General features: G+C 37.2%; 6 protein-coding genes and 1 non-coding gene across 16 annotated transcripts in view; 5 read left to right on the plus strand and 2 right to left on the minus strand.

Moving 5' to 3' along the window:
• The first annotated feature begins 5,806 nt into the window (after positions 1–5,806).
• Positions 5,807–14,678, plus strand: LOC127835159 (uncharacterized). 8 transcript variants are annotated; one of them, XM_052361477.1, is made up of 2 exons: positions 5,807–6,036; positions 12,480–14,678. In XM_052361477.1, the coding sequence occupies exon 2, from the start codon at positions 12,493–12,495 to the stop codon at positions 13,186–13,188; it is 696 nt and encodes a 231-aa protein (XP_052217437.1). In that variant the 5' UTR covers positions 5,807–6,036; positions 12,480–12,492; the 3' UTR covers positions 13,189–14,678. The 8 variants fall into 8 exon arrangements, with proteins under 8 accessions (XP_052217437.1, XP_052217455.1, XP_052217480.1 ...); XM_052361495.1 differs by lacking the exon at positions 5,807–6,036 and adding an exon at positions 7,121–7,417; XM_052361520.1 differs by lacking the exon at positions 5,807–6,036 and adding an exon at positions 9,519–9,602.
• Positions 14,679–26,477: 11,799 nt separating this feature from the next.
• On the minus strand, positions 26,478–32,177 carry LOC127835120 (transmembrane protein 53-like). The gene is made up of 3 exons (XM_052361430.1): positions 32,020–32,177; positions 28,517–28,864; positions 26,478–27,941 (listed from the first exon to the last, which is right to left on the minus strand). Exons 1-3 carry the CDS (start codon positions 32,062–32,064, stop codon positions 27,258–27,260), a joined length of 1,077 nt encoding a protein of 358 aa, XP_052217390.1. The 5' UTR covers positions 32,065–32,177; the 3' UTR covers positions 26,478–27,257.
• Positions 32,178–44,441: 12,264 nt separating this feature from the next.
• LOC127835151 (uncharacterized) lies at positions 44,442–47,514 on the plus strand. The gene is made up of 5 exons (XM_052361463.1): positions 44,442–44,842; positions 45,471–45,598; positions 45,929–46,047; positions 46,591–46,724; positions 47,301–47,514. Exons 1-5 carry the CDS (start codon positions 44,567–44,569, stop codon positions 47,418–47,420), a joined length of 777 nt encoding a protein of 258 aa, XP_052217423.1. The 5' UTR covers positions 44,442–44,566; the 3' UTR covers positions 47,421–47,514.
• A 164-nt stretch (positions 47,515–47,678) lies between these two features.
• On the plus strand, positions 47,679–47,760 carry Trnas-uga (transfer RNA serine (anticodon UGA)). Its single transcript has one exon. It is a non-coding gene; the product is annotated as a tRNA-Ser (tRNA).
• A 3,569-nt stretch (positions 47,761–51,329) lies between these two features.
• Positions 51,330–100,008, plus strand: LOC127835104 (solute carrier organic anion transporter family member 2A1-like). 2 transcript variants are annotated; one of them, XM_052361407.1, is made up of 11 exons: positions 51,330–51,494; positions 53,720–54,483; positions 82,381–82,479; positions 83,150–83,236; positions 86,873–87,061; positions 92,167–92,331; positions 93,349–93,538; positions 97,085–97,220; positions 97,540–97,691; positions 97,931–97,995; positions 99,000–100,008. In XM_052361407.1, the coding sequence occupies exons 2-11, from the start codon at positions 53,793–53,795 to the stop codon at positions 99,353–99,355; spliced, it is 2,130 nt and encodes a 709-aa protein (XP_052217367.1). In that variant the 5' UTR covers positions 51,330–51,494; positions 53,720–53,792; the 3' UTR covers positions 99,356–100,008. The 2 variants fall into 2 exon arrangements, with proteins under 2 accessions (XP_052217367.1, XP_052217377.1); XM_052361417.1 differs by lacking the exon at positions 82,381–82,479.
• A 3,035-nt stretch (positions 100,009–103,043) lies between these two features.
• Positions 103,044–136,309, minus strand: LOC127835215 (cell division control protein 45 homolog). 2 transcript variants are annotated; one of them, XM_052361542.1, is made up of 17 exons: positions 136,147–136,309; positions 129,887–129,946; positions 129,184–129,276; positions 128,110–128,204; positions 126,765–126,879; positions 126,318–126,433; positions 124,916–124,964; positions 123,792–123,964; positions 120,897–121,082; positions 119,831–119,929; positions 119,221–119,332; positions 116,525–116,580; positions 112,683–112,821; positions 111,611–111,694; positions 109,614–109,732; positions 107,589–107,665; positions 103,044–104,835 (listed from the first exon to the last, which is right to left on the minus strand). In XM_052361542.1, the coding sequence occupies exons 1-17, from the start codon at positions 136,195–136,197 to the stop codon at positions 104,771–104,773; spliced, it is 1,689 nt and encodes a 562-aa protein (XP_052217502.1). In that variant the 5' UTR covers positions 136,198–136,309; the 3' UTR covers positions 103,044–104,770. The 2 variants fall into 2 exon arrangements, with proteins under 2 accessions (XP_052217502.1, XP_052217504.1); XM_052361544.1 differs by lacking the exon at positions 129,887–129,946 and having other exon boundaries at positions 136,147–136,300.
• LOC127835228 (ubiquitin recognition factor in ER-associated degradation protein 1-like) overlaps positions 136,298–144,179 on the plus strand; it is a 36,533-nt gene continuing 28,651 nt past the window's right edge. The window contains exons 1-6 of the mRNA XM_052361555.1: positions 136,298–136,439; positions 136,787–136,904; positions 137,139–137,171; positions 137,727–137,848; positions 138,373–138,503; positions 139,109–139,181. Of these exons, the coding sequence (XP_052217515.1) occupies positions 136,437–136,439; positions 136,787–136,904; positions 137,139–137,171; positions 137,727–137,848; positions 138,373–138,503; positions 139,109–139,181 (480 nt within the window). The 5' untranslated portion in view covers positions 136,298–136,436. The remainder of the gene's footprint in view (positions 136,440–136,786; positions 136,905–137,138; positions 137,172–137,726; positions 137,849–138,372; positions 138,504–139,108; positions 139,182–144,179) is intronic.

The raw sequence follows: 144,179 nt of genomic DNA on the forward strand, positions 1-144,179 counted from the left end.
ACGACTTAATCACAATTTAGCGATTACTCATCGTCGGACACCCCGGTCTATTCATTACGTTACTCTCAACCAGCAGCAGTCGGTATCCGACGATGGCGATAACTTCACCATGCATCAATTGGATTATGTTATTACTTTGTACATGTACATTTGTTTTCATTGATCTCGCAGTGTGTAACAGACAATGCTCAAGTCTTTAAAGTGATCGGACAAGGTCAAAAGCTTAGGTCAAATGTTACAAATTTTGCTTAAATACGTCCTATGGTTTTATTATTTTACAATAAAACACAGGATTTGCACCCGAACAAAATTTATTTCGCGTGGAAGATATCAATTCAAAGACTTGAACATAAACTCAGTTATGAAAACGATATATCCTATTGGTGTTTTGGGGTTTTGTACCTTCCCACTGATTTGCTCTTATTCTGTTCATTCTTGTCATACGATTATCACAACGTACGATGGCTGTAGTGAGTCTAAGCTTTTATTTATATGAGCTAGTAAATGCTAGACCAGGGTGACTTCAAAGTTTTAAGAACACATTTGCGCGTATGTCAAGTCACAGATTAAATATCCCTGGTAAAAAAGAGAACAAGTGATAAAGGTTCTTATCTCAACGGTCACAAATACAAAACTCTGGAAAGCCATTGGCTTCTCCTGCACCCTGCACTACCAACAAAGATCGTTACTGGACAGACCAGTCGCCATGATTTTGCTAATGCACGTGGCATTTACCATCGGCTTGGCGCAAGCGAGGTGGGGATTTCATCCATAGGCGGAGGAATATTGTTTACGCGTTGTCCTTCCGTGCGTAAGGAACACTTTTGTGTCCGGAGACATATCTTGGAATGACTTAGGGCGATTGTATTGAAACTTTGTAAGAGTGTATATATGGACAAGGGTATGGTGCACGTCAAATGTCGTCCCAATCCAATTGAAAATAACGAGTTTTGGCCCTTTTCTTCTCGAAAATAACAAAATACGCACACTTGTGTGTCGGTAGCATCACCTTACTTTATATGAGTGTAATATGCGGATAAGAGGATAATGTTCGTTAAATTGCGAAGCAAATCATTTGTCAATAAAGAGTTAAGGCCTGTCTTGACCTGAAAATACCCTTTTTATAAAGGCTTGTTTTTCAGTCTTGAGCTGTTTCTTCAATACTATATTAGCCACAGTCATGAAACTTGCTACAATGCTTTAAATGATAATGATTAATGAATACGATACTACACGCATTTAAACTGTACTATCAGCTGCAAACCCCTTACAGATGCAAATGAGTAAAACATAGTAAAGAAAATGCTAAGCCCTTCTTTTCTAGATTTTCTTGTAGTTCTGCTATAATACATAAATACAATTTGTTTGGAAGGGGGTATTCATTAAACGAATTTATTGTTTTAATTGTTTCTGCTCATGTCATGATAACTCATGAAGGGAATGTAGTGCTACCCCTCTCCGTTGTGTGTGGTAAATTCCCGGTCCAAATCAAAACGTTGACGTACATGATTGGATTTCGATTGACGCAAATAATAAACATATCAGGACGACGTGTCGGTTGCAACAGCAATGTCGCTTGCTTGAAGGTCTAGTTGTCCGCCTGGAGTTTGTGCTTATGCATTATATTTTATAGTTAACGTACATAGTCGCGTCGAACCAATACCTTTGTTACGCGCGGTGTGAATTTAAAATAAATTTGCTCAAATTATCTTATCAAAACAGTGTTTCGCGTGATGAAAACATGTCGCTCGGTTCAAATTTACCACTTGGATTTAGTGCATATTCCTTATACGTATATATTCTATAAGTATATGGTCAAAGTACATGTTCGTCACGTGTCCTTTCCATAATTCCGTTGCGCCTAACGGGATTTTAAATCCCTATTAGACGGTTTATGTATTCATACTAATTATTTTGCTTTCTTGTGTCAAGTATTTTGTTTATTTTTACGTATAAGATTAAGTAAGTGAACACGGAACCAGGCCGAATTGTCTTTCGGACATTTATTGTCAGTTTTCAAATAACTTGCCTCCGGACTCAACGTGTGGCGGCGATCGAGAAAAATAGATTGGAACATACAGATAACGTACATTGGACGATTACAAAATAAGTGTCGCTGATAAAACTGTACACATAAGAAAGTTGCTCATCTATATTAAACGTGCATATATTTGTGCAAATGTACCATTGTCATTTTATCTATATGTATGATGTTTGGCAAATTTGGAATTTGTCTGGTAGCTCTAAGGGCTAGGACAGTTTTATGTGCAAATATAATAACATCTGAAAAAAATGTAACGAGTACATTTAGGTTTAATAATTACATAATTGCTATTAACAATAAAAATTATTTAAAAAAACACGACTTGCCTGTAATGGGATCTGGTTCTCTCAATTGTGTGGCCTGCTAGCGACTTTATTAGTTGAGAAAAAATACTTGTGGTAAAGTTGGTCAAAAATTAATATGTGGTTGGAGTACAATTTACTGACCAATGTCAGTCAAAACAATTCAAGTAGACCTTAATTGCATTATACCAAAAAACACACGCTTTTGTAAAGTCAAACGTACGTATGATCATGAATTCATTATTTATCTGTTCAATGTTCAGGCCCGACGCTGATGTTGATGGCGCCTGACAGCTTGACATCTTACGCAATACGCAAGAACAAAAAAGAAAAAAAATCCATTCTTCATAATTGTCCGTATTATGTCAACCTTAAATCCAGCGATTATATGTCGTGCAACTTGAGGATTTGAGGTGTGACAAACCGTATTATTGACACAAACATTACCGACAATGTCATCAAGTAGACAACTATTATACCTGCATTCACAGTTTTCCAATTCGTGTACATGTATATGCAGTTAAAAAAATAAAGAACTTTCCGACTATCTCATTTGATATTCATTGGACAATTATTGAGATAATTTATTTAACCGCGGAAATATCAGCGATTCAGTTTCGAAAGTTCGAAAGGCTCTTTGGTTTTAATGAATTTAATATAAGAATTTAATTCAGTTTTTTTACTAGGATATAGAATTGACTATTAAGACTTTTCAAGTGCTTGTGATAAACTGTACACATTATTGAAGGAGATTTATTTGTTTTTCAAATACTTTTAACTTTGATAAAAGGAGTAGAATACCAACAAGAATGTATTAAACATAAAAGTGGATACAATTGAAAATAAGACACGAGGATATTTATCCTAGATAAAATTTGCGGCCCAAAATTATGTTCTCAACAAATTAACGCTTATATGTTAATCTGAACGGACAACTTACGTGAAATCTTCTTACAGTGCTAGAATTGTAGAATGCTTAAGAAAGGAACACAGGCGAAAATGGAGCTGCCGCCCATTGCTAAAATAGAGTTGCCGTCTTTAGAAACAAGGTATGGCGATTACATACACGTTATTTACGAACAAATCTACATGTGCGTAAAAAATTAAAGTTAATTATATATTATAATCAACAAATACTAACTTGAACTTTAATGAAGATCTCCGAAACAAAACGCAAGACACAATGTTTGTGTTCGAGCGCCTCATTTAACTTGGCCGCCAGAAAATTTCCTTAACCGAACGAATTTATCGTTTTTGAACGAAAACATTGACGACCACAACGGGCCGTTGTCGGCTCGCTATCGGCAAAAATAAGCACAAGTTGCATATTTATTATTGACCATATTTATGTTTTGTGGTACGAATATATGTATATATGTAATATTTCATTAAACATGATGCATGTAAAATGACATTTTTTGTTAATTACATATATCGGGCGGCGAAACGGATTAACATAGGATAGACATCGGGCCGATTTGCCGATATACCGTTTTGCTACCGATATCTATCCGAAAGTGGTGTGCTGGCTGGGTTATTATTTCACATTGAGTTTGTTACATTATGCTTTTTTCTTTATTCTGCAACTGAAACTAGTTCTTTCAACAGACAAAAGAACCATTTGCAACAGCATTACGCTGGTTGTTACAAAACTCGGGTAAAATATCGATAAAACTGCGTCAGAAACCTTGGTGCCTAAGAACACATGCTCAAAGTCGTCATTCTCAAAGATGTATCACTCTGTATCAATCTTGAAACAGATTGGGTAGATTAAATATCAACTTTATCCTTCTGCTTAATGATTTTATTTTACAAATTAAGACCCGTTGAATAACGATAAGGTTTATTCAACACCTTACCATGTACAACACCTGCTATGGGACTACTTTTGTTTACCTTTCACTCCTCGTTTATTGAAAAATACCTATTTTTTTACTACACAGGTGACGAAATCTATTTGCATCCCCACATCCCCATTGTAGTTGAGACATACAAATCAGACTGTTCTTTATCAATCTTTCCTTTCCGAGTTCATGCTAGTAACTGTAAAATGAGGATGGGAAACAACCGTTGCGAGAAGTTCTCAACACGTGCCAGGCATGTCGTTCATAAGTGTTTTAAAGAAAGCCCAACTTCCTCAAGAGTGATTACCCTTATAATTAGTTCTGCAATGAGCTGTTTATTTACGAGTGTTCTGAACTTAAACAACCATTAATCCTAAGTTGTTGATTTTTGTTTAAAAAAAAATACAACATACACATGCTCACAAAAACGTTGTTAATCTGACAACTTTCATTTATCAATAAAAATCAAACAAACATTTTTTAAATGTTAATCAGTAGAGATTATTATAGCGATTTTTAATATCAATTAAACTAAACTCAATATGATAACAGTGTCTATGATAAAGATCTATGAAAAACAGACACATTACACATAAACATTTGTGGCAATAAAAAATCGAAAAGAAATTACCGTATATCTGTGACAATTGCCGTATATCTGTGACAATTACCGTAAATCTGTGACAATTACTGTATATCTGTGACAATTACCGTTTATCTGTGACAATTACCGTATATCTGTGACAATTACCGTATATCTGTGACAATTATCGTATATCTGTGACAATTACCGTATTTCTGTGACAATTACCGTATTACTGTGACAATTACCGTATATCTGTGACAATTACCGTATATATGTGACAATTACCGTATATCTGTGACAATTACCGTATATATGTGACAATTACCGTATATCTGTGACAATTACCGTATATCTGTGACAATTACCGTATATCTGTGACAATTACCGTATGTAACTTGAATATGTTCAAGACGCATTAGTAATAGCTTCTTTCGTTAATTGATATTGTGCGTTTGTCCTCTTATAAATACTCTAACATCAAGATGTATTTAAGGTTGGATTGGTAAACGTGGTTTGTTATAATTCTATATGTCTTATTTCACCATATCAGTAAACAAACTAGGGTATTTCATGTAAACCTATATTTTTCTGCTTGATTCGAATGTTATAATTAATTATCGTACTCAATGTCTTCTATTGTACCAAAGAGTAAAGTAAAGACTGGTGTTCAAACGCCATTCATCACACAAGTGCTATCAGGCGCTTTTAGAGCGTTCAGATCCACAAATCTATTGAACGTCGATGCACAAAATAAATATCTTCGTAACTCAGCAAAATCCCGTCCATTTGTTAGAATAATCGTCTAATAAAAGAACAAAATGGTTGAACATTCATGGAACAAAGGGAGGTACTCAAACGATATACAAAAACATTGTCACATAAAAGTCGCACAATTTCTAGATTTGCTTTATTCCAACCTGTGGGTTCGATTATGTTTACACACTTTGTTAGATAAATATCGAATGACATCCTACATTCAGTATTGCCATGCTTAAATATGACAGTCGATTACTTTTCCATTACAAATGGAAAAGGCTTGAAACTATAGCCCATATCGACGTGGGGTGATTGCGAAACTTTAACTACGATGATGAATTGAGCGGTTACACCGTTAGTGTTGATGTATAATTTCAAATGTTAGATAACCCGTGTAACATGTTACAATAAATTTAACATTCCTCTAAAATGAGGCAGGTTTCAGACAAGCGCGACGAGACAGTGTCTATAACTCGATGTGTTTATTCGGGACAAATATACGTAGTAAGTACAATGTTAAAATTTAAAAAAAAACTAGCTTATAACTTTTTGTGATATTTATTTTAATGCAGCGCTTGTAATTACTTTTTTTATTTGTCTGGACAATTCATACTTTTGATGAGCAAGATTCTTTTTTTTGAAATTCAGGCACCCGTCGCTTATATTAATTTCTTCTTATATTGAATAAAAGCGAGCTTGAGTCCGTTACTCGCACTTAGCGTCGTTGCATTGATCTCCAGAACGTTGTCTTAACCCATTTATGCCTAGTGGACTCTCCTTTCCTTCTGACTTGGATCAATTTATTTCCAGAATTAGTGATATCTATTGTATTTATTTCTATATTTAGAATATTTCTTATAGAAATTCCTTCAAGCGAACAGCGCAGACCCTGATGAGACTCCGCATCTGGATCTACGCTGTTTGCCAAGGCCATTTTTCTAGGCGCTAGGCATTAATGGGTTATGGGCTTAAACCCGGTCACATAGCCGCGGCACCGAATCCGTGTTTACTTTATGAACTTTATCTTCCGAACCGTATGATTATTTTGGTCGCATTTGAGACCCCTTTTGAATTTTGGAGCACACCTTTTGGCGTTCGCATCATTCAATCGGTTGCTCTTAAAAAGTCCACAGAGGAAGTGGATGCGCAATTTTTTCCATATTCGATGGTTAATCAATGAGGTTTTAAGGTGTTTTTTTTAATAAATAATATTTTATCGTGCATTATATGTTTGTGACATGCTATGAGTCTTTAAGTTTTTGCGTAATGCAAGATAATCAAATATTACTTATATAAAGTTGTGACATTATTATTATTATTATTATTATTATTATTATTATTATTATTATTATTATTACATATCTTGATTTAAAATAATAAATTATAAGTTACCCATTCTAAATTGTACGGAACTTTCCACTGAAGAGAAATGTCGATGGCTTCAAGTTCTTTAAACTCTAAAAGGATTTAATCGATAACAAGGAGTTAAATAGATCGGGTGGTATAGAAAGTAAAATTACATTAGTTTAATTCTGCTCGCAAATTCTTTTTTAAATGCGTATAATTAAAACTCCCGCATATCGCCCCGACGACAGAAGTTGATTTTATTGTTCGGTGGATCAATAGCATTGTGGTGTATTTAAAGCATTTTCATTAAAAGAGAAAATAAATAGGCAGTATTAAATTGGAAAACCGCGGTCGTTTGTAACGCATAAAAAGAAAATATTTTTATTTTATTATTTAGCGCACTTAAGTGGATTCACTATTCAAAAGTTGACTTTCGGACTGGATCATTATTAATTTTGGGAATGTAATTAAGTATGCTTTAAACAGCATTTAATATCAGATGAACCAATGTGCTGTATGTGATTACCTAAAAGTAAAGGTAATTATACCAAACATTAACTTATTTATGTTAAGTGTTAATAATAATAATAATCATGATACAAAATCATCATCATCATCATCATCATCATCATTGTCGTCGTCGTCATCATCATCATCATAACCATCATCATCATAATTGTCTATAGCATAATCATCTCATTAATCTTCATCGTCGTCGTCATCATTGTCATCATCATTATGATCATTGTTTGTGTAATTATCATTCTCCCAATAACCTCAAATGTCAAACTATGTTTTCATTACAAAATAAAATGTACACTCGTTTTCCGGTTCGATTTTCTGATTCCAGAAAGCGCAGTCCAAACAACGCGTTATTCGATCCGTTCCACATCGAATCCGCTATTAACTTCGCAATTTCAAGCCCTGGCGCCTCGCTTAATCTTAATATGATTGTATGTATCAGTAATTGCAAACTGTGCTGCTTATTTCATTGTTCACAGCGATAATTTGTTGATATCTGAACCCATATTAATCAGGGGAGTCGACCGCTCAGCGCATATCTGAAACAAAGCGCTTACCGTATATACGATTACTTTCCATAACATTTATATAAAAATGCGCACATTGCTAAAAATACATATTCATATAATCTTTGCTTAAATTTTGTGTTTCATTTGCAAATCGTCCCTTTGAATTCTCTTTTTCGCGATGCAGATGACCACGATCAGTTTTACTGACTGTAAACTCTTTTAAAAATAAAAAGGGAACATTTTCACCCGTTCTCTGTGAGATAATATTGAGAGGTTGATAATGATATCATAAAACGTCTGTTGAACACAAGTGGACGTCATCTCAACTACCGACAAAAGGATATTTTGTCCGGGAAGTACCGAGTCCGGGACCGAGTCGTAACGATTATTGTTTTATTATACATGTTGTATACCTAATCATCTCTTTCTCTTAAACGGTAGCAAACGTGTGACATTTGCATCTTTTTGTCACCGTTAGATTTTTAACTCTTGGAACTCACACATTATCCCTTGAACACCATATTAACTAAAAACGAATGTAAATGGGCCGTGCTCTATGAAAAAGGGGTTAAATGCAGGTGCGTAAAGTATCGACCCAGATTAGCCCGTGCAGTCCGCACAGGCTAATCAGGGACGACAGATTCCGCCTAAACTAGATTTTTGCTAAGAAGAGACTTTCTTTAAACAGAAAATAGCATAAAAGCGGAAAGTGTCGTTACTGAAAAGTCTTTGCGGGCTTCACAGATTAATCTGGGACGACACCTTACGCTAATGTATTAACCCTTTGCATGCTGGGAAATTTGTCGTCTGCAAAAATCTCGTCTGCTGAATTTCTAACATTAGCATTTTCTTTGATTTTTTTCCAAAGAATACTATCAGAATAGCAAACAGTTTGGATCCTGATGAGACGCCACGTTCTGTGGCGTCTCATCTGGATCCAAACTGTTTGCAAAGGCCTTCAACATTCAGTTCCAGCACTGGAAGAGTTAAAGCCCCTTTTTACAGAGCACGGCTCAACATATATGTGATGTGAGGTTGTTGCTAATCATGCCGAAAAGCTCGAAAAGATGGCTCAGTCGGACAGCCATACTAACACCACTCGGCACTTTATCAACTATTACTATTTTCATCGTTTTAATATGCCAATAATAACCTTATCGTATCCGTTAAGTGTTAACAACGCAAACCCGAAAGCCAAACATATAAATGGATTGTGTAGATTTAAATACACTCTCCTAATTCTTAAATAAACATTGTCCCGCTAACATCGCTATAAGCGTCACTTTGATTTATACAGCCACTTCGATATACAAATCGATCCAACTGCTTTATGCAAAAAGATAAATGAAATTCTAGATTTGTCAAGTTTGTACTCCTCATTAAATACCTTTGATAGCCTTCATTTGGAATTCTATACTTAATCTAGACATTCAACATTGCTATCTACATTTAAGAGACAACTTCGTCCTCCCCTAACCCTCAGCGTCATCATCTTCACCACCACACCTACTAACACCACCACCACTACAACCACCACCATAATCATCATCATCACAATTATCATCATACTTTGCTTGTTAAACGTTTACGTACATGCACATCTCGTCAATCATTTCAGAAATAAGATTAATATGTCTCATCGAAACATTAACAATACGAGGACACTTAAATACTGAAGTTGATAAGATAAATGTAAGTATTACTGATTACGACAATATTTCGGAACGTTCGCTAGGACATTAGCATTAATTTAGAAAAATGATTTTCAATACGATTCATCATCCAACCAACTGCTTGCCTATTCTCTGCATGTGAAATAAGTGCGGAAACGGGACAAGATTATGTGAGGATTGGTAAAATATTGCGGCAGGAATGTGTATAAATATTCACGTTTAAAAAGTTTTAAGTCACGCGCACACGAACGTTTCTTTCTCGTGTACGTTCATATAAGTGTGATTGATTTTACCATTTAGAGATATTAAACTTTATCAAGTTTAGGTATGCACATTTCTTTAGGACCATAAACTGTTTGCACAAACTGGTGCGTATGGTAATCGTATTCGACACGTTATAATTGTGTTCTCACATGTCTGTGAATATAAGGGAATACGGTTGTCTGTCATATTTAACACTCTCACGAATTTACATGAAACACGTAATGTAATGTGTTCACTCAATTTTAAAAACGACAACATACTTTTGCAAAATTCCTGTAAACTATTTTGTATTTAGATCTGTACATTTAAAATGTTTAAAACACAAACATATTGTTAAATTTGTTATATTGTTTCCGATTGTAAGCAGAAATTATTTGATTTTGAATAAAAATTAAATCTCAATGTGTCTCTTACAGTAAATTAATTTGAGATTGCCCTAACGAGTTACATGAAAGGTGATCACAGAAGTAAATGATTAAATTGCATTTGTAAAAATTGATGCGCGACCATTCATGTATTAAAAATGTGATCCTTGTTTGCGCGCCGCTGAAGAAAAAGACACCTTATATTTAAAAAGCTATACATTTATGTGAAAAATATTGTCTTACAAACGTGTTGATATATATGTTTGTTCGTGTAACTACCAAATGCACTGATTTAATAATGTCTATCTAAAGAATTGCTTTCTCGCAACGTCTAGAGAAGAAACAAAACATATTAAAACTGTTATGGCTTTTTGGGGCGTTGGTTTTTAACCCAGCTTTTCACCAGATTACCGTTACAAAACGCCCAAAGACCCGAATGAATACACTGCATTCATCCATAGGCTGATTTGAGCATAATCCACCGGAACATTAGCAACATCACCGCGTCTCTGTAGTAATGAGTGTAACACTGCTCAATGTAGGGAAATGCGGACTACTCTCTTTTGTTCTGCGAAACATAAACACACATTGTGGCCTATTTTTAATTACGCATTAATGGTGAGTTCCATTCATAGTACCCAAGACTTTCAGAATCGGTACTGGTTCATTAAATCGTCAGGGGAAAACGGAATGTACTATCAATAAACGCCTTATGTTGATAACACAGTATTGCTTCAAGATATCAAATACTATGAATTTTAGGGAAAGTAATGAATGAAACCCTATCGGTAAATGTCATTTGTCTTGAATTGTGAGACAAAACCACTGAAATAGTATAGGGCCCATGATAGAAGGAAAATCGTTAGTTAACTATCCACACATGTATGACGTACGCGGTCAGTCTTTATCAAAATATTCCCTACAAGTCAGACAAGGTTACCGCTATTTGCCAGTTTGCTAATTTGTGACTTCAATTTTCAATCCGAAAGTATCGTGGTTTAATGTTTCATTTACAAGTCACAATGACATTTGTATAGACCCGCGTCATGTGAAATGGGTCTTATGCGATATGCTGTCAGCGTAGCTCCAGCACAGCCTGCGCATCTGTGCAGTCGTGTCAGGATATGCATACTTACAAGGATATTCAGGAGATACCACGGTACCGAACGTGCTTTTTATAGAGGAAAGCGTAGTCCAAGACCAGACTGCGTATGCGCAGAATGCGTAACGCATGTCCAGAGGTTTGAACTACGCTGGTCATATGCTATAAAAGTTATAAAACCTATTTTCGCATGACGTGGTTTTCACAGTGTTATTTAAAGGGATCTTTTCACGCTTTGGTAAATTGACATAATTGAAAAAAGTTGTTTCAGATTCGCAAATTTTCGTTTTAGTTATGATATTTGTGAGGAAACGGTAATACTGAACATTTACCATGGTCTAATATAGCCATTATATGCATCTTTTTACGATTTTAAAACCTAAAAATTATAAAGCGTTGCAACGCGAAACGATTGAATAATTTGGAGAGTTCTGTTTTTGTCGTTAAATTTTGTGAAACTACGAAGATTGCTTATATAAGGTATAAAATACGTTGAGTATGTGTACACGGCGGAATAGCTCAATAGGTTAAAGCCTTTTTCACTTCAGGACTCTGGCAGGACTCCAGGGGTCACTGGTTCGAAACCTGGTCCGGGCAATGTTCTTTTCCTTTTTTTAATTTTATTCTTGATTTTTTACTGGAGCTTTTATGATCCAATGTTTACATTTATCGATATAAAGCATTTAATGAATATGTTAAAAAATGCCAAAATCTGTGAAAAGGCCCCTTTAAATGTATGGAAAGAAAACTACGTTTTGATCACCTATCATACATACCATATGTTTCGATGACGAAGAAATGCATTTATAATAAGCCATGTGAGAACACATATGTTGTGATCTTACTTATACAAACTTGTTTATACGAAAGCTAATATGTACTTCGTAACAAACATTTTATGCGGTGGATATGAGACTATTGAGTGAAAAAAAGAACGCAACGTTACTAAAACCATTGGCTTTTTTATTAATAGATATTCCTTGTTCGAATTTCTATACGATTGATATTTACACAATACATTTTATGAAAATATCCAATTACATATGAGGTTTAATATAATGGGGAAATGAGATCAAGAAGCGCTTACTAAACATTTATAGGAAACATAAACAGGTGATTTTAAGAGCGATAAAATTATTCAATGGATGTTTTCATTTCACTTCAGACGATCGCTTGAAATGGCGAGATCCGGGAGTTCTGGGAATGGAAACAGCCTGAAGCAGCCCAAAGAGGAAGTGAACATCAAGTATATGCACCGGCCCCCGCGCATTGCGCCGAATTACGGGAACCAGCGCCGGTCAATACTGCCGAAATCGAAACTATCCCGGGTGCTTCTCTACGATAACGCCACTCAGGAGCACATGCTAGACATAAAATTGGCTAACATTAGAATAGAGAAGGAGCGGATTTCGCGAATAATTGATCTCAATCAGAAATCGTTCTTAAGTCGCATGATGAAAAGGCACGGACACATGCAGTCGCTGCTGAATTCCAGCTCCGCGCACAAACGCTCGTCACAGGACAAAGAACATTCAGCGGAAGTGACGTTGCCGAGCCTCCAAAATAACGCTCGTCCATTTTCGTTTCCGGTAAACGGAGCGAATCAAGAAAGGGGGACGCCGGCGTCTGCTTCAGTTACAGCAGAGCGCAACGCGTCATTGAGTGACATTAAGCTTCCTGTGTTAGCAGACGACAAACGGCATGTGATTTTCAAGGTTAAGGACAAACACGGTAAAATGGAAGTGTACCACACAGTGGACGAACGCGGGGTGTTAGCTGACATAATCCCGAGCGCGTATACAAATCTTACGGACGACCCAAGGTTTAAGAGTCTGCACGAGATTCTTGTGCCTTTAACACAAACTGGAGTGTAGCCTGCATCCTTGTACATTGGACCACGTTCAGCGCGAAAACATGTTTAAACCAGTTAAACTCGTAAAATAAAAAAAAATTACAATTCGCATAATTTTTACAAACGCTCTGCGCTTCATACGCGAATGTTCGATAATATTTAAAAACGTGTGTGCTATTGTTCATGTTAAAACATGTATGCATGTTCGTCTTAACGCTTTCGTCACTATATGTGTCGATGTACATATACGATTATTTCGGAACTTCTATGCAAATACTCTTTTCTCTGTATAGTGTTGTTTTGATTATTTTATTATAAACTGGGTCTGACAAATACCTTCAATATATTAAGCACGGTAAAAAAGATGCATAGATAAATAATATATACATTTGTGATTGGATCGCGTGAATTGTACGATTTATTGCGTAGCATATATAGCTTACATCGTTGCATGCAAGATTTATCGCTTATTCTGTACGGCATACCTTATTATAATGTCTCTGTTATGCACGAAACATTCATGTTGGTGTCTTTATCGTCTTTAAGAGTACTGCATATATATATAATCATTGGCTTTTTGTATGTAAACCCTAATGTTTTTTTTTATAATGCTACAATCTTAGAAGACACACTTTCTTTGTCTTCTTTCGTAGCGTGTTCCTGACGCTTGCGTGGCTTAACCGTTTCACATCATGTCTTGATTAAATCGCGTCTTACTTGTGTAATAGGTCGTTGATATTCGTAATAATGTCCTTAACCCATTTATGCCCATTATGCGGCGTCTCATCAGGGTCTGCGCTGTTTGTTTAAATGAATTTCTCTAAGAAATATTCTAAATATAGAAAAAATACACTAGAAATCCCTAATTTTGGAAATAAATTGATACAATTTAGAAGGATGAGAGAGTCCACTAGGCATAAATGGGTTAAAAAACGTGGGTAAAACTAGGAAGATGTAATCCGAATAGTGTACTGACCTCTTTACGATTAGAGCACAATCAACCGAGCGATAATGTATCAACGATCGCGATCGCGGTTTAAAACAATCATTTTTGAATGAAATGTTTAAACTAATATTAGCTATATTAATTAAGACTAGACTTGTTTGCATTGCTTTCAGCTTTTTAAAACGATGCTGGTGCTGTGCCATAGCAGCTGGTTTTTACAAGTCCTATGTGTGCTTAAAATATTATCGAGGTTCTCAAAGTCTACTTCAGCGATACATGCGTCTTTAACAATTAATATTGGGATGCGATATGGTGATATTCATCATTAATTCATCATTTATTTGTTATTTATTCACGGCTTTGTAGCTAATTTGTATGTTTACAATTCACCGTCAATTCGGATCAGATATTCGGATAAGATCGGAAACATGATGTATAAAGGTCGCAGACCGAATTAGGTGCTTTTTCTCCGGTTTTACTCCTGTGTTCATATTCTTGTTGATTAAGTAGTATAGATGTTAAATAAGTTGTGAATAAATCATTGAATGGTTCATTGAAAAATCTTACATTCATGTGTTGATTTATTATTAATTCCCTTTCATTACAGCGGTTGGATACTTTCATAGGCGTTTTATGTCAGTTTCATTGACTTGGAATACAAGTCAATACCCTTAAGTAGCTTCCTATAGAAAGTCATCGATGTAAAATAACCCTACTGCCATGAATAACTTTACTCGTATAATTTCAAATAAAGTTGCAACATACTTTGGATTGGAAACACACAAGGTAAAGATGGTGTGACATTGATAAATTGCATATTTTATTTTTGATATCCTGAATGTATGCGCTTCGTATGTTATAATATGTTACTATATAAGCTCTCAATTTTGAAAATTCATAAATAAATTGTTTTATATAGCGCTATGTTTATTATATTTGCTTAAAAAAACAACAACATACAGTTGTAATTAAACGTAAATTGAAATAATCGGGATACACATCTGTGTGCTATACTACGGAATGTATTAAAAAAAAATCTTTACAAGATTTATGTTTCCATTCGAAATTTTTGTATAAAACTAAAATCTTTTTTGGCAGTTATGGTCTTTAAAATGTATAACCTGAATATACTCAATGGTAAGTTATTGTTTATCTGCTGTGTCCTTCGTCTGAGTTTACACATTATGTTATTCGAGTATTTGCAAATCGTCCCGACAGCGATTTTTATAGTGTACATAAGTGTTGGAATAAAACTCTTTAACACAATCACAATCAGTCGTGTATTTTTCGCTTTTTTTGAAACTACATAAGGGTCAACCGTTTTGTCTAATGCCTCAGTCACGAATAATCCGGTCGCCAGCCGATGTGTCCGATCTCAAGGCAGCGGGGAGACTGGACACGTCGCAGCCGTCCGCCGTCCGATGAGTGACAAAGTTTTAAACCTCAGTCACAAATAGACACCGATCACCGTCCAATCAGCGGCCGACGTTTTCTTTTCCGCTCATCGGGCGGGCGCCGGCCGATGATCGCACGCACATTGGGTCATTTTGTATCCTCGGGCGGCGTCCGGATTAATTTTTTTATATCACAGTTTGATTTACCCGACATCGGGCCCGGGTAGGAATCGAGTTCAGATCGAAAAAAAGATCGGACGATCAACGAACGGTTATCGCCCGGCGTGCACCCGCCATCGGATTCATTGTACGTGTATCATAACGAGCATCGTCGGGCGTCCGTCGGGCATCGTGCGGAGAGCCTCCGGTAATCAGACGGTCGCCGGCCGATGTATATGCCTCTGGGAAGTACCTTTACTATTGCCGATACACGTTCAATGAATCCGATGTCGGGCGATCGCCGGGTGATACATCGTGCGTTGATCGTCCGATCTTGTTTCGATCTCAGATCGATTCTTTCCCGGGCCCGACGTCGGGTAAAATTTTAAGTGAGACTTAAAATTAATCCGGAAACCTCCCGATGCTACAGATTGGCCCGGTTTCCGTGCGATCATCGGCCGGTCGCCAGCCCGATGAGCGGATAAATACGTCGGCCGCTGATCGGACGGTGATCGGTGTCTATTTGTGACTGAGGTATAGCGAAATAACTTTCATATATGTGTTTCAAACGCACCTTCAAAAAAGTGACTGATAATTTAAACTAATAAAAAAATTAGAAACGCACATGTTAAAAGTACTTTGAAAACTTGCGAATTTAATTCGAGTTATTTATTACAGAGCAGTTTTTGCCTATTTTAAATGTATCTCTAAGTTTTATTTTGACATTAGTCTGATCCGTTTTCGAATGAAAGTGTTACGTTTTAACTAATGCGATATGTCGTTTGTATCCATTATTCAAATTTGGGTAAATAAATGATGAGGTAAGTGATGCAAATATTTATTCCAAGTTAACAAAGCCATAATATTGATTTCAGTTCCCATGAGTTCAATTGACTTTAGTCAGCAAAGTTTGTAATATTAGATTTGTAGAACAATATATGAACGCATGTGCAAATGGTTTGATTCAAGTATATCAATAGCTCTATATGCTAGCAACACTTCTTTTAATGATCACGTACTTCTACTGGATATACATGAACTAGTGTCACGTATATATGGCCATGAACTGCGTAAGTATATCATAAACCAATTCTGTTTTAACACGAAATGCTCGCAAGCGCGTAATCGAAATGATTTCTTTATAACTGTTAACAATTTACATAAGATGTGATTGTTGAAATGTTATATTGTCATATTGTAAAATTCAGGTTACTAACATCCTAAAAAGATGCCGTTCTCGAAGGTGGAGCCATTGCCAGTGATTGGAAAGAAAGTTCGCGGCAAAACCGCGTACCTCCACAAACCGCCGACAATTGCCCCGCACTATCCGAAAGGAAACAAGAGCGTCCTGCCGAAAACTAAACTGTCGCGCGTCCTGCTTTACGACAATACTATGCAAGAGAGCATGTTAGACGTGCAGACAAAGTACATTAACGATCAAATGCGCCGTTTTCGTTCTTCATACAACAAGAACCGGTACGCCTTTATAGATTTGCTCAAACATAGGCGGAAGTGGCATGAGAGTTGGGATATCGGATACCAGCGTATGAAAGACGCCTTTGTCGCTCGGTTTGGTACCGATCACATGCCAGTTCCGGTCGAGGAACCACCGGAAGTGGATCCGTTTTTCATAAATGCTCGTCTCGCGCCGCCTTTGAATATTTTGTGTTTCTATTTAGACGCCCAAAAGGAAGACACTCACGCAAATGCTACAACCAAGAAGACATCATACAAAACATCTAAAAATGAACCACACAGACCGAAACTTACGAAAAGTTCTTTAATAAAAGAGTGTTTGTACGATCACGAGAGATTGATGAGTAAACTGGACGACTGTGCGTTGTACCTTTACACAAAATCGGTGGAAGATCCGCGCTTTAGGAATCTTGAAATTTCATTGGTGCCTCCGAAGTTTGAAACGGACGGATACTTGCAACTCAGCCCGATGTATAGCAAGCATGCGAGTCGGGCACGGCATCCGGTCGGCATCCGGTTCCGCGCTAAGGCGCTTCCGCATTTGTTCGTGCCCAGAAAGGGGAATTCGTCAGTTGGAACGGAGCACAAGGAAGACACTGAATCAGTTTGTTCCATTTCAACATCTTCGTCGTATAGTAGTGGGTGAGATGACGCGCAGCCTTTCCTTTACCGTGACGTACTTTATTTTAAGCATATGTAAATGTTACAGAAATTTATTCTCTTTTTTATATTTAACGTTATTTTTTATAAATGATCCTGGATTAAGCGTTAGAGAGCGTCAATAAATTTAAATTCATACGTCCCTAATCAATCGTGTAGATTTTGACAGACATATTGTTTGATCTGTATGAACGTACAAAAAAAACATGTATGTTAACGTTTTTGACATGGTAACATACGTACAATGACGTATGCGATGAGGAACTTTCTGAAATGGTTACGGTGTTGTGAAAACTATGACGCTATATGTATTTGGAATCGACATGTGGACACACATATTTTCTTTATCACGTGGTATCCTATTTATGAAGGCATTAACAAGGCGAAGTTTGGCCCGAACGCAAACAGAACAACATTTAGTCGCTTGGGAGATTTGGAAGCCATCAACTTGAGACTCAACTGTTTAAACTCTATATAAATTATGTATTCCTTAAAATAAACTGAAATGTGTCCATTCTTAACATCGTGTGGCATTGCCATCTTCCTTTTTATGCCTATAAGAGCGATGCTTCCCTCTTACTTATTATACAAGTTTGTGATAAACGTTTCGTTATGATTATTTATTAACAACAATTGATATCTTGATTTTATTATCGTTAATACATGTACACACATTTTTGTTTACTAGAACGATTTACATATGGCACAATAATAAATATTTTCAGGTGCAGAACAAATGTCGAATACATGTGTTTTTTTAACTTTATTTAAACTGCTCATTGAAACAAGTATGTATTTTTTATATCTCAAATAGAAAGTTGAAGACAAAAAAATAAAATACATACGCGCATGTCCAAGATTGTATTGATCAAGCAACTTTGTTTTTTTTTGCATTGCCTATAACAAAAACACATATCCTCAAATCAATTGGAGGTTGATTTTCCCGCGGCCAAATGTGTCTTGTTCTGACAAAACTGGGCATATTGCATGTGCGTTAAGTGCCGTCCTAGATTAGCCTGTGCAGTCCGCACAGGCTTATCATTATCAGGGACGACACTTTCCGCTTAAACTTGATTTTCGGTAAGAAGGGACTTCCTTCAAACTAAAAATACCATAAAAGCGGAAAGTGTCGTCCCTGATTAGCCTGTGCGGACTGCACAGGCTAATATGGGACGGCACTTTACGCACAAGCATTAAGCCCAGTTTTCTCAGAACAAGACACAAATAGTCGGCGCAAGCTATCTAAATCTAACCCCATCTTAGACACATTTGCCGAAACATAATTAACACAGTGCAATCAAATATGACAAATGATTAAACGGTCTTACTGGTATTTTTACAGCAAGTTTAAGACAAATACGGCTTCAAAATACTCAACTCCTTTATCATTAGTCGCTGTAAAAAGGATTGAATTGAAGCGTCAGACGAGAGATAAGTTGTGTGAGTGTGCTAAATACTTGGACAAGATTTGAGTCGCGTTCTGAGAAAACTGGGCATAATGCATGTGCGTAAAGTGTCGCACAGTCCGCACAGGCAAATCAGGGACGACACTTTCCGCCTAAATTGGATATTTGCTAAGAAGAGACTTCATTTAAACGAAAAATGTCATAAAAGCGGAAAGTGTTGTCCCTGATTACCCTGTGCAGACTGCTCAGGCTAATCTGGGACGACACTTTACGCACATGCATTATGCCCAGTTTTCTCAGAACATGACATAATTTTTGTCTTCATGTAAATTTCACCTACGTGTCCCGCTGTTCTATAGCGTTTTTGCTTGCCTGAGCAACGTGCATCGGCTCTATTTTCGGTAACCAATGACCCTGCAAACCGGTTCCCCAAATAAAATTTATCACATGACTTGTGTTCTCATCAGGAAACATTTTAAATAGAGTGACGTGCGGCGCGCGCTCCCAGAAGGCCGTTTCCGCCCGGATACCCCTTGCGCGCCAAGAATGCGCAAATGCCTCGATGAGCGCCGGGTTGATGATTGGGTCGCTTTTCGAATACAGGAACAGTGTCGGCGTTTTTCAGTTCATTTTTCTGCATGTTTTCTAATGCGTCGGCATACTGTTTCCTGACTGGTCTGAATTTCTCCATATACCACTCCAGCGGCTTTTTCAACCGCTTCGTCCGCTCCTCGTCGCCGGTCAACGACCACGCAAATCCGTGGGGAATCCGTCAAAGTCGACCGGGCTGTCGAAAATATTGCCGAACATCCTTTTGTCGAAGTTCTGGTAGCGCTCGCCAGAGCTATACAAGTTATTGAGAAGCTCGCCGTACATGTAGCCTCCGACAGAAAAGGCGTGGCACAGAAGCGGCTGCTCCCGACGGTGACCTTCGTAGCAGAGATCAAGAACGTGCTGCATCAGACTCTGTACCGATTTTGGGCGGAGGAGCTGGAGCACGGCAAGCTTGAACGAGAAACGATGCGGATTGAAAAAAAAGCCAAAGCGTACTTACTAGAGGGATAGAATCTTGGGTGTTTTCCACCTTCGTTCTTTTAATACTTCTTTAACAGTAGACATATATTATCAAACTCAAAAAATCTTAGGTCAAAATTAACGGGCCATTGGCTAGTTGGTCACTGTAAATTTTAATCGTAATTTTTATGAAGAAAACTGCATACTCACACTACATTCGGCGTTACCAATTCGCATTGTCATCATTTCATATTAATATATGTCATATTATTACTTTTAAAATTATTAAAGAATAAAAAATAATGGTTGTTTTTTGTGTCTACAACGACATTTTATAAACGCCTACACACCCCGGTATTTCATAGAAGGATGTAAATTTTGACGCATGAGTATGTATGTGTATTGATTATTGCTATATTATTATTGTGACGATGAGCTGTATATGCTTAAGTCGTATATAAACTTTCTATTCTGTTCTGTAATACATCATGTAAATCAAGTGTTGTCCAAGATAAGTCATTTATGTCGTCACAGGCTAAGCAAGGAGGACGCTTTCCGCTTGTATCGAATTTTGAGTTGAAGTTTCTTCTTTACGAAACTATAGACTACGCATTGCAGATTAACCTGTGTGGAATGCATATCAATTTGTAAGGCCCTTTACGCAACTTGATAAACCCCAGCCCCCCCCCCCAAAAAAAAAACAACAACAAAAAAAACCCATACATACTCGCACTATCATCACAGCGAAACCACGTTCTGGTCGCTTAATTTCTTAATGTGGGCGGGTTTCGCGAGCATCCAGCTGAACAACAACAACAGGGGGCGCGATCTCCCGCCTGATCGTCGCCATGGTGGATGTGGTGTGAGATCGTCACGTTCTTGTTTACGGAGACGTGGGCGCGGCTTCCATGACCTGGATGAACGTGTCGATGGTCCGCGGGTTGCGGATTGTGGGGGTGTAGATGAAGTTGGAAATCCAGGTGTTTTTGTTTGTCGTTGAGACATGTCATGGTAGCACTGAAGTGCCACATACCCTGAATTGTTGTGTTAAATGTACATAAACCTTTACACTGTCGTGTTTGGTTGTCTATTTCTTAGCAAGTTTAGCTCACAAACTTTAACATGGCATGGATGTTTATGCCTAAAGAAATAACAAATGAATAAAAATACGGCGAGTACATGTGTTTTCACACAAGAGTCAGGTTAACGAGATAAAAAATATATCCCAAAAACTTACACAACGTGAATGAAGGAGACCGTCTAAGAGTGCACTTAATGAAAATAGAATTAACAAGTATACGGTGTCGGGCTAAATGAATTTTGATCAATATTTTTTGTGTTACTGTGTTTTAAAGTTGTGAACATAAGCGCTCGATGGCAATGTGTTATTTATTTATTTATTTTATTGTATTTTTTTATTTTGTTAGTTACCCGCTGTTTATTATAATGCACACACATACTAAATTACTAAAAATCTTCCGACAAAACGTTTTCTAAAAAAGATAGTTCGACTATGTACATAGATATTGACAATATCTATACATACATAGTCGAACTATCTTTTTTAACAAGACGTTTTGTCGGAAGATTTTTAGTAATTTAGTATGTGTATGCATTATTATAAACAACGGGTAACTAATAAAAAAATAAAAAACATTGCCATCGAGCGCCTATGGTTGTGAACCGTACATAAGGGGAACTGACATGGATTTGCTTACAATTCGGTGAAATGACATTTCGAACTAATTATCATATATTAAAAAATAATGCTTACATAATGTCCTGACAAAGACAATTATACAAATTATTGGTAATAGATAATAATCATTCGAAATTCGAAAAAAGTAATAACGCGTTTGTAAAGCCTTATTCTTGTTAAAAACTTCGGTATAAACTGCATTCATTGTACACGGTTATTCTTCACGCAACGTGAAATGGTGTCAACTATTTCAGACGTATTCAATGATTTATTCTTATACATTAAGATATCGGCACAACCTGCAAGAAAAACTGTCTTTAATGCACTAAAGATCTTTTCAAATGTATTTCAATAACTTGAGATATATGCTAAAATAAAGTTCTTAACGATGTTTTAACATTCTTTCCGTGTGTAAAACCCAGGAAACCCCGTCGATTATGCACCCTGATGAAGATAAATCAAAATATTGTTTATTTGTTACTATAGATTTTTTTCAAACACACAAAACAATATGTGAGCCTTTTAAATATAATAACTATTCCTTAAGTGGAACATACTATAAACCGGTGTGTATAGTAACATCAATGTATACATGTTCTTAGCTCTATTGCATATACATATTAGACAAATTTATATAGCGAGTCTATGATTATATCAGGATAAAATTTTGCATGAGTTTATTTGTATTTCCATTTACATTCATATCGATGCGCTATCATAAATACTGTGATATATTCAACTACTTTCGAAAGACGCAAGCTTTACATTATTACAAAAGTGGTGAGTAGCCTTTACTTATTAAAAATTAGTCTCGTCGACGTTATACATAACCATTATGAACCATACATGTACTGTACAATATCGTTGGGCAAACGTCAGAAACAATCATATTGTTTGTGCATACATTTGTTAATTTCATATGATTTGAATAAAAAAATCGAATATATAAAGCTCGTACCTGGGTTTGTATGCGACGACATACTTGTATAACGCACGGTATAGCAAGCATGATGAAAGTTTGTATACACAACTAAAATGGTATTATGCAACTATGCTCCAGTTAGTTATTTTACATATATTTTTAGATTGAATGATCAGCCGCTGTGTAAAGGCACGTTCATTTCTTAAGGTAAAGATCTACAATTTAATTTTTAAAAGCCGAAATGCACTTTATTCGGGTGAAGGTGGGGGGGGGGGGGGGGGGAAGAAGTATCACCCCAGTGTTAGCATTAACGTCAAGTGAATGTAAAGCACGGCCGTTCATCACGCGCGCCACCTCTTTTTGAGATGCATTAATAAATGAACCAATGCTACTTCCGAGTCGGCGCTCAGGCTCGGATGTTTTAAAATTTAACGAATAATTGTACATGCTGATTACTGGATAATTTCGATGGATTTATGACGTCATTTCGTCGAAATATTGACGTCATTTCCTGCCGTTGATTATAGATGATATTTAATCAACGGGACTTAATCAACCGAATTCGCTGTTAAAGTGGGATAAAACATTTAACTGTATAGTTAATTTTCTTTTTTCTGTTGTATGTTCGTATGCATGTTTCAATATGTACTGTATACTTGTGTTTTGTTACTGAAGACCACATGGTAAAAAAGAAATTATTTCTTAATGTGAATTCTTCATGAAATAAAGTTATTATTATTATTATTGTAAGTTCATCCAAAGATCTACAGAAACATGTTTCCAAAGGGGTGGTGATTGTAACATCACAACCCATTTGGAAACGTGAGGACCTTTTTACATGTTCTAAGTTGTGGCATGGTAGAATTCGTAAAAGCAAATCGATGATTTTTACCTGTGTGACGAGCAAATTCTCTGCCAATTAAATCGCTCATTACATAAAACGATTGCTTTGACCCTGTGCAAGTTATAAATGCGTGCACAAAAACATCGGCTTCTAGCCGATCTAATAGATACATTTGCATATTTCAAAAAGAGATTGGGCCCTAGCAAGGAGGTGGCGCTCAGATTAGGAGGTGGCGCCAATGCACAGTTTCCTATTTTAAAGCGAAATACTTTGTGTTATGGTTTTTATTATGTCAAAAGGACTTACATTAATTTTTGTTAGATGACTTCTTCAGCACATTTGAGTCTTGATGGATTTAAACGTTCTTCTTAATAAGATAAGATAATGTATATCTTTATAAGATATATACAACAAAGTTTATGGACAAAAACCGAGCTATCTTCATTTTTTTCGAGTTGATAGTGGAAAAAAACATAATTTTATGGGTCTTAATAAGATTCGTTGCACGTGGCTTTTTAGTAAATTAAGCATTTGTATTAAGGGAAACAAAGACGAAGAAGAATTATATTATATTTATTTCGTGAATTATCATACTGTATACAAATATTGCTGTCGATGAAATATTATGATAATTTTGAACATTAAGTTACTGGTTTTATTTGGGTACTACAAATTTGGGAATATATCGTACAATTATGTTTTATTCATGTTGGTGACTTCTTAATTGAGTTGATCACTTATATATTAAAAAATACATCTTATTTATTATAGAATGTGTTTATGCTCTGTAAAGATTTGGGCCTTCGTATGTACGTTGAAAAATATAGTATATATAACAAATGCCATTATCTATCAAATGTACGTCATTTGATAATGTCATTGCGATACGACTGTTAATCGATACATCCTGCATTCGCGCCACCTTCTATCATTAGCGCCATCTCCTAACAATGGCTCCATCTCTTTTGGAAAAATGCAAAATTATCTACTACGTCCAATATGTTTGTGCATGCAGCATCTAATGTATGTTGTACGAAATCGTTTGGTACCGTAAGCGATTTGGACATGTTTTCGTAACACAGGAAAAAATCAGCGAAATGCTTTTTAAAACTCCACCATGCCACAACTTATAAAGGTTATCACGTTTTAAGTGGGTTGAAAATGTATGTTCCTGTACATTTCGAATGAACACATATTAGCTGAATCGCACTACATCAACCGATTTTAAAAATAATGCGAACTATGTTGTAAAAGCATATAAAACCTAACCACCCTGTAAAATTATCCATGACATTTTAAAACATCCAAGCCTGAGCGCAATGTCGGAAGGTGCATTAAATTTTGCTCTTTTATGATTGCATCTCAAAAAAGATGTGGTGCGCGGGATTATAAGCGGGATTGACGGCCGTGTAAAGGAACTTACAAAGGACCCATTTCTTGTAAACTACATGATGGCTTTCCGTGGTGCTTGGCTGTCGTTGTTTTTTTATGGAAATTTTAACATTTTAAGTACGAGAAGTGTCAGAAATTTTTTTATATATTAAACATTATTATACATTTTTTGCAACATTAATGATTGGTATAAACACTGACAAATCCGGTATTATGTAGATTGGCTTACACCCGCAGTTTTCCAGTCAACATGTCTGCCTCAAGTATAAGTTTGTAAACTGAATATGTCACGTACGTAAGAAATTTGTTCAATGCAAAATATCACCGTTTGTTGCATACCACAAATGTGTTCGTTTCTCACAGAGTTTGCATGCGACTCCAAACAAAGGCCATTTTTTTCAATTGTACTTTGCCATCCGAAGTCAATATCAATTTCAGAATTCTAATTACTCAGTGTTATTCTGTCGAACGCCATTCCCTTGTATTTAAGAAGCAACCCAACACTGTGTCAAACCCAATCCAACGGAGAATTATTCCTTCATACCGTATGCATCGCCTTTTTGTGTCGATTAAGTTTCCGTGAGAACTGGGAGTATATGGGAAGAAAATACAAAAATACAGGGTTGTATCACCTTTACGTTAGCCGGTGGTTCCATCAGTCAACATGTTAACGTTAGCAAGGAGCTGCATATTTTACACATAATAATTGGCTAATCCGTTGCAATCACAGATGAAGAATTGTAAAACCAATAAAAACCAATTGTATAACGGAAATACGCCAATTAATACGAACGCATCGAAAAGTAGCAAGGCAAATGACATTGATCCTCCTCCCAATCAAAATGTCTCGTTCTGAGAAAACTGGGCTTAATTCATGTGCGTAAAGTGTCGTCCCAGATTAGCCTGTGCAGTCCGCACAAGCTAATCAGGGACGACACTTTCCGCTTTAATGGTATTTTTAGTTTCAAGGAAGTCCTACTTACCGAAAATCAAGTTTAGGCGGAAAGTGTCGTCCCTGATTAGCCTGTGCGGACTGCACAGGCTAATCTGGGACGACACTTTACGCACATGTATCATGCCCAGTTTTATCAGAACAAGACACTTATAATCGCGAGCGGATGTCAGAAGACCAGGTAGTGTTTTCACAGAACAGATGACGCACCATCCACATGACTTGGATGCGAACCGCCTCTCGTCATAGTTTGTTGGCCCCAATGTATCTGAAAGTTTGAATTGATCAACGCATGGCTGGTTTGAAAACTGAAAAATCTGCAGCTATTATGAACTACCGTAGATATTAGCCATGTAACGGATTAGTTTTGTGCATACTAATTCTAGCGTATATATTAGATATGTATTCCATACTTTTAATAATGTTCATGTAAAAGTTTAAAGATCGTTGTTAATATGTGCTTGTATTTCGTTTCTTAATCATTATGGAGGTATAAACAACAATTAGTACACATTAAATAATATGTGGACAATATCAACAACACGCTGCTATTTTAATTGTATGTGTAAGCAAAGCTTACGTGTGCCAATCAACACCACTTCGGTACTGAATATCGCGTAAATTTGTTCAACGCATCGTGTCCACGATGCACATATTGCACAATGCAGAAGTCTTTCCTGCACAAACCAACATGCAAATACCTAGCATGCAATTTACGAACAAGAATGTTGCATTTGTACAAATGAATGATACCATTAAGCCGAATGTAAAATGACATTTGTGATCAGGCACAATTTGTCATAAAGAATGAAAAGGTGTCTCCATACATATTGAAAGTACCATCAAGAATCATGAAACAGTCATAAAGAAGGATGCTATTTTTACCAACATACCGTTCCATATTTAACCCGTTAAATACTGTGCACACAAACTAAAATCTACACAAGTAAAATTATCATGCAATTTACATGTACATAGTTGAAGCCATGGTTTGCTTAATTAAATGTCTGAACCGAACGTTCATAAAGGTGACTCTCTTCAAGCATTTTCAACAGTATTCCATTAAACCCAAGTACATGACGTAATTGATATCCAAACAAATACAAATAACAACAAGCACAATACATGTACATGTATATCAATCAATGAGAATCAAAGTATCAAACAGTTGGTCTGTTGTTTTACACAACTTTGAAAAACAAGGACTAAAGCCGGTTTCTGTCTTTCTCATGCATATGCCATCTGCATGACCAGCTGTTCCTTATTGTTGTCGCTCTCCACAGAAGCGTACGCAGTCTCACTTTTCGGTAACCTATGGCCGGGAAGTCCGGTTCCCCAAATAAAATTGATCAAATGACTCTTGTACTCCTCCGGGTACATCTTGAAGGAAGTGACATGCGGGGCGCGCTCCCAACAGGCGGTCGCCGCCCTGATACCCCGCCCGCGCCATGTGTGCGCTAAAGCCTCGATGTGTACCGGGTTTACGACGGGGTCGTTTTGCGAATACAGGAAGAGCGCTGGTGTTTTCAGTTCGTTCCGGTGTACGTTTTCCGACGAATTGATATACTGTTTCGTGACCGGTCTGAATTTCTCCATATACCACTCCAACATCTTTTCAATACGCTGCACCCTCTTTGGGTCACCGGTCATCGCCCTAGCAACGCCGTTCGGAATCCCGTAAAAGTCGACCGGACTATCAAATATCTTCCCGAACAACCGCTTGTCGAAGTCTTGATAGCGCTCGCTGAAGTGATTGAGGCTTGTGAGAAGCTCGCCGTACATGTATCCGCCGACGGAGAGGGCGTGGCACAGCAGCGGCTGCTCCCGACGTTGGCCTTCGTAACAGAGGTCAAGGACGTGCTGCATGAGACTCTGTACGGTCTTGGGCCGGAGGAGCTGGGAGAGAGTTACCTTGAACGGGAAATGATGCGCATAGAATGTCCATGGGTTAAATACCATAAATTGAACAAAGTATAAGAAATGAAATCATAGTGTTATGAATACTGGAATTTAAGAAAGCATAGAAGTGTTCACTTACAAAGACCCATTCCGCTGTCCATATCCCCCCCCCCCCCCCCCCCCCCTAAAAAAGGCAGTTGTGATAAAGTGAATTATTAGAATTTTACGACCTTTCAGACAGAAATCGTTATCAAGATAGTCAATCATATTCTAAGAGAAAGCACATCTGGTGTTGTCCACTCACATTTATCTGGATCTAGCTAGGAAAAAGGGCTTCTTACCAATTGATGCACATGTTTAGCAATTTTCCGAATGAATAACGAGTACACCGGATGTTATGATATGTATAAACATGTATTCAAATGTAATTGAATCAGAAATGTTATGCTTTGTCCAAAATTGAAATGACAATATACAATTATACTATTTTATAGTAAGCGTATATAAAAAGAACAAGGAAAACCGAAAAGCCACACCTCATTTTGACAAAGCTTAAATAATTATACAAAATGTGACACAATACATACCCGCACTGTCATCACATCGAAGCCGTGTTCAGTGTAGAAGTCGCTGAATTTCTTCAAGTGGGAGGGTTTTGCGAAAAGCCAGCCTAACAACAACAAAAGGGGGCGGGGTCCTCCCACCTGATCGTCCCCATGGTGGACGTGGTGCGCTAAAGTAACGTTCTTGTTGACAGAGACGTGGATGCGGCCTGCAGAGCCAGAGGTGGAGTGTTGACCCGGATGGGTGGGTCTATGGCTCCGTCGATGGCCTTGGTGGGGTTGCTGGTGAAGGTTGGGGTCGAGGTGGGTGTGTTTGTTTGTGAGATATGTCGTGGTACTACTGAAGTGCCGCAAACCCTTGATTAGCAGGTCCTGAAGTCACGAATATGAATTAAAAATATAAAGATATAAAGCCATTACATTCATTAGTTGTTGGTATTTAATCGGGTTAACCCTAGGCTCGTTTTCGTTTTTAACAACCCAATCAAGCTACGGTAAGTCTTTAAAATAAAGTAGAGACATACTTACATTTAAAACGGCGCGACATTCAAAACAGATAATAACACCATGAAACATAAAACATTGCAAGACTCAAAATTAAATTAAAGCCAGTTGTCCAGTTGGACTACTGCCTTAACATTTCGCTTGTCTTAACCAAAATGTTAATTGACCAGACCTCTTGAGTTTGTTCGGGGCTAATGCTCTGCGAGGATGAAATTTTTGAACACATGAAATGTTTATATCTTTACTTGTTTATTGTAATTTTACGGTTTTTGGATGTTAGGGAATGGCGAGTCGTTTATGTAAAATAAAGCACAATAAATCTATAACGACTGCGAAAAATACAAACTAGGACACTATGTCACAATAATATGCAATGTAATAGTTATGAAATAAAAGAAATAGTTTACCTGAGAAAATATATGATTGTCCCAAAAATATTTAATATGTCAACCTGATTCTGAGATTTTCATGCATGCATGTGAATCGAGAGCCAGTGAAAGACAGCGCTAATGTTAGTAAATCATGCATGAGGTTGCTTCCCTTTGACTTGTGCACTCTATTTAAATTTATATTGAAAACCTGCGGTTAAAATAAACAAGTGTTCCGGTCGGAGACATATGCCCCCCCCCCCCCCAAAAAAAAAAAACAACAACAAAAAATCTTGACCTTGACCTTTGATCTAGTGACCTGAAAATCAATAGGGGTGATCTGCCAGTCATGATCAATGACCTATGAAGTTTCGTGGTCATAGGCCTAAGCGTTCTTGAGTTATCATCCGGAAACCTATATGGTGGACGGACCGACAGACGGACCGACAGACCGACCGAAATGTGCTAAACAATATACCCCCTCTTCTTCGAAGGGGGGCATAATAAATAGTCCGGATTTAATGCGAATATTTACCCTATGACAGTTCTAATAAAGTAAATGTTGACGACGCATGAAAAACGACGGACCAAACGGCGACCATAGGTCAACATCAGCACATCGCGATGCTCAGATGAGTTAGGAAAACAAATGGCATGTTATAAATAATAATCAAATGGAATCGAAAAAACAATTAGGCTCAGGTAACGCCGTTCATCCATAATTTCGCAAAAGCGTTTATTATTGACATGGTTTTAAAACTAGCCAGAAATTTTCAAAGCCTGCTTGATGTGGTGGTAATGAGCTATTTTTTGCTTCTACAGGTCCCGGGTTCGAAGTTCTCGACGTGCCAACTTTTTATATTATTGATTTCCTTCTATAATAATTAGTTTGAACTATATCAAAAACACAGTCATTTATGCGCATTCATTCACTGAATACAACATATATGAAAAATCAATGTTCATGAAAACGGGTGATGAATTGTTCCTAAACAATTTATCATTTTGTTGCGAATCATTAACTCATAATATTTTTATAATAAACACTATTAAATGTTTGTCTTAAAATTTTAGGTGTGAAGGCTAAGCCATTATTGTTTGGAATAAGAATAAGATTGGAAGAATATTATGCTTGATCTGTTATATACAATTAAAGAAAGAGACAAAAGCTGTCTCTATCGGAAGACATATGCCCCGAAAAACGTTTTTTTCGAAACCTTAACGCAGATTTCGAAACCTAAACGCGGACCCTTAGTTCAAGGTCAAGGTCAAAGAGTTACAAAAATTTGCATATGGAAAGACCTTGTCCATACACTAATTCATACCAAATATGAAGGTTTCATTTGAAGCGAAATAGAAGTTATTCGCATTTTTCGAAACCTAAACGCAAGTGTGACGGACAGACGGACGGACAGTGCGATACTATATGCCCTCCTTCGGGGGCATTATAAAGAAATCCTAATCAGGGCTCGAACCACTGACCCCTGGTGTAAGTCTATCGCTTAAACCACTCGGCCATCCATGCTCATACAATATGTGATGTATTTTATACTTTATGTTAGCAATTCTAGTAATATCACACAATATAACGACAACAACAGAACTCTCCAAATTAGTCAATCTTTCCAATCTTTAAATTGTTAAAAGATGCATATAATGGAAATTATAGAGCATGATAAATGTTCAGTACTACTGTTTTCTCAAAACTATCATATCTTCAACGAAAATTTGCGACTCCAAAACATTTTTTATTTTATCAATTTTCTAAAACATGAAAATAACCCTTAATTAATAAAAGCCAGCCAGGGTCTTACAAACAGCCTACGCGCGATACTCACATGGCATGATTTGTTTACGTACGTACTCGCCATAAGCAAATTATTGCTAACCATTTGCATTTTACTTCTCATCGGAAACCATTTATGTTTGCGTAACTGTTTGCGGTAAAAAGGTGTGATGATGATGCCCGACATTTCATGTTAATTGAAGTTGACACGGGAGGGCACTTCTCCGCCCAATGAATTATTGTGAGGGGGCAGATCTCCGCCTTCTTAATTCTTACAGGGGGGGGGGGCAGTTCTCCGCCCCTAAAGATTTTATGGGGGGGCAGTTCTACGCCCATAAAGATTTGATGGGAGGGCACCTCTCCGCCCCCTTTAAAATAAGGGGGCATTTCTCAGGGGGGGTGGGGCAGTTTTACGGAGGGGCGCCTCTCCGGATACCTTTGTTTAATAGTACCATTTTATTTAAAATATCAAAAATAAGGACAGACGAGGGGCTAAATGTATATTACTGTAAGATAATATTTAGCTGAAATAATTCGCGTTCAGAATAAATCTGAAAGAGTCTGCCAAAGCAAAAATCATCAAAAGACTCTAAGGCGGCAATTTATGTTGACTAGATAATATTACATAGGCTGTTTCAGCATATGTGTACTTGTATATCGAGGTTTACAGGTAATGTTAGTTATTTGCAAGTACTTAATTCGCTTCAAAACATTAGGCCTATATAGTGTAACCTAAACACATCATACGAGTCGATAGACAGTTAAAGAAAGACAACTCATTAAGACAAATGTTATCCTATTCAGGAAAACGCCGGTCATTCCATACAATCATGAAGTTAAATATAAATAAATAAATATTTAGCTTGTACCTTTGTTTGTGCGTGATGACCTATAATACTCCGAATCGAAACCATGATCAGTGTTGAATGAAATACCAAATCCTATTGTATGGCCACTATGGGGTGATATTGTTGCAGAGATGCAGAAGTCACGTGATCAATACAGTCCTCTTTATCGGACATAGATGGTGACGTCACTAGGTTATAGTCAGTACGACCGGTGTGTACGCAATGTCGGACATATTAGATTGCGGACAAATTTTACACGCGCAACGATTCTTGAGGAAGGTTATTTATCGATTAACTTAGAGCTTACAACATTACAGTATGATCTATGACTTTGCATGCATATGGATGCAACAAATTATAACTTGACTATTATTCGCATACTTTCGAAGTTGGTGTGTATTTGCGTTTAAAATGACATTTCACCACAACTTGTAATAAAACGGTAACCAAATGTTTCCATTCAACAAAAAGGGCACACACTTTATTATTAAACATGTGATATTTATAGAACGATCCTGCCCTTGGCATAAACTGAACGTGCCTTGTAACTATCTCCGCGCGGAGTTGTCGTTCCATGCTTACAAACTTTTACTAACAATCTCAATGTGGAAGCAATAACTTTAAATTAAGTGTGTATGCACGATTTTTATATGTGTTGAATTGAAATATATTGATAAAAAATGTTACAAGAACACAAAATAGGCAAGAAAAATTATACATCAAAGAAGAATTTCATACAATGCAGCAAAGACAAATTTAGCGTCCCGAGCCGATTGTTACGAAGATATTTCGTACATATTTTCCTGCGATAGCCGAAGCATTCGGGAAGCGAACAACGACAACTGGGGAAGCGGACAACGACAACGAGCGAGGCCTGGTATAGACCCTGGGTTATGGTTAGGGTAAGGGTTAGGGGTCGGGTTAAGGTTAGGGTTAAGGCTAACCGTAACCCTAACCCGATTCCTAACCCTTACCCTAACCTTCTAACCCCCCCCCCCCCCCTACATGCGCATTACAGTACCAGGCGTATGAGTAGATATCGCTGCAGGAAATAATCAAAGCGCTGAAGGCACTGCAGTTGTTCGCTCTTTGAACGTATTCAATATTCCTTACAGTCACCGAACATGAAGTTCGACTTTTGAACACCAATGTAATTTACTTTTAATAGTCTTCAGTGGTGAGATTTTGAAAAAAGGGAAAATTCCATTGATTAACAATCTCTCATAATGTGATGCAAGATTCTTACACAATCCACTTATGATTACAAAGATGAAAACAGAAATTCAACGTATATCTAAGTTGGCGCTTATGAAAAGTCTGTAAGTCTAACAAAGAATGAACCGCACCATAATTCTTATAATAAATGTATTGGTATTAACGAGCTTTGTATTAAATTCTCGATTGAACGAAAGTAAAAATATTTAAATTTTTAGCCTGAAATTAAATACTTCATTTAATTCGTTTACATTTATTTTTATTCATTTTCATGTATTGACATTAACGCGTAACTCCTCTACTCCACCGTCACCAATATTTTTATGAACGTACCCTGTCGGACCGTATTTGGTACAAAAACGAATATGTACAAGTTTGTACCATATTCGGCCGAATATGGTACAACTGTCTAATTGTACCATATACGTATCTGCAGTTTTGGGGTAAAATGCCTGACCGAATATGGTACAAACTTGTACCATATTCGGATGAAAAATGTACCACATTCGTTCCGAATATGATACACACTCATCATCGTAATCATCATCATCATCGTTATCTCATCATCATCATCATCATCATCATCATCGTTATCTCATCATCATCATCATCATCATCATCATCATCATCATCATCATCATCATCACATCAATTATCAACACCCCAATGATCATCATCGTTGTTATCTTTACCAACACCACCATCATCATCACCATCAAAACCAACATCATCATATCCATTATCATGATCGTAATGGTGATCACAAAAGTTTTTTTTGTGATGATAATGACAGCGATGTTTTCGGTCGATAATGAGGATGTTGTGATGATGATGACGACGATGAGAATATCATCATCATCATCGGCCAATAAACATCGCCATCATCATCATCACAAATATTTTGTTATCATCATCATCATTATCATCATCGTCGGCCGATAAACATCGCCGTCATCATCATCTAAAAACTTATCATCATCATTATAACCATCATCATCGTCCGATAAACATCGCTGTCATCATCATCCCAAAACGTTTGTTATCATCATCATCATCATCATTATCATCATCATCATCATCATCATCATCACCACAATCATCAAACCCCAATCATCATAACCACTGTCATCATCATCACCACCACCATCATCATCACAATTTTTTTACCATCATCATCATCACAAATGTTTTGTCATCATCATAATCACATATTCATTTTACATTTTGTATTTTATAATTTGTTTCATTCAAGAGATTCAACAAACTTGTACTTTTTTCATTTATTGGTATACTGACAGGATTTTTCAAAGTAATATTGAAGAACATAGAACAGCATTTAAATTTTAATCCAACTGTAGCATTTTGACAAGACATAATATACATATATACATTCATTTTAGTAGCAGCCAAAATATCCCAAATGTGCTTCGTAAAAAGTTACCAGTAAATGAGCAAATGACAACAAATTTCCGGTAGAAGAACATAATCATCAATCACAAAAATAACATAACAGGTTTCCAAACACCGATATACATGTATATTTCACCTGTAATGTCTGTACATGACATCTATGATATCATACCAACCGATTCCACTAACACGCAAACGCAGCCATGCGTTTGCCCATTTTGGCCCCTTGATGATTTCTTTTATTGCCGAAATAAGACCGCTGTTTCTGCCCGCTCTTGTTAATAGGAAACGAACGCTAACAGGATTTCTGTTACTAGTATCTAGTCCAATATCCGGCCGAATGTAAATTCTAGGTGTTTGCAAACTCATTGACCTTATTAAATCTCTAAAGGGTTTGCCGACCTTCGCCAACACAAACTGGATTGACGGGTTTGATTGTATGCAGAACTTAAAAATTTCAACTTGAATGTGAAGTGGTAACATCAGAAATGGAAAAGTCGTTCGCTTCTGTGCCCTCCTATTGTTTATCATATCTTGAAGCTCTTTCAGGGCTGAACACAAAGAGACGTCACCGTTGTCGCCAGAGTCACCGTTGTCGCCGGAGTCACCGTTGTCGCCAGACGCAGCGTTGTCGCCGGAGTCACCGTTGTCGCCGGAGTCACCGTTGTCGCTGGAGTCACCGTTGTCGCCGGAGTCACCGTTGTCGCAAGAGTCACCGTTGTCGCCAGACGCAGCGTTGTCGCCAGATGCAGTGTTGTCGCCAGACGCAGCGTTGTCGCCGGAGTCACCGTTGTCGCCAGACGCAGCGTTGTCGCCGGAGTCACCGTTGTCGCCGGAGTCACCGTTGTCGCTGGAGTCACCGTTGTCGCCGGAGTCACCGTTGTCGCAAGAGTCACCGTTGTCGCCAGACGCAGCGTTGTCGCCAGATGCAGTGTTGTCGCCAGACGCAGCGGTGTCGCCGGAGTCACCGTTGTCGCCAGAGTCACCGTTGTCGCTGGAGTCACCGTTGTCGCCGGAGTCACCGTTGTCGCAAGAGTCACCGTTGTCGCCAGACGCAGCGTTGTCGCCAGATGCAGTGTTGTCGCCAGACGCAGCGGTGTCGCCGGAGTCACCGTTGTCGCCAGAGTCACCGTTGTCGCCAGACGCAGCGTTGTCGCCTGACGCAGCGTTGTCGCCAGACGCAGCGCTGTCGCCAGAGTCACCGTTGTCATACGACTGTTCTAAGCGTGATATTATGTCCTTGTACACGCGTTGATTGATACGGATACTAACGTAATGCATGCCAAATCCTTCTGGGAAATACCCCAATGCAATTGTTCCAACATCACCATCGAACTTTCCATCTGCTGACACAATTGATGAGTGTTCTAGTCCTCGGGTAGAAACTACCAGGCACTGCAAATTATATTCTCTCATAAGTGCAATGAGCGTGAGGTTGTCGCCGTATGTCCCATTCTTAGACATATTCTTAACGTATTCATCAAATGTTTCATCATAGACAAAAGTTTCATAGAAATATCTGTTTTCTACAATGTGATGGACTGCTTCCTTACGTAAAGCATCTACGTCTTTGTATATACCAATTTTACCAAGTTGATGCGATATAGCAGCAAATTGACAATTTCCATCCGGATTTGGGTCCATGGCAATATTCACCCCATCCAACAACTGCAGATTTTCATGGTGTGTTAAAACATGATAGTACTTAGTTCTGTGATTTTGTTTCTCTGAGCGGTTCTGTTTTAATGAATGTTTTTTAATTTTTTGTTGTTTCTCTAACGCAACAGTTAGGCTAGTCATGTTTTCGACCCCAACCGATTTGCTTACGAATCCAAGTTCGGGTTTGTTCGGTACTTGAAATGACACGATATAAACACCATTTCGTTTTACTTTTTCTACCTTGCCTTCGATAACATATCTTTTGGTTGGCACCCTGGATTTTCGAAAGGGATAGCGAATTAATACTGTCTCTCCTACTTTGTACTTGCTTGGGGAAGTTGCGTTTTTCAACAGCGACCTGTAAGCCTTTTTATTTGCTCGCCGTATGGTTTTCTTTATTTCACGAGAACTATGACGTTCTTTGGTAAAAACATGACTTCTTCCGTAGTAGGCTTCAAAGGGCGTGAGACCCCCAAGAACTCGTTTGAAACTTGTGTTTATGGCATAGGCTAAATCTTGAAGCCCTTCGACCCAGTTAAATCCACGTTTACTTTTTGTTGCAAATAGAATCTTGGCCTTTATAACACTGTTTGACCTTTCACACTTGCCCTGTGATTGAGGATGATACGGCCTACTATTGATCATTTTGATGTTGTACTTGTTCAACAAAAGTTTCATACTAGGGCCTTTAAATTCCAGTCCGTTGTCACATTGGATGATGTCAGGGGCAAGGTTAACCATCAACACGTCCTCTAATGCCTTTGCAACTTCACGCGAACTCTTCGTTTTCAGGGGTTTTGGCATAACGTACCTAGAATAAACGTCCACGACTTGTAGAATATAACTGTATGTGGACCCCTTGTAGCTAACACTTTGATTTTTCATGTTAATTATGTCAATCTGCCATCTTTTGCCTGGTTCCTCTTCTGTAATTGTCTTTGGCTTTGGCTTGTTTGTAAATCTCGGATACTTCTCATGGTAATACTTGCTATTGTACAGTATTTCAAGGATAGCTTGTTCCGAGAACCCCGTGTAATTTACTTTCAGTTTGTTGTAAATAACCCTTGCTCCACATCCTTTGTTTTCCATGAACATCTTCTCAACAAATCTAGGAAGATCTTCTTTCACAAGGACTTGCTTTCCGCCACACAATAAAGAACCCCGGTCACCAAGCTCGAAGTCCTTACGTTTTCTAATCATAGCCAAACAATTATTCTCTTCAGGTGTCCGTTTCTTCACAGGGACATCGAACGATCCGTTTAAACATCTGACAATAATGTCGTACTTCGACCTGGGCAAGCACCCTAATTGCTTCCTTTTTCTCCTAATTGCTTCCTTCATCTGAAATAATATAATAAGTTATTATACATTTATACTTCATTAGTTAATAGAGCTTGTATTGAACACCGCGTGTCGAAAACGAATGTCTCACGACATGAGCTGAGCTAAAATCACTCGTCTGATAGCTCCGCTAAAATTTACAATCCGAACTTCCGGGCAATATGCGCAATGAAAGTAGCAAGTACTTCATGTAAAGTTTCATTGAAATCCAACCGAATTCAAATTCAGGGGAAAAATAGCGGGCAAACTTATGGCGGTCAACGGACAAACGGTCTGTAGAAACCAATGCTACGTGGATGGAAGGGATATAAAGAAGGGGCCCTGGGGGCCTAGGTCGCTCACCAGAAGTCACGACTAGGCAGGGTTCGAAGGTCAAAGACCTATAAACTCCATAAAATTTAAAATGTTCAAATCTACAGATTACAGGAGCTCGATCTGATTTTGGTGGAAAATACACTTTCGAAAAAATGACTGTAGCTTAAATATTTTAGCAGTTTAGGAGTTACGCACCCGGAAGGAATGCCACGGACAATTGGATAGACGGACGGACAACTGCAAATGCACTCTGAGGCGGGGGGGGGGGCATAAAACATAAAAATCAATGCATGTTAAAACATCAATGCATATTAAGACAACTGAAAATTAAAATTATGTACAGTACTTACTGTCAAGAATTCTTTTGAAGTTTGAAGAAAGTTTGGATTTCAATTCTTTCTAGTCGAAAATCAGAACTTTTCTTGCCGACCGCCAAGTCAAATATGGTTACTGACTTCTGAGTAAGACTCGTGTGCAAAATTCCCGCCTTTTTAAAGCGGCACGTTATCAAAGAAAAAATCGGAAACTTCAAAGCTTTGTCGGCTTCTCAGCAATATGACGTCGGAACGACAAATCAACTTTACAAAGTAATGTTTAGGAATACAGTCACACCTGTCTAAAGCAGCCAGTCAAACATCCTTATTTTTGGAGAGATATATTCATTTAAAAGAGCTCAAAATCTCTTAAATCGGATTTTGGTGAAAATACACTTTCGAAAAAAAAAGTTTTAAAAATTTGAAAATTGCTATTAATGATCTCCACGAAAGTATCTGGCCCGCCCGGGAATCGAACCCAGGCCGCCTGCGTGCCAAGCTGACGCGCAACCGACTGAGCTAGCCGGCGAAACAGTTACACAACCAGCAAAATCCATGTAAAGTGTGGTTAGGTTAGCTGTTTCTGTTACTGCTAGTTACGACGACGACGACGACGACGACGACGACGATGATGATGATGATGATGATGATGATGATGATGATGATGATGATACTTTTGTCACTTCCAATATTAGGTTAATACAATGTATTTGAGTTTGAAAAAAAGTTTACACATCGGCAGACTATTTCATTTATTAAGAAATACATAATTTATGTACCATATACGTAGGCCATTTTCATTTTTATGAGTTTTTTTGGTATGTACCAAATACGTTTTGGCGAGCATAGAAAAACTTATTCCAACCGAATATGGTACAATGTTTGTACCATATTCGGTCGAAAATTGTACCATCTTCGGTCCGAGTATGGTACATTTGTACCATATTCGGCCGAATATGGTACAAATGTACCATATTCGTTTTTGTACCAAATACGGTCCGACATACCCTCTACTGTAATGTTAATTATTAAATTCATGTATTTTTTCTATAGTTTCAATGGATCAATACTTTTTCATCGTGTGCATTTATTCGACACCTTTATGTGCAATGGTAGACAATTTAACGACAGATCATGTCTGGTTGCCCTTAAAACGACAATTTTACTCTGCAAAGGGAGTGATGAAAACTAAAGATCTTCTTCCAGCTCCACGCGCACTCCGCTCCTTGTATGGCCTATAGACGCCACGGGCTGTGGACTCGAACCGCAGAACGGTTTCCTCAGCACATTGAGCGTACTGGGTACCGCCGACCTTCGACACTTCCATTATCTTCATAGGCCATCACCTCGAAATCCTGGCCTGTATCTCTGCCACGCTCGTCCTCTACGCTGCCAGTTCCTCTGTGCCCGTCCCTCTTCCGGCGATGTAGTGAAACTGTTTTTTTTCCTACTGACAATTACCATTCCGCTAAGCGATCCTCCCAAAATTCTGTTATTCAGCGAAGTCAGCAGGAGTAGACGTCCGGGTCGAGGGATGACGGTACTCGCTTGATTAACAGAGTCGCCCTTCGGAGTCTGCAAGAAAATCTTCTGCGAGCGACTCTCCCCCCGATCGCGACTCTCTCCCGATCGCGACATGCATTCCCCAGCTGCTGACCGAGCTCTCTTAAACTAATGAATACTATATAATGTATAGAGTTACCTTGATTTTTTGTACAATCGCAATTTTCTTTTACATGTTCAACTTTAATCGCGAGCTGACAGATTCAATGCCATTGACGATTTGGCCGATCGGAAACGCTAAAATATTTTATCGTGACTTTGAAATAGAGTTAGAAAAATACGCTTTAAATAATTTAATTAAACACAAATATTGTGATTGATTTGTGTCACTTGTTTGTCGCATATTCACCGCTAAAATTGGTGTTATTAATCGCACGTGTTTCAAACCACACGTAAATGTATGTAAATAAAAGTTATAATACGGGAGATCACATCAATTGTGTACTCAATTTGCTTAAAATGAGTTAATTTTTTTTCACCATCGACATATATGGTATTGAAATATTTGATAAGCATGCAGTTGTCTTTCAACATGCAATGTTTTCGACACATTCATATCATACTTTTTCTAGCCGATTCATGCGAAAATAGGTCTAACTGCACGTTGACTAGCGAAGCTAAAGCCCTGTCTGCGCAGTTGCGCAAGGTTTCGTGGTCTCATTATGTATATCCTGACATACTGCAGGATGCGCAGGCAGGACCATAGCTACGCTAGCCGCATATGGCATAAGACCCATTGGCATGACGCGGATCTAAAAACATATCTTTGTTTCGTATAAATGGAACATCTTTGCACAATACTGTTCGATAGGAAATTGAAGTCAAACTGTGTTATTTATAGCGCACTGGCAAATTTCGGTAGCGTTTCAGTCTTTCAAAAACGACTTTCATACAGACTGAAGATTATGGCAATTATTTGTGGTTAGATAATGACACGATTTCTGTCTTATCATGACACTTTGTTTGTTCGTAGTTTGTGTGTCTCATCTTTAAAGCAATACTGTGTCATCAACGTTTATCGATAGTCCATTGTGTCCTCCCCGAACGATTTAGTACCGAGTCAAAATGCATAGTTTTATGTAAACATATATCAAACACACAATACTATCGAAAATGGTCAACCCAATCAGTTTTGTTGTTTTCTGTTGAGTTGTAGCGAAAGTTGATAAATAATTTTCGATTGTCACGAATTTCCTCTCCCCCCCCCCCCCCCCCAATTAACTGCGTTTTACTTATCATTATAAAACAATAATGAAATGGAATTAAAATAAAACGTTTTTCTTGAAGTAGTTTTTTTACTTTTCCGTTTTCTTCCGTTTATCTGATAAAGAATCGGCCGATATTAATTAAGTTTGGTAACTAATAACCTCAAACCTCATCTGCCCCCCCCCCCCCCCGCAGTACAAGAGATCAGTCAACAGTCAAGCGCTATCAACTAAGTTACGCAATAAACAAGCGTAACCTTATAGACTAATATTGCGTTACAACTGTTAAACAATCGTAACCTAATACTATTGGCTGTTTTCCCGAATCTATTAATAGCCTCAGATTATGAATTACATGAACTACGTCATTAAGACGCAGCAGATAGTGGACTATTTTAATCATTCATAAACAATCTCTTCCGCGACACGTATAATACAAAAACATGTATATACTAGTAAGCTTTCCGTAGATAGCAACGAACTAACTTAAAATTCTCAGTTACAACTTTATCTGTTCGCTATCGCAAACAACTAAAAATGATCCGTAAAACAAAAATGTGTCTTTGTGTCTTATGAACGAATCTGCACTAAAACTAAATTTAGATTCACATCGTACATGCATGCTGGCGAACTCGACATACAGAATTTTGCGATTGCAGAATTGCACATCTGACTTATATCGCATTGTTCGACACATGTTATTTTTAATTGTTATTTTATTTTATATTGAAATATATGTATAATCAGTTTTTTTTACACATTTTATATAAATTCATAAATATTTGACAAAATCGTGCACACTTTATCACAAAAAAAGTTAAACTTTTGCGGAAAGAGACCCTCATAACTATACATTTTCTTAAAGAGCATTTCAAGCCGAATTGATTTAATCAATAAAAAAAGATAGGTCATGTGATATCTAATAAAGAACTCGACGCGAATAAATGTTTTGCGACCCTCTTTTCCGGTTTCTCTCCAGTTGATGAGGGTTTCCAGTCAACTGTCGAAGTCTCATGTAGTCTCCAACCTTAATGCAAACCAATATATGGGGTTCCCTTTTTAGAGTGTATAGCACAAACATTTGTTATAATGTGGCCTACATGCTGGTTCCAGTCAATCTCTGCGCGGCTGCCATGAATGTAATGTAACCGTCGTACAAGAAGTCGGATTTGTACTAATAAAATTACTGCTTCTTCTGTTCTGTCGAATACATCGCAGTCATCTCCCTCACATCAGGAGATGTGAGAAAACACTTGCATAACATTATAAGTTCTTTGACGCGTATGTTTCCATGCATAAATCACGATAATGACTTTTACATATAACCTTACACTATTGCAGCAATAATCAAACAGGTAAATATATTATAATAGTAAAAAATAAAAGGTTACGTTTTCTTAAAAGTCAGACGAATTCACAAACCGTACATAACTTTCAGGTCTTTAAAGAATCATGTATTATACTTCTATTAACGAGTACACACTAGTTATGCATTTGAGAGGAAAAGCATTGCATCGAAGGAAACCCGAAACATTGTGAGCACTGTAAACCCATTTGAGCAGTGTTCGGTATTTTACCATGAACTTACAATGGGTAAGTTAATTGGAAAAAATAAAAATTTCCAAGTCCAATTTGAAAGAACTGTGTATTAACATTTTTTATTAAAGGTATTGGCCTACATGTAGAAAAATTCCGGACAAATTTTCTTAAAAAATGAGCGAAATGTGGCTCCCTGAAGTAGAAGATCGGGCAAAATGGGCCATGTTTAGGTATTTAGGGGAGAAAAACTGCTTTAATTTGCAAGAAACTACAATAATTTAAGGATTTATACAAACTTACACATCTCTGCCATAACCGCTCAGCAGGGTTTCTCCAGAAAACTATGTCTTGTGGAGAAATTTGCGTTGTTGATGACCATGTTGGGAAAACATGGATACCATCTGGAGGAGACAAGGAAACCTTATATGAGCAGTGACTTCATAATTCTCTTTGGTAACAAAAACCTAATTTCCAGCCAGTTTGTTGCAATTTCTTTGTTTGGTAGAGGCATATAGTAAGTGTATGCTGGCACATATGCATACAAAAGTACTTGTAAATGCCTTATGTATTATCAATTGTAAATTTTCAACATTTTCGAGTATTATTTCCTTTTTCCAACACTTTCTTGGACAATTTTAGGAAGCACTTGACTGCTTTGTCACATGAATAAATTGGTAAAGTACATAGAATGAAGTGTATATCATGATATGGGGGTTGCATGTATAAAATTGAATTAGTCACAGTTTTAAAGTAGGTGGTAGTGATGATCGCAATCCTTACTTTATTGATTCACCTTTTTAAGAGCCTCAAAAAACTTGTCAATACTTTATTACCGAAAACTTTTTTCAACCTGCTGACAACAACCAACTGCCATAGATAGGAGTTGGGTGGTGTAGAGAGGTTTCTGTTGTTTTCAGATGGTTTGAAAACAGGTGTTGAATTGACTAGTTTCTTATACATTATATATTCAATTGACAAAAGTCATGACTTTTGGATACAGATGTCAATGAGTTAAACAGTTGATAGGCACTGTGAGCGAGTTGTATAGGAAAATGGGATACACTAAAGTCAACAATTTATAGATACCCGTTTAAAATTCATTTTTTGAAATGTTGAAATGGGGAGAGGTAGCAAGCCTTGTATTACATGGACTCGTACATAGCATATATCTGATAAGATAAGGGGAGGTAAATAAAAAAAATAGGTAGCCATTTATTAGTGAAATTGTTTGGTGATGACTGTTTGTTGTTGACAGTGACTGTTAGTGGAAGTTTCACTTTATAACAACTTCCTTACAACCAGACTTTCAAGTACATGTTACTAATAAATGCCGATTTACATAATATATTTCAGATGGAGTCACCTACAGATCTAGAGCCGCTGCAAGACCTTTTCGCTGCTGATGCTGAGATGTTTGTAGAAGATGCTGCTTTAAATATCTGAAGTGGACATAGTCTTACCACATTATATATCAGACAACAGATTCAAGTTTTAAATATCTGAAGTGGACATAGTCTTACCACATTATATATCAGACAACAGATTCAAGTTTCTTAAATGATGTTGGATGAAAAGAATATCATAGAATGTATTATTAAGCATTAAAAATACATATGTCTGTATATGCGCCCACATACACTTACTATAGGCCTCTACAAAGCAAAGAAATTGCAACAAAATAGCTGGAAATTAGGTTTTTTTGTCACCAAAAACAATTATTACGTCACTGAATTTATTGTTCACAACTAAATATTAAATAGTATGTATTAACACCGTGTACTGATAACTTGTTGTATGCTGCTGTGTGTTTACCTTGTGACTACCGAGGTATGATTTGCGCTATCTATGTCCGAACCACGTGGTTGTTGTACCATATAATGTAATACATGAACTGTCTTAAATTGTTACACTGATACGTATATAAATATAGCTGCTTGTTCCCGATAATTAGCATCAATCGGTCGGCTGCTATTTCAACTTTAATATTTAATTGTGTAAGACACAATAATGGTTTCAAGCACAGCGGTACTTATTCCCGCGTTACTAGCACTATGTACCGGCCAACTCATCATTCCGCCCCGCCCCCTGGGCTTCGTGTACATGAACGGAAGTAGCAACTCACCGATCCACCTCGACGTCCACATGGGACCGCTGTGCCCCGACAGCGCCGGCGCCTTTCCGGTTCTGCTGCAGGTGGCGCAACACTACGGACCCGCCACCCTTAAACTGACACTTCACATGTTCCCGCTGCCGTACCACCGCCAGTCGTACTTCACTGCGATCGTAAGTGAGTTTTCACTCGTCAGGATTCTAAATCGTAAGTGTTGTTATTTATCTTAAAGTTTCTTACTCGTTATTTTGTCACATATTGTGTATCGTGTGCTCAATATTTTGTTTCTTTTCTGGAATCACAGTCGCATTTCACTGACTCTTATTCGTAGTCGCTATTGATAAGTTGTTCTTTTATTAACCTATTGTCGTATTTCAAGGCAATCACCAGTGTTAGTTGTTAATTTCCTTGAGCACGATTCTTAATTCACTGCGAGAATATGCGCTTTTTTGCTCGTCACAGACGTGATTCAGTGCGAACCTTAATGCTGCCTTGTTACTTTAGTAGATTCCTGGTCGTACCTAAATTCAATTGTGATGATAAAATATTGTATTCCTCGACTCGCAATCGCTCCTCATCGTGATTGTGAGTGCCAGTTTGTTCCTTTCCTCTACCCCCAGTCGTAAGTTTAATTTTTCTTGGGTATTTAGTACGTCGCAATTAATTAACGTCAGCCTTACTTTGAAGCCATAAAACCACACGCAACAAAACAAGCGGGCAGCACTCATTGTTCATTCGGATGGAAAATTCAATGAAAAACTAAATGAATGTGATTTTTTAACATTTTATCCCATGTTTTAGGGCGCCGAAGTCGTCAAGGCTCAGAGAGGCATTGCGCAGACATTTAACTACATCTCCGCTATTTACAACGACCTTGAAAACCTAGGCAACGCCAAAACCTACTTAATGAACGCTAACGATGTCAATAAGTATATCTACGTTTACGATTGCATGGCCTTTTTGAGATTATGAAGGTTTCTTATTGTATGAATCTCTTTATTTTGATACAGTTTAAAAGAATGTATGCCATTAAGATATTGTTAATATAATTCGCATGAGTTTCGAATAACTGTATATGTTATGCGTGTTTTATCGTGTGTATTTATCAATTTTCTTCGTTCACTTAACGAGTCATTTCATTACTTTACATTATCACATTTTATATTTATATAGGCATTAATCGAACAAAATTACAATTGTACTTGTATGAATACGTACCAATATGTTAAGCAGTTTATAAAACGCGGTTATTTGTTTAGAATGCTGACTGAAATCGCTACGTCAAGCGCTGGGGTAAACCCGGTACAGTTTGCAATGGGCTTGAATGATTTCGCCATGGAAACCAACACACGAACGGCCTGGAAATACTCCGCATCAAGTAGGGATTCATGCCAGAAATAATAATACTACGAATATTTTTTCTCTTGCAATATTATCCCCCTTTTTAAAAAGCCTATTATGATAATTATTTTGTGCTGAAAAATAATGGCTTTTTATAAACTGTACAACTCACACTGAGAAACTATTGCATGTGTTGATCAACCAGTAAAATAGTAAGATTAACGACATTCTAACAATTAATCAAACATCTACGCTGATATCGACCTGATATAACGATGCCTGCATTCTATCTCAGATTAGTGCGCCTTTATAACAGGTATGAGGTGCGACATATTTTTCGGAAACAGCTATTAAGTCTTCATTTTAGGTAGAAGTGAGTGATATTCATCAAAGACAAAGATTTTGGTACCAAGATGTAGTTCATTTAATACACAAAAAGCAACACACCCAAAACATAGCCTTAATATTGTATAACAATCTATAACAAAAACATGGCCTTAATATTGTATAACAATCTATAATAATAACAATGCATGCGTATCAAAATTGCAAAGTGTACCGTTATAATGAAATATTCAAGGAGGAGTTGCCAGTACCCCTACCTTTTTTCTGAATGACGTCACAGTAGAGGCTGACCCCGGCTGGACACTTTCTGAATGGCAACAGGTCATCGACCCGCTCCTGAAGCAGGGCGACTTCCGTTCAACAAACGGGGTACGTGATATATAAGTCGCTTTATAATTACCAGCACTTCTTCGGTTATTTCGTACTTAACACATTCATTTAACTTATTTTACTTATTATCTCATAATTTATATATCCGGTTTCCATGTTTCCGACAGTGTTTTTACATGTTCAATTATATTTACACATTTTTTCTACTTTTTACCCTTCCTTGAAAGCAGTGTTATTACTGTTTCTAAATTTTAATAATTGTTCTACCTCTGTCCTCCTGTTTCAACAGCGTTTATTTTTGTTTGTCTTTTCCTGTCCTACTTTTTGCCTTGGTTTACTTATCCTCTTGACAACACTCTTCCATTCTTTCTACTTGAAAATATCAGGCTTGTATTTGTTAATTTTCACGTACAATCCTTCCACGTTTCTAATCTTTCTGATACATAGTGGTAGTTTATTCACCTGGTCTGTCATTGGCAACTGAAATGTTTTAACACCTGTGAGAATACGGTAAACTTTCATATCAGAATCAGAACGGTAAATGGTTTGATATTTCACTTAATGTTCATTTTTATATAAAATAATGAATAATTATGTCATGTTTTTTTCTTTCAGACTTGTCCATCCGGTGAAATAAGTTGTGAATACCTTCCTGGGAAGTTTCAGTGTTGTCTCAAGGGAGAGAACTGTATTCCTAACGTGGGTTGTCGCTGTTTCCGTGGGAACAATTGCTGACTGCAACGGTTATGACATGTAGACAATTGGAAACGAGATGGTCTCTTCAAATGTATTTCTTTTTATTTATGTAAATAAATGAAAAGAAAAATGATATTATTTTTATAAAATCTATTTACGCCTATACAAACGATTACTATAGGTTCATTCGTAGTCAAAGTACGGGTCGTGCAAGAGAAGTAACTTGAGATGATTTTAAGGTAGTGCACCTCCAATGATTTCCCGCGATTTCTTCGAAGGTTGAAGAGCCTACTATTAGGTGCCGTAGCCTAGTGGTTAAGGCGATAGACTTGAAATCTTTTGGGATATTCCCGCGCAGGTTCGAATCCTGCCGACGACGTATACTTTTTTGCGACGCGTTTTATTTATTTTCTAACGTAATTTGATTTAATATGGCATATAAGCTATATTTATTGTTGAATATGTTGCAATTTTTATGCAAATTTTTCAATTATTAAAATTAAAACAACGTTATGGCGAAATTGGGTGATTTACTGTTGAAAATACGAACCATGCATGTTGCATTTTTATTTTTATTTCAAAAAGTAAACGGTAAATCTGTCTAGTTCTTGGTATTTTTGCTGTATATAGTGTTTCTATAAAAACTAAGTTAAAAATATGACTTAAATGATACTATTTTGAATTTTATGACACTTTGTTTTTAACCGACCCAATTTTTACTTGGCTGAAATCACTTACATTTCATGGTGCTCTTCCATAGATAAAAATTTGTAAAAAATAAATGTCTGTAAAAGAATACTTATTTCATCTTGTTTAAACTTTAAACACCTTTACAGCATCTGTACACACCAACTGCATGCCCATATTTGGAAATTTGAATGAATTATGGAACTTTTATATACCCCAGGGGTGAAAATAAACTGGACAAAAGCCGAGCGTGGGGGTGGTTTTGAAAAAATCGGTATATTTTTTTAAAAAGCATGGAAAGCCTACCTACAAATTTGCATGTAGTTCAGTGAAATGATGCTGATTAAGAAAATAATTAATTAGATTATATTTGGATATGTGCCCATTAGAGGTGCACTACCTTAACTTAAAGTTTGTATCGTCATTGTTTTATGACATGCACAAAAATTAAAATGTGAAGCTTTTATCACTTTCGTGATACAATTTGTGGTAGTGAGTTTCATATGGATCTTTTATACGGTCACAAAACACGCAGTAAATTGAAGCTCTTTTTAACACTGATTGAGCTTCTGACTTATTTTAAATTATTAAAGATAACATTCGCCTTCAGTTATATACCGGTATGCTCCAAACACCATAACATACAACACAGTGCTAGATACAACCGCCTCTAACCTTTATGTTATTAAGGTTCGCTCGATGACTTCCAGTTTAGTTGGTGATCACCAGTAGGGGAATATGAGGTTTCGTCAGGTCACACCGGTTTCCGTCCACAGCACAGGCACACCAAGCCTTAAAATAGTAAAATTATGGTTAAAACAAACGCATAGGCAACGTGTTGGCATAAACACAGACTATTTAAGCATAACGGTGCGCATTTGTATAAAGTTTTCATCGGTTTGTCGGCTACATGTTTTTCATCGAATGGTCTTCATTTACATCAACATAGGCGAACGAAAACAAATAATTAAAAATGATTACATTGCAAGATTTGAGCGAAGCCAATCAAAAGTGTGTTGTCTCATTATTAGAATACATGAGCCGTACAATGGGAAAACGGCGCTTTTAATTCATGCAGTCCACACAGGCTAATCAGGGACGACACTTTCCGCTTTAATGACATTTTTCGTTTAAATGAAGTCCCTTCTTAGCTAAAATCCAATTTAGGCGGCAAATATGTCGTCCCTGATTAGCCTGTGCAGACTGCGATTGTTTTGCAAAAGGAGCAGCCTGAACCGTATTCTCAAAGCATAATATTGCCGCGTTAACATTTGATGCGGTGATGCAGTAAAAACTTATACCTCAGTCCAATAATAATGTACTTGGAGACCTGGTACCATTTTTAGAACTTCCGCAATCGCACTTTGAAGGACTATAATGGATTGAAACTATGTCGTTCGGTTTGTCGGTCGATTGGTCAGTCCATAAAATATGTTAAAAGTGTGTGGAGCTCCTTAAAGTTTTGAAGGTTGTGCGCGAACGTTTTCTAACCTCACCAAAATAAACATATCAATCATAGCCGAAATAGCATGTGCGTTCCACTTTTGACACACCCAATTACCCAAGCATTGCCACAGTCCCGGATTACCCATGAGGCAGAGTGGGCAACTGCCGTTGGGTCCCGAGACTTTAAGGGGCATCACGAGACCATGACAATATAATTATTTTACTTACTTTGACTGCACCGAGTAATGGTCGTCGTTAAAAGGAATAATCATTCGCGTGTAAACATCGTATTTATATATCGGAAAAATGATTAAATATAGAATCATATTCGAATTTACTTATTTGCATAATAGTTTTTTATAAAAAAAATAAAAAAATAAATATAAAAAAAACAACAGCGCATGGGCCCTAAACGTGTCACTGCCTATTTGCCCCACGGTGCTTAGTTCGGCACTGCATTGCTTTGGAAATTGCTGACAAAGCGGTGCGAGTGTATTTTTCCTGTCTCTGGGATTTTCCTGTATACAACATAGTGGGTGCGTTGGTGATGGTATCGAAGTAAGCTTCAAGTCATAAGTGACACAGGTTCGAGTTCTAGCTTAATCTTGTTTTAAACGTCTATTCGCCATGAACGTAAACCAATACTTATCAGAGCCGACTTTGGGACAGACGTGTTCTTGTCCTTGGACAAATCAAAAGAAACCTTTATCTACGTTCAGTCAGCGTGATTATTGGTGGAGGCAGCAATAGAATTACATGACAAACTACTACATAAGTTATTTTTCCTGACCAGAAACCAAGCAGGAATAGATGGTTCTATATATTCGTGAGAATCCCGAATCCGAATGCGATCATGGCAAATTCAAACATGCTTGGAAAAAACAAGAGAACTGCATTTTTCTTAAAAAGCACGATTTCAATACTTCTGTCGTTATGTGAGTGTTCTACTTAAACATAAGTTCTGCATCTAGCATAGGTACAGATTTATACAGTTTTTAAACGATCCGATTACCCCGATGTCTATTCGGAATATAGAACACCCGCTTTCAACGGTTGATTTATGTTCAACCAACTTGTAAAGATTAACGGTAATATTATTCAAACACGGTAAAGTATAACGCTACACTCCAGTTACGGTTGTATTTATGTTTATGTGTGATATACATACACATTTCATATTGTTATCGCTGAAAGCCGGTGCAGTGGATAGAGATTAGATACAAACATTAAAGGGATCTTTTCACGCTTTGGTAAATTGACAAAATTGAAAAAAGTTGTTTCAGATTCGCAAATTTTCGTTTTAGTTATGATATTTGTGAGGAAACAGTAATACTGAACATTTACCATGGTCTAATATAGCCATTATATGCATCTTTTGACGATTTTAAAACCTAAAAATTATAAAGCGTTGCAACGCGAAACGATTGAATAATTTGGAGAGTTCTGTTTTTGTCGTTAAATTCTGTGAAACTACGAAGATTGCTTATATAAGGTATAAAATACGTCAAATATGTGTACTCGGCGGAATAGCTCAGTAGGCTAAAGCGTTTTTACTTCAGGACTCTGGCAGGACACCAGGGGTCACTGGTTCGAAACCTGCTCCGGGCAATGTTCTTTTCCTTTTTTTAATTTTATTCTTGATTTTTTACTGGAGCTTTTACGATCCAATGTTTACATTTATCAATATAAAGCATTTAATGAATAAGTTAAAAAAATGCCAAAATCTGTGAAAAGGCCCCTTTAACCCGATACTGCTTATACCCGAAATGGTAAGTGCATCAAGTCGGTTATAAAATGATATAGCCATATCGTAAATCTTGCTCTATGTAAATATGTACAGTTAAATCGTTGCGACTGTTTGAATAAAAGTACTTGATGTGTGAAGATCAGGAGCGTTTGAAAATTGTAAAATGCATATACTTTATTTATGGAATATTGTGAAATGAAATATGAAAATCTTCGAATAGGACTTTTAACTTGGTAAGTCTTTTGAATTTGAACGCTATAATCCTTATTGTTGCAGAAACAAAGCCACAGCCGCCATAACTATTATGGTTCAGAAACACTACAACCATGAAGAACAGCAACATTCTCCACAACAAACATTAACCCATTTATGCCTTGTGGACTCTTCCATCCTCTCAAAGTGGATCACTTTATTTCCAAAATTAGGGATGTCTAGTATATTTATTACTATACTTAGAATATTTCCTACAGAGATTCCTTTAAACAATCAGCGCAGACCCCGATGAGACGCCGCATCATGCGGCGTCTCATCTGAGTCTATGCTGTTTGCCAATGCCTATTTTTCTAGACGCTATGCATTAATGGGTTAAGACCTTATAGCATAACACCATCAACACCATCAACACCTTAATTGCCTACACTATCACTTAAAAACATCAACGACAGAAACACTGACAAACATATAGCAAGAAACGCTAGCTCAGTATAATTGCATGATTCATACGCATTTTATCTCGTTTAAGTTTAAAGAGAAAAGATGGTTGCTTACCCACAAAAATACAAAGTTATAACAATTTAAGTTTAATATTAGACCGTACTTCCACCTTATGTAAGCAGTTTTATCAACAATTGTGCATTATTTTAACCGTTTATTTCAGAATACGATTTGAGCGTTTATTACAGCTTTATTCGAGTAACGGACTGAGATCACTTTTGACATTGAATGAAATGATTATTTAGTGAATATTTTAGCATGATAAAAACGTTAAAGATTTTGATATCTTATTTGATATGCACTTTCGTTTACTGTATGGTGACTGGCATGCCTTTTTATAACTAAGATGTGTTTAAATATATGACATGAGTACATTTTCCGATCGCTTAGACGTGTGCTGTTATCTAAAATGTTTTAACGAATGAATACCATGCATGGAGAATGCTCACCGGTACTGATGTACTGATGTACCAAATACTGCCAGAGAAGAATGCACGGACATATTATTCATATAGCAAACTACCACCAAACCATAATCCTGCACACAGGGTGCAGGATCATCGGGGCACACATACACTTCATGGGGAATGCTCACCGGTACTAATGTACCGAATATAGCCAGAAAATAATGCACGGGCAAATGATTCATATTACAAATACAACCAACCCATAATCCAGTACACAAGGTGCAGGATCATCGGGGTTTACAGGGGTTAACACACGGGCCGGACAGAATGTAAACACACCGTTAACAACTTATTCTTGAAAATATCTCAGGTTATTAAAATACATTTGCAAAAATCTGAAGCGCAAAGAAGACCGTGTATCTTGCAGTGTGTGTCGATATCTTAAGATTTAAGAATAAATCATGATTAATGGACTGAAATCGGTGCAAACATTTCACATTGCGTTACAAAGCGAATTTTAGGACAAGAATACAGGCTTATTAAATAAAGTAATCCTGATGTATTTAACATAGCCATAAGCAGCAAAAAAATGTCTTTTATGCACTTGTTTAAATTCTTAAAAAATTTTTTTTTCAAAGTTATTTGAAGAAAAGCATCAAATACCGGTGTGTTTACATCCATTAACGTTCAGTTTTGAACCCACAAAGACACGTGATCCTGAATCTTGTACGCGTCACTTGGGTAAAACACACAATACACATTTTACAGCACATGTAATTGATAATTAAAATATCTTTGACAGCGTAAAGAAAGCGATACATTACTACTTTGAACGTAAAAATATTGTCCATAAACTTGTTAAATCCGATGTAATCCAATATGCAAACATCTTGTTTTCACATTTACATACATATATAGTATTGAATTTGTCTGAAATACAGGTAATTATATTTTAATATATTTAACCTATTTAATATTCGGTTGAATTTAAAAAGAGTCAAACTGGCTGAAAAATGCTGATCACATCATGTGATTTTTGATTACAGGCCGTACGCATACATAATTATAAATGATGGTAATATAAATCCATACCTCTTTACTAAAACCTATTAGGCATTCCAGTTCGCGCAGTGGTTGGTACACGACTCGGGCTCAATACCCGTTTATTCATTTGCATTTATGCTTATATCTGAAATATCACAAACTCGACACGAATCTTATTGTCAGTTGTTAGTTTTGTATGATTGTGTGGATGCATTTGTTTGATCATATTGTGTGTTTGTCGAAGTTGTTGCTTATTTGCGATATACATGTATTCGAATATTTCTCAATTTCAGATTTATCTGCTTTAAACGGTGGAAATAGTCAGCAATGCTTCGTGAAAACTAATATAACGAACAAATCAAAATAATGACATCAGCCGAGAAAGAACAATTTACGGCAAGTGCGGACAATGGCTCTGAGAAAGCGTCTAAAAGTCGCCCCGACGGAAACAGGGTGATACCAAAAGACATGTTGTGCGGACTAGGGCCCTGCAAACCAATCGCGATTCAGTTTTGCGCCCGAATGGGGATATTTGTAGGCGCCTACAGTTTCTGCGGACTGATGACGTCAGTTTTGAGCATGTACATTTCATCACAAATCACGACAATCGAAAAGCAGTATGGACTGAGTAGTTCTCAATCCGGGTTATTGCTGAGCTGTAACGATATCGGATTCCTTCTGACAACACTGCTGGCGAGTTATTTCGCGCGCAAAGTTCATATACCACGAGTCCTGTGGCTTACAGTGGTCGTGTATGGAATAGCTGGCATTATCTGCTCTATGGCGTACTTCGTTTCAAGAGATTTCGTCTTTGAGCAGGCGGAACATCTCTCACAGATTCTGACCGCCAGAAACGCTTCCAACAATGCAAATTACTCAGTGGCACAGTCCGTACCGTCGAGGCAATATCCGATGTGCAACAGGCATCATCAAACAGCAGACGTGTATTCTTTGCCCAGGAACGGTTCCACCTGCGACGTACATGGTGCAGAGACCAGCTTTGGAGTAGGCGAGCCAAACAGATACACGCACCTTGCAATGGCCTTCATTGCAGTTGGTAAGAACAAAAGTTTTGCTTACAAGATTAATCATGCATCATCAAACACATTTAAAATATTTATTTTCACTTATGTCAGAAGTGGCTAACAGCGTGCAGGGACTGTAAGGGCGATCGAAACCGTTTATGCATGACATTTATTATATATGTTTATCAGTGTGAAAGACATACCTTTATACGTTTCAATTAAAAAGAAGTTTGCAGCAAAATGAGCATAATATGTATATTGTTATTCAATAAGACATGTGAAAAAGCTGTTCATGATTAGAAAACATTTGCCAAAGAGTATATTTACAGCACATGGTAAGCTTATTATGATAGTATGCAAACGAAATACTATAGAAGCAGGATAAGAAGCCAACTTGCAATGGGTCAAAACAAACGATAACAAACCCTTGCTAGTAGTTAGTGTTTCGTAACCGACACTCAAAAAAACACCGAATACAAGCATAACATCGAAATGTGTTTCCTTCAATTATGAATTAAATTATTAAACAACAATGAATGTATCAAATTAAATCAAATCTTTGGCCACATCAAATGTCATTTTTAGTTGTTCGCTTGCGAACAAAGGCGAACAACTAAGGTTAATACCACATTTTGCAAGCCAGTTTTTTTAGGTACGATCAAACGGATAAGAAAAGAAAGAGCTGTATCATTTATGACAGAGGTCTCAGTTCTACCACTTTATTCATTCACAAATGGACACATCATATGAATATCGTTTTATATCGAATATATTTTAACGAAGCGGATATACAAAAAAATCAATAAACACTTGTTGAATAAAACGTTTCGCAGATGTTAATGTTTATGAATTATTAAAATAGTTCACTATGTGTTGCGTCCTAACCACGTGGTATGTTTTTGCGCAGCACAGTTCATTCAAAATCTGAGGTTATTAATAAATAAAGGAAAATAAAACTACTGATGATCAACAAATTTAGTGGGATGTCGAGAGTCAAATAGACTATCAAGCGTCTGTTGCAAAACCTCATTGATAGTGCTTGCTAGTACAGCGGGGTTAAATTTGATGTCTGTGAAACGTTCTTTTGTTCTCAATAGATAGCAGCGATCTCTCCTGTATTGTCAATTGCAAGGGTGATAACAACGCAATAAAATAAGGCTAAGTTTGTTAATATTCACAGTTTTCAATTTATAACATTTTGGACATGAGTTCACCAACAAAAATTGTATACTATAGATAACGACAAACATGCTTTATAATCGTTAAAACCGAATATTAAAACATTAATGTAACAAAAAATATCTTTTTTTCTAAAGATATTCGGCGAAAATGCTGACTTTGAAATAAAGTTTGAAATCTACGTTTGTAAATATTTAAATTGAAAACAAAAGTTAAAGTATTGTGTGTGTGTGTGTGTTTAAACTTGCAAGTCGCATATTCACTGCATGAAATGTGTGATATAGTCTAACCACACATAAGTGTTTTTAGATACAAATTATACTACGGGAGTTCACATCATATGTGTTCTCACATGGCTTATTATGAGTTTATTTCTTAAACATCGTAATATATCGTACGTTAATATTTAACACGCAGTCTTCTTTCGAAACTCAAGTCACACTTTCATAACCGCGCCATGCAAAAAATGGGTCTTATGGCGTTTCGGCAGCGTAGCTCTAGCCCCGCCTGTGCAATTGCGTAGTCTGGTCAGAAGCGATGCTGTCCGCTATAAAACAACTCAAGGTTTTATGGTTTGATTATGTATCTCCTAACCAGACTAAGAGATGCATAACGCGTGTCTATTTCGGCGTAAGCTGTATTAAGCCAGCTTTTCACCTTAGCCTGACCTTTGTTAGCGTCCAATAGAATTCAAATAAAACTTCCCGCGGCCAAGTACAGATGAATACACTTCACTGACTGCATTGGCTGATTTGAGAATACGACCAGAACATTGGAAATATGTCCGCGTCTTTGCAACACTCTTTTACTGCGTGTTCAGCATGAAACAATTTTATATCTAATGAAAAGGCTTAATAGATAGAACAGTTTTACACTCAATCTCGACATCAATACAGTTTGTGCGTCCACCTTTTATTTTCAGAAGATTTTCAGCGCGAGAACGTTTGCACTTAAAGGCTATTTTCTTATATTTATTACTAACTTCCATATTCCTGTCAACATGTTAACATGTTAAAGTATAGAGAGCAGTGGAAGCGAAGACTCACTTTAATGCATTACATTTCAACTCGCGAGGTATATCGGGTCCATTTGCGGCCACTGTGTGTGAATGTCAGAGTTTACATACAGGTCATCGCTGCGTCTCTACCCTATGTGCTGATCGGAGTTCGCGGCCAGGAAAATAATCGTGACATAATAAAGACGCTATAGCGTGAACTTGGTGAACTGGAATTTTCTTTTGACCAGAAAGATGTTAAATGAAGATATCCAGCGATATCATATGGTATGTCAATAATATATTCCTGATGTGTTTTACAACAATACCATGATAAATATAATTTGTAATTAATTTAACAAGAATTATGCCATCGTATTGACTAATGCATTAAGCATGAGCGCAATGATTCTCGATACTGTTAAAAATCGAATCAAATAGCAACGCCAGACAAACTGCTAAAACAGGTTTGTTCGAAGAACGCGCGTATAAATATTTAAAATATACACGGATACTTCGCGTGTGGCCGGTTGACTCATATGTTTAAATTTCACTTCCATTCTTCTTTTGGTTTTCTGTTTTGTATCTATACGTTTATGACCAGCAATATGTTATAATGTAAAATAAGCCGCGAAAACTCCGCGTATCATCCCGTACTGCGTTTGTTGCAGCTAAGAACTGCACAGAAAAAGACATTCGCTATCTTTGATCTCATTCATTGAAGTCTTTACCTTGCATTAACTGCAACCACAATCAACGCCGTATATCTGTTTTAAAGATATTTTTTGTTAAATCTAATTGCGAGTTTTAAATGGCATATTTTAACACAATGCATTTCGATACAAAATTGATTTCAAAATAGCAAATACAACAAGACTATTGCCAAGCAATATATGTCCTCTACTGGCTCCGCTATTGTCAGAATTTTATTTATATATATATGTTGCCATAGCAACCAGAATTTTTGACATGAACAAAATGAAATGACGTGCATAATGTCCATATTGCCATCTATCCATGTTTCAAGTTTAATGAAAAAAATATGAAGAACTTTTAAAGTTATCGCAGGATCCAGAAAAGTGTGACAGACATACGCACAGAGCGCAAACCATGAACCGGTGGAGGACAAACAAGAAATATCTTTAAAAAAGATATACGGCGTTGATTGTGGTCGATGTTTATGAACGATCAAAAGTTATCTCTATGAGATAAAAAGTAGCGGATGCCTTTTTTCTGCGCAGTTGTTAGCTACATCATAAGCAAATCAATTACGGGGTGTTGCGCCAGATTTCGTGGCTTATTTTGCTTTATGTGATATTATTACTCAGATATCTATATTTACAGTATAGAAAAACACAAGAAACATGAAAATAAACGAGTGCATATAGGTCAGCCGGCAATACTCGAATCTTATTTAATTGCATAATTATAGTATAGCGAATTATTGTGGTCATGCTTAATAAACTGGTCTAAATGGATAAATATTTCTAATTAATTTTATCAAAATTGGTCCTTATCATGCAAATTTTGAAACCATATTAAAAATCGATGATTGACATACCACAATAATATCGCCGAATATCTTTATTTAGTATCTTTCTGATCAAAACAGAATTCAAGTGCACAAAGTTTACGAGACGGCGTTTATATAAAGATTTCTGCAACTGACCGCAAACTGACCTTGATACCTTGCGGATTGGAATGCAATGCATTACAGTCACTACGTTATTGTCAGTAAGACACAATGATCGCAACCCCTTTTGCGAACTCCGGTGATGAACTGTATATAAACTCTGACTTTCACAAAATGGCCGCGTATTGACCCGAAACCTCGCGGGTTGAAATGCAATGCAAGTAAGTACTAAATATGACAACATAGCCTTTAGTTAAACGCTTTTGCGCTGGTAATTCTCTGAAAATAAAAGGTGAACGCACAAACTGTATTTATGTCGAAAATTGATTGTAAAACTGTTCTATCTATTGGGCCTTTTCATTAGAGATAAAATTGTTTCATGCAGTAAAACAGTGTTACAAAGACGCGGATATGTTTCCAATGTTCTGGTGTTATACTCAAATCAGCCAATGGAATAAATGAAGTGTATTCATTCGTACCTAGCCGCGGGAAATTTTATTTGAGTATTATTGGACACTTACAAAGGTCAAGTCAGGGTGAAAAGCTGGCTTAATACAGCTTACGCCGAAAAAACTGGCAAATAAGGGTTGCCTATTCAGGCGTTCAGACGTGCGGACCTAGTACGGCAAACATTTGTAATAAGATAATTATACGATTTTCCTTCTTACGTGACACTATACTATTTCGGTGGTGTTTTTTTCTCTCTTCTTGAAAGCAAAACTGTGTTTATCGATAGCCAATTATATCTTCCCCTGACGATTTAGTGACCGAGTACAGACCATGAAATTCTGCGAGATGGGTTTTAACGCGTAATTGTAACTGGGGGTCTGTAACTGTAGAGGTCATTTAAGTTGAAAAGCTGAGTGAAACAGCTACGTCGAAAAGCGCATTAGTGTTCTATACCGATGTCATGGTCTGAGACTAGTTGACACCGTGTGAACTAATGGGATCACAGGTAATGCATCAACAACAAAGGACGGGTCAACTGCGCCGTCTTTATGACTACCTAATTCGTGGGTAAAAAGTACTGCCAGAAGATGTATTTTTTTATTTATTTTCATCAATTATCTTATTGTATATTTTGGATTATATATGGTGTCAAAATAGTTTTATTATGGGAATTTCCATCATGAAATAATATTCTTATTGGGATAGGTATTCGATATTCCCACAATATTCATTTAATATGATTGTGATTGCAATTATAGTTTTTATCAACTGGTTATCAATGTACCATTTTCATCATATTGTTAATGCTTTCAGAATGTCGAAAAAAAAACAGGTTGTTGTCATTTTGTCTCACTAATTTCTTAAACATACATATTTTAATAAACAGTGCACGCACATCTCGACCTGTGCGTTAAGAAACACTCTTTATAAATTTGAATGTGTTGTGTCCATTTTAAACTTAAGATTTAAAAAGCTATACCTTAACTTTAAAAATAAGTAGCGTTTGACATTGTGCAATAGCGAACAACTTGAGTGCCTTCAGCGTTTTCATTAAGTGATAGCGATAAAACCGCCTAATAACCCCGTCACACCGGACTGACGTCCTTACGGCGACCTCAGACTCTGTTTCTGGTTCTGATTGTCGTAGTAAGGACGCCAATGACTTTTTCGGTAAAAATGCTGTTTTTCGCCTTACCGTCACACCAGTGTCCTGGTTAATGGCGTTCTGCGCGTCCTCACGACGTCCTTAATACGTCCCTTACGTCTTTACCGCGTTCATACTGCGTCCTTGCGACGACCAAAGCCGACCATACGGCTTCTGAGCGGCGTCCTTGGCGTTTTTAGTGCGTTCTTATTGCGACCATAGTCGTTCTGAGAACGCAATAGACGTACAAAGGACGTACTAATGTCGCAATAAGGTGGCCGTACGGTCGCCTTGCTTTCAATGATCATTTTTTGTGGGTTTGAGCGGCGACCACACGAAGTCCATGGCGACCTTAAAGCGACCCTACCACGTATGTACTACGGCTACTGCGTCTCTACGGCGTCCCTACGACGTCCTTAACAGAACGCCGTAAAACGCCGGACTTCGGCGACTACTTTGAACATGTTCAAAGTGGTCGCCATGGGCTCGCGTCCTGAGCAATTTTCGGCGTCCTCACTGCGTCCTCTTGCGTCCTTACTGCGTGCCTCCGGCGTCTATGGCGTCCTCACTGCGACCTGGTTTGCCGTAAGGACGCCAGTCCGGTGTGACGGGGGTATAATCACCGACGGTAATGGCAGAAATTGCCGATTATTGACGGACAACTGTCGCGCACATACCAGCATGTTGCATGTCGTAACTTCATTCATGACAGGGGCTTTGCTTTGTTCTGTTTATTCAAAATCAGTGCTCAGAAGACAATTTGCTTGTAAAACGATAACATTTTGAATAAAATGTAAGATCTGGAAGAAAATGACACTTAAGGCCCAGTCACACTAGGCCACGTTCATGAAGACCGCGCTGCGTCCTGAAAATGTCGTAGGACGTAGCGCGAAAGGGGTAAACATTGTAAAAAATGCATTCATCAAGTGTCTGCTTCGCTCATACCACGTGTGCGCTAAGTTCGTACTGCGTCCAACACGTCCCCTCTATGTTCTTCTTGCGCGATTATTTAGGCGGGTACCACGTTCAACACGTTCTTGCTATGCTTTAACTACGCTCGTTCTAGGTTGCTACTACGACCGCAAAGATAGCACTGCGTTCTTACCACGCGCCCATCACGTTCTCACTACGTTCTATGTTTGCACGAAAATTCAATGAAAGGGGAAAGTGGTATTCAGGATTAGCCTGTGCGAATTGCACAGGCTGATCCGAGACGGCATTGTACGTAGGTATCACTATAACAGCTTTTCTCAAAGAACGACCCAATTTTATTATACATTAACTGCAGTATGACCAATGAATCAACTGAGTTAAGATTTATAAATTTAGTCGTACATATTAATGCAAAATTAATTACATAACCAATTTAATAAACCATAATTGAATTACCAATACAAAGTAAATTATACACATCACATAATGTCAAATGCAATCATAAGTAAAACCAGGAACACATTTAGTTATCAGTCTAAGTAGGTCCAAAACGCTTATCCAACTCTATTGTTTTGCTACTATATGTTCTTTCTATGGCACAGATACTGCTGGACTGTTGAAGAACAACTTCCGATACTCCCGTTGCCTCTTTCCTGCTACAGTATACCTGTTAGGTCCGTTGATTGCTTCAACTTCATGCATGTTTGCATTGGCTCTCCAGAGGCCTGGTACTACATTATGTTGATCATCCTCCGCGTCAAGTTGGGAATTCTGCGTAACGGGATACCGTTTTCTCATTTGATTGTGAAGGCATATGCAAGCCTCGAGTACAGTTCTCACAATGTCAGGTCCCTGCATCATTGTGGTCAATACAATCTGCCATCACTGTGCCAGTATACCAAAAGCGTTCTCTACTACACGTCTCCCTCTTGAAATTCTGTAGTTGGTTATCAACTCTTGCTTCGAAAGTCCTCTGTGGGAGTATGGTTTCATCAGGTGGGTTCGTAGTCCAAAAGCGTATTCACCCAAGATAAAATATAGCATGTTCTGATCATCATTGGGTATTGGGTCTGGATCTGGGAATGCGATTGTTCCATTTTCCAAACACTCCTTCAATTATGGACTTGTTGTATATCTGAGCGTCAGACATGGACCCGTATCCACCAATATCTGTCCACACAAACTTATAATCGGCGTCCACCAAAGCCAGAAGAATCATCGAAAAGAAGCCTTTGTAATTGTGAAACAATGATCCAGTGTTATTTGGGCATCTGATAGCCACATGTTGCCATCAATTGCTCCGCAGGCGTGTGGCACATTCCACTTTGTCTGAAACTCTTCTGCAATAGTGCGCCATTCGACTTGTGATGTTGGGCATGATATGACTTCGTCCTTATTATCGTCAACGATTACCCGGCACACTTCAGGAATAAACAAAGATATTGTGTTCCTAGCAACTCTAAAGGCGTACTGCAACCACGGGTACTTGTCGCCAGATGCAAAGTGTCGTAACGTTATCGCAAGTTTCAGACCTTGATCCAGCGCTTTCCTGCAAAGGGTGTCTGTCTTCTGACATCTTGGACCAACTCGATTGAGAAGCTCATCAAACATTTCAGGAAGCATTCTAAGAAAATTAAAGAATAACTGCTGATTTCCATTTTTAAATCTGCCATAAGTCGGTCATAATGGCCGAATTGCAGCCTTCTCTCTGCTGACAGCCAAGGCCTAACCCAGCAAGACCTGGGCTTTCTTCTATTTCTTCTCCGCCTTCTCCTTCTCACAAGCAATAGTGCGACCTGTCCATTGAGAAGAGCCTGTTGTCCAGCCAATACAGCAACATGCTGGAGAAGTTCTTGGTTGTCCATTCTATATTGAAATGGAAGTGAAAGGGAAATGAATCCAGTTTTTATACTCGACCACCAGAACGTCACATTGTCGAGGCTAGTGCCTGCTGCAAACGTACCTTAGACGTGATAAGCACCGGTAGAACGTACACAGAACCTAATGCGGTCTTTTGAAACGTAGTAGGGACGTATCATTGTCGCAACACTAGCGTGGAAGGGTCGTAGTGAGAAACCGACAATGCGTCAATGAGGTTCTTACTAGGTTTTAGCTACGTCATTACTACGACCTTACCAAGTTCTTACCGCGTCCTGATTTGACCACGTCCTCGCCACGTAAGTTTTGAACATGTTTCAAGTTCACCCACGTAGTGGGAACGTGGCCTAGTGTGACGGGGGTATTATTAATGATAGACACAATAATGCAGTGCTACTTCTCGATTTTAGGCAAGAACGAAATACACCCACTAGTTCACTAAAGAAGAGCTGTCAGAGGACAGCGCGCTCGACTATTCGATTGCTTGACATTATAACGTAAGCCATCATGAGGATATTGTTCATATTCAATAATTTTTTAGACGATCTTTCAAAAGAAAAAAAGGAAAAAAAAATTTTTTTTTTTTTTGGGGGGGGAGGGGTTGAGAGGGGGTATAATGTGGAGTGCGGTCATTTATTAGACGATCTTTCAAAAATAAAAAGGAGAAAAAAATAAAATAAACAAAATTTGGGGGGAAGGGGGTGAGAGGGGGGTATAATGTGGGGTGTGGTAATTTATTAGATGATGTTTAACAAAAAAAAAATTTTTTGGGGGGATGGGGGGTAGGGGGGTGAGAGGGGGTATAATATGGGGTGGGGTAATTTATTATATGATGTCTAAAAAAGGTTGGGGGGAAGGGATTCTGGGTAGGGGCGTGGGGTATTGTTGGGTAGAATCCATTATGGTATTCAGGTCAGTGTTGTTTTGTCAAAGTATAAATAAAATGTGATCTTAAATAAAGAAGTTGTGGCAATTTAAGCAAAATCTTCAATTATCTAAGTGTAAAAGAGGTCATAATTATGTAAAAATGCTTGATACAGTGGTCTGCTCTTGTTTATAGGTTGGGGTCATGTTGGTAAACAAGTATGCAAAATATAAAAGCAACATGTCAAAGGATATAGGAAATATTTGGGGTAGTACGCAAACTTTAACATAGATTTATCAATAATATGCATATTCTAAGTATAAACAGATGATATTATTATGACAAAATGCTTGATAGAGTTGTCTGCTCTTGTTTATAGATTGGGATGATGTTGGTAAACAAGTATGCAAAATATTAAAGCAATATGTCAAGGGACAATGAAAATTAATGGGTTAGTACGCAAACTTTAACATTTGCTGCATGTTCTAAGTGGAAAAGGGGCCATAATGATGAAAAAATGCTTGATATAGTTGTCTGCTCTTGTTTATAGTTTGGGGTCATGTTGGTAAACAAGTATGCAAAATATGAAAGCAATATGTCAAGGGACAATGAAAATAATTGGGGTAGTACGAAAACTTTAACATTTGCACGCTAACGCAGACGCAGACGCTGGGGTGAGTAGGATAGATCCACTATATATATTTCATATATAATAGTCGAGCTAAAAATGAAGGTTACCTACTCGAGTTAGGCAATAACGGAATATACTAATTAGTTAAATCACGAATCAAGTACACTAACTCGATAAAGGCAATAACGCAATAACGGAATATACCCACTCGTTTATTCAATATTGAAGTACACTAACTCGATTAAGGCAATAACATAATAATGGAATATAATATCCACTAGTTTATTCAATAATGAAGTACACTAACTCGATTAAGGCAATAACGGAATAACGGAATATACCTACTAGTTTATTCAATAATGAAGTACACTAACTCGATTGAGGCAATGACGGAATATATCCACTTGTTTATTCAATAATGAAGCACACTCACACGATTACGGCAACAAGGGAATATACTTACTAGTTTACTCAACATGAGTACACTTACTCGATTAAGGCAAGAACGGAATATATTTCCCTAGTTTATTCAATAATGATGTACACTAACTCGATTAAGGCAATAAGGGAACATACTTACTAGTTTACTCAATATGAAGTACACTAACTCGATAAAGGAATTAACGGAATATACTCACTAGTTAACACATGAATGATGTACACTAACTCGATTAAGGCAAGAGTGGAATATACTCACTAGTTTACCCAAGAATGAATAAAACTCATTCGATTAAGTCAATAACGGAATATACCCACTAGTTTATTCAATAATGAAGTACACTTACTATATTAAGGTGATAAGATATAGAGGATATTTGTTCATGTCAGTGTAAGATCGTTTGTTATTTGGATAATATTATTTTTCTATGATCACGAGTAGGAGTACTTCATTCTTGATATATGATATATATGATATATATGATATATATGATATCGAGTAGGAGTACTTCATTCCTGAGTGAACTAGTAAGTATATTCCGTTCTTGCCTTCATCGAACAGTGATTTTCATTCTTGAGTAAAACTGTGAGTCTATTCCATTATTTCCTAAATCGAGTAAGAGTACTTCATTCTACAGAAAGCTAGTAAATATATAATCGTTTTTTCCTTAATCGAGTTAGTGTACTTCATTATTGAATTAACAAGTGGGTATATTCCGTTATTGTCTTAATCGAGTTCGGGGCGTTAGGATCGCGCGCTACTTTCGTACGCCTTCATTCCTTATTTACTTTCATTTGTAAACCTTTGTTTCTATCGTTTACAGAATTCTATTCTCCTAAGCTAGATGTAGTTTTAAAAACTGAACTCCAGATATAAACGCTACAAATCGGTATAAAGTACGAACATGTTAAGCGTAAATCTAGATTCTAAAACGGTATGATATTTGCAAAAGTTAAAGTTATAACTCGCCGGGCCTCCCAAATCAGAAAAAATCATATCTATTTGTATATCTGAAAACTGCGAAACGTAGGCTTTCTAATGATATATAATTTGTCAAAATCGGCCGAGAAATGAAAGTATAATTAAAAAAAAAAAGACTTTAGTGGGTACATCAAAATGTATAACCTCGGCGCTTCTATGCACGCTAATCCATACCTATCGGTCACATGACTAAGTTACGACACGGTTTAACGCGCGGGGGTAAAACATAAAATGTTTTTTGTTGTTGTTTAACGCGCTATAAATCCATTAATAACAACGGAAATATACTAAAAGATATATATTTTGAAAGAGGAACTAATAAGCAACAAGATAACGTATAAACCAATAAAATCGGATGATTAGTTTTTGCATAATACTGAATTTACTACAGTAAGGGTCAAATACTCGATTCAACTCCTGTCAATATACGCTCCGTGTTAATATCAAACAATATGTGTCATAAATTGAGCGTACATAAGCTAATCTGGGCGGTATGGTCTGGGCCGTATGGTCCATGGTCCGTATGGTCCGTATACCGTTATATCATCAGCTTTCGCATATATTGAAACCATTCTATTAATAATCACATAGTATACGTATTGTGACACGTATTTTAATTTTTAATACATTTCTGCTTACAAAATTAAAACTGTTACAATGTCATAAATAAATTTAAACATGACCATACTTGGCTCCACATTGCCAAAGACCTATAGAATACAATATTCTATAGGTCTTTGACATTGCAGATCAATAGAAGCCTAAACATTATAGCAATAATATAGTTAAGCACTGTCGACAATCAATAGTTGAATAATCCGATTACGACTATTAACAGATGCGAGTGTCTGAGATTGTTGGATGGCAGCGCCTGCACTTCCATTATTCTTACATGCATTAATCAATATGTTATATATCTTGTCAAAATGTGTTTACTATGAATAGAGTATAGATGACATCACATTAATACAATAGCACGGTATATCACAATTCATTAGGAGTCTACCAGCTATTTGTTTTCCGCAAAGACCCGACCCTAATTTTGCGTGATCATTTTTTCGATGATGTAGTAAATTATAAAATTCCTTGTTGTCATTTGGGAAATCATAAAACTCGTACTGTATAATAAAAGTCGATTTAACCTCGCCGTATATATGTCTACCGGTAATTCCATCTATTAAACATGTTTTCGATATAAGCTATAAATGCATTTCGGTCTCAACGATAACTTAACACAGTAGATGGCACAATTTCTTCACTGAGCACTATTTTATAATTCAAATCCCCAACTTCCATTCACTAACTGTTAATAATTAAATGCATATCTTTGACAACTGGGGTGCGACTCACACCTTTGGCCACTGCCATATTTGCTTTGGCTGCGTGACGTCACAATCTTTCAGCACCACATGTTCTTTGTCGCCGATATCGAGGCATTTTCCGGTGTCCATATGCTGTATGACGCCTGAGTCCAGGTGGCGCCACCTATACTGGGATCCTTTCCACCAATCGATAGCGTCTTTTGCAATCCGGAGCTGCTCGGTATCCGATGTAACGGAAAACCAAGACACCTTGTTTTTTATTCGCCCATCCTCTGTCATAACAAAATACTGGTTATCGGCTCCTGAGCACGAGTACACGATGAGGGTGATCGTGTCTGAGCCCGGAAATACTGCGCAATCCAGGCATTTTTCCACGTTTTTGTTATAAACAGATCCAAACTTCAGAGTGTTGCTCGGAAAATACACAGCGTGCGTCATCTCTTTCATTTTATTGACGAAAAAATCGTAACTCTGACATTGATTTTGCTCCTTGATTTTCATCCTTTGTGCTAAGTCACCAGGCTTTATTTGCGGTCTGAGTTTGTAAAGATGATCTAGCATGATTGTTCTGACTAAGCCGCTTGTCCAAACCTCGGCGAAACGGAGCTTATTCTTATAAATGTAATCGCTCCGTTTTTCGACCCCCTGCCACGGCGTCTGGCGGTACAGGTGCCCAATTTTTGAGCAGGGAACCATCTCGACACGTCCCCCGCAAAGCCAAACCTTCACGGACACCTCGATGTGTTCGGAGCCCCATACTTCCATTCCAAGATCGAAGCCTCCGAGTTGAAGAAAGAAGTCCTTCCGCATCGCCATCATCATGCCGGGAACCATGCAGTACTCGATTGGATCGAGACTTCCGTTCCTCTTTGCCCTGAATTCATCAGAGTAGCGGGCCCATTGTTCGTTAGCTGTCGTCTGTTCAAAGCAAATAAACGCGGCGTCGACGTCGTTCGATACCGCATATTCCATGTCCCCCATGCGAATGACGCCTATGTGTGACGTGAGAAGAGCCTTCGGTTCTTGGACAAGTCGAAATAGTATCGGTTCTAGCCAACCGATGTTGAATTCTATGTGGCTGTCTAGAACGATGAAGTAATTTGCGGACGATTTTTCAATACCCATTTGCCTCGCGTTCATTAGACCCATGGAACGCTCGTTTCGGTAAAGAGATACTTTGTTCAAGTATTTTGCATGCACCTGAACAGCAATTACTACGTCTTTCTCTTTGGTTCCATCGTCTATCAGAATAATTTCCTTCAACAGATGTTCCGGACAAGTATCAAGAAGACCGTAAACCGTTCTCATCAAAGAACTGAGAGATTCGTCACGAAATATTATGATGATGCTTACCGCCGGAAGGTCATTCGGATACTTCCGGTTCTTGCATTTCTCCGGACGCTTATCGGCCAGCCGCCTGAAGAATCCAATCGTGTCACTTAGAAATGTATTAACACCGTAACGGAGTGATGCGTTCCGGATCCGTTTATAATCCGGGTCGTCTTGAAACTCTTGCATGTCGATCTTTACTCCATTCGCGCCTGGGCCGACGTTTAAGTTCCACGATATATTCACTTGACCCGGTCGGTTAGTGGTAATAACGCGTTTGTGAAGTTCATTTTTAGGACTTCCGGTGATCAATGTGCCTCCCTTTAGTACCTCCTGTTGTCCGTTTGTCCACACGACGATAGAAGCTAAATTTAACAAGATTTGAACCAATGTTGTAATTATCACAATCACCATGATAAGACATATCAGAGACGCTGTTCTCACGTATTTTCTCATTTCTCAGCAAGCTTGATTCACGGTTACTGTCAAACTGTTGTTTAAATGTCTCTAAAATGCTATGTATCAATTAAATATTTTCCCGCGAATAAATGATTGTGTCCATTATGTTCATCACCCGGAATCATTTCCCCGATCTTAACAAAATGCAATATCTTCGGCGTCAAGTCCGCAGCTGTTTAACAAAATAATAAATACCGGTACGTTAGACGTGTCATTGATGTTGCTATTATAATCGTTTGGGTGGTAACATCTGGCGCCTCGATGGAGAGCGGCGGTCAATAAGGATTAATACTGTTTGTAAACTAGTGAGAGTGGATATTATTTTGTGCATGTATTTGACATTTGTTGTCGAAATAACGAAATTTAAATTCATAAAAGTAATACTTGTACTATACATGTCGTCCTGATTTCTTTTTATCGTGATGTCTTTTGCAGAATGAAAAACTTATGAAATAATGGCTCCCTAATGTTTTGACTCCAATCGCAATAGAAATGAAGGTAAAGAGACACTCGACCCGGAACCACAATCAGTGAAAGAAAATAAAACCGGCCACAAATAAAACCTTGGCCTTATCACGCTATTTATTGTTTAAGTAAAGTGTGATAAGTCTTCCTCAATAGTTAAAACATCAATTAATAAGTGTGATGCTTAGAGCATGCGGCACTTAATAAATAAATTATGGCGTCCTTTTGTTTTATAAATGAGGCGCCATATCCGTTGTTGATGCCACTATGGAGTTCTAGACGCACGACCTGACATAACAGCGGGCCTGCTGAATCTTCCAGAGGTTCAATTATTTAAACCATTTACGCCTAGTGGACTCTCCCATCCTTCTAAATTGGATCAATTTATTTCCAAAATTAGGGATGTCTAGTATATTTATTTCTACATTTAGAATATTTCTTACAGAAATTTCTTTAAGCAAACAGCGCAGACCAAGATGAGACGCCGCATCATGCGGCGTCTCATCTGGGTCTTCGTTGTTTGCCACTGCCTTTTATCAAGACACTAGGCATAAATGGGTTAATAACAAGAAGAAAAAAACGTTTCATTCTTTTCTCACATATTTCACCTTAATAGGCTGTTTAAAATGTGTATTTACTAATTGACTACATATAGTACTCAACAAAACAATTTCATAAAAGAGCTTTGTTATGTCAATATACAATTGCATTGTTAAGGTTCATGTAGAGGCTTCATTTTGAAAAATGTGGGACCCCAAGCATTGAACTCAAATTTGACTAAAGGAAGCGTGCCACATTGAAAATGTATACATATATGCTTTAAAGGATATTTTTCCTTCAAACTGCTACCAATTTTGTACATCAACGTATCATACCATCCACAAAATCAATCAAAATACAAAGCGATTTTAACACTAAAATATACATTATTTTCAAAAATCTGAATCATGTTTATTTCACGTATTTCGGCGGAAAATTATATAACTAGTGAATAATATCGACATTGACGAGGGCAAGTTACGCTTAAATAGTAAAAAAAGTTTACATATCTAGAAATATCAAAACTCGAACACATGTCATTTCATCACCATGGGGGCAGCCATTTGTAAATTCATAACATAGAAAGAAACATGCTAAAAACTAACTCATCGCCTAATTGACATTCCAAACGGTTGACGATGACAAATGCATTGGATTGTAATCTTTCCGTTGATGTTTTCAAACTGCACGATCAGACCTCATAAACACTCAAAAGAATAACTATGTAAGAAGCATTTCACCAATGTTTACAATTGTTGTCGAATCACCATACTTATATTATTGCGCATAAAATAGTACGCTTACAGACTGACAGAAAGATCGATACGTAACTCCGTTAAATTCATCACGGTATACTATTCTATTGATAATATATAATAACACATCGCTTTAACAATCATAAAGGATAAATAATTGTTTTAAACAAAGTTTTTAATAACGAAAGTGAAAACAACGGAAGTTAGATGGATATTCTGTGAGATGCACTTCGGCTCCAGAAAAAACAATACAAATAAACTAAAAAAGACTTGTGGGGGACAATTTTCAGCTGGAAAATATTTGAAATAGGGTAAGTGATGATATCTCTACGTGGTCATTTCTGTTATTGAGTGCGATCTCTTGCTGATTAATGTTAATAGTTGTTTTACTAGTTGCGAACCAACTGTCAAAATATGTTTGTGTTTTCTCAGGTATGTGTATACACATACCCGGTTTTCTCACTACTGCACGTGGTTTCGACCGATTTGTTTTGCACGTTTTTCTACGGAGCACAGCGAGGGCCACGCTTTCAAAATGGGTAGAAGTAATCGAAATATAAAATCAATCGGTTTGCCAATTTCTTTATATTTCTTTACAATTTTATATGTCGTCTGCAATCTATTTCAATTTTAGATGGTTTAAATTTGCAATTTGGTTGAGAGGTAAATAACAAAATTGTTAAGCCTTTGAAAAAGAATTGTGACTCTTACTATCCACCATACCTGGATTTTTATAAAGTAGTTACGTTTTAGTTATTTTTAGAACTTTGTTTAGGAAATTTATCCAAAATAGGCAGTTGAATAAAAACTCATTTGTTGTTTTATGACAGTAATTTTCTGTGAAATGTTGCTAACTTGACCTTGTATATGTATATAGCTTTGTATTTATTCAACTTAAGGTAGTGCATATCCTTCCTAACTTTAGATTGAGATTTTGTAAATTAGTGTAAAAATGTATTGGTTTTAAACCAAAATATAAATAAAGCACACAAATATTGAATGTTAAAAATGTGTTTATGTTATTCTATCCGTCTTTAGCTTTAAAATGATATATAGTTTTACCATATTGTACCACATTGAATGAAGAAAAACCAAAGCGAATTTTTAATTAATTTTATCCCCCCCCCATGAACCTTAAGTAACATAAAGAAAATATACAAAATTGTATAAATAAACTTCGAAAAAGCCTTTTACCTAGAAATATATCGGAAAAGAGTGAAAACAAGTATTTGTCCAATAACTGTTTAACCTGAAGGATACGAAACTGAGTATCAACAATAACAACCTTTTTTTTTTAAACTGCCATCTAGTTTTAAAACACTTTATACTTATGTAGTCGTCTCAAATAAATGTTGAATGCGACATAAATTAGCTTCAAATTTCGATGATATCAAATTTTATCTCACTATTTTCTTAAGTGTAGTAAATAACGCGATAATCACATTCGATTGTTTGACTTAACTGGCTTAGTTTACTCACATGACATGAACTCACGAAAATAACGTCAAAAGATATCTTATTTTCCCGATACGCTATTGTAATTGACCCAAAACTAACGTATGTACCTTGCTGTTAACTCAATCGTCAAGATTGTTTGTTTTTACTTTGATTTGTTACACTTTTAGTTGTTCGCTATAGCAACTAAGGTTAGTAGTCGTGTTTACAAAATCGTTATACTGGGTACTACCGGTCACCAAATCACACACAACCCGCATCCGCGCCGAGAAAGAGTTCGCGGCGCGGAAGAGTAAACTTAACATAACATTTTGCCCAATGAAAATTGTCCACTGCCTGTTACGTTATAATAGCTTAGCACAGCCTTCCTTAAAGGTGACAGGTGCAGGTCAGCCAATTGATGCATTCGTGAAGACGAAGCGGGATTTCTAAATTAACTCTGAAATACACACATACACGTGCGCAGATGAGGTAGGTTGTTACCAACCTTAATTGCAGCCGATTCCTCATCAGATCAACGGAATCAATAGAGCAATTTTTAAATTGTGTAAAGCAACAACAAAGAGTTTTTTTACTATGCATATAAATTCAATTTTATTACGGTTCATAATGATAAGTAAAGCGCTGTTTATTGAAAAAATGCGCGACATTCGTTAATTATGTATCCATATTCGCTTTAACTCAACATAAAACAATTAATATGTTTGTTTTGATCATTTTTGATATTGTTGTGTTTGATATATGTTTAAACAATACTTCGCATTTTGACTCGGTACTCGGTCCCTAAATTGCCAGGGGAAGACATAATGAATTATAGATAAACGTTGATAAAACATTATTGCTTTCAAGATGAGGAAACAAAAACCCATCATCTCATCTTAGTCTGTGGTTCCGTCTGGGACTGCCAACCAGCTTCCTCCAGGCGTCTCGATTCTGGGCGAGTCTTTCCAGCTGCCCCCGTGTTTGGTCCATCTGCATCCAGGTCACGGCGAAAGGTGTTTGTAGGCCGCCCTCTCTTGTTTTTTTCCCTTATGGGTTCCATCTGAGAGATTGCATTGTCGTATAGGATGCAGGCTTAAAAAGGGTGTGGTGTATCCACCGCCAACGTCTCGGAAGGATGTCTTCTTCAGCTGGCTGCTGATTTGTTCTTCTCCATTTTTCTTCGATGTGGATCTTGTCTGGCCAGCGCATCTTGCGGATCTTCTTGTGGCAGATGTTGCGGAAGACCTGTATTTTCTTTATGGTGGTGACAGTGTTTCTCTGCTGGAGTAGTGGCTTCACGGTGGTATTGAAGAACATAATCTTGGTGGTGATGCTTATTTCGCTCGATCCCCATGTGTTCTTCAGCTGATGGAAAGCTGCTCATGCTTAACCGATGCGGTCTCTGACATATGTACCCGTTCTTTCCTGGTTGTACAGAATGCTGCCGAGATATGTGAAGCTATCCACTTCCTCTAACGCCTCGCCTTGGACTGTGATGGGTGTGTTATTGGGTGTGTTGGTCTTGAACACCTTGTTCTTCTCTCTGTTGATTGTGAGGCCCAGTCTACCTGAGTTGTCCGCTACCATGTTTGTCTTTTCCTGCATCTGTTGTTAGGTATGTGATAGAAGAGCCAGATCATCGGCAAAGTAGATGTCTTCCAACTGTTTCCAGTAAATGGTAAAGGTCTTTTTTATTATAGTGTCATCCCTATTGAAAGGGCCATCCAATTTGGCTTATGAGACACCTTTGCGTGTATACCATGTACCTCCCAACTCCTATCACTTTGCCAGACGCCAGGCGGATAGAAGTCGGTAGCCATTCATTTTTAACTAGCTTGCGGCTCACGAACCGGCAATATCGGAACAAGTCCCATGACAAACATCCGACCTTCGACAAACGCTCCCCATGGGGCTCGAACCTTCGACCTCCCGATCCTTATCCACTAGGCCACGGCGACCAGTATGTCCATTCCATTCCGCTTTTGCTCCTTCGATGTCTTCATAACCCAGTCTATGGCCTGCAGGAACAGAAGAGGTGAAAGTAAGCAGCCTTGCCTCTCTCCGGTTCTCACTTCGAAGGCGTCCGTAATTCCTGGAACTCCGTTGTGTCTCAGAAGTCTCCAGAGGGACTCCCGGTCAACGATGTCGAAAGCCTTTTCATAGTCGATGAAGTTGACATACAGGGGTGAATTTAACTCAAGGGATTGTTCCAGAACGATACGCAGGCTTGTGATTTTATCCGTGCACGATCTCTCTTCGAAAGCCGGATTGTTGGTCACGGAGATGCGGGTCTACTGCGTCTTTCATTTGGTTCAGCAGGATGCGATTAAACACCATTCCTGGGATGAACACCAGCGTAATTCCTCGGTCGTTGGACCAGGAACTAAGGTCGCCTTTATTGGGGAGCTTGATGAAGTAACCCTTCTTCCACTCTGATTGAATGTCTTCTTCTTCTTGGTGAAGACCGGGTGAAGTAGCTCCATACGGGTATGCACGTCATCGTTAAGCGCTTCCGCGGATATGGTGTCAGGTCCTGCAGATTGTCCGTTCTTTAATTGCTTGATGGTGCTGATGATCTCTTCATTTGTGAGAGTGCAGCACTTGATTGGCAAATAGCTTGTAGCTGGCGGAATCACCGGTGGGTTCGCAGGAGCTGTCCTGTTGAGTAGTTCCTGGAAGTTCTTAATCCACTTCTTCTTCTGCCCTTAGTCATCTGTTAGTACTCTTCCATTTTTGTCCCTTACTGGCCCTATCTGGTCTGGCAAACTTTCCTACTAATATCTTATTGATATAGTACAGATCTTTATCCCATCATCAGACGTGCATTGTTGAAATAAACCACTGTGGAATAAATTGCCCTCTATTTCGGCAGTGCTGAAATAAAGCTGTCACGCGCGGCGGAGAATGGTCATATTACTCGGAATCAACTATAAAGTAATCATTTTTAGTAAAATCGAATCAGATTCAACAAAACAAACAATTTGATACCAAGATGTAATTTATTTTTAACAAATAATACAACTCAAAAAGCAAAAAAACATTATTTACAAATATTAAGTGCGCGTACTCGTGACGTCATTATTAACAGTCATACGACACAATGCATGTTCTTTCACGCTAAAGCTGCAGTTGATTAGTGTGTGTTTTTTTTCATTATTTCTTAAAAATCGGAGACGTAGAGGTATGATAAACAAAAAAACAGGTTAGTTACTGATCTTTTTGTAATGTGTTAGGCTCGGCACTATTAAAATAATGAAACAATGTTTGCTTAAAATAACTTTGGGATTTTCCGTGTACTGTAGTTCGATTTTCCTATTCTATTTTTAAAGAAATAATTTACGACTCAGAAAATTGATAGGATAAATCGAATACTAGGTCGGTGCCAAGGCTCGTGGTTCAGATTTTCTAAGCCTCGCAAAATAAACTTTGCTTTATTCGGCACCTACCTAGTATTCTCTATATATCCTCTATTTAGTTCTCTTCTGAAAGGCTGACTCTGTCGCCTCAGTTGCAAACGTCTCTAGGTAGTTCCGCTTGTCTGCTCTCATACTTCGCTTGACGCTCCTATTTGCTTCGGTGTAATCTTGTGCTGTCACCTTTGCGTTTCATGTTCTGCTGTTGTTGATACTAGCCTTCTTCTCTCGTCTTTCTTCAACTTTCTGAAGCGTCTCTGCTGATATCCACTCCTTTTGGTTGTAAGTCTTGGAGCCAAGTACGCCATGGCATGTTGAAGTCACTGCTTCTTTCACTTTCTGTCACCTCTGCACTATCGTCTCTTCTTCAAGCAGTTTCTTCGGGACCTGAAACTTGTTGGAAAGAAGAGAGACCTTTCAGTCTAGCAGTGTTGTAACGTTGGCGTTGGCTGTCCCCCTGTCCAATTCTTCTTCAGCTTCAGTTTCAATCGCGCGACAAGTCGATGATGGTCCGCAGCCATGTCTGCTCCTCGCTTGACACGTACATCCTGCAGAGAGCGACGAAACTTTATTGCGCTGCACAGGTGGTCGATCTTCTTCTACGTTGACAGGAATTGTGTATCCTTCTGTGATGGAACACACTTCCTCGGATGACCATGTTCCTTGTGACGCACAGGTCGGTGAATTTCTCCCCATTGTCGTTCATCTCGCCTAACCCTTGCTTCCCCATGATCTCCTCATATCATCGGTTGTCACTACCGATCTTGGCATTGAAGTCACCCATATGAATGATCATGTTTCTCTTTGGTCTTCCTTGTACGAGGGTTGATAGTCTATTGTAAAAATGGTCCTCTCGTCCTCTCCACTGTCGTCTGTCGGGGCGTAGCACTGAAATATGTTAAAAAAACTAAACTCAAAGTAAGACATTTTAAGGCACAAATGATGTGATCTCCCGTAGTCTATTTTTTAAGAATATTTACGGGCTGTTTGAAAACACGTGCAATTAATAACACACATTTCATGCGGTGAATATGCGACTAACACGTGACAAAAAAACAACAACGATTCGAACCTTTTTTATTTAATAATATAAAACGTATTATTTCAAACTTAAGGTATGATAATATGTTCTATCGTTTCCGATCTCAAAAATCGCTATTGGATTGAATCTTTTAGATGGCGATTAAGGCGGAAATGTACAAGAAATGGCGATTGTCAAAAAATCAAGGTTCCTTTATAAATTAATCAGTATTCCCTACTTTAAAAGAGCTCGGTCAGCAGCTGAAGCGTGCACGGCGCGACTGGTGCGAGAGTCACCCGCAGATGATTTTCTTAAAAACTTCGCCGAAGAATCGCCAAGCGGAATGTAAATTTCCCGTAGGTTGATAGTGGCTTCATTACATCGCCTGAGGAGGGTCGGATAGTTGAACTTCTGGGGCGGCTCTAATAATCCAGCGTCATCCATCGAGCCGGACGTACTCTCCTGCTGACTTCGCTGACACCCAGAACTTGGAAGGATCGCCAAGCGGAATGGTAATTGTCTGTAGGTGGATAGTGGTTTCACTACATCGCCGGAAAAAGGACGGGGCAGCAGAGGTGGCAGCGAAGATGACGGACAGGGCGGACCTTGGGCAGAGATGCAGGCCAGGATTTCGAGGGGATGGCCCTATTAAGATAAAAGAAGAGCCACAGGACGGTGTTGCTCAGTGTGCTCAACGTGCTGGGGAAACCGTTCTGGGGTTCGGGTCGAGGGCTTGAAATGTCTAGAAGGGCCATAAAGGCGGGAAGACTGTCTTTTTTTAATTCAGCACTCCATAGGCGGAGTAACCATGTCCTTGTAAGGCAACTATACATGAATTGTCTTTAAATTGCCTACAAGTGCACATTAAGGTCTCATTTGTCACCGTGCACAGGTCTATTTGGATCAAAATTATTTATTTGGCGAATACCCGGGCAGCCGATGCTACTTTCGCTCAAAATTAAATATTTTTCAATGAAAGGTCACGGAGCAAGCACATAACGTAGTCGTGAAGACTCAGCGATGACCAATAAATAAACTTCTGATTTACACGCACATTTTAAAGGAGTACTATATGCCTTCCTCTACGCGTAATCGCCATAAATGGGGTAATACATAATCCACTGATAAGAGATAGCAGGACGAACTTATCGAATATTCAAGATATTCATGTGTGCTGACACAGATGCGTCACGAGATATTCTCAGGTTACTTTCTAGTCGCCAAACTGTGAGTTTCGTCGTCTAATCGGTTGAGAGACTATAAGTATATTAAATGCATTCAAAGAGCGAACCGGTGCTTTGCCTTCAGCGCTTTGAGTTATTTTTTCTCGGGGTGCCTTTAACGTGTATTTTTCACGATAACTCTTATTGTCGCGAACCATTTCAGCCGCGTTTATTGAAACAGGGGCAGACATTTTTTTGTATTATTCGTACTGAATCCATCATGGTGAACAGGATATGACTGACTTTCAAGAAAGAATGGAAAAAAATTAGAAAGAAAAGAAATAAAGCCACATTTAATTCGAGAAAATAATTCAGTGTATTGAACGGTGTGTGTGCGTTTATATTTGAAATGTCACGAAGCGGAAGTTTTTCGTGTTATGAAATTGCATTTTTTTTATTTACAATATATTTAATGTTTTTATGTTATAAATAAAAAGTGTATACGTTATTATCAAGTTATAGTTTGACTCGTGTTTAAACTCTTGTTTAACATCAACGTTTGAATGTTTTTCTTTAACGAAATTGTTTCCTTCAACACATGTTATTGTCGTTACTGCTACTCGTTTAAACACCACGATAAATAAGACGTAAATAAGATTTTTTTGGGGGGAAACAAATGTTTATGCAAGGAAAAAAAAGCGGATGAAGATTATATCTTGTTAAAATGAGAATGAGAATAAGAAAATCATCCGTGTTACTAGCATGTGTTATTATGACTTTTATGGTGATAATTACAAAACTAATAAGCATCTTTCTAAATGTATGATGTGTCGTTGATTTTACAAACGGAAAACCGGATGTACTTAAACAAGAATTGTTCACCAGCAGCCTTTAAAGGGATCTTTTCACGCTTTGGTAAATTGACAAAATTGAAAAAAGTTGTTTCAGATTCGCACATTTTCGTTTTAGTTATGATATTTGTGAGGAAACAGTAATACTGAACATTTACCATGGTCTAATATAGCCATTATATGCATCTTTTGACGATTTTAAAACCTAAAAATTATAAAGCGTTGCAACGCGAAACGATTGAATAATTTGGAGAGTTCTGTTTTTGCCGTTAAATTTTGTGAAACTACGAAGATTGCTTATATAAGGTATAAAATACGTCTAGCATGTGTACTCGGCGGAATAGCTCAGTAGGCTAAAGCGTTTTTACTTCAGGACTCTGGCAGGACTCCAGGGGTCACTGGTTCGATACCTGGTCCGTGCAATGTTCTTTTCCTTTTTTAATTTTATTCTTGATTTTTTACTGGAGCTTTTACTATCAAATGTTTACATTTATCAATATAAAGCATTTAATGAATAAGTTAAAAAAATGCCAAAATCTGTGAAAAGGCCCCTTTAAATAGAACGCGGAAAGACCGATGACCGACTGGTCGCTAATGTTACTAGATATGTATGAAGATTCTTGCGTGAAGCGTTAAAATAAAGTATTAGAACACGTTTTAATTTTTAATTTTCCTCCTCCTCCTCCTCCTCCTCCTCCTCCTCCTCCTCCTCCTCCTCCTCCTTCTCCTTCTCCTCCTCCTCCTCCTCCTCCTCCTCATCATCATCATCATCATCACAGCCACCACAAACACCACCATCACCACCACCACCACCATCACCATCATCATCATCATCTTAATCATCATCATCATAATCATCATCATCAGCAGCATCATCATCATCATCATCATCATCATCATCATCATCAGCAGCAGCAGCAGCAGCAGCATAATCAGCATCATCAGCATCATCATCATCATCAGCAGCAGCAGCAGCAGCAGCTTCATCATCATCAGCATCATCAGCATCATCATCAGCAGCAGCAGCATCATCATCAGCAGCAGCATCATCATCAGCAGCATCATCAGCAGCATCATCATCAGCATCATCATCATCATCATCAGCAGCAGCAGCATCATCAGCATCATCATCATCAGCATCATCATCAGCATCATCATCAGCATCATCAACAGCATTATTAGCATCATCATCATCAGCAGCAGCAGCATCATCAGCATCATCATCAGCAGCATCATCATCAGCATCATCAGCATCAGCATCATCAGCAGCAGCAGCATCATCATCAGCATCATCATCATGATCATCATCAGCATCATCAGCAGCATCATCATCATCAGCATCATCATCATCATCATCATCATCATCATCATCATCATCATCATCATCATCATCATCATCATCATCAGCATCATCATCATCAACAGCATCATTAGCATCATCATCATCAGCAGCAGCAGCATCATCAGCATCATCATCAGCAGCATCAGCAGCAGCATCAGCATCAGCAGCATCATCAGCAGCATCATCAGCATCATCATCATGATCATCATCATCAGCATCATCATCAGCAGCATCATCAGCAGCATCATCAGCAGTATCATCATCATCAGCATCAGCATCATCAGCAGCAGCATCATCAGCATCATCATCAGCATCATAATCGGCATCATCAGCATCAGCAGCAGCATCAGCAGCAGCATCAGCATCATCATCATCATCATCATCATTATCAGCATCATCATCAGCATCGTCATCATCAGCATCATCAGCAGCAGCAGCATCATCAGCAGCAGCATCATCAGCAGCATCATCAGCATCATCAGCAGCATCATCAGCAGTATCATCAGCATCATCATCAGCATCATCATCAGCATCATCATCATCATCATTATCAGCATCATCATCAGCATCATCATCATCAGCATCATCATCAGCAGCAGCATCATCATCAGCAGCATCATCAGCAGCATCATCAGCATCAGCATCAGCATCATCAGCAGCATCATCATCAGCATCATCAGCATCATCATCAGCAGCAGCATCAGCAGCATCATCACGACCATCATCAGCATCAGCATCATCAGCATCATCAGCATCATCATCATCAGCATCATCATCATCAGCATCATCATCATCAGCAGCAGCAGCATCAGCAGCAGCAGCATCAGCAGAAGCATCATCAGCAGTATCATCAGCATCATCAGCAGGATCATCAGCATCATCAGCAGCAGCATCATCATCAGCATCATCATCAGCTTCATCATCATCAGCAGCAGCAACAGCATTAGCAGCATCATCAGCATCATCATCATCAGCATCAGCAGCATCATCAGAAGCATCATCATCAGCAGCAGCATCATCATCATCAGCATCATCAGCATCATCATCATCAGCAGCATCATAATCAGCATCATCATCATCAGCATCATCAGCATCATCATCATCAGCATCATTAGCATTAGCAGCAGCATCATCATCAGCATCATCATCATCAGCATCATCAGCATCATCATCAGCAGCAGCATCATCATCAGCATCAGCATCATCAGCATCATCATCATCAGCATCATCAGCAGCATCATCAATATCATCAGCAGCATCATCATCAGCATCATCAGCAGCATCATCAGCATCATCATCATCAGCATCATCATAAGCATCATCATCATCATCATCATCATCATCATCATCATCATCAGTGCAATATTCATAATCCATATTGATCGACTTAAATGTATTGGTATCTCACTTCCGTAAATGAATGTTGTACTTTTTCATGGAAACCTGACAACTTGCCTGTAGGCTTTTATAAATGATGTTTTCTACAAAAAATGTAAACATAAATCTTAATAAAAACAAAGTGTGGGCATACAGGCACTGTAGTAACTTGGTTAACCATGAACCGGACAATTGTTCCGAAAAGTAAAAATTGGATTCAATAGAAGGAATACTCTCTGAACGGATCCGATATGCGATTAAATATTCTATGACAAGTTTATCATAAATAACATGTGTCTGGGAACGAGCTTTTCAACCATTTGGTCAAACAAATGGCTTTTTATACTTGGATCATATTCCAAATATTGAGCCATTTTTGGATTGGCAAATGAAATTCAACAACAATCGGTTCTATCCAACTCAGAGTACGGCATTTGTAAACTAATAAATAGTTAAAAAAAACTTCCAAAAACACATTATGTTAAAGTAGAAAGTATGTGAAAAGATTATATACACTTATTTTTTTCAACAAAATATTGATACATTTTATACTTTGATTTCAGAAAAAAAATAGCAAAAGATTAATTGACAATATTTTTAGATTTTGAAAACTTCGGGACAAAGCGTTGCCTTCGGTGGACAGGTATTGGTCGATTATGACTATCCAATATCTGCTGCTACTAACGCGTGGGTTCAAGAATTCGTCACAATCGACCTTTGAAAGTCCATTCAGGTGAACAATTCGGTTCAACACAACGCTAGGTCCCATGAAATTGTTGGCACGACGTCTCTTGTCTCGCATCCGCTCGTACTGTCGCTACCGTACACTGATGCCTGGCACCACAACATAAATACCATAATTACCACTGTGACCTTGACATTGAACTTGAGGTCAGCGTTCAGGTTTTTAAATCTGCGACCGCGATTCGAAAAGGCTCATAACTACTGTGTCCCTTCAGATATTGCTTTCATATTTGGTATGCATGTTTATCTGGACAACACCTTTTAAGCGCATTATTTATTTACCCCTTTGATCTTGACCTTGAACTTGAAGTCAGCGTTTAGGTTTCCAATATGAGACCGCGATTCGAAAAAGGCTCATAACTACTGTGTCCCTTCAGATATTGCTTTCATATTTGGTTCGCATGTGTTTATGGACAAGACCTTTCTATGCGCATAACATTTTTGACCCCTGTGACCTTGACCTTGAACTTGAGGTCAGCATTCAGGTTTCGAAATCTGCGACCGCGATTCGAAAAAAGCATTTGATATTGAAGCTGTGTTAAATTTACAGGGCGCAAACTGTAATGTTCCTTTACTTGTTTAAGGTATGATTCTGCAGGGACTTGCTAAGGCTCCCCGCTACCCTTTCATCACGACGTACGTGGACGATAACGTCAACAAAAAGAACACCGCGATGTACATGGGTCAGTTGGCAAAGCCACATTCACATCGACATATGAGTGGCGTTCTGACAAAACTGGACATAATGCATGTGCGTAAAATGTCGTCCCAGATTAGCCTGTGCAGTCCAGGGACGACACTTTCCGCCAAAATTGGCTTTTTGCTAAGCAGAGACTTCATTTTAACGAAAAATGTCACAAAAGCGGAAAGTGTCTTCCCTAATTAGCCTGTGCGGACTGCACAGGCTACTCTGGGATGCCACTTGACGCACATTCAGTAAGCCCAATTTTCTCAGAACACGACTCATATTATAAGTCTACATGTTCAGCAAAGAAAATAAATCTTTTTTGATCGATAGGACTTAAATTAAAATAAAATATCGCCAATAAATATTTAAAATGCGAACATACACATTCGTGAATTTTACTTGTTATCTATTAGATTTGAATATAAAGAGGTTAATACATTTTTATTATAATAATTACTTTGTATACATGAAATGCCTTTTAATATGAATAATGTGTAATATATGCATGTTTTTTCTTTCTTTTATAAAAATATATTTGCATTTGCATTTGTTTTTTGTATTTTTATGTTATTTTTTTATCGAATAAATACAGCCCAAATGATTTGTAGTCTATGAAATCACACATATTAAAATGTGTCATTTCCAAAGCATACTTTTTTCTTCAGGAATTATTTCCGGTGTGGGTATATTTGGTCCCGCTATAGCATTTTCGGTCGGGGGCCTGTTTAGCAGACACTATGTTACTTTGCAAGGTGAGTAATCCGCATGTTTTGAAGTGAAAATGTAGTAGTCAAAGTAGTCAAAGTAGTCAAAGTAGTCAAGGTAGTCAAAGTAGTCAAAGTAGTCAAAGTAGTCAAAGTAGTCAAAGTAGTCAAAGTAGTCAAAGTAGTCAAAGTAGTCAAAGTAGTCAAGAGCAGGATTCCAGGCACCAACTATTAGCGTTTTTAAACGTCTTCAAACAATTAGAAGTCACTATTTGGTACACCTGTTCGAATGCCCATTACACATGTCATTTCGTCAATTAAGATTTGCCACTGTCCTTGCAAACATTTAGTTTGACACAAAAAGTTTTACCCCTGACAAAACATCCATAAAGTATTATATCTGTCTAAACTTCCACAACGTTTTACCTTGTACGAATGTGCACACTGTGTTACCTCTGCCCGAGCATCCATTATCTTTACCTCTGCCCGAACATCCATTCATCGTAACCTCTGCTCGAACACCCATTCATTGTTACCTCTGCCCGAACACCCATTCATTGGTACTTCTGCCCAAACATCCATTCATTGCTACCTCTGCCCGAACACCCATTCATTGTTAACCCTACACGAACACCCATTCATTGCTGCCTCTGCCCAAACACCCATTCATTGCTACCTCTGCCCGAAAACACATTTGTTGTTACCCCTACACGAACACCCATTCATTGCTACTTCTGCCCGAACACCCATTCATTGTTACCGCTACCCGAACATCCATTCATTGTTTCCTCTGCCCAAACACCCATTCATCGCTACCCCTGCCCGAACACCCATTCATGCTGCCTCTGCCCGAACACCCATTCATTGTTACCTCTGCCCGAACACTCATGCATTGTTACCTCTGCCCGTACACCCATTGATTGTTACCTCTGCCCGAACATCCATATATTGTTACCACTGCCCAAACACCAATTTATTGCTACCTCTGCCCGAACACCCATTCATTGCTTTCTCTGCCCGAACACCCATTCATTGTTACTTCTGCCCGAACACCCATTCATTGTTACCTCTGCCCGAACACCCGTACATTGTTACCTCTGCCCGAAAACCCATTCATTGTTACCCCTGCCCGAACACCCATAAATTGCTGCCACTGCCCGAACAACCATTCATTGTTAACTCTGCCCGAACACCCATTCATTGTTACCTCTGCCCGAAAACCCATTCGTTGTAACCTCTGCCCGAACATCCATTGATTGTAACTTCTGCCCGAACACCCATTCATTGCTACCTCTGCCCGAACACCCATTCATTGTCACTTCTGCCCGAACACTCATTAATTGTTACCTTTACCCGAACACCCATTCATTGCTACCTCTGCCCGAACACCCATTGATTGCTACCCCGGCCCGAACATCCATTCATTGTTACTTCTGCCCGAACACCCATTGATTGCTACCTCTGCCCGAACATCCATTTATGTTACCGCTGCCCGAACACCCATTCATTGTTACCTCTGCCCGAACATCCATTCATTGTTACCTCTGCCCGAACACCCATTGATTGCTACCTCTGCCCGAACATCCATTCATGTTACCGCTGCCCGAACACCCATTCATTGTTACCTCTGCCCGAACATCCATTCATTGTTACCTCTGCCCGAACACCCATTCATTGCTACCTCTGCCCGAACACCCATTCATTGTTACTTCTGCCCGAACACCCAGTCATTGTTACCTCTGCCCGAACACCCATTCATTGTTACCTCTGTCCGAACACCCATTCATTGTTACCTCTGCCCGAACATCCATTTATTGCTACCTCTGCCCGAACATCCATTCAATGTAACCTCTGCCCGAACACCCATTCATTGCTACTTTTGCCCGAACACCCATTCATTGTTACCTCTGCCCGAACACCCATCCATTGCTACCTCTACCCGAACACCCATTCATTGCTACCTCTGCCCGAACATTCATTCAGTGTTACCCCTGCCCGAAAATCAATTCATCGTTATCTCTGCCCGAACACCAATTCATGGCTACCCCTGCCCAAACACCTATTCAGTGTTACCTCTACCCGAACCCCCATTCATTGTTACCCCTGCCCGTATATCCATTCATTTTTACCTCTTCCCGAACATCCATTCATTGTTACCCCTGCCAGAACACCCATTCATTGCTACCTCTGCCCAAACACCCATTAATTGTTACCCCTGCCCGAGCATCCATTCATTGTTACCTCTGCACGAACACCCATTCATTGCTACCCCTTCCCGAACACCCATTCATCGCTACCTCTGCCCGATACCCATTCATCGCTACTTTTGCCCGAACACCCGTGCATTGTTACCTCTGCCCGAACACCCATTCATTGCTGCCTCTACCCGAACATCAATTCATCACTACCTCTGCCCGAACATCCATTCAGCGCCCGAACACCCATTAATTGGTGCATGTACCTCTGCCCGGACACCCATACGTTACAACTTCTGTTCTGACATCCATTCAGTGTTACCTCTGACCTAACGTATATTCAGTTTTACGTTTGCTCGAACTTCCTGTCATTATTTCCGTTGCCCGAACATCCATTCAGTATTACCGCTGCCTGAACATCCAGTCCGTTAAGTTTTACCAATGTCTGAAATTCCATAAGTTTAATTCTTTTTGTAAGTTTAACCACTGACCAAACTTTTAGTAAGTTCTACTCCTGTCATAACGTAGTTGAAGTTTTCGTGTCCGATGGTCCATGCATTTTTACCTTCCTTCCAAGGTCCATGTAGTTCAACTCCTGCCAGAACGTTAATAAAAGTGTATCCCTGACATAATGTTCATACAGTTCTAATGCTTTTTGAAAGTCCATAATGTTTTACCCCTGTCCGAGCGTCCCTAGTTTTCCGTCTTTCAAAACATCCATAAAAATATCTCCTTCTCGAACGTTAACTTAATGTGACCTCTGTCAGAACGTCTTGCAAGTTTTATCTCTTTCCGAACGTCCATAAAATTCTGACACTTTTCTAACGTCCAAAACAGGCGTTACTAAACTGTCTGTCTGTCAGATTGTCTGTCAGCCTTCCTGCCTGTCTGTCTGTCTGTTTGTCTGTCTTCCTGTCTGCCTGAATGTCTGTCTGACTGTCTGTCTGTCTGTCTGTCTTTCATTCTGTCTGTCTGTCTGTCTGTCTGTCGGCCCGTCCTACCGTCAGTCAGTCCGTCCGTCCCTCCGTCCGTCTGTCTGTCTGGTACGCTCATCCATTAAGTTTAGCCGTATCTCTGCCAAAACGTCCATAACGTTTACCACTGTCAGAACATCCATTAAGCGTTACCCAAGTCGCAAATTTTTTAGAAGTTTTCCCTGTCCAAACTTTCGGAAAGTTCTGCCTATTTCCGAACTTGTATGAAATGTTTTCCATGTAACACCATCCATCCAGTTTAACCCCTATCCGGACTTCCTTCTGTAGCAGAAATGTAAGAGCTGTTTAAGACGTAGTAGAAGTGGTAGTAGCAATAGTGTGAGTAAGATAATTTAATGCAAAAATTGTTGATTTTATATGAAATAAGCAGCGCCCGCACTATTTACAATTAAAGTTTTAATAAAGAAATATACAAACACTCGCATCTTAATGTTACTAAACACATATGTGCACATTAAACAAATAAAATGAACTACTTTGCACGTATATTGCAGATGTTCCCATCACTCCTAGACATCCGGCCTGGATAGGCGCCTGGTGGCTGGGCTTCGTCGTCTTTGGCCTAATATCCATCGTGATATCCTTTCCGCTACTCCTTTTCCCGCGCAAACTCCGTCCGCGCCCTCGAGGGCAGAAGGCATTAAAAAGCGACTCTGGATCAACGTTTCAAAGGGCCATTTTAGGTGAGTACATTGATCTCATGTGGGCCCAATTGCTAAATAGTGCAGGACTAGGTCTAAAGTTCCGTTTGCAAAATTGGGTTGGGGTATTTTCTCACTTGATGTGAGTTAATTAGTCCTTATACATGATAAATCACCGAGGTGCTTGTCCGTCGCACTGCCAGGAGCCTCAAAATATCAAAATCCAATATGGCCGCCATGTTGAAAAAGAAAAAATGCCTTTTGGAGTAAAATCAAATGTTTTACCTCTAAATTATGTATTTTTTGGTGAGAACTCAGTTATGAGAGGTCTTGTTAAATGTGGAGGGTAATTGATCCGGAAAGGTCAAGTATAAGGTCATATGATACATCAACGACCTTGAGTTGACCTTGGGCAGTAAAAGCCAGTGTATAAACTTTATTGTGACAATTTTTGACTTAATTAATCAAATTACACTATTGTTGTGCACGTTTTACTAATATTGGCACATTGAGATAATTTATGCATGTTGTACTCCCAGACAAGTGACTAGTACATTAAAAAATTTCACATTCTGTGGAAAAATACTACAGTGGGCGGGATTCAAAACCAAATACAGATGGTGACCAAGCAAACCCGTGATATTTGTTCAACGTTGGCTCAAAGTCAAACCGACGTTGCATCTATTTTATGTCGGGAAGACTTTGAACCAATGTCTGTGTTGGTTGGGTAATCACTGAGTCATTCCCAGTCCTAGGGACAGGCTAACGGGCTTACACCTTATTCCATATGAATTTATAGCAAACACGCACACAACTCATCAACATGAAATCATTCTCATTTTAATAGTTTTAAAAATACTTTGTTTCACATAGATTACATACAGTTCCAAAGTTAGTCATTTCAAGTCAGGTTTCCACAAGGTTAATTTTTGATAACTTTACCATGACAAACTGTGATGCAAAGCACCCCAGCAGCACGGCACGGACAACATCGAGTTTCGCACTTTCGAGTACACTTGCACAATATCAGCAAGCTCCGTGGTAAAGGCACTTTGTGGGCAACAGCATGTCAAGGTGCTCCTCCCATTCACTACGTGTAACTGGTGCCAGCCGTGTCTCGGGGACATCAATATTTATAAGCAGTTTACATGCCCTATGTATTAGAAAGGCTCCTCTACGAATATGTCCTTTGATTACACTGCTTGTATGAGACAGGCAATCAAGTCCAGCACTAGTACTGGTATAGTTCTCTAGTCGGAGATGATCAAATGTTTCCGCAGTTGTCGTCGATCATGCCTCTGCCCAGACGCGTACCATATACTTTTCTGCTAATGCTTCATCCTGCTCTGACAAGGTATCTGTCTCTCCAAAATTCATTAAAAACTGTACCGGGTCAAGGGTCACAGCTGCATGTTTGGTTTCCACTTTACTCATGCAGTCGTCGGCAGTCAATATGTGAGCCGTTATTATTGTCTTTGCCAGCGGTGTCCCAAGCCGAGAAATTGCCTGATGCAACGGGAGCATTTGACGCTTCTCACCAGTACCATACTGCTGCCACATTTCTTTCATACCGAGTGTCTGAAAATATTGAGTGAAGTGAAGCAATTTTGCAAAGCTGTCCGGGTCGTTGGATAACACAACAACTCTTTGACACTGTTTGATACGAGCAGCCCACTCAACATGAGCCATTACCCTGGCATCGGCCTCCTTAATCCAGTTTAACAGCTCAGGAATGACTTCATAACCAAACTTAAATGCTGGAAGACAACTGAACTTGCAATGATAGGGTTGGCACAGACGTCATTGCACACTATATCCCTTACTAGTTGAAGATTACGCTTATTGTCCTCGGATGCCCGGAATTTATTAAGTTATTGTGGGAGTGGTGTGTCTCTGCTCATGTCAATAATTGCAATACCTGTTGCTTCGTCTCCGCGCCTCAACCGTTCACCTTACTTTAAAGACATTTCAACGTATGAGTCTAGTACAAGATGAATGCACTCTGGCCCCTCACATATGCTTGACGCTTAGTTGATGACAGCATTGATTGCACCGCCCAGAGCGGAAAATTGTGCAAGTGGCATCTATCGCATTTTAGTCATGAAGTCCACTATGACATGAGTAGGAAGAAGAGATTCTTGACTCCATGTACTGATTTCCAGTCTAGATTCAATCTCCCCAATAAGTTTTGACTTATCAACATGGGCTGGGAGGTCACCATCAAATAATGGAGATGAAGAAATCAAATCATGAGATAATATCTGCTTGAGGGACATGCCTCGTTCCTTTGCAATGTCCATGCTCCTCGGTGCATCTACCATATCTTTGAATAGCTTTTGATGCCAATAATGACTGTTTAAGATGGTCAGTGAACTTGGGAAGCTTTCTCTTTGAAATGGTGGAACATATTTTTTTGGCTTTCTCAACTATTGTCTCCTGCCTGTATGCGCGGTAAACACGTTCACCATTTTCTATACATTTGAGAAGCCGTACAGCAACCTCTTTGTCAACAGCCAGTTTTGTCAGTAAATTGTGTATGGGTTCTGACGTTCGAGCACATAGTCCAACAACATTTCTACATTGTGGTTGAACGAGTGACGACGAATGGCGCTCAGCGAATGCTGAAGATGACATTCTGTGTGATCCATCGGCTTGTTGGTGGTTAGAAGATTGAGGAGGCGTGTGATGGACCCTATCTTATGGAACAAAAGCTCAAATTCTGCTACTGCACCAGCATTACGTGTCTCTCCTACAACATAGTGACCTTCTGGACCCTTTGATACTCTTTGAATAGTCTGCTCAACCTTCATATCACCTGCAACACTGCAAAACCAGCCTGGGCGGTCCCGAACAAACCACTGACCAATGGAAAAGCGCCGATAAAGCTCAGGATGTGTGAAGTTCATTACCTTTATTTGTTCAAGGTACCATGAATCGTAACGCAAGTAGTTAATGCAGCAAATATTCAGCAAATATTTGCATGGAATCTTCAATGGTAGCTACATGCAGATTCCAGTTTCCTTCTCTGTCAGAGACTACCGCATTTTTTACGATGGACACTAGCTGAAACCAAACACCAAAGAATTGGCAAAGCTCAAACTTAGTCTCACATTCATTTTGAAACTCCAGAAAGTCTTGATGCAATTGTTCCATCTGCCCGTAAATAACCTCAAACTGCTTTGGAAAGCGTTTATTCGCAACAAGCATGTTTTGCAGTTCCTTCATCTGCTCCAGGACTAGGTACATGTATGTAGCATTGTCCTTGCGTGTCCAAAATGCTTGTCACTCCAGTTTATGAATTAAGTCCTTCACCATCAGCATACCAGTGAGGGCTCGTACATAATTGCTGTACGTCAACACTGTCTCTATCACACCTGGTCCAAACACCCCACATTCGATCAATACGTCATCTAGGCCAGAACCTCGCCGAAGTTTGCCCTGACATCTCAGCAGAACACGGGTCCAATGGAAAGGGCCCATACAAAGGGCCCATACAAAGAAAGAGGTAGCTGAACTTGTTCGTCTCGTATAGGTAAATGTCTGCTGCAAGAGCAAAAACACCCTCATTACACCATAATGCCAGCGATTCATGATTTAACTGTCTTCGCACACTCTGAAAATTAGTGAGGCAATGTCTGACTGTAGCACGCTCAGTGATGGGTCTTGGTATAGCAGGTAGGAAGCCAACACGCATCATCGGCACCACAGCAGATATGAGGATTTTCTATTTCTGAACCATTTCGCAAAACACGTATTGTGAATTCACGATATGTGGCTACATTCCGGGCAGTTTGTGTATCGAGCAACGTAGCCTGCTTAGTTTGAGGATGCAGCAACATCTTGTTATATGGCTGGTCTAACTATTGGCTTGATATGTGGAGGTACCTCTTGCATGGTAGCTTTGTCTTCAGAAATGGATGTGCACGGCTTATTCCTGTATTGGACACTGGGGATGTGGAAAGAGGCCTATTCACATTTAATGTAAATGTACACATTTAACACTAGAATCAAACCAACAAAGCCAATCAATCAAACATGGGAACACACTAAATAAACCAAAGGTTATCAAAATATGATGATGTGGTAAACAGACTCGCCTTTCGCAATACCGTGACTTTCCCGCTTTTGTAAATAAAATGACCGGATCAATGTTTGCAATCAAAATGCACTAATAAGCATACAATTAAATGATTATCTATAAAGAAGAATGGTAAATAAACATTTGACAATTTAAAGCTGCATAAATAAGCGTTGCTTTAGGTAAAATTGATGCTGTCAATTCATCAAATCAACGAATCAAAGGACTTAGCGGTATTAATGACAAATTGACCTTGTACAGTCCGTTTCAAGATCATTCTGACTTTGAAAAGATACATTGATAACATTAATTTATCCTTCACACTATATTTAGTCAGTACATATATTTATTATAAATGTGTATTGTTGTTACGGTAAATAAAAGTAAAAATTGTATTATGTCAATGGCGGCCATCTTTGAATCAATAATAGCAAAAACATGGCATGATGCCAGACAAGCACCTCGTTTTTTTTGCATGTCTACAAACCCATAAACTCAATTCCACTGAGAGACGCCCCCAACTACATTTTGCAAACGGGTCCACATACAAAGTACAGGACGAAAAGGACCTTTAAATCTAAACGACATGTTAAATGATAAAGGGCATGTTAACCAACTATTCAGATCGTGTGTCTTATGGATAGAGTTTTGTTTGGTGTTAACTTATGTGTTTAAAGAGCTTCTAAACAGTGGGCGTTAATCGAGTGCCAAAACTGGTCTCATCGGTGATCTGGTGTAAAGGCTGTCGGTGTTAGGCTGCATGCGTTAACCTGCTATTTAGACTGTTGGTGTCCCCCGAGTATTGAGACAGGATGCGTTAACTTGGTTTATTGGATTTTTGGCTTTTATCTCACGTTTAAACTGTTGACGTTAACCGAGTGTTTAGACTGTTTGCTTAAACGACCCAATGTTTTAAATGATATTAAGACTGTTTGCGTTAATTATATGTTTTGGCTACTCGCGTTTACCTGGTATTCATACTGTTGGCGTTTAACCTTGTATTAAATACGTTTATATATACGTATTTGAACACGTGCTATTAGTTTGAATATATATATATATCTTTCAGATTTTCTGAAATGTCTATTCCGGCTTATCAGTAATAGCGTTTACATGCCCCTGAACGCGAGCACGTGCATTCTGTTGTTCGCGGTCGCTGGGATGATTGCCTTCGGTGCCAAGTATCTGGAGACACAGTTCTTCATCCCCGCATGGAAAGCCAACATCCTACTAGGTATTTCAAACTCAGCAATTAATGTTGCCGCGTTAATGCAAGCATAGTTTTCATTAATCAGCAGTATTGCATTCATTTCACGGCTGTGAGTGAAACGTACATGTTTGCAGGTTAGCACATTTTCTTATGGTTTTCGCTCTGTGTGTCCGTCACTCTGTCACACTTTGTTGGATCCTGCGATAACTTTAAAAGTTCTTAATATTTTTTCATGAAACTTGGAACATGGATAGATGTCAATATGGACATTTTGCACGTCATTTAAATTCGTTCCTACGTCAGAAATTGTAGTTGCTATGGCAACAAATAGACTAGAAATACTGCTGAAAATGTTTTTTTTGATCCTGCGATAACTTTTAAAGTTCTTAATATTTTTTCATAAAACTGGAAACATGGATAGATGGCAACATGGACATTATGCACGTCATTTCATTTTGTTCCTACGTCAAAAATTCTGGTTGCTATGGCAACAAATATATATATATATATATATATATATATATATATATATATATATATATATATATATATATATATATATATATATATATATATATATATAATATACATATAAATCTGAAAATGGTGGAATTTCTGACAATGCAGGAGCCGGTAGGGGACTTATATTGCTTAACAATAGTCTTGTTTAAAATATTATACATTTCGGCAAATGTATTCCAAAATCTCAAACATATACTGTTTATTTATCCATTTTGATCGGTTATATTGTATATTGTATTTACTAAATACGTGGATTATCAACGAAACGTATATATCTTATGGATAAATTGCTCGGTGGCGGTTGAACAGATTTTGCTAATTATTGTCCTAAGTATCCCGAGGAAGAGATTTTGTTTTACTTTTACTTATTCTTTGTAAATACATATTTTAGGCAATGGCAAATATTTAAGTTCAATATTTCCAATACATTTTGTGCCATTTTGTATTAACAAGACAACCATTTAAGTATGCTTCGGACGACAGTGATCTGTATTCGAACGTAGTAATTGCCTTTGAAAGGTATGATGAACATCGTCGCCGCCTCGGCCGGAACTATCGTTGGGGGTCTGGTGGTGACGAAGAGGAAATTGTCGCCGGTGGCGTGCACGAAGATGCTGCTGTCGGTCGGCTGCCTCTCACTTGTTCAGGTTGCACTGGGGTTCGTGTTCGGGTGCGGCAATGCGGACATCGTGGGATTTAACACCAAGAGGTAGACTGACATACTCAGGTTTGTGTTCGATTACTTCAACACGAACATCGTGGGTGTTAACGCGAATAGGTAGGATTGAATGCAATAACATAGTACTTGAAATGTAACTAACATTAATTTCGTTGTAGCCTTGATTTTTTTTTGATGTTGGTAATTGGTATTCTAACTGCGGGAAATTTTTAATTGTTGAATTGAACCTCTTCAATCGCGAAACCCATAAAACACATTTACTTTTTAACAATACTCATGTACCATACGTAATTTGCGATGCTTGGAAAAACCAAGTTAGTCTAAATTTTTGTGTCGCCTGACTGTGGTCAGGGGACATATAGGTACTTGCTTCGGCGGTGTCGGCGGCGTCCGCGGCGTCACACTTTTCGAAAAGAGCTCATAACTTCTGTGCCCCTTCAGAAATTGCTTTCATATTTGGTATGCATGTGTATCTAGACAACACCTTTCCAAGAGCATACATTTTTTTACCCCTGTGACCTTGACATTGAGGTCATCGTTCAGGTTTCGAAATCTGCGACTGCGATTCGAAAAAGGCTCATAACTACTGTGTCCCTTCAGATATTGTTTTCATATTTGGTATACATGTGTATCTTGACAATACCTTTCCACGCGCATACTATTTTTGACCCCTGTTACCTTGACCTTGAGGTCAGCGTTCAGGTTTCGAAATCTGCGACCGCGATTCGAAAAAGGCTCATACCTACTGTGTCCTTTCAGATATTGCTTTTATATTTGGTACGCATGTGTATCTGGACAACACCTTTCCATGCGCATGAAATTTTTGAACTTGGGATCCGCGTTCAGGTTTCGAAATCTGCGACCGCGCTTCAAAAAAAGCTCATAACGTATGTGTCCCATCAGATATTGCTTTCATATTTGGTACGCATGTGTATCTGGACAAGACCTTTCCATGCGCAAAAAGTGTCGACCCCTGTGACCTTGACAATGAACGTAGGGTCCGCGTTTAAATTTCGAAACCTGCGACCGCGACCCAAAAAGGTTCATAACTACTATGTCTTGAGCTTTACTTTAAACATTTTTTTTTGATAGATTGGTTTATTCCCCGGCATCTACGATGCGGGAGGCATATAGCGTGTGTCCTGTCCACCCGTCCGTCCGTACGAAAATCTTGGTTAACACATTTTGACCGTTTCGTCTGGCATCAATACCGATTGCTACAGAGCTTTGATACTAGCATGGATGTTTCCTCTCATCACCCTGCATACAACAGCATCACCCAACCGCATTTTGACATTGACCTTATTTTGGACTTAGACTTATTGATATGGGCCAATTTCTTGGTTAACCCATTTTGATAATTTCGTCTATCATCATTACCGCTTACTACTCAGCTTTGCTACTTGCATAGATGTTGTCTCTGATCACCCTCAACACACCCACATCACCCAACCTCATGTTGACCTTGACCTCGTTTAGGACTTATTTAAAGGTAACAGTTTCCTATTTACCTATTTTGAAGCTTCTTATCTTTTTTTGATACATTAGTGCTTGTTCAATATAATTCTGATAGTATCTCTCTCATTATAGCATTTTATTCCTACCTAGTGTATAGTGTATAGTCCAAACTCTGTAGACAAGAAAACTTTCAAAGTCCTGGATTTACACTGCATAGGAATGATTTTGCTGTTCAGAGAACCCCATATGGTACTCATTGCATGGCAACCAAACTACAGCATGAAGTACATGATGGAGGCGTAAATGCTTAGGTGATAGAAATGACTCTTATTAGTGTTTTGCAACCCGTGAAAATGAATATCTTAGGACTCTATAGACCTCCTAATCAAAGATGGAAACCATTTGAACATGCTGTAGAACAAAAATTGAAATCATTCTTTAGTTTTGAAAAGTCAGTTGTCATAAGGGGCCTTCAACACAAACAGTACAACATACAGACAACTTTGTTCACTGATGGAGAAATATCACTTCAAACAGATTGTTAAAGTTGTAACAACAGACAATAATACACAAATTGATATGATATTTGTGAACTTTGACAGTTATAAAGATGTTGGTGAACTAGAGACGTACTTCAGCCACCACAAACCTGTGTGGATAGCAGTTTAGAATTGAAGATAATTCACAAATTATAGCACAAACAAGGGCATATTGTGTTTGATCCGTCTGTGTGTTTTTGTCTGTTTCACAGGTGGTTAGCGTGTGGCTATTGATATTAATTAGTGAAAACATCATTTTGAATGATAAATAATCATATTATAACGGAAAATGAACTTTTCTGAAAACAAAATTCACTATCAAATATATATATAACAAGGTATTCAACTCGAAATCACCCGAAAACAGGGTTCATCGCGTTGAACAGCCATTACTTTATCAATTTTGCAGCGATTTTCACGATCTCGGTCTTAATCAACGCATAAATGAATTTCCTTTCTGGAAATGTACATGTCTTGCAATATTTTTACAAACACTGGGTCAACTTTTCAGAAATAACACAATACACAACTCGCGTGACCCACTTAACATCGATCAGACCGGATCTAAGACTGAAATCTTCACGAAGTAAAGGGCATTTTCACTGCAAAGTTCACGGACCTCGATACCATAATTCAATAAAACGTATGAAAAACATTTTTACCGTGCTTGTCGTTACATTATGCATCAAAACTAACTATCCAGCGCCGTTTGAAACCTTTGTTTACATACTTTTCAACTAACTGACATTTTAAACACACGAGTGATTTCATTGGTCCAATGCGAAGGTGTGTCTTTACACCTGGAGATTTCATTCATTAATCCTGTCTGATCGCTGTCAAATAGGTTACGCGAATTGTGTATCGTGTTATTCCTTAAAATTAGACCCAGCATGTGTAGAAATATAACAAAATATATTCATTTCCGGAAAGGAAATTCATTTCTGTGTTGAATAAGACCGGGTTCATGAAAATCGCTGCAAAATTGATGAAGTAATGGCTGTTCGAAGCGATGCACCCTGTTTTCGGGTGATTTCGAGTTGAATACCTTGTTTTATATATATATATATTTGATAGTTAATATTTTTTTCCAGAAAAGTTGATTTTCCGTTATAAAATGATTATTTATCATTCAAAATGATGTTTTCACTAATTAATATCATAGCCACACGCTAACCACCTGTGGTCTGTTTGCTATTGGATTTACAATATTCATACAACATTATTTTGGTTATTCATTAAAAAAAAGTTTAGCTTATTCAATATGTTACTAAATAGGACAAAAGCGGGTAACAGTTTGATTGTAACAACATTAAGAATTAATGTCCCATCCCCGATATAATAGTTAACAAGTTACACAGGTATGCTACCGTCAGGCGACACATCCAACTCGCGGAGTTCTGGTTTTAACAACTAGCATTAGTGCCTCACTTATTCTCGATGGTTATTACAAAACAAGTTCAACATATTTTCTTCTAAAACTACATAATTTCTGGTTACTTTTTTATAATTCAATTATAGCACATCCATTATTGTATACGAATTATGAAACGTTGTTCACACGTTTGTCCGTGTACGACAGCGTGGACGGTGCAACGAACGGCACCTGTGCGGAGTCTTGCGGATGCGACAACAACACGTACTTCCCGGTTTGTGGAGCGGACGGAAGTAACTACAGGTCGCCGTGTCACGCCGGATGTGCCTCCTACGAAGGGATGGTAAGTATTTGTAATTAAAAAATAAAATTGCCGTAGTATGAAACTATTTATTATAATATGCACTAGAATTCGCATATGATTATTGCTGCTCTTAATAAAACATAATGTATGGATCCATGTGTGGGTATAGCACATGATTAAATAATCAAATAACCATGGGTGGATATAGCACATGGCTAAATAATCGAATTAGTAAGCTTTAATTATTTGCCAAACTACCTTTGCCGAACGGAGTCTAAATTTTGCAACTGATCGATTCTCAGACCAACTTCGTACGACATCCATTTAAATGTAACACTTCTCCACTCACTTTGTCCAGTCGTTCGGCGCGTGCACATGTAGCGGGGGCGCGGCCAGCCCGGGCCTGTGCGAGACCACGTGCGGCATGCTGTACCCATACCTCGTGAACAACGTGATTGGTGCCTTCCTCGGCACACTCGGCATGATGCCCGGCTTCATCGTCATGCTTAGGTACGGTAAACATGTGTTTCTAATAATTTACATATGTGTTTGGTAGGATCATAATAATGGCATTGATAATATGCGTTATTTTATAAACGGTATGCTTAGGTTGCTTTTTATTTGTACTCATACGCCTTTAATGTTGAAATTTATGCTGCAAGTATTCTAGAGCAAAGTTTAAATGCTCCGAAAAATCATACCAGAATAATGAAAATAGAAATAAGTAAAAATTTCCTCTGATGTTTCAGAAGCGTAAGCGAGGGAGACAAGTCCATGGCTGTGGGGTTTTCGTCTCTAATGTCGACAATCTGTGGTAGGTAACATTACATACCAGGCTGTCCTTTTTGAAAGTCCCCATGCCGTCGTGACCCTTTTACCTTGCTGTAGCATGACATCCTCGTGCCATCTCCAAGTCACATCCATGGGATAAACAGTCGAGGCAAATTTCATGGCGTTACTTTGAAGGAAACAGAAGAACAGATATAAACATGCTAACTCAAACGGTCATAATTCAAGTTCGACCTTGACATTGCGTTTACATCAGTGTGTTATGCCTTCTGCTCATGGTTTCAGTGAGCAAACAATACTTTAGAGGCAAGTTTCACGTGTATCTTTCAAACGGTATAGGCGTTATAATTCTCACACAACAAAGGACAGAGTAATCGAGGTTCACAATTTAACGTTCAGTATGACATTTACCCTGAATCGACAGGCAACGCCTTTCAGTGTAATATGAAATATTGGGCGGAAACGATTTCATTACGAGCACAGACTGACTAATAGACGAATAACATTCCTATACCCCCTCCCGCCATATACACGCACTTGACATCCCCTTCCCCGACCCCTTGGCCTCGTAGTTTCCAAAGATCAAAAGGATTTTATATGCCAACAATTTAAACGAATATTGCCGATTTGTAATTATTTACCCTTGCCTGAAATGCCGTCCTTCTGAGTTTCATTTTACACAAAAGGATCACTTTTTTCTACATATAATCAGTAGTATCTTAGTTGTACATCTTAGTATTTCAAATAACTTTTCCTCTATATAAAAGAACTTCTTGCAACATTTGACACGTATCACGAGAATATAGAATGAAATACCTTCCATATAGGGACTTTATTCATATAATAATGATTGTGAATACCACATTTATATGAACTCCTATGGACACATTTCTAGTCCTTTTGTTATTTAAGCTTAAATATTTCTTTTGTAAATTATTTGTGTCTATAGTTCTTTTGAATAATATGAAAGAAATGTTTCTATATAAATGTATTCCGTTGATAAGTTTGCGCATTGATTTGTATCTTCAGGATGGTTTCTAGGACCAATTGTGTTCGGAAAACTCATAGACACCGCGTGCGTCATTTGGAGCGCTTCTTGTTCCGGTAAAGGAGCATGCGCACTTTACGACAACATTGATATTCGGATAAAAATGCACTCGTACCAGCTCGTACCCAAAGCGATCGCAATTCTTCTCCAGGTGTTTGTGTTCATCAAAGCGCGAAAGAAGACCGACTGGAGCTTGACACATGACGACGCCGAGGCCGCCGACAGAGAAGAAGGCGACGTGGCGGAAGCTATGATTGATCAGCAAATGGATACGTATCATCCGTCCAGCTGGAAACCTGATCCAATTTATAAACAAGTCAGCAATCCATCAAGCTGAGCTCTAACGTGAATAAGGTTAACTCTGCAACTGACGAATTACATTAAATTCGTTTACAATATATTACATGTATTATGTAATGTAATAATGTAAGGCCGGATGAAAAGAAGACCAGTGGGAAAATGGCGATTTGGTTCCGCTGTACGAGAATGTATTCCCGATAATTAATCAAATATGGGTACGAAGATTCAATTTCATTAACACGTGTTGTCACGGTATTCGATGGTTTTTAAACTTTGGTTTTCAGGCAAAATGTGCGTAAAAAATTATAGTACATGTATCATACTCGTCGATTTAAATTCGTACTTTTGTCGTTTCGCGTATTCCGAATCCCACAATAGTATTATCTATGAAATGGAGAGGTCGAAATATTACGATTATAGAGGACATATCCCTTTTCCACAACGATTTCACAAACATTTATGACAGGCTTGTTTACATAACACAACATGAATATATTACTGTTAACTGTCAACATATTTAATGATAAAACCGTAAATAGCGTATAACATATTTAATGATAAAACCGTAAATAGCGTATACAATTGTTCTCTTAATCGTTATCATCAGTATACTAACACGCATGTATTATTAAATATAAATAAATATGTAAGAAACTATAACATGAATTTTTAGTAAACATGCGAAAAGTGTTGTTTTTTTATCGCAAATTATACTGTCGCCGTCTGTTAAAAATTCACAACACATGAAATATATATTTATATATATGAGCCGCGTTCTGATAAAACTGGGCTTATTGCATGTGCGTAAAGTGTCATCCCAGATTAGCCTGTGCAGTCCGCACAGGCTAATCAGGGACGACACTCTCCGCTTAAACTAGATTTTCGGAAAAAAGGGAATTCCTTTACACAGGCTAATCTGGGACGACACTTTACGCACATGCATTTTGCCCAATTTCTCAGAACAAGGCTCATATTGACACTGCTGCCTCCTCTAAAGTGTTTAAAAAAATATTTCAAAAAGTGACTTAGTTTTTGACCCCAATTGGTTTTTGACCCCAATTGACCCTTTTTGAACTCTGCTTATATTTCACTTGTTCTAACCAAGTTTTAAATGAAGATTTTTAGTAAATGTGGCTCTGAAGTGTTAAGATCTGTATTACATTTGAACTAGTGACCAAGTATTTGACCCAACGTTATCCAGTTTTTGCCCGAAAGAATTGGGAAAAATGATCTGACCAAATTGCATTAAGATTGAGTAATACATTTGACCTCTAGTGTTCACAATTATTTGTTGTGTTTGAACTAGTTATCTAGTGTTTGATATAATTTTAACTCCATATAAATATGGATATCATTTAGAAAATATTCTGACAAAGTTTCAGGAATATTTTGCAATACATGCGAATTTTCAAAATACAACTCTCGACAGCGGATGAAGCACGACGGACAACGAACATACATTGATCAAATAAGTCCATCATGAGCAAGCAATAGTTGCATTAAAGAAAACTTAAACTTAACTGATCATTATTATTGTTACTTAGCAATTATCTATTTGTTAAAGTGCATCGTAATTTAATTTCATGATATTTTATCAGATGAGCAATAGATTGAAACTCGAACACAGTTATTGTCTTCGCACGGTTTTAAGTTTGTGATCATCATCGCTGTCAGTGATCCTCTAACACACCTTTTTGCATTCAAGTGAGATCCTATGATTGACAAGCGCGTTAAATGTATGATTTGTGAAAAGAATTTAAAAAAAAAACAATTGTGTCTGAACGGAGAAGTAATTTTATTTGATAACAAAATTAAAATCAAATATGCTTAAGTAATCGTGAGCTTTTACCATCATTGGATAAAGAAAACCATGCCATTAAATTTATATAAAAAACATGTTCACGATTGTCCATGTAAGGAAATTATGTTGAATGTATGAGATTGATTCATTTCTTTCGATGCAAAGCCAATATTAACGAACATTAAAAACAGCGTGTATAGTCAATAAAACATTACATACAAGTACATAAACTTACAAATAAGAACGCCATTCATACCTAAACCAAGGATAACAAACACAAATGAAACATTTTTTCCAATGTAGTAAGAGACAATCATGTTATTTAGGCGAATCTCGGCATTACATCTTACACATAATCTCACTGCTTTATCTGTAACATGTTTAAAATGTTAAATTGCAGAGAAATTCATCAGTTCACAAGTACGTGCAATATAAAAGATAATAATGTTACACACATTTGATCGTGGATATCTAAGATTCAACATTATGCAGATTAAATTACTTGATATACCATATTATTGAGGTTGTTAAGTACCCCATTTTAAATGATTATTTTATATTTGATTCCGAGTAATATGGCCTACCCCTATCATCGACTGATATAAAATCTTCCTGTTAAACTGACACAAAAAATATATCATGCAACGTTATATCAGGCAGATATCAATGCAACGCATGATAAATGTCAAAACATATCAGGACTGTAACTTTGCCGTTTATTGGAGACGTTTGAGAGGTTCCTATAAGTACAAGCTTCTGCTGTATGGCAATGATATGAATGCACACAGCACACGTGCGGAGTATCAATGCCCATGTACATAAATACAAGTTGCCGTTTTCCGGCGTTCAGTTGTTTTAGTCAAATACAATATTCCTAAAAACATAAATAGTCTAAACAACTGAACTAAACAAAAGCAAAGCAGGTCTTTTTTATTGTAATGTGAAATGAAACCGTCACGAAGATAAATGGCGAGTACGGTGGCATAGATGAGACGTAACTTTTTATGTACGACGTTATCTCGATTAAGAATCACCTTCTCGTTACAACGACATAATAAGTCGAATTAATAAGTTCACCCGAAACACTTAGTAAGAAGTGGAAATTACATAACTAATCACAATAATGAAATGCTAATGTTAGAAAATACAACTAACCTGTAGTAAAGACAAATCAATTCTTGGTAAGAAGACAATTTAAAATGGATGACCGATGCCAAACAAATAGATTTACACAGTAATGAGCAGGACTTTCGAAAACCTCACTTATCTGCTGGTACAAACAGATCTCACTTCTCTGCTGGTACAAACAGATCTCACTCATTCTAAATCCCTTTTATAATAACATACTGTTAACCCCGTTGTTACTTACCAATGTTTCCCAAAATGGATCCAATGTGTTTGCACTGGGGGATTAATTTTATTTAAAATGTTCCAATTACAACTATTTCGTGAGGCAGAATACGGACACATTCGCGATTTAAAACATGCTTTCCTAACTGGTTGATCAATTAATAATGTCGTTAGCACGAATTAGTTTCCCCTTTCCCACGAGTTACCTTGTTGTGACAACGAGTAACTTGGTCGTAGTAACGACATAAATTAGTACATGCTCATGTATCGTCTCTCCCCCCCCCCCCCCCCCCCCCGGTAATTAATAAATTACCAGCTCAAGCACAATTAATCAAAACCGTAGTTTAGGCCAATGTAGATACGCGTCCATGCATCCGATCTTAAGAATTCCCTGTTGATTGAGACTGGGTAAAGGTTGCGTCTCAAATAAAGAAGAAACGTGTTTGAAATCATGTTAATATATTAATGAAGTACTACGTTTTACTTGAGCAACCAAGTCAACCAAACAAAACAAATGAGTCGAAAATTTAGGAACTCACGTGTATCATCCTTAAGAGGAAACTCACCGACAAACTTATTTGTATGCATTTAATTGCATCGTAAAATAGAAACACAATAAGCAACACAATTTACAGCACTAATTTCAAAACAAGACATCAAGTTGGAGAAAAAAGATGCACATACATGTATATCATGATACTTATTCACACAATTAAATAAGTGATAGTATTTACAAATAAATTCATTTCAAACGACAATAATATATACAGATATATCTAAAAAAGATTTCCAGTTTCCATGGTGACCCTTAAGCGCTCTCCTGAGTTAAGCTACACATTTTTAATCCACTTGACCCACATTCAAAACTTGCATTGATTTTGTGAAGATACATTTTATGCAATTTCTTAAGATTGAGTGATCAATTTAGCTTTTAAAGTGGTATAATGGGTTTTCTATGATATGACCTGGCGACCAAGTTTGTTTAAATGTCACCCAGATTCAAACATGGCCTTTATGTTGTCAAAATAAACTTTCTGACCAACTTTTATTAACTCTTTCAGTGCGGGAACCGAATTTTGAAGGCCTTTGCAAACAGTTTGGATCCAGATGAGATGCCACAGAACGTGGCATCTCATCTGGATCCAAACTGTTTGCTATTCTGATAGTATTTTTTGGAAAAAAAATTCGAAGAAATGCTAATTGTGGAAATTTAGCAGACGACATTTTAGCAGACGATAAATTTTCAAGCATGCAAAGGGTTAAGACTGAGTCATCAATGTGACAAGAGTGGCCAAGTTTTCTAAGATTGGAAATGGTGAACTGGTTCTTGAGTGCACCTGACCCAGATTCAAACTCAGCCTTGGTATTGTAAAGATCAATACTTTGACCTATATTGATCATTATTGTATACAAACATGTGGCCTCTGGAATGTAAACAAGCTAAAAGATGAATATTGCAGACATTTGGTGATCAGAATAGCTCCACTTTAGCACTTTGTGCTCAGGTAAGCTAACAAATAGAACATGCGCTTTAATAAAATAACAATATAACATGCCATAGGTCCTACATGCAGGATTGAAAAAACAGCCAGTTGCAAAATTTAATATTGTTTTTCTGTCTGCATAAATGTCACTAATAAACCCTTATATTGTTAAGAATTTAAACATATATATAATTAAACAAAATATCTATATATATACAATTAGGCATCATAGCAAACTATTTTTCTCGTTTGCAAACAAATTTCCATTAGCTGTTTGTATATAACTGTCTGATTTAAATCTTGCAAAGTCAATGTTCTGAAAAACATCAACAAAGTAGCAGTCACTGGAATTGATTCACAATAAAAAATATATGAAGATCTCTTCAGAAGCTTGATTTTTATTAAGAACTCTTCAAAATTGAGGCTTACATTTGACCATATCTTTCTTGTTTGACACACGCAAAACATTGAATGTGCCCTCATTTCAATAATTGCAGAATCTAGAGAGATCTCAGAGTGGAAATTACAATCTTTATTGACTGAACAAATTGGTACAGTTCTGATTTTACACCTCCAAGAAATTGATAAGTTTAACATTAAAAAAAAATATTGACTGAGACAACTGTTGTAAAGTTCAATCACTAATCATTCATCTTTACAACAACCAACATGTACAACTAGAAACATAAGAAAATCATATTACTGTCATATGTATAGATTCCAATTGTTCATATATGTAAAAAAACATGCACAAAGGTATACAAAACACCCTGTGAGCACTTATTTTGATATACACCAAGATATGACTTGGTAAATTTTAATTCAGCAGGCTTATCAAAGCATCAAAGAACTTGCTGCGGTCGTCACTTTTCATCTCCATCACTGCAAAAAACAAAAGGATCAAACATTCACAATAATTCAGGCCCTCATGCGCTGAACAATTCTTATAAATGGCTTAGGCCATTCCAAATTGATTTGTTGGTCTATGGATTTTTTTGAAACAAAGTTGAAGAGGAGAGCAATAAAAAAAATTTTTTTTTTTTTTTAAACAGGAAAATTCTCAAGCGAGCGAAGAATAAAAAAAATCACATTTCGATCGAAAAATATTGCATTATCAAGAGATACATGTTTAAACAGCTAAATTTTACATTCAAATCAATTCTTATACAAAGAATATATAACAACCTCGTATTTATAGGAGGAAGTTGCATATGACCTTTGACCACGAAAAATACGTGTAACCATATCATTGAAGTGAGGGGCACATGTCTACCTACTGCTGCTTATATTTGTTTGAAGTTTTAAACAGTGAAAGCTGTGAAAAGGTATACTATGTTGCAAGCTGTAAAAAGGTATACCATGTTGCAAGCTGTGAAAAGGTATACCATGTTGCAATAGCACTTGAAGAGGAGCAATCATCAAAATGATAATGACAGACAGTCGGACAAAGGCCATGCATATAATCCATGGTCGCAACCTTATTTTAAAAGGGGCAAATCGATGGCTAGTACGGTATTGTATTTTTCTGAAATAAATGTATACATTACAGAGAACTTATTTGATGTTTCTGAAATATACGGACCTAGCTGTTAAGCATGTTCCGTCAACCATGTATTTTAAAAATGATAAAACATTGTACCTGTGAAACTTTTAGAATCAGCATTTAGTGATTTTATGTTTATTTTTTGTTCACTTAAAATTGTGTTATAGGAAAAATTTGCCTACATATAGGGAAATACCGTCCATATGCCCATTTAATGAAGAAAAAGTATAAAAAGTCTTACAGCATGTTTCCCGATGTTGTTTGAAAATGAACATGCTTCAACGGTATCTGCTGATATTTGCATGTTCGAACGTAAACAAACACATTCAAATAAGTCACAGATCGTAGATGTGTTTATATTTTTAAGGGTTGGCTGCAGCAATTTTTCACCGCAATTTGTTAAAACAGTCATGACAGCGAAACACGTCAGAGCTCCAGATAAGGGTCGTATTTTCGTAATTACGAATTATTTTCAAGTCCGTTACGTATTTATTTTAAAATCTTGTCGTACCATTAAGAATTACAAAATCAAGTTACGAATATTATTTTTACATCGGTTCGTATCGATTTTTATTGAGTTCTTTACGGGTTATCGGGTTTGTTTAACAAAGCGCATTTTTTCCAATAAAAGCGGCGTATACAGTCTATATGTCAAAAAACAATGGCGGCGCCCAGAGAGCGTCCTAAAAACTGCAAAGCGTCCAAAAACACGCTTGTAACATATTGTATGCAAAGTGAGCCGAAGTTAAATGTTAAGAAAGACATTATAGAAATGATCTTATACGATGTTGTATGTTCAGTTTCCGACACAGTCGGAAAAGCTAAACAAAAACGCGACACAACGGGTCCAAATTTAAACACACAAAAAAACATTGAACGAGTTGAAGGGAAAAGTTCCGTGGCTAATTGTTGAAAAGATTGAAGGGGAGACCCGTTTTAATTGTGAAATATGTAAAAATTCATCTCAGGCATGCAATCTAAGCACAGTTTGGGCATATGAAGGTATTTGAAAAATAAAATTGTATAATACTAAAAAGACACTGCTGAACTCGTATAAATAAAGTTGCTAGTATGTTTATTTTGATTTTTTTGCATGAAAAGAACCATTATTATTTATTTTTAGGTCATTTATAAAAAATAAGAATTATTTTCCAAAACTTAGTAGTAACGTTAAGAATAAAATTTCAGAGTTAAGAATTCTTTTTGAAAATCTGGTAGTAATTTAAGAATTTCACAAAACCTTATCTGGAGCTCTGCACGTACTGGTCGTCTCGATTAAATTTTTTAGCGTCTGCAGTTATCGATTAAAAACGGTTATGAAACAATATAATTGTCATTAGTATTCAGCGTCAAAATCATTTCTGCTTGATCACGTTTTTTTCCACAAATTAAAAAAAACCCACATGCGCTATGGTTACTAAAGGACACAAAAATGAGTGCGAGCGGTAAAAAAAAAATCCATTTTGAAAAAATAGGTGCAGCAAATCAGACAACCAACATATCAATTTGGAGTGGCCTTATGTTGCTAATTTAAGTTATTCTTAATACTATTTTAAACTTGGTGGTGTTGACCAAAAAAAAATTTAAGTTTTTTTTATTTCATATTTAATTATCATCAATAGTTTGTTTTATTAATTTTTGAAAACAAAGCTAAACACTGTATAGATTGAGAATATATACTTCAGACAGGTGAAAAGACAGCCTTACAATCAATTCAAATACTAAAATAAAATGTTAGATCTAAAACTCAAGTATCTTGAGGCTTCACAATGGGTTTAAAGACCACAAGTTGATTTTGTTTTCATATTAAAAAGTCTTTATTTAACAGATTAAAGTCAAACCATGAATTACATTGCATTTTCACATTTCCTAGTAATTCAGTCAGAATATTTTTACCTGTGATGTCTGGAAAAACACTCTTGACCTTTTATTAAAACATAGCAAATGTTTGGATGGCTGTGAAGAATCTTAATCCACTACAGGGATATATTTGCAGTGAAAAATGGATAAAACCTCATATGGACTTAACAATCAAATTAAAGCATCCATTACCGACTGTTTATATGCAAGATTACCCACTGCAACTACTCACTGTATGTGTCAAAGAAATCATGGGAGGTGCGACAGTTTGTGCTTGCTGCTGCTTGCTCAAACGCCTTACCAAAGAAGCTGCAATAAAAGAGAATGTCTCTGAGGCTGCAACTGGAAACCAATACCATACTCAATATAAACCAAATGGAAAACAGGAACAAAACACAGTGTTTCATTTATCATGTTCATATTTTGCTCTGTCTGTTCATATATATTATTTGATGGTAGAAATAAGCTTTAAGACAGAACTGTTTAAGTTGTTTATTTTTTTTTTACTTGACATGAATAAGTTTGATTCCTTGGTCAATGGATTTTAAATGTTGATGTATTTTTTCACATTTTTTCAATTCTATACACTTTTGGACTTGACCTTACAGATAAGTCTAAATTAATTCTCCATTTTTCACTTTCATATTTTACATACAATAAAGTATTATTAAATTGATATATTTTCATATTCGGGAATACATATAAAAACAATAAAGGCCCAAAGTCGCTCACCTGAGATAACAAGATGTTATTGGGACAAATCTTCTGACCAAGTTTCATGAAGATCGGAAAATAAATGTGGACTCTAGAGTGTTAACAAGGTTTTACTATAGCCATATAAGGAAAAATGCCCCGCCCCTTGGCAGCCATGTTTTTTCAACCAACCGGCATCATTTTTGAACTCCTCCAAGATATTATCGGGATGAATCTTCTGACCAAGTTTCATGCAGATCGGACAGTAAATGTGGCCTCTAGAGTGTTAACAAGATTTTACTCAAGCCGTAAAAGGAAAAATGTCCCGCCCCTTGGAAGCCATTTTGTTCAAGCAAACATAATTATTTTTGAACTCATCCAAGATATCATTGAGACCAATCTTCTGACCAAATTTCATAAAGATTGGACGATAAATGTGGCCTCAAGTGTTAACAAGGTTTTACTAAGGCCTTATAAGGAAAAATGCCCCGCCCCTGGTGGCCATGTTTTTTAAGCAACCAAAACATTTTCAAACTCATCCAAGATATCATTGGGACAAATCTTCAGACCAAGTTTCATGATGATCGGAAAATAAATGAGACCTCTCGAGTGTTAACAAGGTTTTACTATAGCCTTATAAGGAAAATGCCCCGCCCCCTGGCGGCCATGATTTTCAATAAACCGGCATCATTTTTGAACACGTCCAAGATATTATTGGGATGAATCTTCTGACTGAGTTTCATAACGATAGGACTATAAATGTAGCCTCTAGAGTGTTAACAAGATTTTCCTATAGCCTTATAAAGCCATATAAGGAAAAATGCCCCGCCCCTTGGCGGCCATGTTTTTCAAGCAAACGTAACCATTTTCAAACTCATCCAAGATATCATTTAGACAAATCTTCTGACCAAATTTCATGATGATCTGAAAATAAATGTGGCCTCTAGAGTGTTAACAAGGTTTTACTATAGCCATATAAGGAAAATTGCACCGCCCCCTGGCGGCCATGTTTTTCGACCAACCGGCATCATTTTCAAAGTCGTCCAAGATATTATTGGGATGAATCTTATGACCAAGTTTCATGAAGATTGGACAATAAATGTGGCCTCTAGAGTGTTAACAAGATTTTACTATAGCCATATATAGCCATAGCAAATGTAACCATTTTCAAACTCATCCGAAATATCAATGAGACCAATCATTTGACCAAATTTCATTGAGATTGGACAATAAATGTGGCCTCTAGAGTGTTAACAAGGCAAATGTTGACGCCGGACGACGCATGACGGACAAAAGGCTATCACAAAAGCTCACGATGAGCACGTTGTGCTCAGGTGAGCTAAAAACACAGACAAAGTTTGACACATTTCTTCACTATTTATAGTATGGAATACATGCGTACATTTTTTGCTCAGTTTAAGTACGATTAATTAATGATTTGGACTCAATATTTCTTATGAATCTACATTCACAAAAGCAAACTTTAGATATGCTCAATGATGAAAAAGTATTAAGGAAAGAAAAATTACGCCTAATATTGCAGAATCGTGAAACTATGACCTACTTTTTGCGTTCATCATCCATTGAGAGAGGAGGTATCCCAGTGACAAGCATGGTCCCCTGTTCTCCATCGAGAGGAACGCCGAGAACCAGTGGTAAGTTACGAGACTTCTTGTTACGACTCTTAAGAAAAAATTAAACAATTAAGTTAAATGTTTTAACGCTTCTAAAAGCAAGTATATATTCATTGGACTTTCTAAATCTTAAACCATTGAATATGAACAAGGATTATTCAATAAAATATATCAATTATATAAAAATGAAGCCATTAACCAAATGTTGATTACCTTAATTACATTGAAAACAACCAAGTTTACACCAATACCAACACATCTGCAAAGAATATTGGTGATTTTCCATTTGTGTACATGTATTCATGTTTTGTTTTTTTGCAAGTACAGCAGAAAATTATATACGATTGTATAAAATCCTTATGTGGTTAATTTTCTAGTATCCCCTTTTCAGAACTTTTATTCCAAATTTTTATTAATTAAAGTTTTATCTGTTTTGATAAAGTAATTCTAAGATCAGATATACTTGCTTGAAGACGACTCTCCCAATGTTTAATCTGATGTAAAGTAGTATTTTAACCCTAGTTACAGAACAGCAATTTGATACATTAACCTACAGAAGGCATGCATGTATGAAAGATCATTTTTGGACACAAAATTGGACTTACATATTTTACAGTTACACATCCATTTGCTCTGTGAAAAGGGGTTTAATGCATGTGCCAGGGGTTTTTCCAGCCATTTTGGGAAAAGGAGTTTTGTCAAATTGGGATCTTTTAATCAATAAAAGTGGCAAATTTGGGAAATTTTTATCGACAAAAAGGACCAAATTGGGATTTTTTTAATCAACAAATATTGACACATCAGGTCTTTTCATGGCCATTTTGGATAAAATCATAATCAAAATAATGGTTATATATTTTATAGGTTGTTTAAAAAATAAATGTGAGATAAAGAGTCTAATTATCTAATAATTGGAAATTTTAAAAATATAATTTCGGTTTGGGATAGGGTCACTTTGCTTTGGGATCGTGTCCGTTTTACGGCCTTTTTTACCCCTGTGTGCGTAGTGTCGTCCCAGATTAGCCTGTTCAGTCCGCACAGGCTAATCTGGGACGACACTTTATGCTCATGCATTAAACCCCTTTTCACAGAGCGCATTTCATCTCTTACCACAGAACAATGTGCCTCCAGTGTGAACCTTGCTATCTCTTACCACAGAACAATGTGCCTCCAGTGTGAACCTTGCTATCTCTTACCACAGAACAATATGCCTCCAGTGTGAACCTTGCTATCTCTTACCACAGAACAATGTGCCTCCAGTGTGAACCTTGCTATCTCTTACCACAGAACAATGTGCCTCCAGTGTGAACCTTGCTATCTCTTACCACAGAACAATGTGCCTCCAGTGTGAACCTTGCTATCTCTTACCACAGAACAATGTGCCTCCAGTGTGAACCTTGCTATCTCTTACCACAGAACAATGTGCCTCCAGTGTGAACCTTGCTATCTCTTACCACAGAACAATGTGCCTCCAGTGTGAACCTTGCTATCTCTTACCACAGAACAATGTGCCTCCAGTGTGAACCTTGCTATCTCTTACCACAGAACAATATGCCTCCAGTGTGAACCTTGCTATCTCTTACCACAGAACAATGTGCCTCCAGTGTGAACCTTGCTATCTCTTACCACAGAACAATGTGCCTCCAGTGTGAACCTTGCTAACTCTTACCACAGAACAATGTGCCTCCAGTGTGAACCTTGCTATCTCTTACCACAGAACAATGTGCCTCCAGTGTGAACCTTGCTAACTCTTACCACAGAACAATGTGCCTCCAGTGTGAACCTTGCTATCTCTTACCACAGAACAATGTGCCTCCAGTGTGAACCTTGCTATCTCTTACCACAGAACAATGTGCCTCCAGTGTGAACCTTGCTATCTCTTACCACAGAACAATATGCCTCCAGTGTGAACCTTGCTATCTCTTACCACAGAACAATGTGCCTCCAGTGTGAACCTTGCTAGTCTCATAATGCACTGAGGATGGGCAAATATCTTCACAATAGAAGCTCCCTGCAAGTACAATTTTGTTTTACTTATGTTTACTATAAACCTATTAATTTAAGCTCGATTACATAGAAAGCTCTTGAGGCCGTTTTCTGGAACTAGAACCAGTACTAAGTGTTTATGGGGGAAAGCTAGAGAACGCCCCCACAGTGGAGATAAAACCTGTGACCTCCCGATTGCTAGGCAGACACCATATCCATAACAACACTGCAACCTCATATTGTTTACCTTGGAAAATATTTGTTTCTCTTTAATTCAAATAACAAAATTTAAAAAATGTACAAAATAATTACATGTATAGTTGTTTTCTACGATTTGCAGTAAAACATTTGATTAAGACTTACAATATTATTTAAATGTACACAGGCTGAACAATTATTTCCTTGAAATTATATATGCAGTGTTTTATAATAAGTTTTAACAAGGCCTGTTTGTAAAACAGGCATGCCCCCAAATGTGCTGTCAGTTGTAGTGGCAGCCATTGTGTTAATAGGTTAGCCATTTTACTGCTTTTACTGTGACCTTGACCTTTAACCTTGGGACATGAAAATCAAAAGGGGTCATCTGCCAGTCATGATCAATGTACCTATGAAGTTTCATGATCCTAGGCCTAAGCGTTCTTGAGTTATAATCCGGAAACCATTTTACTGTTTCAAGTCACTGTGACCTTGACCTTTGACCTGAAAATCAATAGGGGTCATCTGCCAGTCATGATCTATGTACCTATGAAGTTTCATAATCCTAGGCCTAAGCATTCTTGAGTTATGTTCCGGAAACCATTTGAAGGACCGACCGATGGACCGACCGACATGTGCAAAACAATATACCCCCTCTTCTTCTAAGGGGGGCATAAAAATTTAATGGAAATTTGGAATGTCTTATTAACTTTTTTCTCTTAATTTCTGCTTTTTTGCTATGACAACGTTCTCATGATCAGGCCCATGTCATGGTGAATGCAGTGAAAAACAACTTTGCTCTGAGATTGAGAACTAACCTCTTGCATGAAGGCATACAGGAACGGTCCAGCAGAGATCACCTGGTGCATGTCAAGGAAAGTCTGAACCTGAGCGATTATTGCTTGCAGTTGCCGCCGCGCCAGCTCTATCCCTTTCTCCATCGCAACAGTGTTTGATCTGAATAAAGCAGTGCGTTGTAGAAAACACGACTTTATCATTAATGGAAAAAGCTGATTTCAGATGTCAATCTCTGACTATTTACTGTTTATACATCATAAAATTACTTGAGGGTGTGAACAAAACATTCCTTCCAAACAGAACCAAAGCTAAAACTATAAGAAACACTACAATTGTTGTAGAAGAGTCCCAACCAAAAATAAATGAACGACACACGCCACATGAAAATTAACATTGTGTAGTTCTTATATCTTTTAACTTAACTGATATTACAAAATAAAGAACACATTTACAAAATTATTGAAATAAATGTTATCATACATTTTTGTATTCAGAAATTGATATGTTATCCATGCAAGCTATCTCAAACTAGAGCTTTGTCACAGATGTGACGAATACCCCCACATGCCGCATTGACACATAATATTTTGCATGTCATCTTCACAAAAAACAGCGGACACCATGCTCAATTTTTAAAACGCACTTAGTTACCCCTTGACCTAGTTTTCAACCCAGAAAGGCCCATGTTCTATCTTGGCCTTAAGATCATCTCCATAAAACTTATGACCAAGTTTGGTGAAGATTGGATGTAAACTACTTAAATTAGAGAGCGGACACCATGCTGGTTGTTAAAAAACGCACTAAGTGACCCCATGACCTAGTTTTAGGCCCGGAATGGCCCATGTTCGAACTTGTCCTAGAGATCATTTAGATAAAACTTATGACCAAGTTTGGTGAGGATTGGATGAAAACTACTTGAATTAGAGAGCGGACAACATGGTGAGGTTTAAAACGCACTAAGATACCCCGTGACCTAGTTTTTGACCCGGAATGACCCATATTCAAACTTGACCTAGACATCATCTAGATACAACTTCTGACCAAGTTTGGTGAAGATTGGATGAAAACTACTTGAATTAGGGAGCGGACAACATTGTGATGTTTAAAATGCACTTAGTGACCCTGTGACCTTGTTTTTGACCTGGCATGACCCATATTCAAATTTGCCCTAGACATTATCAAGATACAACTTCTGACCAATTTTGGTGAAGATTGTATAAATACTACTTGAATTAGAGAGCAGACAACATGGTGAGGTTTAAAACACACTAAGTGACCCCGTGACCTAGTTTTTGACCCGGCATGGCCCATGTTCGAACTTGACCTACATATCATCTAGTTACAATTTCTGACCAAGTGTGGTGAAGATCGGATTTAAACTACTTGAAATAGAGAACGAACACCATGCTCAATGTGTAAAACGTACTAAGTGACCCTGTGACCTAGTTTTTTATCTTGCATTGCCCATGTTCGAACTTGGCCTTCAGATCATCTAGATAAAACTTCTGACCAAGTTTGATGAAGATCGGATGAAATCTACTTGAATAAGAGAGAGGACACCATGCTGAATGTTAAAAAACAAACTAAGTGACCCAGTGACCTAGTTTTTGACTCGGCAAGGCCCATGTTCGAACTTGGCCTTAAGATCATCTAGCTACATCTTCTGACCAAGTTTGGTGAAGATCGGATGAAAACTACTTGAATTAGAGAGCAGACAACATGCTGAATGTTTAAAACGCACTAAGTGACCCGTGACATGTTTTTGACCCAGTATGGCCCATGTTCGAACTTGGCCTAAACATCATTTAGATACAACTTCTGACCAAGTTTGGTGAAGATCTAATGAAAACTACTTGAACAAGAGCACCCCCTTGCGGGTGCAGACCGCTCATCTATTTTTCTTTTTAAAAGTTTTAGGGACCTATCTCAATTTCAATCACAAATGAGGGAGGGGTGGAGTGGAGAGGGGTGTACAGTGTGGGGGTGCGGTCATTTATTACATTATCTTCCAAAAATGCCCAAAAAATATTTTATTTTTTTGGGGGGGGGGGGGGAATTCTTTGGTGGGATGTTAGGACGGTATTTCAAAAATAAAATAATAAAAATAAATATTTGTGTTTTTTAACCATGTTTCAAAAAAACAAGAGATGTGTTCATCAGAAACACAATGCCCCCTATTGCGCCGCTTTGAAAAAAAAAAATCTTTTTTTTTTACCTTTGACCTTGAAGGATGACCTTGACCTTGAACTTCCACCACTCAAAATGCGCAGCTTTATGAGAACGCCGCTTTGAAATTATTATTTTTGACCTTTGACCTTGAAGGATGACCTTGACCTTGAACTTCCACCACTCAAAATGTGCAGCTTCATGATAACGCCGCTTTGAAATTATTATTTTTGACCTTTGACCTTGAAGGATGACCTTGACCTTGAAGAATGACTTTGACCTTGAACTTCCACCACTCAAAATGTGCAGCTTCATGAGAAAGCCGCATTGAAATTTTGTAAAAAAAACTACCTTTGACCTTGAAGAATGACCTTGACCTTGAAGGATGACCTTGACCTTAAACTTCCACCACTCAAAATGTGCAGCTTCATGAAAACGCCACTTTGAATTTTTTAATTTTTTTTTACCTTGAAGGATGACCTTGACCTTGAACTTCCACCACTCAAAATGTGCAGCTTCATGATAACACCGATTTAATTTTTTTTTTTATACCTTTGACCTTGAAGGATGACCATGACCTTGAAGAATGACCCTGACCTTGAACTTCCACCACTCAAAATGTGCAGCTTCATGAGAACGCCGCTTTGGAATTTTTAGAAAAAAAATTACCTTTAACCTTGAAGGATGACCTTGACCTTGAAGGATGACCTTGACCTTGAACTTCCACCACTCAAAATGTGCAGCTTCACGAGAATGACGCTTTGAATTTTTTACATTTTTTTTTACCTTGAAGGATGACCTTGACCTTGAACTTCCACCACTCAAAATGTGCAGCTTCATGAGATACACATTCATGCCAAATATCAAGTTGCTATCTTCAATATTAAAAAACTTATGGCCAATGTTAAAGTTTTCGGACGGACAGAAGCCGTATATTTGATATTTGATCAGAAGATCGGATGAAAACTACTTGAATAAGAGAACGGACAACATGCTGAATGTTTAAAACGCACTTAGTGACCCCGTGACCTAGTTTTTGACCTGGCAAGGCCCATGTTCGAACTTTACCTAGACATCATCTAGATACAATTTCTTACCAAGTTTGGTGAAGAGCGGATGAAAACTACTTGAATTACTTTGTGGGGGTATAATTATTTGTTTCTAAACAAAACTAACTTTGAATGAACAAAACCTGCCTCAACTGCTTTTTTTAGTATGAGTTTCACTGATAAAGAGGCATTTTACAAAATATTGACATAAATATGAACATAATTAATTTGAAAAAAATCAAACAACGACCAATTTTGCGTTGGAATTCCCAGGTACGTTTATGTATATTTTCAGTTTCCAGGGTACATTTTAGTATACTTAAGAGTACCAGGGTACATGTAAGTAGTACCTGAGCCAACAATGACCATTCAAGCTCTAGTGCGGCCTAGCATAATGGTTTATAATAAATTCACAAGGAATAAAATTATGTGTATTCATTCTCTATTTAAATGGATTACTTTTGATTGAAGGTGCTTGCAATATTCAATGGGACTCCTTTATACTCCTACTTTTTCAAAGCATAGTCTAAGAACTACTGTATTAAAACCCTGACCTACTTGATAAACAACAGGCTCACCTTGACAATACATCTGATAAACAACAGGCTCACCTTGACAATACATCTGATGATAAACAACGGGCTCACCTTGACAATACATCTGATGCTTTCAAAAAGCAGTCTGTAGCAGAGGCTCCCTTCTCCTATAAAAAAACATTGTTTTTGCAAACCAACAATTATCTTTAAATACAAACTGGTGGGCAATGCAACAAAAAATCAGTTACTCAACATTAGTATAAAAATTAAACACATAAAATATCTCAAACTAAGGAATCTCCAGCCAATGTCAGAAATGGTGTTACATTTTTTCTAACAATTTGCTTCAAATAGAAGGCCTGAATTTATTAGTACATATTTGTAATCAATAAATCAAAAACAGGGCCCAAACGATGTTATAATTATCAAGCAATTTGTTTCAAATAGAACGCCTGAATTTACCAGTAGATATGTGTCATCAATCAATCAACAACAGTGCCAAAATCCCTAAACACACCACCATGGACAAACAGAGAGGCTCATGATCAATGTTCATTACATAATAAATAATGGTGAAAACTGTTTCAAAATAGAAGTAAGCCCTAAAATGAGAAGTTTAAATAGAGAATAATAGGTTAGTGTTGAATATAGATCAGGTTTATCATGCGAGGCATAGAAAACAAAAAGCACGAGCCTTGGCGAGTGCTTTTTCGTTTTCATGTCGAGCATGATAAACCTGATCTACAATCAACACTGACCTATTATTCTATTTATCCCACTTTTTATTCAGTAAACTTTTTTTACTTAAACAAAATAAGTTTTCAGGAGTGTTTGTCGTACTTTGATGATGACTGTAGTGTAACCAAGGTCAGTGTATTACTCCGCGTTCCAAAAATAACCGCTGATCAAATAATCATTTTTTTTTAATCAGAATATCGTTCTGTAACAAAGTGTCGAGCGTTATAAATTACAATTTTAATCATATTGAATTGCAAATCTTAAAGTTTTATGATATCAATATGACATTAAGTTGTTATATACAAGGAACTACATTTGTTTACAACGTAGCCTAACACCACACACAATTCACTTTTGATATCAAACTATCAAGTCGATCACGAGGTGCACAATATTTGCTTCTTTGTTATAATATGTGGTTATTTCGTGACGAAATAACAAAGATTACTTGGATTTAAGCTAATTATATACATTAACATTTTGAATGTTGAAAGTGGCACCAAATAATTGTGAGGAAAAGTTGTTCGAACTAGAGAAAAACATTTGCTGGTGAAATGACTGGGTGGGGCGAACATCAAGATCAACTTGTTCGACGGTAGACAGTGGTTGTCTAGGCTGCATTTCGGCCATAGTTTCGGTGCATGAAGGTGAACAAGAGGAATCTGTTGGATTGTTACATTTACTGGACTGAGCAAGAATGAACACTTTTGCTGCTGTTCAACAGATATGTTGGAATTATTGGTTATGGACTGGACATTTTTGTGCCCTGTTATGGCCATGGTTTCAGTGGGTGGAATGTTTGCATTTCGAAGTTTTTGGACCAGGAATTTGCGAACTGAGTGGTTCGTTATTCTCTTGTGCTTGAGAAAGCCGGCGTCTTTTGCCATGGCCTTCAGCATCTGACCTAACTTGTTGACACCCAATTGTTGACGCAAGAATCACCGGGATGCAGTGTCATTTGTGCGTAATGCCAGGTAGAAAAGATGCTTTGAAGAAAAATCAGATGGACGCATATCCGAGTACAGCTTGTAAATTAACACAGGATTTCTTGGTCCAGACGATTGTTTTCTACGGTCAAAGGGGAGCAACTCAAACTGACTTCTTCAAAGGGGAGCAACAACAACAGAACCTATTTGCATAGTGTTAAATTTACCTAATACTAGGTTTTAATGACAATAAATATTAAAAAAACACGTTTTTTGCTACTTTCCTTTGTTTTAAGGTCATTCAGATTGACAAACATTTGAGATTGTTCTTTTTATTGATGCACTTGGCAAATACAGGTGACGAGGTGCGTGGGAAAAAGTAGTCTCGGTTCGGCAGTTGATGACGTCATTTCGTGCCATTGATTATTGCCTTGCCGTTGATTATAGATGAAATTTAATAAACGGAGCTTTAATCAACCGATTTCACTGTAAAAGTGGGATAAAAATTGTCTTCCTCAAGTTTGATTGTACCGAAAGCGTTTGGTTTTTAGAACTTCAATTCAACAAGTACTGAAAGATCCAGATTGCGCCCCCACTTCGGCGGACAACATATCCATAACAAGACAGCAACTAAGCCTCTTGTTGTTATCTAGATACAATACGCAACATTCTGAAAAACTGGGCTTAATGCATGTGCATATTATAGTCCCAGATTAGCCTGGGACAACACTTTCTGCCCTGACTGGACTGTCATTTAGAAGAGGCTTCAAACTGTTATCCTTATTAGCTTAAGCAAGTTGGAAAGACTAATCTGGGACAATACCCACAATCATTAAAACACTTTTCCAAGACCACTTGTGTCTTGTTCTGAGAAAACTGGGCTGAATTCATGTGCTTAAAGTGTCGTCCCAGATTAGCCTGTGCAGTCCGAACAGGCTAATCAGGGACGACACTTTCCGCTTAAACTAGATTTTCGGTAAAAAGGGACTTACTTTAAATGAAAACTACCATTAAAGCAGAAAGTGTCGTCCCTGATTAGCCTGTGCGGACTGCACAGGCTAATCTGGGACGACACTTAACGCACATGAATTAAGCCCAGTTTTCTCAGAACAAGACACATTTCATGAGTTTAAGTCAATTAACCATGTTTTCCAGGATTGCAGCTGTCACATAGGTCACATCTGTAGCACACAGCTTGTTCTTGAAGCCATACTGAGCGAAGAATGAAGGCAGGATGACGTCTTCGTCGACCAAACTGAAAGTAATAGGGCATTTGATAGGAAGAATATCCACTAATACTATACCTCACATAAATTTGTTTCTTCTTTGCATATATAAACTACACAGGTCCGTTATTTTGAATAGTGCCCGGTAAAGATGTGCGCGCATCTAGTCAACTGGCGCTATACTGTATATTCTAGATGTGTGCGCATCTAATAGTGCCAGCTAAAATATTAGTTATTTGTAACATTTGTGCAAGTTTTACAATGTAAAGATTGTTCGGGTACTGTTTCCTTTGTTTACAAAAATGTTGTTTTATTATAAACATATTATTAATAGTAACTGATGAATATTGATGGAATTTATATTGTTTTATTTATTTATATTTATATTGACATTTATCTGCACAAAAATGTTCGGTATAATATAAGAAATATGACATCACATTCAACAACTTGAAGTACTACAGCATCAGTTACAATCTGTTTCATTTCATATACGAAATTGAAAACTAAACAAAATGCCTTCCTACCCGTATTTGTTCATATTCTCTTGGATCATTGTTCTGATGTTGGTCTTCAGACTGGAATCCATGGATGCAAACTTCTGCTTACACTGGGTCAGAGGCAAGCTGTAAAAATAGGTGAAATAAATTGTGCTTCAATCAAGTTTTTTGCTCCATTTACATACAGCATGCACTTTTTAGACCTATTGTAAACTCTTGATTGTTTTACATAACAACACTATTATCTAGACACCCACATCCGTGAACACTTTTTTGGAAGTCCTCACCTCAAAAAGTTGGATTTTTACGATTCAGTTTTAATTTTGGAGTTTTTTATATAAGCATTTCAGCTTTGACCTCCCTTTTGTATTTGCATGCACTCGTCGCATTTTAGCTAGGGCTTACTATTGTACCGTTAAATTCTACATGCCATTACAAGACTTTACTTTAAAATCCAGCCTTTTGATCCGATTTTTTAGGCGTTAATGTATCATGTCCCCAAAGGCAAATATGTTCCGTCTTTCAAATCCAATAATAAAATAGTCTAACAAGAGCACGGCATAACGGGTGCAAACGCTCGGCTTCAGATGCAGTTTTGAATAAATGAAAGCTTGTCAGAATTTTTTTTTAGAGGTCACAATGACCATGACCTTTAACATAGTGACCCAAAATTGGGTGTGGCGTGTAGATCTCATCAAGGTGCAGGTACATATGAAGTTGTAGGTGTAAGCAGTTTGATTTTAGAGCCAATGTTCAAAAGGTTAACAAAATGTTAAGGTTTAAGCAAGACGCGGACGGCGGAAGACATGACGAGCTGGCTATGACAATACCTCCAAAACAGCCAAGCTAAAAATGACTTTAAGGGTATATTGAAGAAATATAGCATTTTTCAGTTGTTTTAACCATTTTACTGATTCCATTTTGTTAAACTGTATGCACGTCAATGTAAGTTTTACAAATAATTTGTTCAAATGGCTTTAATCAAAGGATTGTTTTCCTTTAAGTTTCCAATTTCAAAGTTTTTGGTTATATTCGGAAAATTGTAAAAAAAAGATGAAGCTAAATTTGTCCATTTAACTCTCCACGCCCTTACCCCATTTCTGCCAGAAACTCATGAAGGCGCTTCTGTCCCTTTAACGTCCACACCTTGAACTTGCAGGCCATGTTGATAGAGTGGCACAGGCTCTCGAAGAGTGACCAGTGTCTATACAGGGACAGCTGCAGCTCGTCATCATACTGAATCTTCAGGCAGCTTATGGAGATGATGTCCTCATTATCCCTGCAATAATGCAATAAGCAATTTTTTCCTTCTTTATAAAGTAGTAATAAAAGGCACTTTCCAAATGATATCGTGGAAAAAAATCACAAAATTCTCTTTTGCCTTAAATTAAACTCTCAAGAGAAATGACATTTGCATCAATTTTGTTCCAAAAGAGCCTTATCTGCATATAAACAAATAAAAGGAGCACTGAAAGTGAATATTTCAGCAAAAAGACATTAACACAAATATTTCGATGTTTTTGTGCAATTAAGTACCAAGCAATTAAAACCACCCATACTTCCAATCTGAAGATTTCATGTGGCGAAAATTCCTAATTTCCGGATGTTTAGAGCTAATATTTCTAAATTTAGCATGGTACTGGTATTTTTTTTTAATTTGGCCAAACAATCGATTGTAATACGAAGCATCCCTGGTTCAAGTTGATAAATAAAATAAAACAAGGGAATGATAACTCTAATGCACATGGACTTGCTTATCTCAGGTTAATGTATCACTATTCATTATCAGTTCAAAGTATGAAGTGGTTCTACAGAACTTCAAATCATGGCAAGGTTTATGGCAATTAAAACTGTGTCATCATCTACACAACTTAAGCGATGATTAAATTAGGTAACCAAGGTAAAACTTAGTACCAACTGAGCCCGGGGACGATTTGTACACACCTCCCTCCTGCATCCCCCCCCAACATAACAGATCAAGTTCTCAACTATTTGTTTAACACTTAACCCTTTACCACTTAGATGTGTATTTTTACGCATCATCTCCAAACCTTAGATACTGATGAGCAGAAAACAGCACAAAACCTGAATAGACTGCGAGTTACTCGCAAGCTTTTCACTTTGCTTCCAAGAGGGAACGGGTTAACACTTAAGGGGGGAAATCATCTGAAAACTTGATAAATCATGTTCCTGAGCATTTTTATGTATACAACATTTAAACTATGTAGCTAGAGGTTTAGATCATACCCTATAATTCTCAACATTTCAACATCACCAACAGTGTTGTCGACAAGGCTTCATATTAAACTCAAGAATAATAAGGCTATTATAAGGCATTTGAGTTAAGCAAATTTATATCAACCCATGCTGTTTCCTTTCAAAACAGACCAACAACAAATTTTGTTAATTTCACAGGATTCAAATTTTCACTAAAAGTAATGTTTGTCCTAAAAAATAAAGGCAGAAGCAACATCCCCTTAATATGAAAAAACACACACTTACACTACTGATATTATATTTTTAATAAGATTTCTGTTAGTGTAGAATATTTTGAGAGTGCCTTTTTAGTAAGGAAAATCAAACACCAAGTATAATTTTAAAAGTTTTAAATTATTATTCGTTTGAATATGATTAGACAGATAAATATCAAATGGGAATTTTACCAGTAACTAGCTAGAGCAATATCATAGGCAAAGATCTACAGTGTAATAGCAAGGTGCTTCACCCTGATCATTTTTGAAATCCTTAAGTCTCTGATCTGGTCAACCCAAAAATTGAGGACATATTGTGAAAATATTTATAATTTTGCAAATATTGAACTCAGAATGAAAAGACTATTTTTAAAACCTTTATCCAAAGTAAAGGACAAAGAAATTCATTTGAATAAGCTAAAAAAAGTAACCAGACTAGAGTGGTCCCACTTCTCATCCTGCCTCTTTTCACATGCATCAAGTACTTTTTGTGCTCCAAGACCACTCATTGAACACATTTATCTTACCAATACGCTTCAAATATAACAGCTAGTGGGAGATATTACCCCTTAACATCTCTCTATTGTAAATCATTATCAGGAGCCTTGCACATCCCTGGTATTTTTACTTGTGATTCAGCCTAGAGACATGTAACTGCACTGTCATCACACTTACTTGTGATTAAGCCTGGAGACATGTGACTGCAGTGCCATCACACTTACTTGTGATTCAGCGTGGAAACATGTGACTGCAGTGCCATCACACTTACTTGTGATTAAGCCTGGAGACATGTGACTGCAGTGCCATCACACTTACTTGTGATTAAGCCTGGAGACATGTGACTGCAGTGCCATCACACTTACTTGTGATTAAGCCTGGAGACATACGGCTGCAGTGCCATCACACTTACTTGTGATTAAGCCTGGAGACATGCGACTGCAGTGCCATCACACTTACTTGTGATTCAGCCTGGAGACATGCGACTGCAGTGGCATCACACTTACTTGTGATTAAGCCTGGAGACATGTGACTGCAGTGCCATCACACATGTGATTAAGCCTGGAGACATGTGACTGCAGTGCCATCACGCTTACTTGTGATTCTGCCTTGAAACATGTGACTGCAGTACCATCACACTCACTTGTGATTAAGCCTGGAGACACATGACTGCAGTGCCATCACACTTACTTGTGATTAAGCTTGGAGACATGTGACTGCAGTGCCATCACACTTACTTGTGATTAAGTCTGGAGACATGCGACTGCAGTGCCATCACACTTACGTGTGATTAAGCCTGGAGACATGCGACTGCAGTGCCATCACACTTACTTGTGATTAAGCCTGGAGACGTGTGATTGCAGTGCCATCACACTTACATGTGATTGAGCCTGGAGACATGTGACTGCAGTGCCATCACACTTACATGTGATTAAGCCTGGAGACATGTGACTGCAGTGCCATCACACTTACTTGTGATTAAGCCTGAAGACATGTGACTGCAGTGCCATCACACTTACTTGTGATTAAGCCTGGAGACATGTGACTGCAGTGCCATCACATCCTCAATGTACTTCTCCCTCGGTGTCTTGTAGTGCACATACTGGTCTGTCACGCCAACGATGGCAAGCCACAGGAGGTCGTTGGAGTCCTTGGACATACGCCACGCAAGCTCAAACATCAGTAATGCTGACTATAAACAGAGCATAAGTATACCTGTGTGATCCACATGGCAAATGCACAACAATATAACTTGTTGGAATTATTAACGTTAGCTAAAATCCCCCACACACATAAACCAAAGAAATAATGTCACAAAACGTACAGGGTGCAGCCAATAATTTTGATAAAGCTTATTTGGGGTGAAAATTTGGACCCATTCAATTACTCAAAACAAGATATTTTCCGCCATTATGACTTTAAAATCATTCTTATTTAACAAAATGTTTATATGTTCCACGCTATTTTTATCAAACCAAGTTTGAGCACTTCATACTTTTGCATTTCAATCAATTAGATAAATGTTTGATAACAAAGAAGAATACAAACATATAACCATGGTTGTCAACAAAAATTTGATCTTCATTTCATCTTCAAATTTGGGGGAGCAATTTTTTTAATAAAATGGAAAAAAACACAGGCTGCTTAAACTGTGCAGGGTGAAAAGCCAAATAAGTCAGATGACATTTTATGATCTCAAATATTTTTTTTTTTCATTTGATATTGAACATTTACAAAAAATAGCTAAAATTACAAATAATTCTCATAACTTTTTTGTGTCAACCAGTCCAGGGGCAGCACAATGCAGCACCCTGTTTCTTTTCTTTAGACCTCTCCCTTAACCCTTTCCAACTCAGAAGCAAAGTGAAAATGTTCAAACAGAATAAAACCAAAACAGCCTGTGCGAAACTCACAGTGTTCAGGTTTTATGCTTGTTAGCCACTTGTCAGTATCTGAGGGATGGAAATGAAGCCTTTAAAACTTTAATCTAGTAAGAAAGGTTTAATCTAGTAAGAAAGGTTTAATCTAGTAAGAAATGTTTTATATTAAATTTAACATGTTAAAGGACTAAAACACGTTGAAATACCTATTGAAGTGGTATAAAAGGAATAACCAACAAAAAATGACAGAATAGTTTACTTACTGATGTTCCATATGTAGAAAACTGCATGTAATCAAACAGCACCTTGACTCTGAAGTGAATAAAAATCTGTTGAAGTCAGACACAATGTAAACGAACATGGTAAGATATCATCATTACAATTCCAGTGGACCAGGCAGACAAAAAACTGTAAATTCTACATGTCCTATGCTTTCATTAAAAGTGTTGACCAAAGTACTTAAAACAGTTTAAATTTGAAATCAATCTGATTATATTTTGTAAATACCTAACAACATAAACACTTCATAAACACAAATTTGATTTTAACAAGAGCTGTCACCATAGGATGACTTATGCCCCCTATAAACGCCTGATAGAAGTTATGAGCTTTTTTCAAAACCTAAACGCAGATTTTGAAACCAAAACGCGGACCCTAAGTTCAAGGTGAAGCGGGTCAAAATTTGTGTGCATATGGAAAGGCCTTGTCCGTAAACACATGCACACCAAATATGAAGGTTATATCTCAAGGAAAATAGAAGTTATGAGCATTTTTCAAAACCTAAACGCAGATTTCGAAACCTAAACGCAGACCCCAACTTCGAAGGTAAAGGTCACAGGGGTCAAAATTTGTGTGCGTATGGAAAGGCCTTGTCCATATGCACATGCATACCAAATATGAACGTTACATCTCAAGGGACATAGAAGTTATGAGCATTTTTGGAAACCTAAACGCAGATTTCGAAACCTAAATGCGGACCCTAAGTTCAACGTCAAGGTCACAGGGGAAAACATTTGTGTGCCTATGGAAAGGTCTTGTCTATTTACACATGCATACCAAATATGAAGGTTATATCTCAAGGGATATAGAAGTTATGAGCATTTTTCGAAACCTAAACGCAGATTTCGAAACCTAAGTTCAAGGTCAAGGTCACAGGGGTAAAAATTTGTGTGCGTATGGAAAGGCCTTGTCCATACATGCATACCAAATATGAAGGTTATATCTCAAGGGACATAGAAGTTATGAGCATTTTTCGAAACCTTAACACAGATTTTGAACCCTAAATGCGGACCCTTAGTTCAAGGTCAAGGTCACAGGGGTAAAAAATTGTGTGCGCATGGAAAGGCCTTGTCCATATACACATGCATACCAAACATGAAGGTTATATCTCAAGGGACATAGAAGTTATGAGCATTTTTCGAAACCTTAACGCAAAGTGTGACGGAAAGACGGACGGACAGACAGACAGACGGACAGTCCGATCACTATATGCCCCCTTGTCTTCGAAAGGGGGCATAAAAATAATTATGATTTGACAAGAAATCAACCTGATGTGAATGTTGCAAATTGGGTTTTCATTCAGTTATCAGACAAAATAATTTTTGGATATTCTTGTCCTTACTGAAATTGAGGTCTTCTCTGTGCGACACAAATCTGTTAATGTACCTGTTTTCTTCCCATTTTCGCCTTTCTATTCTCCTTTCAATAGCTGCATCATCAAATCTCTTGCGTTTCTTTGTTGACTCCGAGGTGTCACTATCGTTTCCAGAGTCGTTTTCTGACTACAAAATGGATTAACATTTTAAATCCATATATATAAAACTTAAAAACAAATAGGAAAATCAAAACCTTTCTGTTTTTGTTTTTTTTCAATTCACCAGTTTCTACTTGAAAATCAAGGTTTGCGTTTCAAATTAAGGTGTTCTTTCATTGGTAAATAAAATCTCATTCCTGCAAAATGCTTTCTCCTTATAATTTACATAAAATACATTCACAAAGGAGTAGCAGAGCAATATTCGTATTTGCTAAAGAAGGAAAAAAAACATGCTCTAAGATAGTGAGCTTTCCCATTTAAGATGAAGAAATTTAAGATAACTGGCCTAAATGCCTTACATCGTCATCATCACGGAAGACATCATCATATTCAGGAACAGACAACTCTGTAGACTTCATGAGTAGTTTCACCTGCACTGCGTTGTAGACATTGTGGACGTCCACAGGACGATGACTGAACAAAAATATCACATACATTGACGAACAAAATCCACCAATCAGACGGAAACAGGCATTGAATAGATATTAACTGCTGCTTTATAATATATGTTTGAAATCAATTTACTAACTTTCCTGTGAAAATGTCAGAATGATAAAAAGATAATTCTAAGGTGATGGGAATATTTTATGGGGAAATAATGAAAAATGTCAACGGAAAAAACACTGACATGTCAAGAACAATAACTTAAACATTAATTGCAATGACTTTTAAGGCTAATAAGGGGCCAAAATATGGCCCCATTCACTGCTCAAAATATGTTTTTCTCCTCAGGTTAAACACATTCATTTCTCAAAGAAAGCTTTGTTTAGTACTTAATGTGTATGGCAATGTGTAGGATCACAAAATGTACAGGATTTTGCACACAAGGAACAGGGTAGGGAGTTGAAACAAGGTTGGTGATATCTTGCATTTTGATAAATCTAGGGAATTCCTCATTCCAACACATGCACAATGATTTGTAAAACATTGTCTATTCATTTGCCATAGATTGCCATATAAAATTTGCAAAATATATGTTAAATTTCAACAGATTTTAGGAGTGAGAACTTAAACAGAGAAGGGCACAGCATCATTCTATTTCTCTCTAGATCTTTGCTAAAATTTGGACAAATATTCAGCCATACTTGTAATTAAAGCCAGAAATTTTCATCAAACCAAGTTTAAGCACAAACTAAATAAGCATTTGTACATTTGATAAATGTTGTTCTACAAAGTAGACAATAAACTTGTAACAAAGCAGGGAATGACTAAGGATTACAAAAGGAACAGGGGGCTGCTCAAGAGGAACACGTTTGGAAGCTGGACCAATCTGGTGACATTATCATCTAATTTCATAAATCTAGGAAATGTCTTTGCGTGACACTGGTAACAAAGGTTTATGAGCAAAGCTAGTTATTCACCATTCAATATTTGAAAAAAAATAAAATAATATTTTTACAGATTTTGATGATGTTTGTGTTTACCAACGTAGGAGGAGGAACATAAACGAGTAGGGCATACATGTAGCACCCTGCTTAGTTTGTTACATATATTTCCCTATTAGGCTTACATGTATCTAAACTAAACACATTTCCCATTTCTTTGTAAAATTCTCCAAATAGTTAAAGGAACACTGATCATTATAAAGACTGTGACAAGAAATCTAAATATGGAAAACATGAATAATTCTCAGGACTACGCTACCTATCACAGATATAGAATTTGATGTACTCCTCTGGCTGGAGAAGTTCTATCACATCAAGGTTGGCTCCACAGTTAATCATCACCACATGCTTAGTCTAAGGAAACAAATTATCACACACATTGAATACCATTAAAAGTTGTTAACAACACACTTCTTTCCTCTAAAGATCAGTCTTAAAAACTTATACTGGAATTTGTATCAACAAAATTTGTTAAGTAAAGTCAGTGCTCATAACCGAGGTAGTTTTAAAAAACAGCAATAACATCCACCTACTTTTTAATTTCTTTTTTAAGAATACAATTCATTTTCAGTTCTTTAATGTTTTTAATAATCAACTTACACTTTAAACCTAAATTGAATGACTGAAAAGTGGTATCATAACAGTATGTCATAACAAAAGAACACCTTTCATGTTTGAATTTTGCCTGATACAATTTGACTAGAAGCAGTCTGTTTTTAAATAAACAGACATGTAAACATTTGTTTAGATGTAAATTATACATCTTTGATATACTTGACTAATGCTATTATAAGTAAAGACCTTTCAGTATTATTTGGCAAATCAGTTATCTGATAGCTATATCAGACCTTCATGGAATCTGTAATGTGGCAGTGGCCAGTGTTTTTCGCACAATTTTGCATATGAGCTTGGGTCCCTTTGAATTGGGAGAAATCACATTGATTTGACTAAAATTTAGTCATTCATTATTGTTGCTGAAGTTTTTCAGCTACAAAATTCTTCAAAACTGAGAAGAAAATTGTGTTCAATATCATATTTCCTAACATTCAACTTACAATTCTGGATGGGATATGAATTCCATGTACAGATTTACATGAGAAAAAAAGCACACACACAATTTCGTTGGAAACCTTCAATTTTGAATTTTTAGGTATCACATACTTTTTTCCATTGGGAATGGGTCCCTATAACAGTTACTGCCAAAACATTAGAACAAAAACAAACACTGATGGCATACAAAATATTCCTGCCTCATACAAATGACATGTTTGCATCAGTTTTATGAAAATAGGCAAAGTTCTCAAAATGGCTGACAGAAAATACAAAACATTACCCCTTCAGAGTTCTCCACAAAAGCACGCTCAAGTTCTTCCTTTCCTGCCACAGGCACAATAGTGTACAAGATTTGGTCACACTGGAATAAACTCTGAAACACAGAAATAACAATTAACTTTCAGTTATAAATTAAAGAGATCAAAGATAGCCACTGACCAGTATGACAAATACTTGTACTTGTTTTGCTACATAAATGTCCCACAATGTTGTTAGCAGTTTGTCAGTCAAATAACCTTTCATTTTATATTTTCATGTTGTATTCATTTTCAATTAAGTTTAAGTCATAGCAGTACATGTATATCCCTGAACAAATGTAACTGTACATGCCTTATTCTGCCATGTCTTCAGGCCAGTTAAACAGACCCATTTTCATAGGAAAAGTGTCAAATGATTTATATGTCTCAATTATATTTCAGTTACATCTAACAATCTGTATAACTTATTTATATGATTTCGTTTTAACAATATAAATTATTATAAAATGTTATATTAACTCTATTTTTCCAAAATCAGTGGACTTAAAGCGCAAAAAATTCCGAATCCCAGAATTGATTTTGCCCCAATATGGACAGAAAAATTTAATTTGTCCATGACATGCACTTAAACAAGCATAGACAACAAGAAACATCATTTCACCACCATGTAAAGTCAAGTAACAATTATGAAGTCAATAATGCAATTGACGCGACCAATTTACTGACCTGCAATATTTTACAGGCACATAATGCATCAACATCAAAGGCAACCAGAATCAGGACCCTCTGTGAAAAAACACCAATAGAATTTACACATCAACTTATAATGATACATAATCATTATTATTAAATATAAGTGTGTTATTTTCTTGTTATTTTTCTGTTAGAAAAAGCTTATCTGTACATGGTCAAGTCATTCTCATTGAAACCATTGACCACATTGGCATATTGATTGTCAAATGCCAACTTTTTAGCAAGATAGAACATTAAAAACTCTTTGATGAATCTTTCATAGTGCATAATGGTAAAATGGAGCATATTTTTCACTAATACAGGTATCAGCTTTCAAACAATCGACCTTTAGATAGGCGACTGATCAGTATAAACTGTATGGTGACTTGAAGTTATATTAACTTTCCACGTGGAATGCATGTATTTCAGCTCCTAATTATTTAAGAAACCTAGCTGTTACTTTTGTAGTAAAGACAATGTCTTCCATGGCTCATACTAATTCACATTGACATTGTGATGTTGAGTGGGTCATTGCAGCAAAGTTTTTGTTTTACATGCTGAATAATATTCAATTTCACAAAATTATTGATCAAACTGTATTTATTTTCTTGATATCATGTGGAAATTAACAAAAGAAAAAGCTTAACCAAAGTAAAGCTTTGTAATTTCATGAATTTATTTGAATTAATTAAGTCCAGAAAAAAACAAAGACATCAATCAAGAATAATGTAACTCCTGCATTTTCCATTATCATTATTTATCTTATCATTGATTTTGAGTGAAAGTCAGCGTTGCGACAATAAAAAGTAATACGATACAGTGTTTTTTATGGCAATTTCAGGGCCGATATTCGGTCCCATTCCCCTCAATAAAGAGTATATATTTTTCCCCCTTTTTGTAAAAAAATCCCCTCCAGAAGTAAAAAAAAAAAAAATTTGAAGTAAAAAAAAAAAATTTTTTTTTTTTTTTTTAAAAGAACTGTTTCATAATCATGACAAATACATCTTAAATTTATTTCATAAATAACTAACAAAGTATATAACTATATTTTATATGATTTTTAATTATTATAAAGTGTTATATTAAATTAGATTAGTTTTTTCTAAATCAGTGGACTTTTCACATGAATTGCAATTTTCTCCCAAAATGGCCAGGAGAAGGCCTGATTTATCTATATTGTGTCAAACATTCCAATTAGGTCCATTTTATTGATAACAAATGCTCAAATTTGCCATTTAATCGATTTAAAATAACTCAATTCGATTAAAAATGGCTAAGAAAACTGAGACAGTGCATGAAGGCTGAACTGTCTGAAACTAATGTTGAAAAAATAATTGATATATATTTCAGAAAAAGGACAGAGACATTCTGCTGTGAATATTATATTCATACAAACATGTGTATTCATATAATAAATATCATTACATATAAAAGAGTGAATTTTTAATTTTCCCCTTTTCCTAACAAACGACGCATTTTTTCCCCTTTGGACGGGCCCCGCCACCATTCCCCTATAAGTGAAAAAAAACACTGCAATAATTTCTCATGATGCAACTGTGTCTGCATACAATATACATGTGTAATTTACTTTTTATCAAAGTAAGGCCTGTGGGTCCTTCTAGTGCTTTATCTAATCCTAGATGGCATTTAGGGTGATTGTATTTTTGTTTGTTCAGTAAACATTGGGCTATCCTGAACTTCGTTCCGGCAGACAATTGTTCCTATGTTTACTTCAACTTCCCAGACATTCTTTGCTACGTGATTGTGACAGAACAGACATTGATTCCTACATGATATTGACAACCCGACATTTGTTCCTACAATAAGATGCAAATCTACACATCACTAGGTTGGCGCAAAGAAAAAAAAATTAGTAGCCAAATTTCAGCACTACGATAACGACCCATATTATAACCTTATTTGCTCAATGAACAACATAATCATTATCATGAATCTATAGGTATCAACAATGACTGTATTACATTATCAATGAAGTCACATTTAAATAAATCATTTGTTACCTGAAATCAAATAATTTCATGTTTTTTTTATTTTTCATTTATATTTATTTTCATGCACTGGCATAAACGGTATACAATGTTAGAAGTTTCCAGGGTTTTCATTAGGATTCTTTGTAGCAGGCTTTTGAGTTATTTGAGGAGGCCAACCTGCTAGGGGGGTCCGGGGGCATGCCCCCACCCCCCCCCCCCCTGAATTTTTTTTAAATAAAGGTGCCAAATCGTGGCTTCTGAGCGATTTTGGGCACATATTTTACATGATTTTCCTCAGTTAAAATAGAGGATGTTAATGTGAATTGTTTAGTCCTCAGGTTACATCAACTCTCAGAGGTGTCACTTTGGCTAGCAAGATATCACAATCTATTTCTTTAAATTTTCATGTAGATGCATGGGTCTGAGGTGGAATGTCCCCGTCGGGGGCGAAGGGCCCGGGCCCTAGCTTAATGTATAATTTCTGTGCAGTACATAACATGTATTCTTTACAGTATTAATGAAAATCTGAATTAAACAAACACTGGAAATTTTAACATTTTAATAAGTTGTAACTTCCAATAATGACAATGACATTTCAAAATATATAACTAAACCAATTTAAATGACTAGTCCACAAGTAGTTATTGCAAATAAGAAGAAACAGTACAAACTGTAAACATCTTTATCGCATGTCAAGCAATAACATTCAATATAATTAACCTCTACTTAACACGATCCCTTTTAACCAAGAGTATGTGACTAGCAATGCAAATAATATTACCAAAGGAGTAAATTACCTTAAGAAAAATAAAGTCTGATAAACATCACAATAATTAAAACAATAATACTGAAGCATTGTATGAGCAAATACCTGAACATTTATAAGTAATACTGTGTTAAGAGTACACAATGACTGTCTTTTTCTGAAATAATTGATTATTCAGTTTATAAAGATTGTGTGCCTGTTGACATGAGAAAAATTGTTTTTATTTGATTAACTTAGGCAATTATTTGGAAAAAAAAATCGGGCATAGGTTGCCCCAGCTGATGCAATCTTAGGATTTAAATATTTTGCCGAGGAAGCTTCTTTGGGCCATTTTTTTCAAAAACAAATTTGGACATAGCTTAACATTGCAGTGCCAATTCAATATATTTAGCATTTAAGCCAACCAAGTCCGACCTTAATCATGAAAAAATCAGGAGAGTTTGGGGCTCGAGAGTTTCATTTATCCTAATGAAAGACTCACCCTCCTGTAAAATGTGGTAACAAATAAATCCACTTACCGCTCGGAGGATCAAAACTCCGCGGAAAAAAAACATCAACGAAATCTGTCGAAAATCGAATAAAAAACGAAATGTAAGTGTAGCAGGAAAGTGCATTTATCCGGAGGTGCCGGTAAATGATAAACGTTAACAAAACTGGAACAAGATAACTTCAACAGCGAACTATCGTTCTTACGCGAAACACAAACGAAAAAGTCGTTTATTTTTCTGTCTTTTTTTGACATATCCAATTGTTGACTTTGTCACAGTTTGTGACCTTGAATCAAAGTCGTACAGTCTCGTTACCCGCTCCGCGATTGGACAATTATATCGATACGACCAATGAGAAAGCAGTTAACATATATCGGTTAAGGTTGTTTACTTCCGTTTCAGACAGTTAGTATATTAACAAATACTAAATATCTCGTCATCGTCGTGAAAATTTGCCGATGTTTTTTTTAAATTTTCTTTCCGAATTTGAGCCGGCCTGAATAACATTTGAGGCGGTCAAATCGGCCGCCGGCCGCCTCCTAATGAAAACCCTGAGTTTCAGATATGCCCCGGTCATTGATTGCGTGGGTCTTGCGTAACTCCTATTCGCCACCCCCCCCCCTTCTCCCAATAATTTTTGCTGTAGTCTAGTGCTTCTTGATTCTTGAAAAATACATTAACTGCAATGTATTCTTGAATTGACATATTTTTCCAAAGTTGCAATAGATAATTTATTCAAACGTACCGGTAAATTTGTAAGTCTAAAATACTGCATGTACTTGGCGGCTAGGCTATATTTAGTTACACATCGTCTGTTATTAAAAAAGCATGCTTTGCATGCGTAGAACTTGGCATTGCAGACGACAGAAATAATTTCGCGCTCTTTCTTTATAACACGGGTTTTACATGGCATACCGGTATTAGTGCATAGTATATAGTTATTATCGCGTGGCTGTAGAAAAACTGTGTAAATCAGTTTTACAAATAGACATGATAAAATATACATGCACTGGATTTAATTTGTTACCGCATCAAATTATTAACGTTTTTTTTTTTTTTTTTCACAACTTACTCGCCGTAAGTACACTGCTCACCAATTGCAATTAACTTCTCGTAATTAATTATTGTTTTATACAGTACGGTAAATAATTGTTATGATGATGCCCGAAACCACCTTTAATGTATCCTCTGTGTGCCTAATTTCGATCAGGTGCCTAAGTTCGATCAGTTTTTTATGACGTAGTTTCGAATACAAGCAATTACATCACGTGCAAGTCTTCCTGCGAAAACTCATAACTGAAGTCGTAATTCTGTCAACCTCTCATACAAATGCGGTTTAAACAGGTCTTTATGAATAACAAAGCTTAAATTATGTCAATTATAGATACCTCATTTTTCCAGCATTTATCGCACTGATATTCTTGAAATCACCATTAATTCATAAACATCCATCAAAATACTCTTTTCTAAATTGCTGGGGACGCTGCAGTATTCAGGGGAGTTAAGACAATTCTCTGTAAATAAGCGCTTTGTTTACCTGGGGCTCATAAGGGGGCATTCATAAATAAGATCGACTCATTACATTTTAAGATAAAATACGTCCAATTAAGACGTTTATTGTTATAAGCTCTTTACTGCAGCGCAATTGCCACGAAAAACTGGCTTTTAGAAGGGATGAAACATTCCTATGTCCACATTGTGTTTAGGAAAAAAATCATATTATAATGTAAATATGTTTGGCTATTTTACAAATGTGTGTTTATGAGTGTTTAATGTTCTTTTCTGTTACCTTCTTAATTGTTAGTTGTTGTTAATTTTAATAAATATTTAAGACACACATTACAATCTTCAAAATATATGAATAACCTTTCTTTTCTAAAAAAACAATATTAGAATGTCTCGCTCCTAGCTTAAGTATTCGTGTGAGCAAATAACTATTTATCTACCCTATTTGAGCCCCCAAATGTGACGTCATGAAGACAGCTGGTCGAACTTAGGAGTGCTTCTCAGTGATGTACATCATGTGGAGTGATAGATAGTTTTTAACCGTTTACGACCGCTTTGTTTGTTTATATTTCTTTTTTTTTGGCAGATTTGTATACAGTTTTGAATAATCTGTCTAATTACCATAGCAAGTTTTCAGTAATCGTTGTTGATGTCGAGCATGCGCAGAGACAAAGTTTAACGTGATTGAACTTAGGCACACAGAGCATACTGCTTTATTTGCCGGTTTTATATCACGTATTAGTGCTACAACTGTGATTCATTGTTCATAAACCTGCGATAAACGCTAACTCTGTGACACACGTCAATCAAAAATAATAATCGCTATATAACTCCGCCTCCATAAACATTCTCGTAACCGACTGGACATTAAATATCACAGTTTGGCGACTGGAAAGTTACCCGAAAATTTCCCGTGATGCATCTGTCAGCATACATGACTGTGTTATGTGGCTTGAATATACGATAGGGGCATCCGGTTATCTCTTATCAATGGACTATCTATTACCACCTGGAGCTTTTATGGCGATTACATTTGGAAATCGGTACCAAGTTCTCTTTAAAAGTAGGGAATATTATATATCTATAGAGAAATACCAGGGTTTTTCGCAATCGCCATTTTCATTCACATTTTAAACTTTAATCGCCAGCTGAAAGATTCAATCGCCTTTGGCGATCGGAAACGCTAACATAGCATCATAGTAATTAGTAATCAACAATTCAAGGTAACTTTACTTAAAAACTGGTGAATACACAACACAGCAGATATTATGTTGGTGTCCTTTTTTAGTTTTCTTAGATGTACATTCTGCAACTTTCAAATATATGCGAATAGTATAAGACTGTCATATTTTTATGGTCTGAGTGGGACCCTAATGTGGTACAGGCGCAACCTTCACTTCACTTTCTTTCCAAATGGGTCGAAATGTCATGGGGCGAAATCGGAATTTAACTTAAAAGTTGGAAACGACTTTGTACCATCAATATGTATCATCAATACCTCACCTGATGTTGGATAACATCATAAAATTCTTTTCTAAAATCTTTAACGATCATCTTGAATCTATTTTAAAGCAAAACAGGACTTAAACTATACATTTATTCAATTTCTTGTTTTGTTTATGGCGCGTCCCATTTCCCGGATGTGATTCAAGCTCTAAAACCATTGGTCATTGGGTGAGGGTTTCCTCAGGAAAGTATCCAATCTGCTTACGCTCATATCTATATTTACATTGGAAACTTCATTTACTGTTTTTGCATTGTCACAACACGTAAAACCGAAGTTTACCATAAAAATGGTGAGTTATGAAAACTTGTGTATATTTTTATTGAAAGATAATAGATGTATGCATTGTTGTATTTTATTTAAGTTTTTTTGTATAAGGGTTATTAGACTGAGGAATTGTTTTGAAAGTGTTATGTGATTCGGATGGATGTTTTCGGATTATAAAGGTTCTGGCGTTACGGTTTTATTCTTATTTTTAAAATGACTGCATGACACGTTAGTTCTTATCTTTATAATACATATTAACCTTCGCACATTGATTGAAAACATTAAAATTTAAACATACAAAGCCTGCACAGATATTAGAACTATCCATTTTTTATTTTAAGTTTCAGTTCATGATCACACTGTTTTACTTAGTTTCAGTTTGGAAGAATGTTTCCTACTATGCCAAGTGGCAGAAACTTTTCAGAAACATACAGATGCTATTCTGTCACAATGCTTGGAGATCGTGATGATGTCGAAAGGGGAGGCAAAAGTAAAGACTTGAATATAATTTTTTCTTAATTTATATTTTTTTATTTTATTTAATTAATGAATAATGCATAACATTACATGTCAATACAGACAGATTATATATTGAGGAATTTTCAATGCATGGAGGCAAAGTAAAGGTGTTTACAATAAATATTTTTTGTGTGAATTTAATCTATGTCAATGAGATTACATTTCATATATACATGCCATGTACTATAGAAATTCTCATTTGCAGTAATAATGCCGCCATCTGCATTAGACAAACTGAGTAAGTAGCCTTTATCATTATATCATTCTATTGGGTGAAATATTTTAAAGCTTGGGTCTCACAGTCTTATGTCATATAATTGAATATTGATTGAATATTTTAAATTTGCAATAATGTTTTTTTAAGTGTTTAATAATAACAATATGGAGAGTAATCTCCTTTTAATAGAGGATTCATTTCAAAAGGTGTTTCTTATCTCATACTTCTTTCAGTACTAGTGCATATAATTAAATTTTATGTTCTACTCATATTTCACCTTTTTTGAAGATACAGAGTGAGACACATTTATAAAATAAGTTAATGTACATGAAGATTTTGGAAATATATCATGAAACCTAAAGTGTAGAAAAAAGTCTAAATAAGTTGTAATAACTATTTTAGTGTTTTACTTTGTATTCACAATTTAAAGTAAATTGATGCTTAAACGACCCATTTCACAGGTGAAGGTCATTTTGCAAAAATATAGCCCCTTATTTATTAGCTGGCAATACCTTTTGGCTTTCAGAGTGTGCTCAGGCTTTCGCCTATGATAAAGTTACGGTCCTTTTTTTACAGCACGACTACACATACAGTACCCAATGTTGTTCAAGATGACCAACAGGAAACAGAATCGAGAGACCCACTGCGGTGTTCTAGAATTTGTTGCTGATGAAGGCAGAATCTACATACCTTACTGGGTATACATCGTTGACTAATGATATTCGTGTCATTTATGGCAATTTAACAAAGATCATAAAGCGTGACTTTTACACTTTCATTATTTCACTTTACATCTGATAGGAAAGCAATGCCCACTGTTCTTGTCAGAAGAAATCTAAAAGATACCCAAAGCTTAATTTATATCTTATTAATATTGTATTGTTTTTAGGAAAAACATATATAGGTAATTATGAACCATAGTTATAAAAAAGTTTCAGAGTTGTTGGAAATCCCATCTTATGATTGCACAAATAAAAATACTAGAGCAGATATCTGCATCCTTTGAACTTATGTATTTAATTGATGATGTTGTACAGTCATCATTGCAAAAATACTTTCTTTGGCATTTAATATTTACCACTGTATCTAGCAGCCCAAATAGTATGAACACTGGCAAAATTAAGTTTTAACATTAACATAACCATTTTGATAAAGTGAAACATTATGAAAACTGAACACCATGCATATTATAAACTTATAAAGCGTTTTTTCCCACTCTCAGATGATGAAGAACCTGTTGTTGCAAGAGGGCGATCTCATTCAGGTGGACAATGTGTCTCTTCCCATTGCAACGTTCGCAAAGTTCCAGCCACAGCACACTGACTTTCTTGACATCTCAAACCCCAAAGCTGTGTATCCTTGTGTCGTTATTTTAAATATTTTATTCTTTAATCCCGGTGTTCTCTGATTTCTGATTTAAAAACTGGGGGAAATTCACCCTGATAAATGGTATTTAAGGAACTCAGGGATTTATTTTTGTACATAAGCAACTTTAATTCTGTAAAGTTTTAACAAAAATATCAAATTTCCAGTTGAAAAAGTACTTAAGTAATGTTTTCTTTTAGTGTGTGTTCTTAGTATTAACATTTTTTTCAAAGTTTCCAGTCTTTGAAAAATCCTATAAGCCTTGATTGTTACCTTATTAGAGTTTAAACCACATATATATTTGGGATCACAAGTTGGTGACTCTATTCATGACACTACTGCCTGTATTCTTTAGTTGAATGATTGTAGGACAATTTGAAGTAACTGTATAACTGTTAAGACTCCTTATTGCTAAGCATCAACTTTAAAATATTTTCTGTAACGCTATTGCTTTCCTATGCATCTTTTCATGTGTTGTATCTTAAACTTCTTTAAAGGTCTTTTATAAGTGAGGGCCCAGGTTTTGGGATAATCGGCCCTTATTTGCATCTGAAATTGACCTTAAAACATCACTCACCTTGACTTAAGTGTAGACTGGAGAACGCTCTGCGGAGTTTTGCATGTCTAACAGTGGAAGATCTCATCGAGTTCAAGTATAATGACAAGGTAAATAAGTACTTATGTACACATGTACCAATTTTTCATTCATAGTGTTTTATTGTTTCAACTTGAGCTTTATGTTTCTCATGCCTTTGCTCTGGAATTCAGCTCTCTGGTACATAAGGTGAGCTTTTGGGATCGCAATTGTCAGGCATCCATCATGCGTTTTTAAATTGTTCATTCCAACAATATCACCCCCTTAACGTCTGGTCAAAAAAACTTCACAGGAATGATGATTGGATAACCGCCTTTAACATTGTCGAAATCATAAGGAATAGCTGCATGTATACATGTATATCACTAGAGCTAAAAATGGGTTTAAACAAATGAAATCTTGTGACACCATGCTTAATATTTAGTATACAAACATCAAATAGTTGTCCTCTATAAAGTATCTTCAATTGATGCCTTAGATATATAGCAAAATAACTTTAAAAATCTTCTTCACTGAAACCAAAACTCCGTAGCTTTTATCTTTGGTATGTAACGTCTCATTTGTTCAAAAGATGCCTTCTGTGAGAATAGGAAAAGCCCTGCATGTCACTTTTTCGATAAACGATAGTAACATACCTTGATATCTTTTAACAATCTTTTATGAAAACACTTGTGCCAGAGCTTTGATATTTTGGAATGTTTCATCATATATTGGTCCTCTAAGTGTTTTTAAAATCATTTCCCTGGGGTCCAAACTGAATATGACTTGTTTCTGTTTTATTTATGTAGTAAAAACTTTAAAACTCTTAAGACTTATCACAAATCATGAAGCTAAGGGCCTTGATAATTATCCCCTGCCATAGGCGGAGGGATATTGTTTTGGAATTGTCAGTCTGTCTTTCCGTCTGTCCGAAGCCATATCTTGGAAGTGCTTTGGCAGATTTCATTAAAACTTGGTATGAGTATATATATGAAAAATAGGATGATGCATGCCAAATGGCATTGTACACCATCTGATAATAACAGAGTTATGGCCCTTTGTATCTTGAAAAAATGCTTTTTTTAGTGTCAAATATAACACTTTTGTGTCCAGAAGCATATTTGCGGGGGATATCAATTCAACGAATTTGCTTGTTTATATTTGAATTCATGTCGTGGTCCTGTACAAACTTTCACAAAGTTAGTTCAACTTATGCCCCTTGGATCAAAACTAACCTAACCTCAGGGGTCACATGCTTTATATACTATTCCATTGCAAAATGACCTACAAAATCTGCTCTAAAGTATCATGACTAAGAGCTTTGATATTTAGTATAAAACATCACGATCAACTGAGCAAAGTTGACCAGCCATGGGGGCAACTTGTTAACCAGGTTTTCCGAAGGAAAAAACTGGTTATAAGATTGGCGAATGCGGGCGGGCTGGCTGGCTGGCTGGCTGGCTGGCAGGCTTGGCGGGCGGGCGGAACAAGCTTGTCCGGGCCATAACTTTGTCGTTCATTGTGAGATTTTAAAATCATTTGGCACATTTGTTAACCATCATTAGACGGTGTGTCGCGCGAAAAAATTACATCAATATCTCCAAGGTCAAGGTCACACTTTGAGTTCAAAGGTAAAAAATAGCCATAAATGAGCTTGTCTGGGCTATAACTATGTCATTCATTATGAGATTTTATAATCATTTGGCACATTTGTTCACCATCATGGGACGGTGTGTCGCACGAAAGAATCACGTCAATATCTCCAATGTCAAGGTCGCCACGACTAAAAATATATTTATTTTAAAACAAACTTACAAAGGGGGTTAATTTTGTTTGTTCATTTCAAAAGTTCAGTTTGAGTTGTCTCCCTTTATCAGATTTTTTTTCACAATGAAAACCTGGTTTTGTGACAATTTTGTCCCTTGTTTTCCTAATATGTATAATTTAAAATCTTTGCCCATACTATAATGCTGAGCAGATAAATATTTGTTATATTGCATAAGGAAGCGGCCTGTACTAAATTTTTTGTGAAATCATGCTTCAATGTTTTAAACCACATCTTGGGGGTAAGATGGTTAATATATATTTCATTAGCAGTATAACTTCATTTTTGTCTGAAAGGATAAGGTCAAGAGGTGTAGTTATTTAGGTGATTTGAAATGATAAGTGGGTTAATATGTAGTGCATTTTTATTTTTGGAATAATTTATTTGATGGTGAATACTGGTTGTTTATCAAATAAGGTGTTTGTATGTGGATTTGTTGCCCTGCCTTATAATGAAGTCAATGCAAAATGCAACAAAGTTGACACTAAAGTCAGGAACCTGTCATTCTTTCAAATTCCTTTATACAAAGGTATGCAGTTGCATTATTTCTTAATTTTCTTTATTCATTTTGTTCAAGTTGTACCCCTATGGTGAAAACTGGCCATTTCCGGTGTATTGATTGCTTTATTGATGTATAGACTAATATAGCAAAATATCTTCTCTGAACTACGAGCCAAGAGGTCTAATATTTTGTCTATGATACTATACTATGGTTTGATCAAATCACATCCCTGCAGTCAAAACTGGCCATTCTATACGGTTCTCAAATAAGAATAGTCTAATACAATTTTTCCTCTCTAAACCACCTAGCCCAAATCATACATCATATTGTGGTCCTCTTCTCAATTTTTTTAAATAATAACCAACATGGCCCTCATCTTTTTTAACTTATATGACTTTCAAAAATTTCTGCTAATTGAATTCCCTTAAAAGTTGTTTCATTAAAAAAATTCAAATACTGTTTAACAATGGTACACTAGGACTGCACAGAATATTTCAATAAATATACAAACTAATTGTGAATGACAAAATATTTTTTTTATGCTTAAATAGCGTGTAAACATTCAATTTTTAGCTCACCTGATTGCTCAGGTGAGCTTTTGTGACTGGTCTTTGTCTGTCTTCCGTTCGTCCGTCGTCCACATTTGGTTTGCAAACACTCTAGAGGCCACATTTCATGTCCGATCTTCATGAAACTTGGTCAGAAGCTTTGTCCCAATGATATCTCAATCAAGTTTGAAACTTGGTCATGCTGGGTTAAAAAACTAGGTCAAAAAAAAAGAAAAACCTTGTAAACACTGTAGGAGTCACATTTCATGCCCAATCTTCATGTAACTTTGTCAAAATGTTTGCCTTAATGATATGTTGGTCGAGTTCAAAAGTGGTTCCGGTCCGTTGAAAAACATGGCCGCCAGTGGGCGGGGCAGTTTTCCTTATTTGGCTTTAGAGAAACCTTGTAACATTCTAGAAGTCACAATTTTTGCCCAATCATTGTGAAAGTTGATCAAAACAATGGTTTTATTGATATCTCGGAAGAGTTCGAAATTGGTCCAGATCAGTGAATAAACATGGCCGCCAGTGGGCCGGGCATTTTTCTCTATATGTATATAGTGAAAACATGTGAACACTCTAGAAGTCACATTTTTGGCCCAATTTTCATGAAATTTGGTCAGAACCTTTGTTTCCTTGATATGAGAGTTGAGTTTGAAAATGGTTCCGGTCAGTTGAAAAACATGGCTGCCGGGGGGAGGAGCAGTTTTCCTTATTTGGCTATAGAGAAACCTTGTAAACACTATAGAAGTCACAATTTTTGCCCAATCATCATGAAAGTTGGTCAAAGCATTGGTTTTATTGATATCTCGGACAAGTTCGAAAATGGTCCAGATCGGTGAAAAAACATGGCCACCAGTGGGCAGGGCAGTTTTTTCAATATGTATATAGCAAAAACATGTGAACACTCTAGAAGTCACATTTTTGGCCAAAATGTCATGAAATTTGGTCAGAACATTTGTTTCCTTGATATTAGAGTTGAGTTCGAAAATGGTTCTGGTCAGTTGAATACAATGGCTGCCGGGGGGGGGGGGCAGTTTTCCTTATTTGGCTATAGAGAAACCTTGTAAATACTCTAGAAGTCAAAATTTTTGCCCAATCATCATGAAAGTTGGTCAAAACATTGTTTTTATTGATATCTCTGACGAGTTCGAAAATGGTCCAGATCGGTGAAAAAACATGGCCACAAGTGGGCGGGGCATTTTTCTCTATATGTATATAGTGAAAACATGTGAACACTCTAGAAGTCACATTTTTGGCCCAATTTTCATGAAATTTGGTCAGAACATTTGTTTCTTTGATATGAGAGTTGAGTTTGAAAATGGTTCCGGTCAGTTGAATAACATGGCTGCCGGGGGGGGGCAGTTTTCTTATATTTATATAGTAAAAAAAGCTTGTGAACACTCTAGAAATCACATTTTTTGCCCAATCATCGTGAAACTTGGTATAAAGATTGGTTTTATATATATCACATAATTAATGCCATGATTATTGCCCTTAGATTGTCCAAATTTTCATTACATTATACAAAATCCTTGTAAACACTCTAGAGGTCACAATTTTGTTTCAGATTTTATGAATCTTGGTCATAATATTTATTTTTGTAAGCAAAGTTTGATGTTTGGTAAGGGGGGTCAACTCAAATTAAAGGTCACCAGGTCAAATCTTACAAAAACAAAAACACTCCATATTCCAGAGTTTTGGTTCAATAATGATGAAACTTTACCAGGATGTTTGTCTGGACAATATCTAGGTCAAGTTTGACGTTTGGTAAAGATTAAATGAACAGACTCCTCTCAGGTGAGCGAACTAGGGCCATCTTGGCCCTCTTGTTATATCATGGAATAGATTGTCATTAAGCAATGTATTTACATGATTTTATATTATTTGCATTAAGTGTTGATTGCATTGCTGTTGCTGTTAGTAGTCAAGTCTTTTTTTCAATGATTATCACCCATTGAATGGAGTCATTACTGACTATTTCAGCAAAACCAGTGGTTGAAATTGAATTGAGCGTATTTCTGAGAAAACCAGGCTTAATGCATGTACATAAAGTGTTGTCCCAGATTAGCCTGTGTAGTCAGCACAGGCTAATCAGTGAGAACACATTCCACTTAATCTGGATTTTTGTTTAAAAGAGACATCCTTTCAACAAAACTGCCACAAAAGCAGAAAAGTAGTCTGTGATTCGCCTATGCAGAATGCTCAAGCTACT

The sequence above is a fragment of the Dreissena polymorpha genome, chromosome 1, assembly GCF_020536995.1.
Source record: "Dreissena polymorpha isolate Duluth1 chromosome 1, UMN_Dpol_1.0, whole genome shotgun sequence".
NCBI classification, from domain to species: Eukaryota; Metazoa; Mollusca; class Bivalvia; order Myida; family Dreissenidae; genus Dreissena; species Dreissena polymorpha.

Excerpts from the sequence above, each read along its gene's own strand:
- LOC127835159 (XM_052361471.1), top strand. The coding sequence starts at position 11,337 with ATGCATACTTACAAGGATATTCAGGAGATACCACG. Across the intron at positions 11,372-12,479 it reads GATATTCAGGAGATACCACG|ACGATCGCTTGAAATGGCGA; the intron begins GTACCGAACGTG and ends ATTTCACTTCAG.
- LOC127835120 (XM_052361430.1), bottom strand. The coding sequence starts at position 32,064 with ATGGTTTCGATTCGGAGTATTATAGGTCATCACGCACAAACAAAG. Across the intron at positions 28,865-32,019 it reads GTCATCACGCACAAACAAAG|GACCTGCTAATCAAGGGTTT; the intron begins GTACAAGCTAAA and ends TCGTGACTTCAG. Across the intron at positions 27,942-28,516 it reads TCGATGTGATGACAGTGCGG|GTAACTCTCTCCCAGCTCCT; the intron begins GTATGTATTGTG and ends TTCCCGTTCAAG.
- LOC127835151 (XM_052361463.1), top strand. The coding sequence starts at position 44,567 with ATGGTTTCAAGCACAGCGGTACTTATTCCCGCGTTACTAGCACTATGT. Across the intron at positions 45,599-45,928 it reads AACGCTAACGATGTCAATAA|AATGCTGACTGAAATCGCTA; the intron begins GTATATCTACGT and ends TTATTTGTTTAG. Across the intron at positions 46,048-46,590 it reads CTGGAAATACTCCGCATCAA|GAGGAGTTGCCAGTACCCCT; the intron begins GTAGGGATTCAT and ends GAAATATTCAAG.
- LOC127835104 (XM_052361407.1), top strand. The coding sequence starts at position 53,793 with ATGACATCAGCCGAGAAAGAACAATTTACGGCAAGTGCGGACAATGGC. Across the intron at positions 54,484-82,380 it reads AATGGCCTTCATTGCAGTTG|GTATGATTCTGCAGGGACTT; the intron begins GTAAGAACAAAA and ends TACTTGTTTAAG. Across the intron at positions 97,221-97,539 it reads GTGCCTCCTACGAAGGGATG|TCGTTCGGCGCGTGCACATG; the intron begins GTAAGTATTTGT and ends CACTTTGTCCAG.
- LOC127835215 (XM_052361542.1), bottom strand. The coding sequence starts at position 136,197 with ATGATCGTTAAAGATTTTAGAAAAGAATTTTATGATGTTATCCAACAT. Across the intron at positions 109,733-111,610 it reads TGGAGGCACATTGTTCTGTG|AGTCGTAACAAGAAGTCTCG; the intron begins GTAAGAGATAGC and ends TTTTTTCTTAAG. Across the intron at positions 104,836-107,588 it reads TGATTTCTTTGACACATACA|TGATGGAGATGAAAAGTGAC; the intron begins GTGAGTAGTTGC and ends TGTTTTTTGCAG.